Here is a 144,179-nt window from a genome sequence, read left to right as displayed (position 1 = left end):
TCAAACCCACAAAATGCCCACAGCTCCTGCGCTGAGCCAACACCATTCTGAATAATTTTATTGATGCTGTTTGCCTTTCCTATCGTGTTCATTCCTGAGGGGAAAGATGGTCTTATGGTGAGGGCACTGGTCTAAGATTAAGAAGGAAAAAGGCTTTGGAAAATATTCTTTGTTTCAGTGACAATTTTTGGTAGAGCTGAGAAAGTGCTTGTCGACATTATTTTTTGTTTTAATTTTCTACTCTTTGAAAAATGTCACCAAAATATTTACTTCTTTAATTCTATTTATTTTTTTAACAACTATAAATTTCTGTGTTCGTCAGTTCTTAATAAGTCAAAAGAGATACCACCATTTCTCTTTCTCTGTGGTGATACAGGCAGCAAATGGTTCAATTTGTGACTGGTAATACTGATGTCATTTAAACAGCTGCCTCTACAGAAGGCAAACCCTTGCTATTAAATAACCTTTCTGTCATTCCTTAACAGCTCTGGAAAGCCTTTTAGAGCAGTAAGGAGCAAAATTATTGTGACAACCATGTCTAGATAATACGTTGCCATTGAAGTCTCTCGTCTCAGTGTCTCAGACTGTTTAACAAAGCTGAATTCTGCCAAAAGCTGCGAGAATCACAGAATCACAGAATCAACCAGGTTGGAAGAGACCTCTGGGATCATCGAGTCCAACCATTGCCCTGACACCACCATGTCAACTAGACCATGGCACTAAGTGCCATGTCCAGGCTTTTCTTAAACCCCTCCAGAGATGGTGACTCCACCACCTCCCTGGGCAGCCCCTTCCAATGCCTAATGACCCTTTCTGAAAAGAAATTCTTCCTAATGTCCAACCTGAACCTCCCCTGGCGAAGCCTGAGGCTGTGTCCTCTTGTCCTATCACTAGTTGCCTAGGAGAAGAGGCCGACTCCCACTTCACTACAACCTCCCTTCAGGTAGTTGTAGACTATCTAGTTATAGAGAAAGTTACTATTTTTGAGTACATGGAAAACCAGAATTGTAATAATGGAGTAGAATTCATCTTGCTTAGGGTCAGTCATCTAAGAGATGCAAGGTAAATCTGAGCTCTCTGTAGCCAAGGGAGAGACACAGGCACCTCCAGGAGATGATTTGCCTCATCTGCATTAAGGCAAGATGCATCAAAACTCTGGGGGTCTCTTTTTGACTCCCTAGAGTGTGGATGGAGCCAAAAGGACTGGCTGAAAGGGTCTACCTAGCTTCAGTTGGCTAAAGGTGGTAAGATAAATCCAGTCCAAGGTGTCAGGGAAATAAGGGATATGTTGAACCCATTACCTCACCACAGTTAATCGCTTATTTCTAAGGATTTTTTTTCTTTTCCTTTGTCCTGCTCCTGTTTTAAGGAGGATGCTGAAGGTGTGTTCTTTGGTAGTGGCCAGTTGTTGATCTTAAGGCTGAAGTGAAGTTGTGGCATGGAGTGCTGTCCATCAGCAATAAGACCCAGTTTAATATGATCAGCTACACAGAATTACACTTGCTGAAGCTCATGGCATTCATTTGACAGATCCAAACTCCTCTAGACCTCGTGGAGGTGACTTCTGCCATCGCTGAGTCTGTGGGGTCGCAAGAGATGAACTCGCTCTTTCAGACCCTTTTTTTTTTATGGCTCTGTGATGATCAGGAGGCAGGAAGGAAAGACCTCAGAAGTGAAATTGTCTCAACAAATCCCTCGGAGACATCCTACTCCCTTAGCAGTTCTTGCAGCAGCGGAGCGCCGGCATGCATATTCCTGTCAACACCCTCGGAGAGAAATCTGAGCCCCGGTGTTTAAAGCCAGATGCTCAGCTTCCTTCCCTGCCTGCACACATGCCAATCTGTTAGGCTGGCCTCCTGCCTGTTCCCAGGTGGTGTGCCAGGATCAACAAGCCCCAGATACCAAGGAAAGAGATGTGGCCTGGGAGAGCCTCTCAAACCCCTCGTGCTGACATACCTTCTGAAAGAGGATCCTCACAGTGACGACTCATAGCAAATGGCTGCCCCATGCTTCATGGTAAGGAACACGAGTGTTTTGCTGACTAGATGTCTGGCCTGCTTTGCTATTTTCGTACCTAGCAAGGGCCCAAGTTACTGGAGGGGAAGGCCAGGCTCTTTGCCATATTTGGAAAAACAAAGCCCTGGGAGCAGGTGCCATGCTACTGGGCTATATTATGGTCAAATGGCTTCTTTCAACACAGGCAGTGGTGTGCCCAGCTGAGACACTGACCTGGGACTGATGGACAGTCTACAACTACCTGAAGGGAGGTTGTAGTGAAGTGGGAGTCGTCCTCTTCTCACGGGCAACTAGCAATAGGACAAGAGGACACAGCCTCAAGCTTCACCAGGGGAGGTTCAGGTTGGACATTAGGAAGAATTTCTTCTCAGCAAGGGTCATTAGCCATTGGAAGGGGCTGCCCAGATGGAGTCACCATCTCTGGATGTGTTTAAGAAAAGCCTGGACATGGCACTTAGTGCCATGGTCTAGTTGACATGGTGGTGTCAGAGCAATGGTTGGACTTGATGATCCCAGAGGTCTCTTCCAACCTGGTTGATTCTGTGATTCTGTGACATGGGTCCTGTTGTTCCTCTTTGACCTTGACCAGGTCTCTTTGCTGTGCTTTCTTTCATACCATTTGTCTTTTTAGACAGGGCGGCAGATGTCAGATGCTTTTTATCTCTACAGTAACTCACCCAGTAAGAACTGGGTCTCAGTTGAGTTTCTGATGGGCACCTCCAAAATCACACAAGTACTGGAAGACTTCCCATTATGAAGGAGTCCTAGCCCCAGCTAACGAAAACCACTGACTTCTGCTGACACTCCAGAAATAAATATAGGAGAATAGAGGCCTGTATAGCCCAGCAACCTGTCTCTAATGGTCATCAGCAGTAAAAAGCTAGGAAAAGTTGAATTACAGGAATCTTCTTCCTCTTTCATGTTTTGAAAATGAAAGGTTTAGGGACTTGCTAATATTATTATATTTGCTGCCCCTCATGGACTCACCTTTGGGTGTTTGTTTATGCTTCTTAGAGATATTCTTTTTTTTCTGACCTTCACCAAGTCCAGTATTTACAAGTGCCAGAGTAGGAATCTCCATAAACTAGACTAGAGCTTCTTACCTAGCAGCTAAGGATTATGATACTAAAACTCATACTTGCTTTGGGAAAGACACTGCATAGGAGATAAAATTCTGATAAAGATGGTTGTGTTGGATTACCAAGAGGTTATCCATGATAATGCCTGATTTAAACATCAAAATAGAATGAGAGGAGTATAACTGGCATTCACATGGTGCCAAAACCAAAACAAGAGAAAGCTCCATGAAGATCTGAAAATGAGGCAGTGCCTGATCTGTTAGGTTTTCCCTAGTCATTTCATTGGGGCACAGCAAAGAACTACAACTTTCAGTCTGTTGACTTTATAGTAGAACTAAAAATCAAGTAGCAAGATCTGGAGGGAGGGAAAGGAGGGCTATGTTACTCCTTCCAAGCTGGAAAACATCATGAGTTAAAGTACCTTACTGAATCAGTGGCTTCATCTTTCTGTGCGTGATACATCACCTAACTTCAGCTAAATTAAATAGGTTTCCTTTGAGTCATTGTCCAGTCCTTCCCTGTGCTTGATAGAGAATGACACCTCCAGGAGACAAGTTCCCCCACCAGGCTCAAATACATCTCAGAAGATGGGACGAACCAGCTTTCACCATCTGAACTGACCTTACAGGCGTTCAGGCTATGGTCACAGCACCTGGGATGTGATTTTCTTAATCATAAGAAGGTGTTCAGGACAGGACAATTGACTTTCTCCCTGGACATCCAGGGAGAGAGCTCCTCCAGGGAGCTTATTTCTCTCCAGTGGTTGCAAAGGGAGCCCAGGGTGATTAGTACAGCCACATTGTAGATCACCCTATCATGAATCCTTTTATATTTCACTTTTGCATCAGCAGGAAGGGGCTCACAGAGACAGACTCCCTGCCTATAGCGGGCAGCCCTGCGTTGTTCAAAACAAGAGCTCTCTCTTAACAGCTGTGTACATCCACTGGGGCAATACTGGAAGCTTACTGGGAATACTAACCTCTGCTCACCTTCTTCCAGAGGATGTAAGGCCTCTTTCTATAGAACCATTTCTGGATTTCTGATCAGTGTTTTGGGTTTCTGTTTCTCATCAACTGTGCATCACAAATCTGACCAGATAGTTGGCTTCCTTTTTAAAACATTTCCAAGTAAAAACAAAATCTGAAGCTTAATTATACAGTAGTAAATTACCCATTGAAAACTTCTGTTCATGAAAAACAGAGCAATTTCATCTCCCAACACCACCACCTCCACCCTTGGAATAAATCCTGAGAAGTATAAATAGTGAGAAGCCAAAGAATTAGGGGGGGTGCTAAACAGTGGGACTCTTGTTCTGTAACACTGAAGTGTGAGAACTGAGGAGGGTGAGTCTGTCTGGGTGAATCATGAGCTGACCATGTTTTCTCTTACAGCCCATTCCTTAATGTATAGTCTCATTGCCTTCAGATGTTAGACTGTTCCCCTGCAGACAATCCAGCAAGGGGAGAATTCAACACCTTGGGATTTTCCATGAAAAAAAGTGAAAAAAAATAAACTGAGCATCTGTTAGATATACCAGTTAGAGGTGAACTTTTGATTAATACTGGTTCATACTAGTGACATCAGCCAGGGGAAGGTACCATTGATTGCACCTATACCAATTAAATATTTACAGGGCTGTTCTCTGGCACTAAGGCCAGCTGGGCTAAGATGGGCTGTGTCCGTACTATTAAAAAGTCTTAGCTCCCAAATCAGGATGGCCTCATGGAAACAGCAGTGTGAAGTAGTCCCTGTCTTGCACTGATATCTAAGCATAATCTAAAATTAAGCTTTTCTCAGTGTTTTTGTGTGGTGCTGGGCCCACACAGCAGAAGGGTTACCTCACTGCTAGCTGGGCTCCGGAGTTTCACCTACAACTAGCATGGAAAATCAAACTAGAATATTAGATACGAGTTCTGGATCTTTGTCTTCATAAACCTGGGCATGATTCAATCACCAAAGAATGCTATTTTATTGTGAATACTTATAGGGTTCATCTTCCTAACTTCAGCCCCTAAAAGGTGTGTGTCTTGAAGTACCTACATATTTAACTTCCCTCCATAGCTGATAAAGAGAAAGGAATCTGCAGATGGTAATTTATCCCATCAGTGATGATTTTTAAAATGTATCAGCCTTACTTCTGCTTATGTTAAAAAGTGAAGGTCACTGCAGTGTTTTGATTGGTTTTCTTTTCCTTTTATTGTTGATCTGGTTTAGAATGTAGCTAGCAGAGAAGAGGACCATGAGTCAGTAAATTGAGAAGGAAATTTCGAGTCCAGAGGAGGATGACCAAGCTGGTGAAGGGTCTGGAGGGTCTGACCTACGAGGAACGGCTGAGGGAGCTGGGGTTGTTTAGCCTGGAGAAGAGGAGGCTCAGAGGTGACCTTAGTGCAGTCTACAACTACCTGAAGGGAGGTTGTAGCAGAGTGGGAGTCGGCCTCTTCTCCCAGGCAACCAGCGATAGGACAAGAGGACACAGCCTCAAGCTTGGCCAGGGGAGGTTCAGGTTGGACATTAGGAAGAATTTCTTCTCAGCAAGGGTCATTAGCCATTGGAAGGGGCTGCCCAGGGAGGTGGTGGAGTCACCATCTCTGGAGGTGTTTAAGAAAAGACTGGACATGGCACTTAGTGCCATGGTCTAGTTGCCATGGTGGTGTCAGGGCAACGATTGGACTCGATGATCCCAGAGGGCTCTTCCAACCTGATTAAAAAAAAAAAAAAAAGCAAGAATGAGTAAAGATAGGTAGGGATATTTTAAATCAATTTTGCCTTGACAGCAGTCACAACGTGGTTGATTAGGTAAAATATTGAGAGATCAGACAATAAATTAGTGATTTTAAATTCTTGAATGTATGGAATGGGGATTTATCTCTGCTATTGTCAATGTCTCCATCTTAATAAATCATCCCAGGCTTCCTTTACAACCGATAAATGCTAGTTAGCACAGCCACAGAAATATCAATGTTTGGAACTGATCTTTGGAGATCTCTAGTCCAACGTGCTACTCAAAGCAGTAATAGATAAAAGTGTTGTCGGTATTGCCATTGGACATATCATCAAGGTCCAGATGAAGGTTAACATGGAAGAATCACAGGCTTATGCAGATGGACTTCATGTATGATAGTATGTATGTATGATATTCAGATGTAGTCAGTTTACATAAGAATCATATAGAATCATAGAATCATAGCATGGTTTGGGTTGGAAGGGACCTTAGAGATCATCTAGTTCCAACCCCCCCTGCCACGGGCAGGGACACCTTCCACCAGACCAGGTTGCTCCAAGCCCCATCCAACCTGGCCTTGAGCACTGCCAGGGAGGGGGCAGCCACAGCTTCTCTGGGCAGCCTGGGCCAGTGTCTCACCACCCTCACAGTAAAGAATTTCTCCTAATATCTAATCTAAATCTCCCTCTTTCAGTTTAAAACCATTCCCCCTCATCCTGTCACTACTTGTCCATGTAAAAAGCCCCTCTCCATCTTTCCTGCAGCCCCTTCAGGGACTGGAACAAAAGGTGTGAACAAAAGGGTGAACAAAACCCAAGAGCTCAGGGCTGAAATGTCACACAAATATAGTGCACATCCAACCACCACGCTCCAGAATTTATTCAGCTGCTTCTTAAATCAAGTTGGGTCCTTCTCCCCAGCCATTCTCACAGAGAGACTATTTCTGAGTGCCCCCCTTGGCCAATTAGAAGACAGAAGCATAAGGAAATATAAAGCCCCTGAGGCACTGCAGCTGTACATCTTTACTAAAATATTTCCACTATGTATTTCTTTTACGGTTAGGTTAAAATACATATTTTTAGTTAATTTTTTTTTCCCACAGGAAGTAGGCACATTTCACAAGTCACAAAACCAAAATCCAAAAGCCCGATTTGCCATTAGGAGATGGTTTTTATGGAGTAATTTCCAAAGCCACGTTGACAAAACTGCAGGGCAGAACACGGCTGTGCTTTTGCAAAGCAACGACAAGCACAATAAATAGCAAAGAAAAGACAAAAAAAAAGGCTGAGAGGCCCGAGAAACACTGACTGGCAGAAGACAAAGAGAGGCAACACATCTGACTTGCCCTGTGCCTGCTCCTGAAGAGGGTTTGTCTATCTTGAGCTGTCTGCACAGCCTTGCTTTACAAAGCCAGGGTTTGTGGAGCCGTCCTTTCTCAGCAGCACAACGCGGCCCTCAAGAGGCTTTCTCTCTTTTGCCTTTCATGTTGATGAGAAGGGCAGGTCGGTGTTAGCAATCCCTCTGCAGCTCTGGTTTGATGCCTTGCTGAAGGGCGATAACATTTCACCGCTGAAAGGCAGAGGGGTGATTAGCAGGGATATAATGAAGGTAAGTGTGCGGTAAGGAATGCTTCGGTGCAGTTGGTCACCGATGTCCTCAAAGCCTCCATTGTTGCTCATACCGGGGCTAACAATTTGTTCTTCTGAAGCACGAAGATACTGATCTTTTGCCATCTCTCCAGAGAGCCATCTGACAGGGCTGCTTGAAGAAGGAGATACAGATCAGCCTCGGTGACTCCTTCAGCTTGCTGGAACAGCTTCAGAGGGCGTCGGATGTCAAAAGCGGCGTGGAGCCTCCCTGCATCACCACGTCTTGTCAGCTGTGGGCCCCAAACCGGGCTCCTGGGGTTCAGTTATGCAGGTACTGGGTAAAGACTCCAAAGATTCATGTTGCAGAGATGTTCCCACTGATCCCTCCAGGTAGAACTTTCTTTGGGGAATTCCTCATTCTGAGATTTTTCTCTTTATTAGTGTAAGCCAGGTGAGAGTTTTGAAGGTCTAATTTACCATGTGGGCCAGACACCTGGGTGGTACCCCCAGTTTTTACAGGCAGTGGGAGATGTGATCTGGTCCTTGTGCATTTAGAGGCTTTGATAAGCATAGATCAGCATAGTTTCTGCTGTGCTGTGTTTATTTTCACCAGCTCAGGATCAATCCCTAATACTTTTTAAAGACCTTAAATGAAATTTTGGCCACCAGGGGAGGCACCATGATGGGATTTCATGAGATTTGCCATCTCTATTCCAATGCAAGCAACTTTAAAAATAAAAAAGGAGAGAGAAAAGGAAAAAAGACCCATTAAAGTGGCAAGGTCTGAGTTTAAAAACCAGAGAAAACAGATTGAATGACTGGCTTTACAAGATGTCCCACTTCAGAAAGCGAAGGAGGATGTGGTTGGTCTTTATTTTATTTGCATCGCTCAGTGCTATAAGTTTATCTCAGTTTGGGAAAGGGGGTTATTAGCTCCACTCGATGTATCAGTTGAGGGGGTCAGAAAACTCTTCTGGTACTGTATTAACTATCCTTGAGTTTTGTGTGTGTGGTGTTTTTTTTTTTCCTCAGTGAGAATTTATGACTGGTGATTCAGAAAGTGAACCGGTGTTTATTTTCCTTTTCCTATGATACTCCACACTGCCTATGTTCCAGGAAACATGACATAGCTGTTATTGCTAGAAATGAGCTTTCTGCCAGTGGTTTACATTCACAACTGGCTTCTGAAGGAAGGAATTCCTGGCAGTGCTCCTCAAACTGTATAGTTTTGTCCTTTGCAATATTCCTGAGCATTTTTGTTTTCCTGATTTGCAAATCCAAACAGAAGATAATTAAGAATTGCCTCTTGAGACTAGGGACTGGGTGTGTGTCTCTTCGTATTTTGAGGAGTGTGTGTCTCTTCTCCTCATCTCTGAAACAGCTTAACACATTCCCCAGTGTTTGCATTCTGCAAGATCCAGAAGAATTTGCATCCATTTATGGCCATGTGCTACACCCTCAGGGGGGCAAAATGGCATCACCTCATTGACAGCCAGGTGGGTAAATTCTGCCTGTGCAAGCAGATGCAGCTCCAATGCCATCAGCAGCATCAGATCCACAAGAGATACAAGTTTCATAATACCAATGGGTTTAAGGAAAAATCTGTCTGAAGAGAGGAATTATTAGATCTTAGGAAGAAATTCTTTGCTGTGAGGGTGGTGAGACACTGGCCCAGGTTGCCCAGAGAAGCTGTGGCTGCCCCCTCCCTGGCAGTGTTCAAGGCCAGGTTGGATGGGGCTTGGAGCAACCTGGTCTGGTGGAAGGTGTCCCTGCCAATGGCAGGGGGGTTGGAACTAGATGTTCTTTAAGGTCCCTTCCAACCCAAACCATTCTGTGATTCCATGATTCTATGATTATAACTAGTGCACTTGAAATGAACGGTTTTCCAATGAATGACCAGTTGAATTCTCTTTGTGTGTTGGTAGAACAGCGAGAGCAGATGGCATAACACTGGACACATTCAAGGTCAGGTTGGATGGGGCTCCGAGCAACCTGATCTAGTTGAAGATGTCCCTCCTCATTGCAGGGAACTTGGACTAGTTGTCCTTTAAAGATCCCTTCCAACCCAAACTGCTCTATGATTCCATGAAAGTGATATATTCACAGGAAGATTCATTAAAAGGCAGCTTGTGATGTGGTAGTTACAGTGAAGGCTGAATGGAGATGAAGATGAAAACCAAGAGAGAAGGACGCAAGGATATTTAAATAAGTCTCGATTCTGTTTTGCGTTTGTGTGTTGACATGAACAAATACAGTCAATAGGATGAAGAATCATTCCACTTACCAACAGAGGTGGACGATGTTTTCTCAATGCTTTTTCCCCACAGTTCTCATCAAAATCTTGAAATTTGCTTGCCTAGAACAGCAATTCACTAAACACCATTTGATTTTGCTGGTTTTGGCTGGCATCAGCCTGCCCCGTGGTGTCTATCTGGGTCTTAAGGAAATTACAAGCGGTTAACAAATAAAAGCCTAATTGTGCCAGATGTGGGACATTTTGGCAGTCTTTGAGTTCCAACAGTCTGATTGCGATTCCTTTATTCATTCATTTCAGGGAACAAAACCTTGTAACAAAGTCTTCTTGGAAACACCACCAAAATTGATGCTTTTAATTAAAAAAACAAAGAAAGAGAGCGAATGAAAAGAGTAATTGCAATTGAGGCTTTTTGGTCTGAATTTTCCTACTGGAAATTTGGAAAAGGTCAATGAAATAAACACTCTTTTTGCCTGTGTCTAAACATTTTCATTACAAAGAATAAATGTATTTCCTGGACTACGAAAAGAAAAATACAAGGCAAAGCAGCTTCACTTTCAATGGTAGTATTCTAAGCCAGTTCAAGCAGATAGACATAGCTCTCTGATCTATTTGGAAGAGGTTAACAGAGCATGTAGCTGTGACCACAGCCTTTAAACCTGAAACTTTTTGTGTCCCCCAAGGTAGAGACTTATTCCCACCTAGGACTTTCTGTTTAGAGGTACACCCAGTGCACTGCAAAACTGTGACACCTCTTTGCACTGCAAATTTGATATGCAGGTGAGGAATGACCTGTTTTTCTTTCTTGTTGTTGAGATTTTTGGCTGTTGAGACAGGCAGCTAGTGATAGGACAAGAGGACATAGCCTCAAGCTTCGCCAGGGGAGGTTCAGGTTGGACATTAGGAAGCATTTCTTCTCAGCAAGGGTCATTAGCCATTGGAAGGGGCTGCCCAGGGAGGTGGTGGAGTCACCATCTCTGGAGGTGTTTAAAAAAAGCCTGGACATGGCACTTAATGCCCTGGTCTAGTTGCCATGGTGGTGTCAGGGCAATGGTTGGACTCGATGATCCCAGAGGTCTCTTCCAACCTGATTGATTCTGTGATTCTGTGATTCTGTGATTTCTGGAGCCCTGCTATCTTTTCAAAGCTCAGCTGCTGTGACTAAAGCTGAATGAACTGATGCAGATTTTACCTGAATAAAATCTTCATATACAAGAAATGAGAACTATGGAAAAAGAAAACTGTGTGATAGTCCTGTACTGACCAGGGCCGATGGAGGTGATATTTCTGCTAACTCCAGTGGGTAAAACTGGGCTTGAAGGAAGAATTCCCCTTTCATGAATGGGAAAATTAAGCCATGAAGTGAGTTATGCATCTCTTTCCTCTCCACTTCAGGAACACTCTTCTGCTTTCCAGACTTTTCTAATTTCTCTTGATATATTTCTTATCAGAAATTTTAGTATTTTTCAGTCTTGGCTTAGCTACTCTGAAAATTTCAAAGCATCTTTGTCTCCTCAAAACAGCCAAACTCTTCATTCCTGGTGTCCAAATAACCCTTCTCTGCACCTGCTTCACAGAATCACAGAATCACAGAATCAATCAGGTTGGAAGAGACCTCTGGGATTATCGAGTCCAACCGTTGCCCTGACACCACCCTGTCAACTAGACCATGGCACTAAGTGCCATGTCCAGGCTTTTCTTAAACCCCTCCAGAGATGGTGACTCCACCACCTCCCTGGGCAGCCCCTTCCAATGGCTAATGACCCTTGCTGAGAAGAAATGCTTCCTAGTGTCTAACCATTCAGTTTGAGTCCCAACAGTAGATTTGAAGAATATCTTTTCTTAGCCAAACTTACACAGCTGGAAAAACAACAACAAAAACCCCTAACACAGACACAACCCTCCCTCTAGGCCCCATATAGACAAGCTTTCACCTATTAAATTAGGCACCTAGAAGGGATAACCACAAAATAGACCAGAGAGAGACAATTTGTGAACACTTTTGTATTCCAGCAACTGAAGAGTTCATGTGGTGGGTTGGGATTTAGTCCCTGCCTTAATGAGCACTTAATTGTTATACCTAGGAGGAATAGGTTTGAGAGCAGATAATGAGAAAAGTCTCTTAGGAGACAGAGGGGCACCCTGTGGGAGATGGGGACCCCAGCTTCTGCCCCAAATAAGCAAAGAGGGGGATTTGAACACAGGTTTTCTGCATTTTGTTGACTAGTTTAGCACTGAGCAATAAAACTGGCATTGCTACGGTTTCTGCTAATGCTGCTCTGTAAGAGTTTATGTGCATTTGCACTTAAAAGATGAGGTTGTGCTGAGTTTATGTATCCTGCAGTGCTTTCTGAACACTTTAGCACCCGTAATTCAAGGCCTTGTGGGACCTTGACATAGGCTTACATGTTACGTCTGTGTTATACATCAAATACACATAGATGTACTTTGGCTTGGAGGTTAACTAGCATAGGACAACCTGAACTTATTCTGGCAAACTCACTGTCCTCCAAAACAAGGTGGTTGGCATCTAACAGCAAGTTCGTCACCACAGATCCTGCTTTACACCTCCTCACTTACCAAAGTGACACAGCCTAATCCATACCAGAAACAGGGACTGTTCTTTCACCTGTGCTGACCCTAGACTGTGCTGAGGAGCTGTTTGGGAGAGCACTGGTTGACCTGCTCCAAAAATGTGGTAGGGAGCATGTGGACATTTGCATGCCAGTGGTAGTGGCTGATTTAATAGCACGGATGTTACTAAGTGCCTTTTACACTGCTTTGAAAAGCCAGACTCAAATTCAGCCATTACCATGCCAAGCATAAAACATGTGGAAGGAAAATTCCCAAGCCCTAGGCTTAGACCTCTAACACAAGCATTGGAGAAGACAACTCTATCTCTATTACTCATTTCTCTGGGGGAAAGGGGTGGGGAAGGAGGTGCCACTTTTGGTGGGAGAGACGTGTCCCTAGGGCATAGACCCGAGAAACCTGGATTCAGGTCTGTGCTCAGCTTGAGAAGGTTCAACCTTTGAACACCTCCATCTCAGGAAGGTAAAGTGCAGTGTTGAGGATTAAGGGGTGGGAGGTGTCCCTTGTTTTTTTTGGTGTGAAGGGCAACGCTTCTGGGATGAAGGGATGAAGCAGAAACCTGTGGCCCAAAGCATGAGAAGAAGATTTCTCTCGGAGTGGGTGAGACATATTCAAAATACCCAGTATCCTGGTGTTTATGACACCAATGCAAAGATGAAGCTGTCACTTTGAGGGAGTTGTCAATGTCTGAGCTTGTAAAAAATACCAGGCAGAATTAAGTCTGGTGAAGTAGCTGCGAATCCTAATAAAACCCTAATAATAGCACTTAGGAACATCATCAGATGAGAAGCCTTTCAGTGCAGTGATTCTGATGTGATCTGTAATGCTACAAAGTCACCATTTTTGAGTGAAAGTTGATCCACAGTTTTTTGCAGCACTGTGGAGACCAGTGGTGATGAATAAAATATATATATATATTTGCATCACTAAGTGGCCCTAAGGCTATTTGCCATCTGGCTCTTATTTAATAAACAAAGTGAATCAAATTAGACCAGCAGAATAGTCAAGGACTCATTTGACTTTCAGATGGGGTTAAATACACATATCCCTCAACGTCCTGAGGAGAAGTATTTTCAACACAAATAGACACTGGAGAAGGCTTTCAATGTCAGCTTTCAATATTTATTTCAGTGGAGAATTACAGGGAAAAGAAAAAAACATGCCTTGAATTAATTATGTTCAAAATAACACAGCAGTAAACTCAGACAAGTTGAAGTGGATGTCTGATTATTATATAATTATATCATACCTGATGAGAGACATCCAGAAATACGATTACTCTAATTCCAGATTTTAGGGTGAGAAAGTAGTTGTAGATCATCTTGTCTAATTCACTGTAAAACACAGATTTTATGATTTCACCCAGTGATCTCTGCATTGGACCCCATAACTTGTGATTTTCTCATCTCTGTATTCCAGAAAGGCACCTGTCTGTGCAGATTAATCTGTGCATTTACTTTCATCAACCAGACTCACTCAATAGAAACACAATATGGTCTCATGTGAAAACATTTTCTCCCCTTGTTTAAAATCTTGCTGGTGGGCACCAGTGGTAGTCTCATATATGAATCCCTTATCTGTTGGGCCCTATGTTGCCTCTTCCTTAAGCCTTCCTAAATTAATGTCAGATGAGTTAGTGCATGGTTATGCCAGTTATTCCACGTCCTTTTTGAGCAAGAAAAGAGATCCAGAAAACCAAGTTTAATATAAAAACCTGAGACTGGCCATTCTGAGTCCAGTCTAAGGTTTTCTCTGTCCCAATATCCTTTCTGCAGGCCACAACTCCTATTCTGTGGACAATAGCAGTTATCTAGGGAACAGTGCAAGAACAGGACAAATGTATATTAAAGCTTTTGCTATGATATTTTTTATATTTTTCTTCTCTGGGATATGCACTGGTCATCCCCATACTCCCTGAGCACAAGGAGCAACCAGACTGGTTTTCTAGGGTTCAGGCCCAGGTAAAAAAAAGGCAGGAGGGAGGAATCTATTTATGACCCTTGAAATCAGTTGCACATGTCTGGGGAACAGCTTGCTTTGCTTAGGAAACTGCCAAAGCACTAGTCCGGCAGCCAGTCAGCTCTCTGGGGAGTTATCTGGGCCTACTGACTTGCAAATGCATAACGCTAGGAGATGATATTAAACACCATTTTTCATTACAGGTGGGTTGGAAAGTTGTTTCTCGTGATATGAATCCAGCTTCCTGTGCCTTGCTAACTACAGAACACAAATATGTATTGAAAACCCCGCCATCATTCCTTAAAGCTTGATCATCTGCGTCTGGAAACGGGCATTTATTTTTATTACAATGTCTGTCTTTTCCTAAAAATATTCAAAACAAATTCCTAGGGTCCTGACAGCTGTGGAATGTAGCTTCTCTCATCATATTTCTCCATTTAATGCCTTCAGAATTATTGGCCTAGTGCCTTCTCCCCCTTTCCCTCATTAGATTTTAACCTGGATTGAGCAGGAAACAGGGCTGATACTATCACGCCGATTTTCCATCTGCCTGCCTGCCTCTCCCTGTTGCTGGTTGAACCCCTGGCTGAACCAGACAGAGGGGTAGAGCTCTCCAAGGAATTAGGTACCTACAAGACTTACGAATGCTGATGAGTGATTAGAGGAGCGAGGAACAGAACATAGGCAGTTATATTTCAGTCCCTTGTCTTTTCTGAGATGAAAGCTGGGCAGTCAGCAAGCACGGTCCCCCTGGCTGACTGGAGCAGCACATGGGGTGGAGAGGAGGTGATGGACCATGCACTGCAGCAGGGAAAGGAGGGGATGCTGTGTGCTGGGGCACTTGAAACGTTAACTCCACTGATAATGTTGCAGTGCTGCTATAAACAAAAATTATCTTGTTTATATATTTTACTTCTTGCAATGTTAATTTCCTCCATAAGCCAGCTGGGCTTTTATGAAAAGACTTTTTTTGACTGGGAATTATGATTATTTAGTACACTTGTTTTAACAACTCCCAGTTCAGAACTGCATTTGTTGAGTTTCTGTTTGTCTCATGGTCCAATTCACCATCAGCTTTCCTTAGCACAGACATATTTACCCTTCTGAACTACACGCAGTCAAATCACTGACAAATATAAATGTGCAAAGCAGATCTCCTGCATTCACAGTGGCTTTCTCTACTCTATATCACATACACCTTACAAAGCTTTTTTTATCAAAAGCAATTGGAAGGGGCTGCCCAGGGAGGTGGTGGAGTCACCATCTCTGGAGGTGTTTAAGAAAAGCCTGGACATGGCACTTAGTGCCCTGGTCTAGTTGCCATGGTGGTGTCAGGGCAATGGTTGGACTCGATGATCCCAGAGGTCTCTTCCAACCTGACTGATTCTGTGACTCTGTGATTCTGTGATTCTGTGACATTAGCATTAGTCTGCCACATATATCAGACGACTTGTGGGACACCAGTGCTCTTCTGATTCAGCAACTGAAGGCAGAATCACCTACGACATTCTAAATTGTGATAGACATGCATGTTTGGGCATTGGCGTCTTAGATCACTCTCTTCTGCTTTCTTTCCATTAAATTTCCACTAAGTGCCATGTCCAGTCTTTTCTTAAACACCTCCAGAGATGGTGACTCCACCACCTCCCTGGGCAGCCCCTTCCAATGTCTAATAACCCTTTCTGAGAAGAAATGCTTCCTAATGTCCAACCTGAACCTCCCCTGGTGAAGCTTGAGGCTGTGTCCTCTTGTCCTATCGCTAGTTGCCTGGGAGAAGAGGCCAACTCCCACTTCACTACAACCTCCCTTCAGGTAGTTGTAGACTGCACTAAGGTCACCTCTGAGCCTCCTCTTCTCCAGGCTAAACACCCCCAGCTCCCTCAGCCTTTCCTCGTAGGTCAGACCCTCCAGACCCTTCACCAGCTTGGTCGCCCTCCTCTGGACTCACTCCAACACCTCAACATCTCTCTTGAAGTGCGGGGCCCAGAACTGGACACAGGATTCAAGGTGCGGCCTCACCAGTGCCAAGTACAGAGGGACGATCCCTTCCCCAGACCGGCTGGCTACACTATTCCTAATGGAGGCCAGAATGCCATTGGCCTTCTTGGCCACCTGGGCACACTGCTGGCTCATGTTTAGCTGGCTGTCGATCAGCACCCCCAGGTCTCTTTCCGCCGGGCCACTTTCTAACCACTCTTCCCTCAGCCTGTAGCGCTGCAGGGGGCTGTTGTGGCCGAAGTGTCAGACCCGGCACTTGTTCTTGTTGAACCTCGTGCCGTTGTTCTCGGCCCATCTATCCAACCTGTCCAGATCCCTCTGTAGGTCCTTCCTACCCTTCAGCAGATCGACACTGCCACCCAGCTTGGTGTCATCTGCAAATTTACTGAGGGTGCACTTTATAGTGCACTTTATGTCACTTTATAGTTGTCACGGTTTAAAGCTGGGCCAGCTATTAACCAGGTGGCAGATGCTCTCTGTTAACCCTCTCCCCCCCCCCCCCGCAAGGGAAAGGGAAAGGGAAAAGGGAGAGAGACTTATGGGTTGGAAAGTTAAAACAGTTTTAATAAACTAGAATAATGAAAAAGAATATAATAACAATAATAATAGAAATAACCAAATATATACAAATATATACAAAGCCAAGACTGAGAGCTTGGAAATCCTCCTCAGGTAGGGTTGCTCCCCCCAGCATGGGCAGAGGGGAAAATGCAGTAGCTCCCCCCAGCACGGGCAGAGGGCAAAATGCAAAAGCTCTCCTGCCTTCACACCTGCAGGCTTTTAACTGGAGATTTGGCAAAGCTGGTACCAATCAGTGGGAGACAGGAGGGCCCCTCCCTCCTGGGCCCCACCTCCAGGAGGCAGTGGGTTAGTGATAAACAGGAAAGTGAGAATGACATGTATGGGATGGAATACCTTGCTGGTCAATCCTGGGTCACCTGCCCCGTCCACTACTCCCTGCAGGTACAACCCCCTTCGGCTCTTTACTCGTAAGCAGTGACCTTGGGTTCTCTAAGACTATTTGGCCTGGTTTGAGCCAAACCAGGACATTCCACCCCTTATTCCATACCATTCATGTCATACTCAGATCACCAGTACCTTTTCATTTTCAAATATATATATACATATCACTAGTCTATGATTCATCTTTATGCAAAAAGTCCATCAAGTTCATTTGGTTCAAGATTGTGGGTTTCCATCTGGCTAGCAGTCTCTCAGCAGTCTCTCTGGGTAGCAGTCTCTCTTTCGTCATGGTTCGTGCCCACGGGTTGCAGGTTAAAGATGTCAGACTCGAGGAGGTTACTGGACGCCACTTGATGAAGCTAGTTCCGGTCTCATCAACACTGTCTTAACCTGAAAGACACTTATGCAACAACAACATACAGTTCAGGCTTAAGTAGTCTCACCCAGAATCAGATCACCTTCAGGGACACATCGGACTTCACCATCTTGCAACATCACCCACCAAGTACATCCAGGTCCCTGAGCAAAAGCAATCCCACGAATGGGTTTACCTTTGCCCGTTACAGGAAGAATCCAGACAGTTTTTCCCAATAGATTCCTTTCATGCACCACCGGGACTTTATCTCCTTCTACTGTATGTAGAAGGTCTGACTGAGCAGGGCCAGCTCGATTGATAGATCCCCTGGTGTTAACTAACCAGGTAGCTTGTGCCAGATGCTTATCCCAGTTTTTAAAGGTTCCACCCCCCATTGCTTTCAGGGTAGTTTTTAACAGCCCATTATACCGTTCAATTTTCCCAGAGGCTGGTGCATGATAGGGGATGTGATATACCCATTCGATGCCATGCTCTTTGGCCCAGTTGTCTGTGAGACTGTTTTTGAAATGAGTCCCATTGTCCGACTCAATTCTCTCTGGCGTGCCATGTCGCCACAAGATTTGCTTTTCGAGGCCCAGAATAGTGTTCCGGGCAGTGGCATGGGGCACAGAGTATGTTTCCAACCATCCGGTGGTCGCCTCCACCATGGTAAGCACATAGCGTTTACCCTGGCGGGTTTGAGGGAGTGTGATATAGTCAATTTGCCAGGCCTCCCCATATTTATATTTCAACCACCGTCCCCCATACCACAAAGGTTTTAACCGTTTGGCTTGCTTAATTGCGGCGCATGTTTCACAATCATGGATAACCTGTGCAATAGAGTCCATGGTTAAGTCCACCCCTCGGTCACGAGCCCATCTGTATGTTGCATCTCTCCCTTGATGACCTGAAGTGTCATGAGCCCACCGAGCTAAAAATAGTTCACCTTTGTGTTCCCAGTCCAAATCTATTTGGAACACTTTAGCAGCTTGATCCGCTTGTTGGTTGTTTCGATGTTCCTCAGTTGCCCGACTTTTAGGTACGTGAGCATCTACATGACGTGCCTTCACGACTAGTTTCTCTAGCCGAGCAGCAATATCTTGCCACAATTTAGCAGCCCAAATAGGTTTCCCTTTGCGCTGCCAGTTGCTTTGCTTCCACTGCTTTAACCACCCCCACAAGGCATTTGCCACCATCCATGAGTCAGTATAAAGATACAGCCTTGGCCACTTTTCTCGTTCAGCAATGTCTAAAGCCAGCTGGATGGCTTTTACTTCTGCAAATTGACTTGATTCACCTTGTCCTTCTGTGGCTTCTGTGACTCGTCGTATAGGACTCCATACAGCAGCTTTCCACTTCCGATGCTTTCCTACAAGACGGCAGGATCCATCGGTGAACAGCGCATACTGCTTCTCATCCTCTGGTAGTTCATTATATGGTGGGGCTTCTTCAGCACGTGTCACCTCCTTTTCTGGTGGCATTCCGAAGTCTTTGCCTTCTGGCCAGTCCATGATTACTTCTAAGATTCCTGGGCGATTAGGGTTTCCTATTCGAGCCCTCTGCGTAATTAATGCAATCCATTTACTCCACGTCGCATCAGTTGCATGATGGGTAGTGGGAACCTTACCCTTGAACATCCAGCCTAGTACTGGTAATCGAGGTGCCAGGAGAAGTTGTGCTTCAGTACCAATTACCTCTGAAGCAGCTCTAACTCCTTCATACGCTGCCAGTATCTCTTTTTCAGTTGGAGTGTAATTGGCCTCGGAGCCCTTGTATCCTCGACTCCAAAATCCTAGGGGTCGACCTCGAGTCTCCCCTGGCACTTTCTGCCAGAGGCTCCAGGTAGGACCATTGTCCCCAGCTGAGGTGTAGAGCACATTTTTAACATCTTGTCCCGTACGGACTGGTCCAAGGGCTACTGCATGCACAATCTCTTGTTTAATCTGTTCAAAAGCCTGTCGTTGTTCAGGGCCCCACTGAAAATCATTCTTCTTTCTGGTCACTTGATAAAGAGGGCGTACAATCTGGCTGTAATCTGGAATATGCATTCTCCAGAAACCCACAACGCCTAAGAAGGCTTGTGTTTCCTTTTTGTTAGTTGGTGCGGACATTGCTGTTATTTTGTTGATCACCTCTATCGGGATCTGGCGACGCCCATCTTGCCATTTAATCCCTAAAAACTGGATCTCCCGGGCAGGTCCCTTGACCTTGCCCCTTTTTATGGCAAAACCAGCTTTCAGAAGAATTTGGATTATTTTCTCCCCTTTGTCAAAAACTTCTGCTGATGTATCACCCCACACAATGATGTCATCAATGTATTGCAAATGTTCTGGAGCTCCACCCTTTTCTAGTGCAGTCTGGATCAGTCCATGGCAAATAGTAGGACTGTGTTTCCACCCCTGGGGCAGTCGATTCCAGGTGTACTGGATACCTTTCCAGGTAAAAGCAAACTGTGGCCTGCACTTTGGTGCCAAAGGAATAGAGAAAAAGGCATTAGCAATGTCTATGGTGGCGTACCACTTGGCTGCCTTTGACTCCAGTTCGTATTGAAGTTCTAGCATGTCTGGCACAGCAGCACTCAGCGGTGGCGTAACTTCATTTAGGCCACGATAGTCCACAGTTAATCTCCATTCTCCATCAGACTTTCGCACTGGCCATATAGGACTATTAAAGGGTGAGCGAGTCTTGGTAATCACTCCTTGATTTTCTAATTGTCTAATCAGTTTATGAATGGGGATCAGGGAGTCTCGATTGGTGCGATATTGTCGTCGGTGCACCGTGGTAGTAGCAATTGGCACCTGTTGTTCTTCAACCTTCAGCAACCCCACAACAGAAGGATCTTCTGAGAGGCCAGGCAAGGTAGACAGCTGTTTAATGTCCTCAGTCTCTACAGCTGCTATACCAAAGGCCCATCTGTACCCTTTTGGGTCCTTAAAATACCCTCTCTTGAGGTAGTCTATGCCAAGGATGCACGGAGCTTCTGGGCCAGTCACAATGGGGTGCTTTTTCCATTCATTTTTAGTTAGGCTCACTTCGGCCTCCAATACAGATAACACTTGAGATCCTCCTGTTACTCCTGAAATACTGATAGATTCTGTCCCTTTATGATCCGATGGCATTAGGGTGCACTGTGCACCAGTGTCTACCAGGGCTCGATACCTTTGTGGTTTTAATGTACCAGGCCATCGAATCCACACAGTCCAATAAACTCGGTTGTCCCTCTCCTCCACCTGGCTGGAGGCAGGGCCCCCCTAATTAAGAAATGGATTCGTGCTGCTCACAGGGACTGGACCTTCATTTCTCCTATTCACACTTGGGAAAAAGGAATTTGAGGCCCATCTACCCTGACTGGGGTCCTGCTCACTGGTAACTGGAGCAGCCATCCTTCTAGAAAAATTCTCTCTGGTATTTCTTTTAGCTTGCAACTCACGTACTCGTGCCTGTAGGGTACTGGTAGGTTGTCCATGCCATCTGCTCATGTCCTCCCCATAATCACGCAGGGCAAACCACAGGATACCTCGTGAAGTGTTCCGTTTCCTTTGAGCTGGTCCTGTAGGAGAGCGTTTTCTCCTAACGGCTGCAACGCGCGCCTGTGTAGGTAGAGAGTCAAGTTTATTCTCGATCATGGACAGTTTGTCTGACAGTTGTTTAAATGAGTCCTTGTTGTCCTTAGTCAGTTTTTCCACAGCCGAGATGCGTGCCTGCAGTGGGGAAGAAATACTATCTTCATACTGTCGCATACAGTTAGCCATTTCGCCCACACTAGATCGTGCCATATCATCTTCTCCCCATACTAATATTGACAATGTATGGGTATATGTCGGTGGAGCATTCTTCACAACCTTCCGGAACATGGATCGGTTGCATTCCACTTCATCAGGATCTACAGGATCTACAACTTCCCGTGGGTGTCTATAAATGATCTCTTGCACAGCCAGTTCTCTAAGGTAGTTAATACCTTTTTCTATAGTGGTCCATTTGCTTAGGTGACTCATAACATCATCTTTATAGGGATACCTGCTCTTTACAGCTGACAAGAGTCGCCTCCAGAGACTGACAGTGTTTGACTTTCTTGCGAGCGCCTTATCAATACCACCATCTCTGGACAGGGATCCCAACTGTCTGGCTTCTCTGCCATCTAATTGCATGCTGTCTGCCCCATTATCCCAGCATCGGAGCAACCAGGTAATAATAGGTTCACCGTCATAACGGCTGAAGTCTTTCCTTATATTTCTCAGGTCCTTCAGGGATAAGGAGTGGTAGGTTGTCTCTACATCCGAGTCCTCCTCTTGTGATAGTTCTGCTTTAGAAGGACCTTTCTTCTGTGATGGGTCTGCTTTAAAAGGATGATCGAGGAAACCCCCATCTGTGTCAGGCCCTAACTCTGCCTGAGAAGGGCCCTCACCTGGGTCATATGATGGCTCTGCCTTAGAAGGCTCCGAGTCATCATCCTTCTCTTCACGAGCTGATTTCTTTTGGTATTTCTTCCTGGTTACAGGAGCAATTGGTACAGATTCGATAGATGCTGGAGTCTGAGTAGATGCAGTGGCTGTCTTGGGAGTGCTGAGAGTCTGAGTAGCTGCAGTGGCCATCTTGGGGGGTGTAGCAGCTGTGGTACAGGCTGCTGAGGTTTCAGTGGTTTTAGTGGCTGTAGCAGCAGTACACACTGTAGGATCTGAGGTGGCTGCATAACACCTACAACTGTCCCTGCACCGATATTTAATCTTATCCCACATCAGAAACACATTCAGGACAAACAAAAATAAAAACATGCCACCTAGACAGCACCATCCTAATTTCGCAAAATCTAGTGGAATCAGCTTGGCAGAAAAGGAGAAGGTGCTATTTCCTGAAGTAAAACTGGAAGTGTAATCATTAACAGAATCAGCTAAAGGACGCCTGGAGCGTGCAAATGAAGTTGCTGCTACTGATTCGTGATTAAAGCTGCCCGTCATTGTGTCATAGAGATAAGAGATCGGAATATTAACTGCCCAGTTTATCACAGCATAAATCAGTATCAAACCCCATACCAAAACAATACATTTCGACCAGCGCCCACTGCTAAACTGCATGTAAACATTCATAAGAAGCAAGCAATAACACAGTGCCCACGGCAGGTAAGGCATCATTGCAATACTCAACTGTGAAAGAAACTCCATAAAAAGATGAGATAACACAGCATTCAAAAATGACATCACCATCTTCACTGTCTGTTTTAACTTTCCAACCCCTTGTAAATCTCAAAGGAAGAAGTCTGATATTCTCTCAGCTGAGCTCTCCGGGTCTCCTCCCACCAGAGCCAGGATTCAACTTATCAGAGCAACCTGTTGGAGCTTCTCTTGAGCCCCACGTTGGGCGCCAATAAATCTGTCACGGTTTAAAGCTGGGCCAGCTATTAACCAGGTGGCAGATGCTCTCTGTTAACCCTCTCCCCCCCCCCCCCCGCAAGGGAAAGGGAAAGGGAAAAGGGAGAGAGACTTATGGGTTGGAAAGTTAAAACAGTTTTAATAAACTAGAATAATGAAAAAGAATATAATAACAATAATAATAGAAATAACCAAATATATACAAATATATACAAAGCCAAGACTGAGAGCTTGGAAATCCTCCTCAGGTAGGGTTGCTCCCCCCAGCATGGGCAGAGGGGAAAATGCAGTAGCTCCCCCCAGCACGGGCAGAGGGCAAAATGCAAAAGCTCTCCTGCCTTCACACCTGCAGGCTTTTAACTGGAGATTTGGCAAAGCTGGTACCAATCAGTGGGAGACAGGAGGGCCCCTCCCTCCTGGGCCCCACCTCCAGGAGGCAGTGGGTTAGTGATAAACAGGAAAGTGAGAATGACATGTATGGGATGGAATACCTTGCTGGTCAATCCTGGGTCACCTGCCCCGTCCACTACTCCCTGCAGGTACAACCCCCTTCGGCTCTTTACTCGTAAGCAGTGACCTTGGGTTCTCTAAGACTATTTGGCCTGGTTTGAGCCAAACCAGGACAATAGTGCACTACGTCACTTTATAGTGTCCCAAGTGACTCTAGATACCTACATCTGTGCAACAATTTTGAGATCCAAACGTTCCTCACTAAGCCAAGAGGAAATTGTAAATAGAGTCATGAGCTGAGGGATCTGCTGAACTACCTCAGGCAGGGAATTTGGATCATTTTTGATTACCTAAAGATGGACTGGTTGTCCACCTGAGGAGACTGTCCATCAAGAAAGGCTGTAGTGATTTCAATCATCCAGGACCCCTGTTTGTGGTTTGGCTGAACCACAAAGCCAGCAATTTTCAGGTTTATGACATACAAACAGGGACCCTGTCCTTCACAACAATTAAGTGTATCAGTAGCCATTCGTAAATCTAACATACTTAACCCATGGCTTTTGGGCCTCTGGAAGGGCAGAGAATAGAGACAGAATAATAGAACTCATGGCTGAAGATGTTCTGTGAGCAGATAGGAACACACAATGTCTGTAGTGCAATATGGAACAGATTAACAGGTCTCTTTCTTTGGAAAGGATCTATACATGCTTCCTCCATCACAGCTCCTAAAAAGTAACCTTCTGTCCCCTCTAAACAGAGGAGGGAGAGTCCCTGGGTACATGACTTTGCTAGATGAGTTAATCTGAACTCTAACATGAATTCTGTTTCATAAAACATGAATTTTTCATCACTTCACAGATAAACACTGATTATTTTAAATTGACTTTGCTGGCCTAGGCATGAGCATCTACACTGTCTCTGCTGAAATGCAGAAGCTAATACACTTAAGTCTGCAAAATGCAGGAGTATCTTTCCAAAAGGTTTGCCAGAGACCCTGTGTCTTGACCATCATGCCCAGGAAGCATAGATAAATTTTCACATGATTCACAGGGGTACAATTTCCAGACTGAGTCAGCTTCTTGCAGCATGGAGAAACATGGGCTGGGCCTCCAAAAGCCCTAATGTTGTTCACAAGTGTGGATGCAATAAAACTAATTCCATTGCACAATGAGGTTGGCCTCATTTGATGGGGGTTATCTCCAGAGAATGAACGTGGATGTAGATAACTAAACTTATATTGCAACAATAGGAGATTAAATGTTGTGGCTCTGGCTTTCTCCTTCAAAGGTGATCAAAGGGTAACATGAATCTGCCTAAGACCAGTCTGTACACCACAAAGTTTATTTCTCCATGAGGGAATTAGAAAATGAACGTCATCCATTCCTGGGAAAGCACTGAAGTGAAGAACTGGGGTTCAGGATCAAAGACCCAGAACTGAAGATCAGGATTCATTTGAAGCAGTAGTCCCCAAAGACATTGGCATTCCAGTCCCTTTATGTCAGGATCCCATGAAAACCAGATGCAAAAAAAATTTCTGGCTTCTAACATCATAAAAACTGAATATTTAGCTCCCAGTCCCGAGACAGCGTTAGCAGCAGGGGTTATCAGGGCATCAGATGGGGGTTGCATCCCTCAGCAGCAACCTCAGGTATCCGCACTGATGTTGGCGTGACAGGGCAGAACGAATTGGTATGCACAGAGGAATGTGTTTTCCCATCTGCAGAGCAGACACGGGGTTAGGAGAGAGGCAGCGAGTGAAGCATTCACTCCACTAAATGCCAACTCATGGCTTTGGCACACCAGCTGACCTCACTTCTTTGAGCCCACCCTTTGAACAACATTGCTTCTGCTGACAGCCCTCTGGCCCTGTTCCATCCTCAGGATCAGTTGTCTGGAGGCTTTTATTTGCCACATGGATAGCGCGTTGGCCCACAGGATCTTGAAAAGCACAGCATGAGGCTGTAATCATAGTGAGGAGAGATCAGATGCTGTGGGTAGTCTTCCACTTCAAGAAGCGTGAATGTGACTGAGATCATCACATTCCTTAGACACCTTCTTTCCAGTAAAGGGAAACTAAACCAAGTCTGTGGAGGAAGATTAATCAGTTCAGGCCAGACCCTCAGGAGGTAAAACTCAGCATCATTCCCCTCATATCCATGAGAACATGCTGGCTGCCACCAGCAGAGAGGTTGGCTCTGTGGGCCACAGAGAAGGAAAAAGGCTGTAGAGAGGATTGATCAAGGCTGAAGTGACATGATGAATCAATCATACAGCTATAGGGAAGCAGGGAAGTTGTTTGAATGAAAGACCTGTGTTGGTGTGTTCAGGTACGAGCAGTGTAACCTGGTGGTAAAAATGTGACATGGGAGCCACGTGTCCATGCAGACTGTGTTTATATTTTTGAGTTAAAAATGCCACAAATGCCACAGAGTATTCCTAAGCACAGGAAGATGGCTGAGTTTATACTTTTGAATTGTTCAGCATGTTCTCTGGCATGGTTTCGTCCTGGGCCAACTGGCAGTCTTCCAAAAAAATCCCTATGCACAATTTGAGGTTAGTATAAGCCAAGGACCATTCCCAGTAGTTTGAGATATTTACCACCACCCTGTGTTTGCAAGAGAGTTTAACTGGAAGCACATGAACCATTCTCTGCCAGCTGGTATCGCTGCCAGAAAATTATTTTTGGGTGCATATAATTATTTAAAAGTATGGCTGTCATCTCAGGTAACCTGGGGATGACATTAGCTGGGGTAGAAATGTATGTGGGGAGCCAGGCTGGTTCTTCTAGGAACCTTGGTTGTCTATGTGTTGTGTTACTGTCTTCCAAAAGTCAGATCTTTGTTCCCTCCCTGTTCATGATGAAGAGATGTCCAGAGGGAGTGTATAGAAGTGGGTGGATGCCTAAGACAGGTAGGATACAGTTCTCCATTGTTTGTAGAGAGAACATGGTCATCAGTATTGGAAAGTCATCTCCACAAAGTGCCTCTGAGATAATTGAAAGTAAAATGTTCCTCCCTCTGTTTCTTCCTTCCTTGGGTTTCCTCCTTCACTCCACTGAAATCTTGGAGCAGATAGTACGATTTACCAAGCAGTGTGATCTGAAGTGGGTGACTGACATCTCCCACAGCCCAAATCTCAAAGTGAAAGTCAGTCAAAATTCATAGATGTTCAGGAGATTTTATCTAAATTCCTAAAAGTATTTATGTTTTCTCACACAGATGCCAGTAGTCATTGGAGACAATGCTAAATGCCCGTGTGTTGCAACCTTTGCAGCATTTAACCAAGGCAGTGTGACCCCAAGGAATTAAGTAGGGTAATTTATAATTTGAAATAAAAATTGTTAGAGAGGCATGAATAATTCCTCCCAGAAATACTGCCAGAAATGACACTTCTGCATATTAAGCCATGTTGCAACTAAACATGATAAGAGTAACAATCTGATAAAATGGAAGTATTTGCATACTTGCAAATGATATCAAAGAGAGTTTTCAAACAAGCTGTTTAGATTACGCGTTGATGAGTTATTACATTTAAAACATTTGCAACATGCAGCTCTGTCTTAAAGTTCGGGGTCACTGGGGAAAAAAAGAAAAAGCTAAAAAATTCTTGTACTTCTGAGGTTCACAGAATCACAGAATCAACCAGGTTGGAAGAGCCCTCTGGGATCATCAAGTCCAACCATTGCCCTGACACCACCATGGCAACTAGACCATGGCACTAAGTGCCATGTCCAGGCTTTTCTTAAACCCCTCCAGAGATGGTGACTCCACCACCTCCCTGGGCAGCCCCTTTCAATGTCTAATGACCCTTGCTGAGAAGAAATGCTTCCTAATGTCCAACCTGAACCTCCTCTGGTGAAGCTTGAGGCTATGTCCTCTTGTCGTATCCTCAGGACCACTTCAAAGGTAGTGCAGAGACTGCCTGAACTAGAAGTTGTATCTGCACATTTGATAGCTATGCACATCTTCATCTTCTTCAATCAACTTACTCTGCTCATTCACATACATAACTCTTATGGGGAGAGGCTACAAATAAATATAGTGGGGGGAAGAAACTGAGTAAAACTGGGAAAAATGTGGTTTAGGATGGGTAGGTAGACAGACAGATTCTGAAAATATCAAAAGAACTGAGCACAGGGATGAGAAAGAAAACATCCACATTCACTTATCCCTTCTTTTAAAAGAGAAAATGAGAGAAATAAAGTTATGTCAGGAAAGGAGGAAGGGATGGAGGGATAATAAAAGGGTTGACTGCTTATAATGCGTCCCCTTCCCCCACCACTCAAAACACACTGCAGTGCTGGTGAGGCAATATATGATTTCCAGCTGTGTAAAGCCACAAACACTTATATGGTTCACAAATATTTGCCCAAGAAAAACATCCTTGCAGGGCTATCCTTGCTTTGCCTTCACATTCAAATGAACTACTTCTTAAAAGGAGGCTTTTCTGAGACAAATCTTGGGCAGGACATGTATCCAGAGCGAGCAACGCCCTTGATTGGTGTTTTCTTCTTTTGCTGTAGATAGGAGATCTGAAGGCAGAGGGATACTCAACAGGCAGCCAAGTCAACAACTAGCCCAAAATTAGAGCCTTGCCTCTAGTGAGAGCACTGGTTACTAACAACCCTCCGGGCTTTTATCGGAAGATCTGGGGATCAACAGGACCAAAATGTCTGGCTGTTTCTGTAAGTGGATACTTGTGGCAGGGAGCTCTTCTGGGTATATTCTGCACCCTTTGTTGGGGCACAATCTCTATGCATTGAAAAGTGTTGGTTGAATGTTCACACTACGTAAAACTAGGTTGTGTCCACTTGGCTCAAATTAACATCTCTCCAATGATGTCCACAGTTAATGTCCCCAGCTGGATGTAAAATAAGGATGATGTCAGTGTAGATGCCTCATGACTGGTGCAAGAAAAACATAGTTCTGCTGCAAACTGCTCAAGGAATACATGCTTGATCTCAGGAGGGATTTATAGACCCCTTCCAGCAGGGCAATAGCTATTCTGAAAGGAGGTGTGTACACTCACAGGTATAAAAGGAACCATAGAAGGATCCATATATGGCTGTAACATAAATTTTAGTTATCTTACCCAAGAGTGAACAGAACTGAGCTTGGAAAGATGCAATCAAGGCCGGATGGATTTTCATTTGCTTTCTACTCCCAGCTTCTGTTAGAGTGTGTGTCTGTGGGTCAGGATGGGGGAAAGGGGAGGGAGGTGCTTCTGAGTACAACAGCTATTACGTTAATGAGAGGTCAATGTGTGAATTGCCTTGTCCTCACCAGTAAGAGCTCTGGGTGTTAAATGCATTCATGGACACTTGCCACAGTTAGCCAACTGCTCTTGCAGAGGTTAATATCAGGGGAAACAGAAAAAAATCACCTATCTACTTAAACCGCACTGGCTCAAGTACACTTTCTTCAGCCTGAATGAATTTAAGAGGTGACACTACAGGTGGTGGGATGGGGATGGTTATGTGGTCAGCAAGAGGAGGCTGTGGGACCAGTTTCTTGTGCACCCTTGTGCAGGTCACTTCATCTTCAGGTGTCTCTGCTTTCACAGTAATGGAAAATTTTACCTGCAGATAGGGCAGGAACTGGGTATAGCCATGACACTGATGGTGATGGGTAGTAGAGGGTGACACTCCTCATCCAATATCCTGGTGCTTTGCTTCCATCGATGCAGATGAAACTAGATAAAGGCTGTTTAAGCAGAACTTAATCTTGCAGGCTTTTCAGTTAGCGCATTAGTGACATTCATCTGAACCACTTTGGGTTTTTCTCTAGGATAACATGAGTTGATCTATGGTTGACATCCGCATGTAGTTAGATGAGCTCAGTGCTCCTGCCTCCCAGTTCCCCTTTGGTGAGGAAGGGTTGATAATGCTGCCTAATCCATCAGAGAGTCCAGTCTCTCAACTGGCATGGGTATTAGCAAGTGCTGGGGAAATCTTATTATCTTACTGTAAATAGTAACTCCTGTAACAGTATTTTGGAAAGCTCTTTGTCAAATTAGGTCTCAAATTCTGGTCAGGTTTTTTGCATTTCCCTTTTCTTTTTTCCCCCGATTAAGTCTGCCAGACTAGTCTTATGAGATATTCTTTTTTACATTTCTAAAACATTTCCAAAACATTTCCAGGCAAAAGAAAAGACTGGAGTTTAATTGCACATCAATAAATTATCCACTGAAAACTTCCACAAAAGCAAACTGGGGCACATTCTTCCCAGCCTTTGTGTAAAGTCTTCTGGCATTGTTGATAACTACATTTGCTGAGATGAAACTATATGAATCTTTCCATTAAATTTGGGATACAGAGCACATGCTTTTTTTACAAATTAAGAGAAGGAAGGCATGTCTGAAGAACCAGTGTTTATGATCAGGCACTTGGCTACACCCAAGGTGTATGGGTACAGCATCTAATTAACTCACTTGCTTCATCAGTGATTGCAATGGGCCAAATGGAACATTGCTGCACACTGGGTTGCATAGTGGCCCACTGAACAGCAAGGTTTTGTTTCTGATCCCTGAGTTTGACCTTGCAATTCTTTGGATGCCTAAATGATCTGTCCTTAAAGTAGCAAACAGGTTTGTACAAGAAGAAAGAACTTGGTTAATCTTGAATTGTTAATGCCTATTCTTCATTCTATTGTTGGCAAAGCAGGACACGCTGTCACAGAAGGAAATAAAGAGATGGATGAACGTCTTTGAGGAAGAGCCAGATGGTTAAGTGAGACAGCTGGCCACAGACAAACAAAAATTACAGCTAATGATCAAGCCAGGTACCAGCCAGAGTCAACAAACTCCATACTGGCTCATTCCAAATTTAGTGTCTAAACTTAGCAGGGCACCCTGATGAGCATGTAAACCTCCAAACTCTTCCTCTCCTGGAAAATGTTTTCCCTTCTCTAATTTCATGCAGCAGATGTCTACATTTCCAAGAACAGCATTGGTGACATGTTTGAGAGTTTAAATAATGCAAAAAAAAAAAAAAAAAGAACATCTCATCTGATTATTCTAAAGTGCGTGTATTAAGTAATATCAGAGGATCAAAACTTCTGATGGCATTTCAACTTCCATCCGTTGTCACTCAAACCCTTCTCTTTTGTTTGGTTGATGGCATCCTTAACTCCTGATAAAGGACACTGATGCAAACATCCCTCCTCTCTGACAGACACCCAGTAAAGGACGCTTCTGAACTCATGGTTCATTCTGAGGGCACCTACATTGAAGGAAAGATATTTTGTTGTGTAAGGAGGTCAAAGCTGGAAACATTCTATTTTTGTAGGCAAAGTTATATATTTATAATGAAAGAATGTCTCCTCCTTGTCACAATTTCTTCTTTTTTTTTTAATGATAAAGAACATTATTACATATAATTTGATTCAGAGTAGAGACAAGATTCGACACCGTAAATGTTTGGAGAAAACACTTGGCTCATTTAAATCTGATTTCCTGGCTCATTTAAATCTGATTTCCTCAACAAAACCCAGTAACTCCCATTTCGAGATAAAAAGCCAAATCCTCTGTCTTCTGGACTTGACTATTGCTTTTGCTTGTAGAATGACACCCTTTTGCAGTGGAGTGACCTCAAGCGACATTAACACACCTCAAGCCAGTGCGACTTGTTCCCAAGTTTAAGGAGATTGATCTTTCCTTTTGCATAGTTCCACCCTCTGTCCTCTAATTCTCCCTTTTCCTTTCAAGGTGAAAGATTTCTTTGTCAGACCCTCCTCCATAAGATTTTACATAAACCACCAGAAACTCAAACCCACCAGCAAACAAGAGAACCCTGAGCTTGCCCTTTACCCTGCAAACGCACACGTTTTCTTTACCAATACCAGGAATCCCAGGGGTTCCCCCCCAGCACTAATAAAGGTAAGTATGTACATAAACATTGGCAAGGGCGGGGTGATGAGGTGTTAAGTGGAAATTTCTTTACTTAGCAGTGTTGATTTGTGAGTCTTAGGGGAAATATTCTAGGGGCCTCTCTGAAGAGGCTCTGGATTGATTTTACTCACATCGCCTTGTGTCAACCAGAGCGGTAATAAATAAATAATAATAATGATTATAGCACTATTCATCTAGAGAGCCCAGCATCTGTGAAAAGAATCATTGCTATCTCCATTTAAAAAAAAAAAAATCTATATTTTCACAGCAAGCTACTGAGGACAGAGCCTAGGTCTCTGCATCCTGAAATGCTGGACTCTAAGCAATGAGGGAGTTATTAAGATGAGGCTGCCTGCATTTAAATAAAACTTATCATGCATACTTAGCTATTGAAACCCAGGCTCGCTGGAATGCTGGGGTTAGCCAGATTACATTTCATACATGCACGCCTGACAATTTCACTTACCTAATTCCTACATTCAGAGAAAAAAAATATGCCAGTGCCTCTTTCACACAACAAATGGATCCTATTAACTCAGAATAGCTTTGGTTTTAACTTTATAGTTTCAGGCTTCCTGGTAGTGTATTGTAGGGTTTATACCTCAGTTCTTCATGGTGAAGTAAAAATATATGGCCAGGTTTTATCTAGGGCATGCTGTTTCCTTTTGGGGAAGGGGGTTATGTTTGTGCATTTGAAAAAAGTATAAATATTTATGCACACAGTTTCAGTGATTCGAATTGGCTAGCTCTCTGGTAGGTCAGAAGTTCAATTCAGAAATCATCTGAAGTTCAAGCTTTCATGTCTCAGGATCTGTTTGGTATGAAATGGACTGAAATTTTCCCTTTGCTGGTCCCCACCCATATCCTGGTGAGATTAATCTGGTTCATATGCCTCTGCACTAGCCTGAGTTCTCAACCTCCGAGAATGTGCTTTCATGTTTAGAAAAGATTATCAAGGGGCTTGAGTTGGGTCAAGTTGACAGTGAGACAAGGTCATCCCTACCCAATTAAAGGCTATCTCAAATTAGTTTGCCCTCCTGGAGCCTGCGTCCAGGGATGCAGTTAGAGATGAGTGGAAGTAAATGCAATTTACCCACATTTACTGCTACACAGATACTGGTTCTCTAAATGTCCCACCATGGAGGTTGCAAAGATAGGACAACTCTTCTGACTGTTTCACTTTTCATCTGCAAAGCAGGTGAATTTATCTGGTTTATTTCACTGCAGAACAAGTCCACCCTGCCATCCTGAGTCAAAACTCTGTGGTGTATGTGGGATGAAGACCACTGAAATCCCAAAGCCAGAGCAGGGTTTGCCAGTAGAAGTCATGCCTTCCTTGCTTTTGGGATCTCCTCTGTCATCCTCACCAACTCTTGCATCTCCCGTTGGTGGTGGTTGCTCTCAACTTGGAAAACTTTGGTAAGTAAAAGCCATTCAGAGTTGCTGTGACTCCTGACTATACCAAGTGGGAGAGAATCAGGCCCTGAATCTACACAACCATTATTCGATTCTCTTTAACAAAGTGGAAGGTTTGCTAAACGTTGGGATATGGAGGGAGCCCAGTTGAGCTACTCCAAAAGTTGATTTTTCAAAATACTGAGAACAAGACTTTTTAAAGTCTCTCCTCTTTAGATCCATAGATGGCCTGATAGTCCCAAACTTATGAGCTACACTTTTTTCAAGGTCAGTTACTAAACAACAAATTTCCCCTAAAAATATTGCTTCTGTAGGTGGTAACACCCCCTTTTTACCTTCACACGATGGAATGCATCCACACAACTTTTCATTTCCTTTTATTTTTTTTTTAAATAGAGCATATGTCAAATAAAAGCAGCTGAAATTAGAATAAACCATGCCACAAAATTGCCTCTCCCTTTTCGCTTCCTGCTTTGTTCATAAATTTAATTGCATGGGATGTTTTCAAGTTTCATTGCTTTCCTTCTGTATCAGAATGAAGATGGTTTTACGTAAATAATTCCAAACAAATGGGAAAATGCTTCTCGCCCTGCTCTAGCAAATATTGGTTTCTTCCAAAGTATGGAAAAAAGCTGGAAGGGAGTATGAGATGGATCAAAGGCCTGCTGAACAGACTGTGGGATCTCCTCTCTTAGTTCGTTAAGCCTCACAAAACAATTCTTTCCTGAAAACCATGAAGAGTAGAACTCAACCAGTCCCACCGTGGTCAGGCTTCCCCTTTTGATTTCCATGGATAACTCCATTCCTGTGGCTGGTGAGTTCTTCTGAAGAAAAACAAATAATGGCTTCATCCGCACGAGTAAACTAAACAGAGCTAAGCCCTGGCTCGGGCATTTCTCTGGCTCTGAAGCCAGCTAAGCATGGTCTGACCACAGTTAAATTATTAAACTCCATAGTCTACAAAACGGGGTGTCTGCACCTGAATTGTCTATGGGGAAATGGTCCCTGGACGGTGCTAATTTCTGAAGCATCCCTGCTTGGGAGAGTGCTTCTTAGTCTGGGCCAAAACCATGCTGGGGACCGTTGCAGCAATTTATCCGTCTGAGGGATTGGATTCCAGGGCCTGGGAATGCTCCTTGGCACTGACCTTTTTTTTTTATTATTTTTTCATGGTGAGATGTATCCAAAATGTCCTTCCAGCACACTAACAGGGGAGAAATGCCTTCTGCACCCAGGTTACACCGCTGTGGTTTAGTCTCTCATTTCACAGGTGATCTATGGATGAACCAAGCAGTGAAGCTGTTCAGAGAAAGCAGAAATGACCTGGCTGAGTCCTATCAGCAGCTCATTTCACCTTCTATGACCAATGCCAACTACTTTGAGCCAAGACAACAAACTTCACTTGTTAACCAGCTGTCTCCAGGGGCTGATTTCTCTTGGGTGCTGGCTTCTGGGAGCCATGCAGCTCTCCCAGGTCTCTTCCCTGTTGCCCTGTACCGTGGACTACCTTTTGAGGTGGGGCAAAGCATTTGCAATCCACCTCCGAAGCAGGAAAAGCGAATTGCAATTTTTCTTTTGTTTTATTATTATTCCCATAGGAATGTCTATGTTTTAGTCAGTTTTAGGTGCCAGGGCCAAGATTGGGTTCTGTTATGTTGGGCTCTGGAAGATAGGAAGACTGACTTTGTCTGGTAAAGCTGCCTGTCTAAACAGACAGTGCAAAGGCAGAGGGAAAATTAAAGAAGAAAGGGATTTTCATCCACTCCCCAAAACTCTTTCATATCCACGCAGTGTTTCCTTCATCTCTGATTTTTAAGCAAAGGGCTGATTTCAGAGCAACACTCGCTTCTCAGTTGATCTGAGCTGAAAACAGAAAAATAAGAAAAGATCCCCAAAAACCTCCTCCATCCTGAGCGCTGGCAGGGTGCCAGGGAATGTGGGGAGGACCGGGCTGTGGGGTTGGAGGAATGCAGGCCTTCCTATCTCTTTTCCCAAACATTCCCTTCTGCAGCAGACTAAATATTTTTACATGCTGCTGCTGGAACACCCAGGTTCATGGTCAAACAGAGGCGTAGTGAGCAGGGACAGCTTCATGCTCCTGGGGCGATGGTCCTCATTACAGCCTGGCCTGGGGCCAACTGCTTGGCATGGGGTATCATGTTGCAGTTTCCCTTCCTTCATCAGACTTTTTTCAGGCTTTTGTCTCCTTTTGTCTTTTTTTCCATTGCCCTACTCTATTTTCACTCTGTGTTGTTCGGTAGCAATTGATTTCACCCCATTGTTCAATGTGTTTTGTTGTCCTCAGTGCAACTGGTAGGGAAGGAGCCTCTAGGAAAGTCACTGTGTGACCTTAGAAAAACCTGTGACCCACATATGGCAGGCTCCTTCATCCATGAGATGTGGCTGACCACAATTATTGCAGCTCCAGGAGTTCAAGGTGGGTGACTATCTGGAATGGGTAGAATGAAGTTTGTATTGCAGCCCCTTGCCACAGACTTCTTGACATGGTCCTGGGCAACTCAATTAACAACTCTCATCCACCTTGTGGGATTGAGGTGAAAGTGGTTTCCTTACTTTACAGAGGATGTTCTAGGGCATACTTATTTATGATTGTGAAGTGCTTCGGTGTTATACGGAAAGAGGCAGAGAGGTGTTAGGGAAGCCTGATTACAGCCTCTCTTTAGGCATATAAAATAATGACCAGGACTGACCCTTGGTGATGAACTTTACGTCCTCGTGTGGGATTTAGCTATTGGATTCACCCACATAAATGTAGCTGGTTATATGTGGGTTGAGTATCTCTGACCTCATTATAACTGATGGACATCTAGTTAATGAAGTTAGGATGTACATCTCTCCCTAAAGCAAAAAGCTACATTTTGACAGCTGAATTTGTCTCTGCTGAATAAAGTTACTAACTGTCTACCATCCATCTAAGATCCATAAGGAGTTTTGGTCTCTAGTGTGAAATTCAGTTGCCCAGACACAGATGTTTGGGACCATGTAAAATAGCCTGGGCTATTCCATCTGGATTCCTGGTACTTGCCAGAGGGGAAGAGGTTTCCTATAGATCCTCTGCTGTATCTGCAAGCCCCATGTAGATAACTTCACTAATATAAGGTATTTCAAATTACATTAGGTACCAAAGTATAGGAAACAGAGTCTTCTCACTAGGAGGAGTGGTGTTAATAACAGGACAATAATGACCTGGACCAGGGAATTCAGATAGAAAGACTTTCCATCTAGTGAAACTGGGAGTTCACATGGAACCTGGGGACTGTCACCTGTTTCAGGACTGTTGCATTGACAGATTTCCACTGCTTTGTTTCTGGCAAACTAACACATATTTAAAGCTTTTCCCAAGATATATCTGGATGGTGCTATATTATGCTATATACATAAAATATATCTTTCTCTGATGCACCAGCCTCCTGGTTTTGTGGGGTTAAAATTTATAGAATCACTTTTCTGTTCCATTTTGTTTCTGTTTGTGGCCAGCTGTGGGATGGTGATCAAGGCCATTAGCAGTTAAACCCAGGGCAGCTGCCCCAGGCTGGCCCACAGGTGTGTTCTATAACATTAATGTCAGGTTCACTATAAAAGGGAAAGCTGGGTGGGGATGGGGGGTTTTTTTTGCTCTGCTCTCTTCTCTATGTTTCTCATTCTGCTCAATGATTGCCATCCCTGGAGCAACTTGCCACCCCTCTGTGGGCTAAGTATAATTTTGTGTCTTTTGTATTAGCATTGATATTGGTTTCCTCATTTTATTAAATCTGTTTAAATTTTAACCCCCAAGTCTCCCTCCTTTTCCCAATTCCCTTTCTCAGTTGGGGAAGGGACATTGGGTGATAGAACAACTGCTTATTGTTTAGCCCTGGGTGCGGGCTAAGGACAACCAGGCACTGGCCATTCATAGAGACAGAACATCCCACTAGCTGGACTACTAGATAGCCAAATGGTTAATAATATATTTGAAGTCCTGAAGTCCATCAAGGTGGTATAACAACCCATGATAATCATCGATGTATGAGAGGAAAGTTTGAGTTTTCACAGCATGCTTTTCTGTATTGGCCAGAGGGGACATTTGAAACCAGGGACATGTAGTACCTTCTTTTTCCACTGCCCTCATGTGATGTTTTCCTAACACTTATGTATCAGGAATGTGTACTTATCAATTGAAGATGGATTTGTAACCTACCGTGAAGTACCTGTAGTAGCTGAATCCAGATGGCACAGGAGGTGGGAGTTAGAAGGATACAGTTATTTACATTTATATAAGAAAACAGATGACATGCCCATGAGGGTCTCTGTTGTAACTGCTAGCTTTCCTGCTAGATAAAACCTTTACTGTCTGGGTAACCTTTATAATTGTCCATGGTAACTAATGCCACCAGATTAGAGCCACCATTTGTCAATGTGATGGAGCACTAGTGGCTCCATCAGAAAGCACGTGGCTGTGTGAGACCAAGTTTTCCACCGAGGAGAGACTAAAAATCCTTGAACAATTGCTGGAGCTCAAAAGTTGTCACACTCTATTATGTGCAATTCACCCCACACCCATTTTTCTTTCCACATTCACATTTTTTGCATTTTTTCCTCCTATTTTCAATCTGTTTGCTATTTCCTCCATGTTACCATTGTCAGAGCTGAGCTCTGGAAAAGGGGTACATTTCCCACTAGTTCTTCCTGCGCTTGCTCGGGACAGAAGCGTTCTGGCTTTGATTTCTCTTGGGAGGATATTATATCTTAAGCAAATATTGAATTTCTGGGATTAATACACCAGCTGGTTAGGAAACAAAACAAGCCAGTTCCAAGAAGCATTTGCTTACTGATAGCAGGCAAGATAGAGTGTGTTGATTGGGTCTTGATGACTTCTAATTATAGAAGGCTGAATTTTAAATGTTAGTAATCTGTGAATTTGAAATCAGTGCTTTAACCAGTCCACTAAGTCAATACAACTGTCGTGATTTGCATTAGCAAATGTCCTAGGCTCAGTCTACAGGGCTATTTAGGTACCTCACTCCTAGCTAACTGCATAGAATATTGAGCACGAGAATTAAAGTCAGATACAGACACAGGTACAATTCCATGACCCCGAATGTGCCATCAGGTTGAAATTAAGTGAAATCCTGATGCAAAGGTAAAATTACCAGACTCAGAATAGATGTTCTGTTTACAAAAGCTAGGGTTTTGTTCCTCATATTGCCACAGAGCTTTTTATAGACTCTAACAAACTCTTTCAGCTTTTTGAGGATGGTCTTCCCTGTCCATGAAAAGAGGCAAGAAATATCTTCCTGCCTTACATATTCATGCTGTGAATAGGCTTATCATGACAGTGATCCTTCTAGTCTTATTGTGGTTTTGACCACTTGAATTTTCCTGGCTTCTAAGGTGAGTTAAGCCTCTAAAACTCTTGGACTTAACAGATAGCAGCCACAACTCCTCTTGAGTTGCCTAATTAAAGTCAAGAGGACTCGTAGAGTGTTTTCCTCTACAGCCATAATCTCACATTTTGTCCTGCTTTGATTGTATTGGACACAAGTGGCCTGTGAAAGTCTGTGCCAGGTCGTATGGCAGGCGACAGGCTTTGGCTGTGGCTAGGGAGGGAACATACCTTGCAGCAGACTCCACAGAGGTCAAAAAAACCTTGCAAAGTCCTCTGCTTCCTTGTTTCAGTAAACCCTGCCTGTAACATCTAGGGAGGAACCGAAGGGATCTCCTCAAGCAGTTGTGCCTGACTGGTGGGGTCATGAAGCCCAAGTGAGACCACATCACCTCTGAGGTGGGAAGCACAGGTCTAGTTGAGTTGGGTCATAAAGCAGGGACCATTCTGAGAGACTCATGTGTAATGCAGAAGTTTTGATGATATTTCTGCACTGAACTGAAAAAAATGATATCTTGTCACAGAAAACCTAAAACACTCAGAGTTACAGATGATACTAAGCTCTGTCCAGAACTAACCTGTTGGCAAGGCTCAGAGAAGTTCAGAAACTGCTCTGCCTTCCCCCATTATTTTTTAGCATTTCACACCACCTTTACAAAGTGACCAACCTCTTATTAATTTTGTCTAGGTACTCACGAGTAACTCAGAAGGAAATATTGACTGGACCTCTCTTTATTTTATTACTTCAATTAGTTAAAGCAATATCTCTGCTTTTTTTTTTTTTTAATGAGGAATTATTTAAATATTTGGAGGAATAGGCTGGGAAACTGGAAGCTGTTTATTGAATATGTGGAGCTTTGCTGTAAGACATGGTAATCAGTCACTTTATCTTACCTATCTCATGAATTTGATTGCTTAGGACCCTCTCAGTTGTATTTAATTTCAGAACAGAAATCAACTTTTGGCACGCTGCATCATCTAGACCGTGCAGGGAGTCTTGGTGTATGCCTGAAAATCTTTGGCATTATCAAGCACATTTCTTACACTACAAAACCAGGTTGATTTATTTGCACGCATTTTCACAGAATCACAGAATCAACCAGGTTGGAAGAACCCTCTGGGATCATCGAGTCCAACCGTTGCCCTGACACCACCATGTCAACTAGACCATGGCACTAAGTGCCATGTCCAGTCTTTACTTAAACCCCTCCAGAGATGGTGACTCCACCACCTCCCTGGGCAGCCCCTTCCAATGGCTAATGACCCTTTCTGAGAAGAAATTCTTCCTAATGTCCAACCTGAACCTCCCCTGGTGAAGCTTGAGGCTGTGTCCTCTTGTCCTATTGCTAGTTGCCTGGGAGAAGAGTCCTAATTAGCCTCTCACTTCTTTGCTTACCTGGATTTACAGATTCAATTCACATTGGCAAGAACATCTTCACATTCTTATATGATGTCCACAAGGCTGCACAATCCCTTCCTCACTCTGTCACAGCCTGCCTCCAAACACCCCCCTTCGACCAATACTCTGGAAATACGATTTCTTCATTTCTCTGGAGCAGCATCAAGTAAACTTAACTCTGAGGACAGAAAAGTGTAATTCCTTACATTATTTTGAGATAAGTAGATGGAAGCATGGCTATTGAATTATTCAGCAACAGGGTCTTAGCAGCACTGCCCTGGACCTAATTTAAAGGTGAAGACAATATTTAGACCCCATCCCTTGTCATAAGAAGGGCTTGTGCCCAAGGTTTACTCACTTTTATTCCTCGTAACACTGATGGGTCTAAGAGAAACTCCCTCTGCCTGTAACCCTTGTCTCCTACACACTTTCGTGTTATTGTGGCTATAGTCATTTTGCAGCCCTTCCTCCCTGTGGTCATGACATGGGTGAGCAGATCAGATTTTCTCATCCCGGTGGCCAAATGACAGCCTGAATGGCACTCCCTACGGTCAAAGTAAAAATAATCTGGAATTTGTATGGGAATGATTCAGGACATGTGGTCATGGGGACAAAGCTCCTCTAAAAATTGCAGATGTCTACATTGTAGTCACCAAAGGTTGAGATGATCCCTCATATATCTTCTAGAAAATAGAAATAAGTACTTTAGGATAAGAGTAGTTTGACTTCAGGCATCAGATTTAGGACTAGTGCCCTCAACTCCAATGACTGAATTCCATAAATCTCCCTTGTCTGTAAAGGGAACTTTGACTGACTGTCTGAGATGGTCATATCTGCATTGTAGACTCTCTGAAGTTAAGTGAAACAAATGCTATTATTAACTCTATTTCAGCGTGAATTTCCTTCATGGTAAAAGAAGTGCTTGGTGTAAAAGCTTTTAAAGTCTTCTAACTTCCAGAAGATTTCCAGCCTCAGAGCAGAGAACGATGGTTGATGAGTGGATGACATTGGGGAAATCATATTCTTCACATTCCTCAACTGGTAAACAGAAGCTGTTTCCTAGGCTGTATAAAACCCCGTATCTGCACTGAAATACTATTAATTACACTAATTGTCACCTGTTAAGGTTTTACTTCAAAGTTTCACAGTACACTTTGGAGAGCCGCTTCTTTTTGAACTAAAGGCCCTACATACACAGGAAAGTTGCCATGGCATCGTGGAGCAATTCTTCTTATTGGCTGAATGACTCTAATTCCTTCCATGAGCTGTAAAGCTACACATATGGCTTTACTGCTTCGGAGTTATTTTAATAAGGATTCCCCTTAGGGCTGTCCAGACAGCAGATGGCATCATATGTGAAAATTAAACTCCTGAACTGAGGCTCCAAATCTATTATGAGGCTTATAAAATACACCTGGAGGCTTTAGGTGAAGTGGGAAAGCCAGGAGGTTCTCAGTGCAAGCAGAGATTGCTGAATACACAGATAGAAAATGTTCCTTTTTATTTCCCAGCGCTAACCCAATGACTGACTTGTCTCTGACTCCTTTTCACAAGTCCCAGGACAGAGCTAAACGCTCTCTCATTTCTTGAGCTGCCGGTGCTTTGTGCCATATAAATTTCAAGACAAACCACTCATTTTTTTTGTTGTTGCTGCTTCGGTTCTGGTTTAGTTGCTGGAGGGCAGATGTGGAGTTGGTTAACAAACAAAAATTCTGTAGTGATATTGAAAGTTTGTCCTTGCACACAAAACCTACAGTCTAGGATTAAGCAAATAAATACTAATCTTCTTGTATGGTCATAAGCAGAAGGAGGCAGGTGGTATCTGAGCCTATCAGCAGCAGAAAGTCTGCAGTGCCCTACAAAATTTCCTTATCCAGAAATACTTTTCTACAGACCTCTGTGTCCTTCCACTTTGTTGCAGCTTTCTTGGCTGTGGTTTCTGGGTTAAGTTAGTGGTTAAGTGTAAAGTGTGGGAGGTGGACAGGAGCTCTGTTAGATTATCTGCCCAGGCCTTCAGATAGTCTGCAGAGGCTGTGGCAGCAGGTTTATGAAATGGTCCACAAACAATTGTTCTTTGCATATTGCAGGAATTAGCAGTAATATGAACAAAGGAGATGTCCCTTTGGGCCCCGCACTTCAAGAAAGATGTTGAGGTGTTGGAGCGAGTCCAGAGGAGGGTGACCAAGCTGGTGCAGGGTCTGGAGGGTCTGACCTACGAGGAACGGCTGAGGGAGCTGGGGGTGTTTAGCCTGGAGAAGAGGAGGCTCAGAGGTGACCTTATCGCAGTCTACAACTACCTGAAGGGAGGTTGTAGTGGAGTGGGAGTTGTCCTCTTCTCCCAGGTAACTAGCGATAGGACAAGAAGACACAGCCTCAAGCTTCACCAGGGGAGGTTCAGGTTGGACATTAGGAAGCATTTCTTCTCAGGAAGGGGCTGCCCAGGGAGGTGGTGGAGTCACCATCTCTGGAGGTGTTTAAGAAAAGCCTGGACATGGCACTTAGTGCCATGGTCTAGTTGCCATGGTGGTGTCAGGGCAATGGTTGGACTTGATGATCCCAGAGGTCTCTTCCAGCCTGATTGATTCTATGATTCTGTGTGTCCCAGAGTGCTGTGCATTGCAGTGAAACCTCTCTGAAAATTGTGAAAAATAAAACAGAAAAAAAAAAGGAAAAAAGAAGAAAATACTGAAACCACCTATTACTCATCCTGCCTCCAGCCATCTCTCAGGCAAACCAGCAAAACATTCATATGATGATGGAGACGTAGAGCTTAATTTTCCTACTACCACTTTTACAGCCCACTGTGGCCCCAAAGCCTGCTGCAAATGGTGGACCTTGTTCTTCAAAGTACAGAAGTTTGTAATCCAGGGTGGGATTTAGCTCACAGATTAAGATCCCTAAATTGAGATACCTACACATGAGAAAGTGAAGATCCACAATGTAGTTGCCTACAGCAGAAGTGATTTGCCATAACTCTTTTTATGGCCAATGGAGAGAATTAAACACTGCCTGTATGTGCACTAAGTATCTAAACTCTCATGGAACTGCTGGTAGAGGTAGTGACATGCAGGGGTTCATTTTACAGAGTTTTTAGGAGGATTAGGATGTCGTATGCACAATTGTGTGTCCATATGTGCCCTAGGTTTCTGAGCTCTTCATAAAATCAGGGTTCATCTGGGACGCTGGCTATCCATATCCATTGCAAAGCTATGTTCTTTGTTTAAACGCAGAGGTGGCTAGTATCATGTAAACATCCCTCCTGACCTCCATGTTTCCTCACTACAGGGGTAAGGACAGCCCATAAACCCTCTGTCAGTCTGCCAGATATGACATCTGTGCAGGTGTCTTGGATCCTCTCAAATGGCACGAGGTGATTGTATTTAGACAGGTGAATCAGGCCCCTACATGTGTTTAGCAGTTGCTTGCTGGACTCCCTTGGCTGTGTTGACTAGCCCTCCACTGGCTATAATATGAGCCCAGACTCCAGCTCACTTGCAGACACCTACATGCAAAACTAGTATTTTTCTTGCTCTTTGAAGTCAATCCTACACCTGGCGTGCCACACTACTGGAGCTGCTCCTGCTCAGGTGAATTGAGCTCTTACTTAACATCCCTAACAAAACACCTCCTGTAAACACAGGAAATGAGAATTATTCTTTCATAGACTGAATGTCAATTTGCAAAGTGCGTTGGGGTACGTTGGAATAAACAGTGATATGTAAAGAAAAGGATCACCCACATCCACAAAATTTAGTAGTGCTCCTGACCTGTCAAGACCTGTGCCAGCTGTTGAACAGAAGATGTGCTTTTAAAATGTTCCTACCTAGTCTTGTGGGCATGTAAAGATTCCCACTTACAAAAAGGAACTCTCCAAGTATTCAGAGAGCATCCCTGCCACAGGTTTTGTGTATACAAGGTGCAGAACACTGAGTCTTTGGGATGGATGTGATTTTCATGGCAGGTAATTTTTAGTTCCAAGAGAGTTTATTTCCAAAGACAGCTTCAAGAGAAGGATGCTCCATTACAAATAACTAAACAAAAATACCTGATGTTCTCTTCCTCTCACCTAGCTTTGGGTAACTACAATATAGTTATATATTGCTGAACCAGGCACTCTGGGCTCCATTTATGGTCACCAAAGAGAGCAGCCACTTTTAAATATGATTCATCAGATCTGTTTTAGACTTCTGTTTTAGGAGAAGATGAATCATAATCTAAACTCTATTGGCCAACTCTTCATTTAATTCAAAGGCAGCAAAGTTCAGCTTTGGTGGCTAGTTCAGCTGCAAAAGTCTTTCTTTACATTTGGTTAAATCACAGAATCACAGAATCAACCAGGCTGGAAGAGACCCCAGGGATCATCGAGTCCAACCATTGCCCTGACACCACCATGGCAACTAGACCATGGCACTAAGTGCCATGTCCAGGCTTTTCTTAAACACCTCCAGAGATGGTGACTCCACCACCTCCCTGGGCAGCCCCTTCCAATGTCTAATAACCCTTGCTGAGAAGAAATTCTTCCTAATGTCCAACCTGAACCTCCCCTGGTGAAGCTTGAGGCTGTGTCCTCTCTCATAACTGCAGAAACACTTTTGTGTGTGTCTGTCTTCCCTGACACTGTTGAATGTGTTCTTCATGGTCTACCAGCACCAGCCAACTGGTTAAGCCCTCAGTGGTTCACTACCTGGCTCCAATGCTTCATGAGTTTTGATGCTGGGCAGATTAAATGAGGAGGGTTTTTAAAGGTACAAAAAGGTAAACCAAATCTGAGCAAAACATCTATGATGTCACTTAAAAAATATATATAGGCCTTAATCTTTGCACCTCAGTTTCTCCTTTGGTAAATATGGATGATGACCTTTCCCTAGGTAACAAGAGAATTTCAAAAGGAAGCAAATTTAAGATTTAAGAGGTCCTGTGCTGACAAGAGTCACGGAAGCACCTTAGACAGACACGACCTGAATTCCACTTTTCTGCTGGGTTTTACTGTCACGTGAGAGCAGTACGATTCCAATTCACTGGAGATATTTGCTTGAGGGCAAATAATGCAAGCACAGCCTATTTTGACTTTCCACTGGCAGAATTCAGAACAGAGATTTTTCCTTGACACATTTGCAGGACTTGCCAGGAGAAGTTCCAATCCCCGGCATACTTTATGCAGCTAAATAAATACCATAACATGAATAAACATCATTGGTAATTGCTGATTGGGTTCAAGCCCCTCCAGTTTTGTAGGGGAAATGTTTTATTATAAACTTCTGTGAAGTCTAACCTCAGTCTTGGTGACTGACTTGAAAAAAAGAGAATATTTTTTGGCAGTGAAAATTGCTAACAAGTGAATACTTTTCCATCTTCTTTCCTAAGTACACCAAGATTTTAGCAGTAAAACATGGTTGCTGCTGGAGTGAGAAAACAGTAGCAACCCAGTAGCAGTGCTCTGCATTTTTATAGTGCCAACCACCTAATGGACCCAACATGAACAGAGCATAGTCCTGTGCATCGTTCACCCTAGAAGGGTTTTGATGTCTTAGCTGTGCTGTAATGAATTTCCCTGTCCTGTATAAATTTGAGATGGCAAAAATATTCCCAGTCCACATGAAATTAAGGTCTTCTAAAGTCTTCTTCTTTAAAAAAGAAAGGATAAGAAAAGAAAGTTGTCAACATATAGTAGCCCAATAGTTAAGTATGTGAAGTTGAACTATGAGACATCAAGGCCTTCCTCTGTTTTTATTCGTTTGAAAACTGAAACTGTGTCTTCCACGCTTTGGGTATGTACTCTAACCACCACACTTCTAGCTGCCTTTTCATGTGGCTATTCCCCTTTGCTTTTGGCTGTAAATTCCAGCCCAGAGCAGTGTGACCTTTCCCAAGAAAGGCTCTGGTGAAACTGGCACACTAGAATCGTAAAGAACTGTTTGGGATTGTGTTAAGTGGAGGGACATCGCCTTTCCAGAATTTATTAATCCAAATATTAAAACAGAAAGTGGCTTTTCCACTAGTATAAACATTATGAAAATTGGAAATTTAATTTCCATCCTATGGGAAATCTGGATAATTTAATATTTACAGCCCTTTAAAACAGAAATGAAAAACCAAAGGATCAAGGCTTTAATGGAATACAGTTCTAAAAATGTAGGCTGATGATTTTGTGTCCAGATGAGCAGGGACCTGTCATCTCCCTGAACTGCTGCAGTGCCTCATGGGAGCTGAAGCTTCCTTTCTCCATTGCGAGCAGCAGTCTCTCTAGTTTCCAAAACACACCTTAGCTGTTTGCCATTTTATTTCACGTCAGCTTGAGCGACATGAAAGATTTATTTCTGAGAAAATAATGCTGAACCAGGTCCTTTCCCATTTTTTTTTGTGAAAAAAAACCCCAAACTAAACCAAAACAAGAAGTAAACAAAATGTTACAATCAAATCAGTTTCTGTAGCCCTGAGAACATTTAGCTTTCCTAGTAAATCCCATATGTATTCATGTGACCATGGACTTAATTATCTACATATATATAAGCCAGGCTTCAACTGGTACATTTTGTTTGCCTCAGCCTTTTCTTAATGTTCCTTTTGTCTTTTGTTTTTAATTTTACATGGTGTAAGAGAGAACACCAACTTGTCACATGAACAGTTTCTGTTTTACCCACAAGCTTAAACTAACAACAGATAAATTTATGCCATGGTATGAAAGCTGCTGAGGTCCCATTCAAAGTCAGCCTTGGAGAAGAGGGGCCATCGCAATTCTTCATAAGCCATCATGGTACTTCATAGGTTTCCATTCATATGTCCTGTATGGAAAAAAAAGTAGTTATTTATAGAGAGGTGGAATCAACTACCTCATTGCAAAACCCACTACTATCATCAATGAGGCTATGCAGGAAAATTGCAGAACGAGGAGCGGCATTTAGAGGCTTCCTCCTTTCTCTGCTAGATCTGTCTGCCTGGTGCCTGTTGTCAAAGTACATTTCTCCTACAAATACTCACACATGAGAAACATAATGTCTATTCCCGACGTGCTCTTCAGGCACTGTGCCACAGCCAACAAGGTGAGAGCAGAAGCAGGTTTGGAGTTCATCACTCGGACCTCAGGGTAGAAGACAGGAAGAAGTGAGGGCTGTCCTCCCAGTCCCTCCATTTCAGAAGTCCCTGTCACCTCCAGGATGACTTGCAGAAGCCTAAGCTTCGCCAGGGGAGGTTCAGGTTGGACATTAGGAAGCATTTCTTCTCAGCAAGGGTCATTAGACATTGGAAGGGGCTGCCCAGGGAGGTGGTGGAGTCACCATCTCTGGAGGGGTTTAAGAAAAGCCTGGACATGGCACTTAGTGCCATGGTCTAGTTGACAGGGTGGTGTCAGGGCAACGGCTGGACTCGATGATCCCTGAGGTCTCTTCCAACCTGATTGATTCTGTGATTCTGTGAAATACCTCCTGAATTACAGCAGGCTTGCCTGCCCGCAGTTGTACCATTAGGGAATGAATGCTCAAAGCCCTCAAAGAAAAACCTTCCTGTGTTGCCTTCCAGTTTGCTCCGTGGCCATTATAAACTCTGTGCTCCTGCTCATTGTGCCCCCACTTTGGGAGGCTCAGTACTTCCCAACGTGGAGGAGGCATTTCAAAACTAATAGTGTAACCACTTTTCTTGAGAGACTTTGCAGACAGGAGTTGGTGAGCCTGCCAACACTGTGCTAGCAATTGAACCAGAGCAACACACTTACGTGTTCAGAAATGAACAAGATGTGACATCTAAACTTGTTTTTCTTCTAGGGATATCATGACAAATTATTCTGCTCTTGTTTATCTCAGCGCAGCCTGCAAAGCCATGAAGATTATTCAAGTCACTCTGGATTTGCTGTGGGACAAAGAACGCAGGATGTGGCTAGATCCAGTGAACATATTTTTCAGTCAGATTTCCATAAAATTCCCCCCGCCCCAGACACGCACAAAGGAAATAATAATACTGAAATAGAGCTGGTTGTGAAACTTCCTTTTGTCCTGTGAGAACTTCAGATTTCAAAAGTTTTCCTGTCAAAACGTCACAATTTTTTGTAGTCCAGTAATCTGTGAAAAATTCAGGATGGGTCATTTGAGATATTTTTGGTCTTTTAGGTCCCCTTAAAAAATAAAATAAAAATAGAGTAATAAGAATATTAAAGCAAGAGCTATTTCAAAGCAAAAGCAAAACATTTTCTGCAAAGAAGCTCAAAGTTGTATACAACAACGTCAAAAAAAAGTCTATTTTTTAATGGCATTTTTTTTAACAACCTGAAGGAAATGGCTGCAGCTTGGTAAATCAAGGCTCTTTCTAGGAAAAAAGTGTTAGCAGAAAATTCTCAGCCAATTCTAATCCACAAATTTTGTCGTTCCTCGTTTCCTGAACAAGCAAGTGTGAGGAGGAGGAGAGAGAGAGAAAAATGCACCAAGGGTTGCCAATGAAATGAGAAGTGCCAGTTTTAGGCTCCCTCTTTTTTTCTCCAGTGACCTTGTCTGCTCCTAAGAGCCCCTTGCCCCACTCACAGCTGCTCTGCAAGGGAAGGGGAGTGAGAGCTGCAAGGATGGAGTCCACATGTGGGACAGAAGCAGGTCTACTCGGACATCTTACTGTGAAGGAGTTGTGGAACAGGGAATTAGTAACTTGCCCTGGTCTACAAGAATTTAGCAGGGACTTGAACCTCACCTGGCATCTGGATTAATGACCAGAGCACAAGAGTAGCCATCCTCTGCAATTCCTGTTCACTCGCTGATCGTGTTTCTGGGATAGCAGTATTTATACTGGAAAGTGGTTGCCTTCCCTTTCCCCTCCTTGTTTTTATATGTTTGTCCTATTCCTAGCCCAATCTATTTAAAATGTCATCCCCAAATGGAGTAGAAACTTTCTTATTCAGAGGTTTTTGGGAAAATTTGAGATGTTGAAAAATCCGATTTCAGTTAATTTTCTCTAAAAGGCAGTTAGGATCCCAGCTATTAACCAGACTGTACTCCTTGATAAAACTGATAGGTTTCCAGTCCTCAGGACCCCATTATATGCTCTGTCTCACTACGGGGAGTTGTGGATTTCCAGACCACTTAGACACACCATGGTGGAGATGGTTGTCTGTATCCTGGGGACTCAGTTGTAGTGAGAACTTTGTTATTCCAGCCATTGATATTTCTAGACCTTTCTGCAAAATGGAAAGAATTTTCCCCTTTTGATCAAAGGCTTTTTAGGTGTCCAAACTGTGTGTTCAATGCAGGAGCAGGCTGCCCGTCCCATGGAGGTGGCTCAAGGTGCAACATGAGGAATCAGGAAGGAAATTACTCCATTGGCGGTGGGAGGGAACCCAAGCCACACACCCTCCAACAGAAGTTGTTCAATTTTTCCAGGTTTCTTTCCCTGGAAAGCTCAATTCAGAGGCTATTTGAAAAACAGTCTTGTTTGTGTTCATGTTCAGTTTATACTGGATTTTTACCGAATGCTGGAAATTTTCTACCTTGGACTAATGTCATCATAGACAACATCTTGCTCTTTTACTCAAATACTTTCTCCCATTGAGAAGATGGCAAAAATGATATCAACAAAGAATAAAACCAGGGACTTCATTAGTTAGTTAACTAAATCCCATCTCCAACAATTAATAAGCCATAGAAATCATTCAGTAGCAGGTTTGACAGAAGAAAATGCCTGTACATTAATTTCTGCTTGTTTTATAGGTTCAGATCTAACACTAAGACAGTCCTTTTGTACAGTAAGACAATGACTGAATCTGTCCACATGATAATAATGGAAGGTGAAACCCACATAATTTGCACTTGAGTGAAAGTTAAGGATGTGGGCTAATGCCAAGGAGAAACCTGTATCTCTAGAGCATGATTCAAACCCTGTTAGATAAAGTAGTTTCAGGGAGAGGACCTACAGCTGAAATCTCAGCTGTGCTACCAGGGTCATGCTCCTTACCTTGGCCCTTCCTTTTGGGCTACAGAAAACGTGTCCTGCTGATGTATATTAATATCTTTTTTTTTCTCCTAATTTCTCACCAAATCAAGGGAAAGTCTGTAAGTCTGAAAGACTTAATTTCACCTGAATTTTAAAAAATATTTTAATCAAATACTCTTAAGAATATTTGAGTACAAACCCAGTGTTTCTCAGTCTCTGCTCCATTGTGGATGGGAGGTGCCCACACCCTTGTAAGTGCATTTGATGCAACGTAACATACGGAGGGTCTGAATCCAGAAATTGAAAATTTTAAAGTAGTAATTTACCCCAAGTAAGCTACTTTGAGATGGCTGATCTCTTCCATCAGATAACTGCAAGGTTCTTTAAGGCAATGAAACCCTGAGTGAAAGAAATTCAAGCTGCCTTACCTTTTCTGTAGGGCAGAAGTCTTACAAAGCACTTAGCTCACCGTGAGTCAGGACTTAAGCCTGGAAGGAGGCAAAACCTGTGGGCTGTCAGGATGATGGAAACTGGAAACGGCCTCTTGCTGTCAGATTTCACTCATTCGTGTTAACCCAAGGTTTCCCCAAAGGCTGCAGAACAAATTCCTTCTGTGCAGGAAGTGCTTGGGCTGCAAAGGCAAGTGCTAATCCAGAAGTTCAAAGCCTGTGTGAGGAAATATAATGCTTCCTCCAGAGACTTTTCAGGGGAGAGTGGTTGACCACAAGAAAATAACGGCTCTTGCAGCTGATCGTAAGCCTGCGTGAGAAGGCTGTTGAGGAGGCACCTAGGAATGACTGCCATTCCAGTTTATGAATCAGCAGGGACGGAGCTGCCCAAGACAGCTTTTGGGAGATGCCTGGGCTGTCTGCCGCCTCTCAGACCATGGGAATCCTGCAGCAAAACGAAGGGGAGACAGAGGAGTCTGGGGACTGTGGGAATTCAAGGCACTATAGATCATGATGATGACTGGATTGACACAAGTGCCGTGTCGGCATGACCGTGCCTGCTGTGAGCAGAGACCTGAGCTCTAGTCCAACAGTGCTATGTGATGTAAAGGTAAGGCACTTTGATTTTAATCCTCTTCTTGGTATTTAATGACAGAAAGATCTTGCAGGCGTGAGTTGACTTGATCTATTTCTGTATAATGTCTATTTCAGTGAATCTGAATTTCCTCTGGATTTTCCCACATGAGTGGGAGTCCATATGGATCCAAATCTGGAGCTCATCCCACTAGGAGAACTTCAGGGTTCATTCATAACTTCAACAGCTTTAGAAGGATTTCCTCTAAGCACCAACCCCCTTAGCACAGACAGAGCTAAGGGCTGAGAATTCAAGTGTAACTTAAGTTCCTTAAAACCAAAAAAAATTTAACTCACCTAGATGTGTTCACTCAATTTTGGATCTTTTCTGAACTGAGATTTTCCTTGGATAACTGGTACTACATCAGAGTGCTGTTGTGTTTGAAAGCACTGAACAATATGTAGCATCAGAACAGAATCATAACAAAAAATGTCAGGATAAGACCTCGAGAAATAACCTACTCACTATATTTTCGTCCTTCCAGAATAGGATCACCCCTACCTACAACATGCTGGATATTTGTTTTCTAACCTGCTAAAACCTTCTGTTCGTAGAAGCTTCCCAACAAACTTTGACACATCTACATTGGACAGATGAATCCAGCCCTTATCTGGTAATACTGTTTAGGAATGTTTTGGATTCACTTTTCTGGCCTGGAAAAGGTGGATGTGTTGAAACGGGACATTTTTTTAGGAATGTAAAGGTCCTGGTGAATCTTTCTCCATGGAAGATTTTTCCAGTTGAATTTCTGAGGACAGTGGAAGTATGAGATTTCCCCCAAGAACAGACATTTCCAGCCTGTCAGGGATCTCAGTCATTTTCTGTGTAAGTCATCCCTGCTCAGGCTCTTCCTCTGCCTAATTCAGATGAATTACTTGAAACTGAATCTTCTATCTACCAACCTGTTGTCTTCTTCTGGTCAATTCTCCTGTGTTGTTTTGTACTGTTTCTTCTCCTGTTTTAGCTTTCCTAAATAGAGACTTGGCTTAAACTCAATGTTGTCTGAACATTAAAGGAATGTCCTTCCCTTTCCTAAATAATGTATTTAGCTTTAGTGCAACATGAACAAGGCTGATAGCGTGTGGCTTATAAAACATGAGTCACAACACCTCCAAGACAATTTGTGATGTCCCATTCAGGATTACACAGGCTGGTCATGTGTTGGCTTGAAGTCTGGGCTGAAACTGTTTCAGCTCAATTGAAATCAGCTTTCCAAAAGTGTTTACTCAGAGTGAGATCCATGAAGTGCAAACACCCCAGGCCTAATGGTGCGTGGAAAATAGAAAACACAACTCCTACTCATTTGCTGTGATAAATGATCAGCTCCGAATCCTAATGGCCATGGCAGTCTATCAACGTGTTCAGCTCCTACCCAGCACCAGATGAATGGTGGCAGTGGGTGAGCGTGTAGCTCAAGTTATATTGCTGATCTTGGCTAGGCCTGGATAATTTAACAAGCCTGATTAGATACTAAATAAATATTGGCTTTGCAATATGCTCACCAATGTTTAAGTTGGATAAAAGAGGCCGCAAATGCTGTTGCACTGGGTGATCTGGCAACAGGCACAACACACTTTAAAAGATCCATTCAGACTGTGACAAAAGTGTTTGAGAAGGAAATTTTGGTGGAATCATGTTTTACCCTAATGAACACCCTCTGTTCTGCAGTAACTGAAGAAAATCAGCTAGCTCTTCCCCTCATTACTGCAATTTACATGTTACTGTAATCTGAAGGTTAACTGGTTTTGTGAAAAAATGAAGTCCCCCAACAGACCCTGGATGACAGGTTAAGAGCTACGGACAATTTCACAATGATGCAGAGAATTTCATGATCCCACTTACATCACAGAGTGCGCTGGAGCAGGGAAATGCAAAAATTAAGATACCATCAGAAATGAGACTTAGGAGACTTGTCAGCTGCAGTCCCTTTTGTGAGTCCCAGCACCCTGCAGATGAGCTCACTTCTTTTAATGTTGTATTCATTGGCTTTGGTAAAGTTTTCAATGCTGAAGGTAAGACTCATCACATCTGGCTGCATGCATAGAGCCATTTAGTATAATTTGAGGTGCCTGTATTATATCAGTTGTGGGAGTGGCAGATAGATAGGGTAGAAGATGTCAGGGAGAACCAACACTTTTTGGAGCAGTAAATAGAAGAAAGGTACTTTAAGGCATGAAAGATGCCTTAAGGCATTTAAAATGTCCCATCTTCAGGCAACTGAATCCTGCTCTGTGTGTCTGCACTTGAGTTGAGTGTTTATTACAATCTACCAATATTTAGCCAATACTGCAACAAAGCCTAAGAGCACTTTGTAAGAACCACATTGGGTAAACTCAGGACCAATTGGAGAAAGTCAGGGGAGGAATTACTGCAAAGACCAGAAGTTAAGAAAAAATGATGAGGTCAGACCAAAGGAGACAGAGCTTTTAATCTAGAGAGTCTGAGGGAATAAGCAAAAATTTTCTGCACAGAAGAAAATAATCAGCTTTCCAGATCCATAAGTAGATCAGACACGAAGTCCTGAAGATCAAATTCAGTTTGTGAAAGCGGGCTTATAAATAATGATCAAATTATTATTATTATTACTATTAATCATAATAATAAAATGCCCACACAGCACCCACACAAAGTAAAGGTAAGAAAGGTCTGGAACTCCCTGCCTAGAGAGGAGGAGGTCTCTTTGTTGGCATATTTAGAAACTAGTTGGACAGTCAAGGAAAGTGTCACTGGAAATGTTTCTACCTTTAGTCTTGTAAGGGCTCCTCCAGCTCTGTTAATATCTGATCCTCTGTTCCCTGGCAGATAGCACAGGGCTGCTCTTTACAAGTGTAAATCAGCATTGCTCAGTTATATCAACAGAGTCGTGCTAATATACTTCCACTATAAGTTTGTTCTCAGGTTTTTCCTTATAATGATAGCCAAGAAAAGACAACTAGTTTGCATTTTTAAACTATACAAAGACACTTTCACGTACAAGTTTTTAGTTCCTTACTCAGTGAAGAGGTGTTGTCTTATCTTCCCATTTTCTCCAAGTCCCACAAAAAGTGAGTAAACCAGATCTTCCACCAGATCAGCCTGGAGGGTCTGGAAGGTCTGACCTATGAGGAACGGCTGAGGGAGCTGGGGTTGTTTACCTTGGAGAAGAGGAGGCTCAGAGGTGACCTTAGTGCAGTCTACAACTACCTGAAGGGAGGTTGTAGTGAAGTGGGAGTTGGCCTCTTCTCCCAGGCAACTAGCAATAGGACAAGAGGACACAGCCTCAAGCTTCGCCAGGGGAGGTTCAGGTTGGACATTAGGAAGAATTTCTTCTCAGCAAGGGTCATTAGCCATTGGAAGGGGCTGCCCAGGGAGGTGGTGGAGTCACCATCTCTGGATGTGTTTAAGAAAAGACTGGACATGGCACTTAGTGCCCTGGTCTAGTTGACATGGTGGTGTCAGGGCAATGGTTGGACTCGATGATCCCAGAGGTCTCTTCCAACCTGTTTGATTCTGTGATTCTGTGAACCAGCATGGCCATCCTGCCTTACAGAAAACAGTTCAGACCTCTCAGAAGAAGCACTTACTTCCCAAGGCTTTAACATGATTAAGATTTCTATTTAAATCACCTTTTCCCTATTCTAGATTTTGAATTCACTGCAATCCTTTTTTTTTTTCAGCTTCTTTGAGCCATCCCCCATGCCAGTATAAATCACAACGTATCTGAATGGAACTACGCCCAGTTAGACCAGAAAAAATTTTAGCACACTACCCTGCCCAATCAATTTTAATTCCAGCTGTCCACAAGGGGAATGTCAGTCAACAAACCTGTGCATCAAGGAACTTGTTGTTTCAAACCTCCCCCAAATTTATGTTCCCACAGGGCTGTGCAATATAGCACGTTATCCCTGCTCCCAGTAGTGAGCAAACCAGACCCACAGCACCCTGGGTGCTTGTCAGCATTTAATCCTGCCAAACTAAAATCTCACTCTGGTTAATTAGGTGCTGCTCCAGGTGTTTGGTAACCATTTTCTTAGGCTAGCCCCTCCAAGATCAAGAAACGAAGGGGGAGGCTCCTCCCCTCCCTCATGTCATCTCCAAGCTCCTCTAGTTTATTAGCTCTAGTCCACAAGGAGCGACAGAGTACAGGCTGAAAAGATGTGTGTGCTTCCACTCCCCGTGGCACCATAAATTATATGGGGTAAAGCATTACCTAATTCATTTAACTTGTCATGTTTTGCTCCCCTCAGAGGAAAACTCAATGATTTTAAGAGCAAATATTTGGGGCTGTGATGGTGAAGGTTTTGTGTTCAACTGGGAAAAAAAAATAAGTGGGAACGAAAGGAGAGCTGGCTGTCAGGTAGGTCTCAGAAACTTGAGGTTCAGTAGTTTCTGTCTTTCCCTGGAGAAGACCTACATGGACGTTGTGGTTGACAGTGCCAGATTTATGCCAAAAGGGGTCACATACAATGTTAATGTTCATGTCTCCACTGGCTACTTCTTGTAATTGTATGTACGACTGTATATCTGTGTTCACATCCTCACCCAGGCATCACGCATTCTTTAACATATATTTTTTCCTTTCTTCATCCAATAAAAAAGGTTATTTTGCCATATTCAGCTTCTTAAGGGTCCAAGTTGATACAGCAACTGAGCTAGCGCCTTTCATATAGTGTAGTTATGTTTGTGTTTTTGCAAATGAGGGACTTTTCTTGCAGTCCTCACTTTGTTTTCACTATATGCATATGTATATTTTTTTCAGTTAAATGTATGTAAACACATAGAGTTGTATGAGTGAAAGCCTAGTTCAAGACTGAGCTAAAATGCCTTTCCAATACTTTCCACTTAAACTGAGGTCGACAGAACCTCAGATAAGAAACCTTCCTCTCTGACTTGTGCAAATATGAGTGGTAAATTATAGAAATTTTGGTGTATATTTGCTTCTCTAACCCAGCAACTATCACGTGGTGCAAAGTTCCTATCCATAGTGAGTGCAGATTACACTACATAAGCGAATACATGAGTTCACGTTGAAGGGACACACTGAAAGATATCATGGAGGCCTCCAGATGTAAGTGTTGCCTTCTTGATAAGGGATATAGAAATGCTGAAACCTGCAATTTGGCTTTGGAGACAGGGATTGAACTGTTCAGAGGATTTTGCAGTTCCCATTTTCCCATATTTTCAATTAATTTTTTTTTCTTTAAAAAGAAACAAAATGCAGCTAGTGTCATACTTGGCATAAACATAAGAAAGGACGTTGGAAGATTGTGTGTATAAAAGCAAGCGCTGGTGCTGAAGATCATGTTATTAAAAGTGATATTGCAGTAAAAGAAATCAATCTGTAGCAAGCCTCTGTATCTCAAGGGACCATGAGTAATAAATGCATCTGCAGCTCATCACTCAGTCAGCATAAAATACATTTAAAAACAGTATAATGTGTATATGGTCCAGTCCTCTTTACACTTCCTACCATCAAAGAAAATCTAATCTTTTCAAGCAAAGGAGTCCAGGCATTGTCTGGGATGATCCTGAGGAGTCATGCTAAACTTCTGGCATGATGGGAAGCAATTAATCTCATTATAAAATAGAAATTAAAAATAGGACTTGTAATATTTCTTAGAGGGGACCAATACACAATGGGTCACTCCTGTTATGGGAGACATGCTTGCTGGTTTGGACTTCAAACTAAACAGCTGGAGGCTCTGTCCCATGAGTTGTAAATCTCACCCTCCAAAAGGCAAGTACAGAGGAGAAACCATAATATAGTAAGGCCATTGTGTTACAGAAACAAACCTTCCACATCAGAACAATTTTTACTAGCTGACATCCTTCTCACCTGCAAAATCCTCTTCTGTAGCTTTTGTCGCTCACCAACCATTTTACTTCATCACACCAAAAGGCCCAAAGAAAGGCCCAAAGGGTACAATGTGTTTTCATTTGTGCATAATTCATGACCCTTTTCCCATGGGCTCCACAGCAGCAAAAAATGAACTCTTCCCACTGACAGTCAAAATCCCGCAGGACTTTTAAAACCAGTTGCAAGACACCAAGCTTTTCTGTCTCTCTCCTACAGGTGATGGCAGCTCTGCATTGAGACAGAAAGAACCATTCTACTTGAGATAACACAGTGAGTAAGGTTGGAGTAACTCAAGAGCCTGTATTCCTCATTTGTCATGAAACTCCCTCCCATACCCTCCTTCTTCTATCCTGCAGCCAACACTTGATTTTTATTACCAGGCTGGTCGTCATGGAAACAGCCTAAAAAGAGGTTAGGTAATGTTGCAAGGCTAAATATAAGCAAAGCATTGAAAGAACTTAGGCTTAGGACTCCCTCGTGGCTGTCCTCAGAGCTCATATAGCACTGCTGCCGAAATGGGACCCAAGGAGGGTGTTCAGCTGCAGGAGGCCACCATGATTTACAGTTAGGGGGATAAGCAGCTGGCAAAGGGCTTACCCAGTTTTAGAGAACTTCCAGCCCGATAGGCACAGAGTGGGTGGCAAGGTCCGATGCAAAGGAAGAGTTTTTGACTTTGTATTTGTTTGCTACAGGTGAAAGTAGAACCAACGTCCACTGCTCAATGGAATGGTCTTTCAGGATGGCTCACAGCGCACCCTCGTTGTTGCCAATACCAGTCACACTGCCCTTTCTAATCCTACAGAGTAAGGGTAAGACCTTTACAGCAGAAAAATGAAAATACGTGCCTTGGGGAGAGAGCAGGAAGGAGAGTCTACAGGACTCTTGTCACAGGGAATATGTGAAGAAGTGTCCTGATGGTCCTGCAGGCTTTCCCTTTGCCCTCTGGGTAACCTCTGTCAGCCAAACTCAATAAAAAATATCCTAAATAAAAACAAACATGAGGGCTTAGGGTGATAATGATGCAAAAAGTCCTTCCCTGAGAGGTTTTAAGGAGTAAATGATGGTTTATTGATGGAATGACAATTTAGCTCATGGCAAATGGGACTTGCCTGTGACAGCAAAGCAGGTCTGGTTGCATAGATGAAGATGAACCTGCTGACACTCTCAGGCATTAAACGGGGGTGAGCTGTTCTGAGATGTCCCAGAAGAGGGCAACCATGTACACACAAACTTGCACAAGGCAGCAGCTCACTTCTGCTTGGGCTATTTATCATCTTGAAGAACCTAACAATTTCCAAGACATTCAGTTTAAATTTCCTTTTGACTGTGAAACATCAGAGTGTTTGAGTGAGTCCGTAGCTGGTGCTGGTGGTGGCCACTTCTGAAGGCAAAGGTATAAATTTTTTTAGACCTTTAATAAACATGGACCAAGACTCACTCATATCATGCAGTGTAAGTTAAAGTTCTCCTGGTGAGGTCATCTTAACATGCTAGTGATGCTCAGTGAACTATCTGTCTTGCCTAGTGGAGCTGGTCTTTAAACCCTGCTCTGAAGAGGACTTCAGGTACCACTATCAGCCAAATACGTAGGAAGAAGCCTAGTTCCTGGAAAAAACAAGAATCTTGATGTGGGACAGGTGCAACACTTGTGATTTCAAGATTCCCCAAGGTTATGTCTACACTGATGTGTAGCAAGGGCCAAATGTGTCCAGCTGTTACGCTTTGTTCAGGAAGATTTCTGGGCCCACTTGTGTAATGTGAACTACTAAAATCAGAACACTGACTATTGGAAGGTGAAGATTAGTGGTCTGACTTGTCTCTGTGTCTTCCCAGGACAGAGGAGCTGGGGTGTCAGCAGGCAGAAATCAGGAATAAGGAAGAAGAGGATGACTGGCAAAGGTTTTCTCTTCTTGAGGCCTGTGCCCTCAAGGAGAACAAGGTGGAGTAGGGTTTAATCTCTTTACCTGGTAACTTTGCAGAGCTAGCAGAGGTGCATGAGATGTTTGTGTGTTTCTGCAGTGCAGACGATTATTAGGTGCTGTCCTAATTTCAACTTAAATTGTCTTTACATCTCTCATAAGTCTTTCAGATGTAGAAAACATCTTAAAAATGTGTCCTCTGTGTGTTCCAGGGATCTTCTCTAGTATCACAGTGAAAGACTCACCAGACAGCATCTGCATCACTTACCAAATTACTCCCCTCCTCAAGTAGCAGAGCTTTGCCCTGGAGCATATTGCAGTCTACAACTACCTGAAGGGAGGTTGTAGTGAAGTGGGAGTCAGCCTCTTATCCCGGGCAACTAGTGATAGGACAAGAGGACACAGCCTCAAGCTTCACCAGGGGAGGTTCAGGTTGGACATTAGGAAGCATTTCTTCTGAGCAAGGGTCATTAGCCATTGGAAGGGGCTGCCCAGGGAGGTGGTGGAGTCACCATCTCTGGAGGTGTTTAAGAAAAGCCTGGCCATGGCACTTAGTGCCCTGGTCTAGTTGCCATGGTGGTGTCAGGGCAATGGTTGGACTCGATGATCCCAGAGGTCTCTTGCAACCTGGTTGATTCTGTGATTCTGTGATTGTGTTATATGTACTAGAGAGAAAGAGAGTTCATTTACTCCCCATGTTTTTCCAGCACTTCTTGCTCCAGTCTGTGCTCCCTAGGGTCAAATCTTCATTGGCATTGCAACACCTAGCAGTTAGGTACTGTTTCATGATGTAACCAAATCCCTGTTGGAGCAGAAGCTTTAAACCCCCATTTCAGTATGGGATTATTGGAGGGATCTTCTTCTGCCTCATTGTAGGAATTATGTACCATGAGGCCATAGAAGCCACTGGTCAGCATCCTCCATGGAGAGATGAATTCATGACCATGCCACTGTTTTTCTCTTGAGACTGAGTGCTTACACCAGTCATACCTCCATCTAGCAGCTGGCCAGGTTTTGGCTTATGTACACTGTTTTGGGTTTGCAGTCTACAACTACCTGAAGGGAGGTTGTAGTGAAGTGGGAGTCGGCCTCTTTTCCCAGGTAACTAGCGATAGGACAAGAGGACACAGCCTCAAGCTTCACCGGGGGAGGTTCAGGTTGGACATTAGGAAGAATTTCTTCTCAGCAAGGGTCATTAGCCATTGGAAGGGGCTGCCCAGGGAGGTGGTGGAGTCACCATCTCTGGAGGGGTTTAAGAAAAGCCTGGACATGGCACTTAGTGCCATGGTTTAGTTGCCATGGTGGTGTCAGGGCAATGGTTGGACTCGATGATCCCAGAGGTCTCTTCCAACCTGATTGATTCTGTAATTCTGTAAATGGACCATATGAATGAGAAAGACATCCTTGATTATTTTGGGTGCCATATTATTTCAGTTGCAACCAGCCCTCTGCGCACCTCTGTTTGTAGACAGTACTGGGTTCAAGCAGTCAGGTGAAAGGCAACAGCCCACCATGTGAGAAGCTGAGAAGGAGCTCTGAGGATATTAATGGTGCCTCAGTGGTGGATTTAGGCATCTAGAAAACTGTAGAGCCATCGGATGTAGGAGCTAAAACTCAAGCATTCTTCAGGGCTGCATTCATCGGGACTGTAACCAGCCATCCTGGCTTTGGAGCTGGATCTCAGGGGTCAGCTCTTCTGGTCAGAGCCACACACAGTGTCAAAAGTATTATTTTTTTCCCCAGTTAGGCAAGTTGCCCAGTCTGTGCCCTCGTTTATCCCGTAATAACCTCACAACGTTAGCAAGTGTCTCCATAGGGATCTGAGGACATTTATCACCTCTCAGAGGGGACTGAGATTTTGCCAGGCCTGGCCCTAAAGCTTTATATTTCTACCAGAAACCCTTTTTGCAAACGGTTTGCGGAAGCTGTCAGTAACCCTGATGGGCTGAAGGTTGTTAGCAATTTGGTTTAACAGCTCCTTGTGGTTATTTTTTTCCCTCTGCCCCTTAATTGAAATGGAAAACAGAAATTCCTGTCAGCATGTGTGCATCTGCTTCTGAAATCTGCCAACAACATCACATGGCATTCTTCGTGTCTTGCAGACTGGTGGATCCTTGAAGCCTTTCCCAGAAGCTCTTTTTGGTGAGGATGGTACATGCACTTCTACAAATCCCCTCCTTACTGAGATCTACAGGACACTGTGGTAGCAATTAGGAAAGAAATGGTGGGAAGAAAGATCTTCTGAGGTCACAGCAGGATTTATAAGGGTATTTTTTTTCCCAGGCTCAAAGTAAATAACTTCTATAAACTCTGCAAAACAACTAATATGAGGTCTTGTGACTATTGGATAGCTCTCAGGAGATGTCTATCTCTGCCATGAACCTGCTGAACGGTCTTCATTGACTCGTTTTGCACCCCTGGGCCTCTGTTTCGCCATCTATAAATTAAGGGTAATGGTAGTGATTTCCTTTCCAGTGTTTTGAGAAGTATTTACAATACAGTTCGATACACAAGACCATTGGCAACTGCTCTGATTCTCTCCCTTCTCCAAATGCGTAACTTCGTGCTTTTCATTTAATGTGCCTGCACCAAAGTGTGGAAAACAATATGGTCTGTGTAATGCTTTTCAGAGGGGAAAGAGGGAGAAGAAAAAAGAAAATGAAAGAGAGCGCTCCAAGAGATGATATTTGGAGTTGCCCAGCTGTGTTTCTAACGTTGTGTCCCAGATTCTGGTCAGGTTCCAGAGGCAGAAGTTCCTTCCAACCCTATCTGGAAGGGAAAAAAGCCACTATCAATAAACACATTTGGGGTATTTTGCTCTTAATGAATTTGGAGAGAACCTCTTATTTATTTTTTCAGGGAAGTTATGAATCAAGCCAGCTACAGGATGCAGCTGGGGTCGGGTGTGTGCATGCCAGATCTCTGAAGGAAAAGCTTTCTCTGGGAGCTTTATATAAGCTGGAAGATCTATTCTGTACATGGTGTGTAGACCCAGCTATTATGTTCTCTAAGTCAGGAGAGCACAGCATGGGTCAAATGACAGGTGAGAGGTTGGCACAAGAGTTTATGTGCTAAAGGAATTGCCACACTCTGAGGCTGCAGAGATGAGTCATGCCATCCATGAAGAAGACGACTTCTCTGTGAGGGCAATGGTGGTCTATGTCCATTTTTGTGAACATGCTTGCCAAGTGCTGAGGGTGGCATCTTTAAGAGTGAGAGAAGACAAAGAATGGTATGAGGACACACAGTGCAAGCTCAACTAGGGGAGCCTGAATGGGGGAGCTGATGTGGGTGAGGCTTATACAGGAGGACTCTCATGCAGTTATCAGATTTGGATTATGCCAGTTCAGACCATCTTGGGCCTGCTCCAATTCATGGGATTGTCACTGGGATCTAGAGGAGAGTCATCCAAGGGAACCTTTGACAAACAGTGTCATCAGAGCCTTCCCTGCCATTGACTTTATTTTGAGGCCTAGATCTTGGCTGTGCTAAAGCCAGTCAGAGGTTTTGCTGTTGGCTTCAGAGTGGTTAGGCCATAGGGTCTCTCCTTCTTGAGGAAATTTCCAAACTTGAACACAAAACAGAACTGTAATGCAAAGGAGCTGCTGTTTTCTGTAATTGCCTTCATTGCTGACGTTCTATTTTTCTTCAGTCAATCAACTCCTACCTTAATTATACTTTAGAGAGCCTATGGACAGCAGTATTTGCAGGGCTGATTCCCAGAAGCATTTACAAACCTGCCTTGTTTTTAAATGGACTGAATTGTGTTGCTTGTTAAAATAAATGCACTTGTCAAATCCCTTTCTTCAACAGCCTTGCCTTACACCTTGCCTTGACAGTGTAATAATGTCTGTAAAAACAACCTAAAGGCCACTTTCTACCTACAGCCACTCCTCAGCCCTCAAATGAATGGCAAGAAGGGGGTGGGGGAGTAAGAAATAATGAGCCTGCACTCTGGGATTGTGTCACAGGGCTCAGACCCATTAGCGTCACTCACAAAGGCTGGTGAGACTAGGAGAACTGTGTGCACTTGAGAAAATGCTGGGAGAAAAGAAGCTAAGAGGCACTGATGGAAATATTCCATGCAGATTATTAAGGGGAGGGGAGAAACTGTGTTCTCTCTTGCTGTTGTGAGGTTTGGGGCTCTGGGATGGACAGGCTGCTTGGCACCTGATGGGTCCTCTGAGATACTACAGGGAACACAGTCTTGGCTTGTACTTGCAGGTAGGACCAGCCAGAAACCAAGCTAGAGTATGGTTACCTCAAGCATAAATGAGCAAGTTATGCAAAGAGGCAGAGGAACCATCTCTTCTACTGGTGTTACAAACTCATTTTCCCGGGATCTTGGGACCTGTTGCTTTTCCAGATTGCTGATGATCCTTCTCTTCTCTGTCTTGCTGTTTGTTTGCGCTAGCTCTGTAGGAGGGAAAGGTAGATGTCTAAATGTCTCAGTGAACACCTCCCAATGAGTCCCATTGTGACTTTGTGTCAGGGTATGTAGGGTCCACATGCTTTGGGATGAAAGTCTCCACTCCCTGTTTCATGGAGGGGCTTTGTATTGGTTATAAGGGTCTGCGGAGCTTTCCAGTGTCATCATGGCTTCACTGCACTAGATGCCATACAAAATGAGAGGAGGAGGGATCAGTGCCTTCATGTGTAGGGAGGCTTAACACAGGAGGAAAGGGATGACACCTACAGATAGAAGAGTGAGGGATTTACTGAACTTCCAGAGTCTTTGGGGACATTTACGGCAGAGCCATGCTTTGAACTCACATGCCTTCATGTATAAGCAACAGCTTTAAGTGCAGGACTTGAAACAGGGAAGTTGGGAGGTTGGAGAGCACATCACTGGCCCATAGTAAAAGAGTGAGTATCATCTCATGTGTGAAAGTGCTAACATGGGGGATTTTTACTTTGCTTCTTTTCTGGAGTCACCAGTGCTGCTGTACCTTGGAGGGTGCCTTGGTTCACAGCACACATAACACACCAGAGGTTGTGCTGCATGTCCTTCTGTGCCTCATCCATGTAGTGGATGAATTACAGAATCACAGAATCAATCAGGTTGGAAGAGACCTCTGGGATCATCGAGTCAATTACTACAACCCCTCTCTTTCCCCCTTCCCCCTTTACTCTTAGCCTTGCAGGGGAGGTCAGACTGCAGCAGCATCTTCCCCTTACAGGGTTCATGCTGAGGACAAGCCTACCAGGGATCTCAGATGCATGGGATGATCAGAGGAAGCCCTCAGCCCCGCAGTGGGGGTGGGTATTTCCCTCATCCCGTGCTATCCCATCACCAGAGAACAGAAGGGCTCACTTGCAGGGAGGTTCCTTGCTGGACTCTCCCATGCTCATGATGCCTGTATGCTGCTTCGTGTTGGCCTTACAGCTCCTCAACAGCCTGATTTCAACCTCGCTTCAGGGGCCTCTAATGCTGAAGGGCCTCTCAGGATGTTCAAGACTGTGCTCTGGGGCAAGGTGACAATAGCAGTGACCGACTGTCCTGTAGCCCTCTTCTTCAGTAAATCCCCAAGAGCTTTATATGGGACAACTGAGTCTACACAACAGTGATGGAGAAACTGAGGCAGAGAGAGATGACAGAACTTGTCCAAGCTCGTTTAGCAAGCCAGTAGCAAAGACAGAAAAAAAGTCTATTTTCTTCTGAATCCCAGTCAGATTAAGCTGAGCACTTAAATCCCGTGTTATCATTTGCTTTCTAATGCAACTGTAATATAAAGGAAGAAGGGCAGAGCTCTGAGGAGTCAACATGAATTATACTCCCCAACCCCAGGACCAGATTTACTCTGGGACATCCTCAGCTATCAGCTTCTGGATTTCACAGAATCAATGAGGTTGGAAGAGCCCTCTGGGATCATCGAGTCCAACCGTTGCCCTGACACTGCCATGTCAACTAGACCAGGACACTAAGTGCCATGTCCAGTCTTTTCTTAAACACATCCAGAGATGGTGACTCCACCACCTCCCTGGGCAGCCCCTTCCAATGGCTAATGACCCTTTCTGAAAAGAAATTCTTCCTAATGTCCAACCTGAACCTCTCCTGGTGAAGCTTGAGGCTGTGTCCTCTTGTCCTATCACTAGCTGCATGGGAGAAGAGGCCGACTCTTCTCTTTGAAGCCTTCACTTGTGCCCCTTCAAGAAAGAGGCCCAAAGGAGTGCCACTCGCCCACCTCCTGGTGCAGCCAAAGAGTTAAATCACTTCCCATCGCTGTTTGAGTGGGATGCAGAAACAACTTTTCCTACTGCATCCGCAGCTGCCAACAGAACTCAGTGACAGCTTTATAAATCACACCTGAAGCAAATAAAAATGCTGTGTTCAAAATGAGCCCTTATCTCTTCTTGTTTGCGTTTGGCTATTTTGTTTCTAAAGGTCACGGGTGGAAGCAGAAGGAGCCGTCACGGGGTGATGTATGTTGCCTTTGGCACTGGGTGACTAATTTGCTGTTAAGGCACAGTAACACAAAACTGAGTGGCAGAAGTGTGCGTGTGGGGGGGAGAAGAGAAGAGGTGAGAAAAGTTATGAAGCAAACACGTATGTTAAAGTGAAAGGGAAAAAAAAAAAAGAAATGTATCTATATAACCTTCAAAAAACATGAACCTCCATGCAGCTGTTGAGGAAAAATGGGAAGGACAGATGAAAACCAAGGATTTCAGCTAGCTCCTGTCTTATTTTTTGGTAAATGATGGAGAATCACTTTCTTTTGTGTCCAGGAAAGGAAGGTTCTCTTTTACGTGGTACCTCTCAGGTGCCATCTTAATCTAGTTTGTACACTCACTGCACACCACTTCAAGGGTCACCATAATAAAAATGCCATATTTACTCATGTAATCACTAACCTTTTATCCCAGAAAGGAGGTGGGAAGTAGGAGGGGAGCTATTGCAGAGCAGCAGCCATTAAACTTGCTGATTAGGTAACAAGAGAGCTCAGACCAGAGAATTTCCCTCAACATCTGTGCAATGCCTCTCAAAACTTCTGTCTGGGCTGGGTCATCACTTTTGGAAGGGCATTTGACCTTGATTTCAAAGCATTTTATGATGCAAACCCCACTGCCCCTTGGGGAAATAGTTTTACTGGTTAATACCGCAGACTCTAAAAAACGAGGGATTTAGTTGAACCTGAATATGCAGCTCTGTGTCATTGGATCTTGTTATGTCTCCTCGTGATAAACTACAGTATCTGCCTGTGTGTGGACAGCACACGATAGGACAAGAGGACATAGCCTCAAGCTTCGCCAGGGGAGGTTCAGGTTGGACATTAGGAAGCATTTCTTCTCAGAAAGGGTCATTAGCCATTGGAAGGGGCTGCCCAGGGAGGTGGTGGAGTCACCATCTCTGGAGGGGTTTAAGAAAAGCCTGGACATGGCACTTAGTGCCATGGTCTAGTTGCCATGGTGGTGTCAGGGCAATGGTTGGACTTGATGATCCCAGAGGGCTCTTCCAACTGGATTGATTCTGTGATTCTGTGATTCTGTGAACAGCAACACAGGGCAAAATCTCAGCGATCAGATCCCTCCTAACTTGTCTGAAATGGAAACAATGGTATTTACAATTCTTAGCAGTGATTTGACTAAAAGCAGGTTTACTTAATTAAAAAAATATTGTGGGAAAATGAGTGGAAATGGGTTTTGTCCTGGTGCAAGCAAACTGTTCATTTCTAAGCCTGGTATCTTACAAATGCGCACTCAGAGAGCACGTTGGTTTCCTGAACTGCAAGAAATGCCTAATACATGATGATTTGTATTTTTAGAGATCCATGCCCTCTGTGGCAAAAATCCTTTTTCCTGTTCAAACAAAAAGCAGAAACAATTTGCTTAAGGTCCCCTGGCAAGCCTTGGTGGTGAAGCAATCAAGCAAGCACGAGCAAGACCATTTTAATGTATGTCAAATTGGGCACCACAAACCTTAGTCACCTGAGAAAATTTAAGCCAATTCTTGCTCAGCTCAGGAACTCAAAGCACTTTGAAAACATGAAGGAATTAAACCACATGTCCTGTCTGAGGTAGGTGAAGTATTTTTATCCTCATTTTACGTCTGGGTAAACTCAGACAGCAAGAGGTTAAGTGACTTGCTCAGTGTCACAGTTGGTTGGGGAATGGAAGAGGTGAAGCAACAGGCGAAGGCTGACCTGGAGCGTGTGTGTGTGCATGTGCATTTACGTACATTTGCTCAAGAGTTTCTTTCCCTATAAAGCACATAACTCGATTTCACAGAGTGCAGGTTTAAAGTACATGCCTTGTGCAGGGGGTGGGAACGGAGCCCGTGGATGAAAGAACCAAGATGAGGTCAAAGAGGAACACAAGGACAAGTTGGCACAATAGTAGCTGGATAAAAGGATTAAGGAGTCGGCTGGGTTGTAGAAACAGGAAACACTGTCTCTTGCTGAAGTGATTGGAATTAGTTCAAAGTGCCCTGCATGGGATGTAAAAGCCCTGGGCTTTGAGGAGAGTGGGCAGGCCCAGCATACATGTTTAGATGTGACCCAGCAGAGCTAGAAGCAGGATAGATCAGTAGTTTGGGTCAAGACTCTAAAACTAAGAAGTCAAAATCCAGCTCCTTGCTTCTTTTGATGTCTTCTTGGGTAACTTGAGCAAGCGACTGACAATGGGAATCATCTGCTTTCTGTTAGAAGTCTAAAATGGGCATGAACCAGCTGCCAACCATTGTTGTGATCATGGAACCTGGTATAGAGGCAAATGGATGCTTGGAAATCCCTTCAACACCCAAAAGATAACCAAGGAACACTAGAATGGAAAGCAGGAACCCCAATGAAATGAATACACTGAAGGTTTACATTTCACCTGGACCATTGTGTTTTGGAGTTATGATCTTTACTGGATATTTAATGGTAGAAGGAAAGATACTATTGCACCAAACTCAGTTTCTAAAGGCCCACATCCAACTCTTGCCTTTACTCTAGAGGTTCAGCATCCTGCTGGAAAAAGGATATGCTGATTTCAGTTCTCTTTTTCCACACTTTATATTGCATACTCATCTTAGGCAGAAGTTATTTTTACATAACATCCAAGATGCCCATTAAATTGGGACTTTAATTTACATGAATTATGAATCATACTGCACGTAGGTATCATTTGACTTATCATCCATGGTTTTCACTCCTCTCTTCTATTTGATTGCTTTTTCAAAGCTATCACCTACATGAACCTGCAAAGCCCAAACCTGACTTCAGCCATCATCCTCCCACAGTGATGTCAGTTTGCTGCTATGGGGACAGTGACATCAAGAGGATGTCCAGCAGATGAAAAATTTCAGGTGATGAAAAAGCAATGAGGATCAGACGCACTTCCCCAAAACACAGATCCTGTTTGATTTTCCATGCTTGTTCTGAGCTGAGCAGAAATTGTGCATTGTAGGAGATATATCCCATTTCGGATAGAGACGCACTATTTGGGTTTGTGTGGTTTCTGCGTGTCTGCCAACTGAGCCATAGGGCAAGATAATTCTTTCTTAAACCAACAGTCCAGGGAGAGCAAGAGACAAGTTCTGCAGGTGATTGACTGAGTATGTGGAGAGCAATGCTCACAGGAAATATCATCTCTCCTTGGCTGTAGAAGAATCTTGGGAACTTGTTTCAGTTGAAACCTCTGAACCTTCCTCTTTGGCAGGGTCCATATCCTCACCTGCAGGAAGATGGTTCAGAAAATCACCTGAAAGAGGTCACAAAGATCATAATCCATAGAATCATTTTGGTTGGAAAGAACCTTTAAGATCATCAAGTGCAACCATTAACCTAGCACTGCCAAGGACTGCCATACCTCACCCAAGGGCATCATCAAATACAGATATTTTACCCCAGCGAATATTTATGTAACTTGTATTTAAATCTCTAATAACAACGGCTCCATGCCTTCTCCAAACAGACATATCCTTCCACTGTATTACAGATGTCACTAGAAAGTTTTCCCAAAGACAATATTCATGTTGCCTTTCTGTAAACCTGTGCTGTTTAAACATCTACAGATGAACTTTGCTACCCTGGGGTCCCTTTGTAGTCAACTGAGGTAAACAGGCATTTCTAAATTAAGGTTCACTTGGACCCGTTCTAAATATCAGTGTCAGGATAACATGCCCTATCCTTGACTCCACTGCTTCTGTGACTATCTTCAGTAGCAGAAATAAATCCTGTTCCAGTTATTTTATCATTCCCTGGAAGAAGTATTATTCTGCTTTTCCCACCCAGTGTACCTAGCCTTCGTAGAAGTCTCTTACATGTTTAAGATAGTTCTTTGATTTCCCCTTCATCATTTTACTTCCAGAATAAATAATTATTTCCTTCAGTCTTTGATAACGTCATTTTTCAAATCTCTGTTCATTTTTGCTACACCCCATTCCCCACTGATCTCAAGACTTTGTTTGTTAGAAACAAAAATAATGATAAAAGTTACCCAAAAAGGTGGGTTAGAGAGACAGAAGAAGGACATACGAACTAATAACAAGGCCACATAATCATGATTTTTGTAATTTTGGCCTAAATCTTGCCTGTTGGGATCTTCCATATGGACCACCTTCAGATAAGAAAGATTTTACTTTCCTCAGAAACACATTTAACCCTTAACTTTTTCACAGAGGCTGCCAAAGAGATGACTAGTAGCTCCAAAAAAAGCAGTAGAGGTTTGGACATAACAGACATCCATCTAGGATGGACCACCAGCTTCTCTTCATGGAAGCCAGCAATCCCAGACACCTCAGGGGACCAACCTCCTGACGCTTTTGGCCTTTGCCACCTTGGAACCACTGACCCAGAAGAGTGGATGGGACTTAAAACCCATTTGTTAAATATTGGGTTTGTATTGGTTTTGCCTGATCCTCCCCATTGGGATTCCTAACTGAATTACTTGCGCTGTGTGTAGCATCAAGGCAGTAATTACAGAAGATCTTGCGTTGGGCTTCTGCTGAGGCTGAGCAAATAGGATTAGAATTCTTCCTCCCAAATTGGCGGTGCAAATTAAATGTTTATTCTTTCATGTAGGGAAAATGTCAGCTGTTTAAAATTACCTGCGAAAGATCTCAAATGATTGGGAATAATGAAAGATAAAAGTCTGACTTCTGATTGAAAACGTTTTGTAGGTTTGGGTGTTTTTTTTCCACTCTTTTTCTCTTTTTGGATTGAGATCAACACATTAACTGAGTACACTTATGCTATTCTTTTTTTCTTCTTTTTTTTTTTTTTATTTGTTAAGGTCAATAAAGTGCTCTGATTAGAACTTATCATTTTACTTTTGCAGCCTGTAAAATTTCAGGCTTAAAAGGATACCGACAAGTCAAATTTTACTCCAAATTAAGTTTTAGGCTGGGAGTCAAGAGGCACAAATTCTAACCCCAGTGACCTTCTGCGTGACCTGCTTCACCTCTTTGTGCCTCAGAGTGCCTCTAGGTAAGATAGAGATAACAACGCTCCTTTCTGCAGTGACCTATGTCTCACATGATGGTCTCACACTTCCAGGCACCACAAGACAGCTTTACCCCCTTAAAGAAGAATGACATGGAAAGAAATGTTATTTAGTAGTCAAAGAAACAGGCTGCCGAGCCACTTTTAGCATTACGGGGTCAAAGTTGTCCCTATTGCAACTTTGCTGACGCCAAATGGTGCTGAACATAGTCCAATGTGTACACTCTGCTTCCTGAGGGACGTCAGTGGTGAAATGCAGCCAGTCAGAAAATGCAACACAAAGAAAATCAGTCTCTGCGCCCCACCTGCCCAGACCAGTTCACTTACACCCTTATCAGCGCTAGTCCCAGCTCTGACGTCACGTAATTTTGGAAGTCACTGGTGAGGCTGTGGGAAAGATGCCAGCTTTCTGAACCCTGCAGAATTTGACATCTTTTTCTATACTATCCTGCGTCCTATCTTGCTCTCAAGAGTTATTCCAGAAGGCACACATGAAGAATATCTTCTTGCATGATGGTGGCAAAGCAGCAGGTATCTTCTAGAGCAACTCCATTCTGTTCAGGGCTCTGTCAAATCAAACGCTTCTCCCCATCTCCTCCCATAAATGCAGCCTTTCTCCTGCTCTGTGAATCCCTCCACATGCAATAAGACCAATTGTCAAAATAAAGGAGTATCTGTGAGTGGTGTGTGGAACATGGAGAAGAAGAGAGGCCACAGTCCTACCTGAGGTTGGTCTCTAGCTGCAGAGACTGTGGGAATCAAATAGTACATCTGATCTAAGCTTGACCGCTGCCAGGCTTTGTCCCTCTAGGCTGACATGGCCATAAATGAATGAATTACTTCTCACTCAAGCAATAGGAACACCCACCTTGTATCTACCTGTAGACTGAGGAAATTTTGCACAAACAAGTGCTAACCTCATAGAATCATAGAATCATAGAATGGTTTGGGTTGGAAGGGACCTTAAAGATCATCTAGTTCCAACCCCCCTGCCACAGCCAGGGACACCTTCCACCAGACCAGGTTGCTCCAAGCCCCATCCAACCTGGCCTTGAACACTGCCAGGGAGGGGGCAGCCACAGCTTCTCTGGGCAACCTGGGCCAGTGTCTCACCACCCTCACAGGAAAGAATTTCTTCCTAATATCTAATCTAAATCTCCCCTCTTTCAGTTTAAAACCATTCCCCCTTGTCCTATCACTCCATGCCCTTGTAAAAAGTCCCCCTCCTGCTTTCCTGTAGACCCTTCAGGTACTGGAAGGTGCTGGAAAGTCTCCCCGGAGCCTTCTCTTCTCTAGGCTGAACAGCCCCAACTCTCTCAGCCTGTCTTCATAGGAGAGGTGCTCCAGCCCTCTGATTATCTTCGTTACATCATCATTACATCTAAAATTAAAAATCTCCATCCCAGATGAGCACCCACTGTCCTATGACCATCTGGTGTGTACCCTCAGTAAGGTCTGGTCTCATCTCCTATTAAAAGCTTGTGGATCTGACCACCCCTAAAAAGTAGACCAAAACAATTCCTCCAGCCATCTCAACCTTTTATTCAGTTAGAAAATCAATAAAATCAAATCAGCTGATCCCTCTGTTGTTTTGTTTTTAAGAATTTCATTCAGATGGACAGGAAAATGCACCACAGTTTGGAAAATCACCTTGAGACGTATCTCTCTCATTGTTATTGGGGTAGGTGCTTATGGTACCAACCACCATGACAGACTGATGCCTGATATATGCATGCACCAGCCCCAGTGATAGATGGTGACTGACTTACTCTTCCTACTGAAACAGACCATTACTTGGCCCATCTGCAGGGAGGGTAAGACTTCCCATCCCCCATTGCTGAAGCCATTGCCTCTGCTCTGTTTCAGATGGAGAAAACAGGCCATTTATTTTGGGGTAGAAGAGATGAATGTGACTATCGGGACTGCGGGAGGCAACTTTCTGACAGACAACCTGTTTCAGTGCATTCCTTCATGCTTCTCTTCAATGCAGCCCATGATGATGTTTAACCCTCTGCAATGTTCTGCCCACCCAAACCAGCTGTGGATTGCCCACCCGAAGGGGAAATCCACACAGGCTTTACATCTAATGGTGGTCCTGCTGAGCTGTGCTGCACCCCAGTGCTCTGAAAACCCCTGATGGTTATGGCTTGGGGCCAAGCAACAGCTTGAATGGCGGTGATTTTACAAGCCCTTCCTTGTGTGGCTATTTTCATGCCCCCTTTCTCACTCTGGGAAACACTAGGGGACAGCCATAAATTTGTGATACATCATCGCTTGCACTCTAGGTTGAACGCAATATTCCCTCAGCGAGGCTTCATTAGGAGGAAATTCATGCCTTAAACACCTTGCAGCCTGCATTTTTGACAAGTCATCACATTTTTGTGTGCCCTGCTTTATTTTAAAGCCCCGCTAGTAATGACATTCCTGAACAGGGGCTGCTTTGCAGCTTGCAAAGGGGGGAGCCTTTGTCATCTGGCAGCAGTGGAGAAGGAAAAATGTGATGTAGAATATGTATTACAATGCAGGGGAACAACCTGCTGTGTAATTTTGTCTTGGAGACCCATACTGGTGTCCGTTTTGGCACGCAGGTCAGAACAGAAAGAAACTCGATGTCTTAAAACAGTAAGGAAATTATCACACATGAGCAGGGCATGCTGAAACTTGTCATGTCATGGAGTATGGCTTTATCTATGCAAGAGGTGAGGTAGCTGTCTTCGAACTTCAGAGCCCACCCTGACCTGGCATCTTTTTCATTGCAATGTTGATCCTGCCCGACCAACTTTGCTCATAGGTACCAGAGATGAATTCCTCCAGTTGTGCCCTCTTCAGGATCACCTGGAAGAGCTTTCCATGACTCCTGTGCTATTAATTTTTTTGTCTATTATTTGCAGATGTCTTGCTCTCAGCCCACAGCAAAGTCGTGGCACAAAGTAATTAATAGCTTTAACCATGGACAGAAAACTGATCCCAGTAGTTTCTTCACAGAATTAAACCAGCACAAATCAAGACAGAATGAGACCTTTTAGAAGAAATACTTTTCTTTGAGAAAGTAAGTAGACAGGGCAATGCCTTCCAGCTTGGATGACTAAGGACAGCTATGCAAATCCATGTGTAGACATCAGAACAGAATGATCTGTCTTCATGGAAATCCTGGGGATCTTCACTGACTGTTGGATTAATAAGTGAATAAGTGATTTTGATTTTGGTTTTACCTCTATTAAACTCTCACACCAATAAAAAAACCCCCACAAATACAAGGCCTCCTAACCCCCAAATAGCCACCCTCCCGTAACAATGTCTTTACGTAAGACCTCAGCAAGACTTCAGGGAGAAGAGTCTACTTTAAAGACCTGAAGTTCCTACCATCTCTGAAAGCAGAGAAATCTGTTGTGTCCTGAAGGTTCAGATGAGCTGTGGAGCCAGTTGTAATGATTTAAGAAGATGACTATTTCCATCCAGTGCATTTAACCAATATACCACTTACAGTGATAACCTAATGGGTTATGTGAGTGTAAAGTCAAGCAGATTTGCTTAAACTAGTTTCATTAGTAACTTAAACTAGCCCTATCGATGCTGGACTGAAGAAAAGCAAGATGTGCTGATAACCCTTGATGTAGCTGTGCTATGAGTTAGGAATGAAGAGCTGGAGAGCTGTGGTGACCATCTACAGACTGTCACCTCTTCAGTTGTAACTCCTAATTTTAGAGATCATCTGCCTAACACCCTCAAGCTTCATGTCTCCCTTTTTCTGCTGAATTCCCTCTGTAAAATCGTTTAATAACAGGAAAATAATACGGTATGTTGTGAAGTCTGCCACATCAGTGCTTAGGTGAACCGAGTTTAGGTGGATCTTCACCTCCAGTCCATCCACTGACTGATCTGAGCAAAAGAGGGCTATGAACCAGGGTGACCAGGATGTACTCAGCACACAGAACATCACAAGTTGAGAAAAAATATTTTTCATCGTCATAGATTACCCTTAAGGAGCTCACTACTACACAGAGCAGATTCATTGAGAGCTGAGTTCACAGGGTCTGTGAGATTCACACTGTGTAAGAGGTTTCCTGTTATTCAGGATGAAATCAGCAATTGGTCTGATGGTCAGATAAGACCGACGTACAGCCTGAACCCAACTTGGGCTGGGGTAAATGGTGGGGAGTGCACAGAAATTCAAAGAACTAAGGGTGAAGCCTGTGAGACTTAAATAGGACTATAGGTGGCCTCAGTAACCTACTATCAACTATCTATCTACTTTTTGCAAGCTGTCTGTTTTACAAACACTGCAGGTTTCAGCCACAAATAAAAAAGTTACTTCTCTTGCAACGAGTGCCAAGGATGGATATTGCAGGAAAGTCTCAGTGGGTCACTTCTAACTCTTTGGTTTGCACCGCCAGTGAAGATCCTGCAACTGGGACCTCGTTAATGATGTGCAAGAATGATTTAGTTGTGTTCCCATAGAATAGAAAAAGGTGAGGCTGGTGTGCTCTCTGGGGTGATCATGTAATCACAGGCCCCATGGCTAGTATGTCCCCTGAGCTGAGAAACGAGACTGAAACCCTTCAGATCTAGTGACTTCTTGTCACCAAAAATGGTTTCAGTTCCCCACCTGCTCAGACCAGGATGACAGAGTGTAACTGCACCTACAGCAGTGAGTTTCACCATGAGGAAGTGCAGCTCAAACACACAATCAAGATAATGTGGCTTAAAACTGTCATCTGTTACATGATGTGTGAGCACGCTCTTTGCCCACCCCAACTGCAAGGTCACAGCTCACCTCTTTCCCATTAAGGGTTAGCTAAGCCAGAGTCATCATCCATCTGAAGACTATGCACATGGACAGGTACTGTAGTTGACCCATTAGCTTTGAATTTATTAGATTGCTGGACTTAATCATGGGTTCTCTTCCTGACCAAAGCAAATAAATATCTTTCTGTTCTTCATGAATTTATATCTCCCCATGTATTATTATTGATATTATTATTAACACCATTACTACTATAAGCAACCTACTATCTAAATTGTAAGTTCCACCTTTCCATGGTGGCTTATCATTCATTTGACTGTGAAAACTGAGCTGTAGATTTGCAGTTGTCCAAGGCAGATTTCACTCTGAAGAGATCTCGCCACAGAAATGGCCCTTTCTTTTTCTTCTCTGAGGTGCAAGAGGAGAATTTACCCTGATTTTGCAGCTGGAGGAAGTTCAGTTAAAATTCAGCTAAATAACATTTTACAAGGAGATTTTGCTTTGATATGTGATCACTGAAATGAGAGAATCTGGAAGAAAGACCTACTGATTTGAAGCACAGGTATCACACTGCTGCTGCCTATGCAATCTCTGCAGTATCCTTTCTTTTTGGGCCTGAGTAAGAGCATAAATCATGGAAAAGAAAATACTCTAGGGTTGAAGCCCCAGGTTGCACGTGGGCTAAAAGGGAGGAAGGATTCACATGTCTAAGAAAGGGGAAAGGAATCCACCTGCAGATGCCAGCTTCAAACTGAATGGGATTACAGAAAACTTTCCCCAAGGGAGTGATTGCAATGGTGAGACTCTCCACTGAAATATGTGGAAGAGGTCTCTGCAACAAGGCTGGACAGCAGCAGAGGTGGCAAAGGCACAGGTGAGATTAGGTGACTTGCCTAAGGTTTGCAGGGAAGGACAGTAGACTCGAAGGCTGACTCCACTGACCTTTTGACTCCTCAAGCTGTGCCCAAGTTGATAACCTGCTTCCCTTTCAGTCTTGCTTCGCTTTCCCCTGAAGACTTGTTTGGAGGTAAATATCTAAAGGCTACTTGAAATAGCTTATCTTCCCTTTGAAGACATTTTAATGTTTTCTTTTCTTCCACACCACGGATTTCTTCATTTTCTGACCCTTCTCTTTGCCTTCAGTCAAGAGGATGGAATAAATTAGCAAGCAGCATGTGAACCCTTGCTCTTGTTAGTTACACCTAAATACTACTAAGCCTATTAAGTTTATTTCTGGAACTGTCCTGTGCTACCGCCTCCAATAACTTTTCTGTTCAGTAGATTTCATTTTCTTTGTTCTTACTTAATTTACTTGCAGCCAGGGGCTCCAGCAACTGAGCCATTAGCTTGCTGTTAATTAGCTGGCACTAACAGCCTCTCATTATTCAGGAGGCTTGGAGAATGTTTGCTCAGAGTCACATGATGGGACAGCCTTTTAATAACAGCCATCCTGTCTAATGCTGCCTTTCCCCTGGCTCCTCATATGGGTATCCAAGCTGAGTCCACCAGCACTGCTGGTGGGTATTTTTATAACAGATGGAAGAAGAGAGGAAGATATTTTGTGACATTCTTTTCTCTAGAGATCGTTCCTCCTCTGGTGTGTTTGTGAAGGGTCAGGGACAATGTGAGATGCGACGGTAGCACCTGTCACTGCAGAGGAAAGGAGAAGCAATTGCCTCCCTCTCACCTGCCTGTGCTGTAGCAGCTCTGTGATGCCCCCCACAATGAGCATAAAACTCATCCTGATATCTGCCACCATATCTCCTCAGCGAGGTCCTTGATTTGGGTATTCACATCATGGTGCTACTCTCTTCTGCTCTGGACGTTAACCGTAATTGCCAGAGGGCTGGCAGATGGGTGTCCCAGTGCTGGGGAGGATAACACACCTCTGGCTGGTTGATTTCCCAGTCTCCTCCTCCCGCCACCGTACGGGCTGGGGAGAGGGGTCCAGGGTGCCAGCCCACCCCTATCACGCAATCTGGAGTGTGAACCTTGGGTATGAGGCTTCCAGGAGCCGCAGAGGTTAGGACAAATGCCAGCAGGTTGCAAAGAGCTGCAAAACTCCGAGCACCTGCCCCACTTGCCAGTAGATCAGGTGGTGTTTCTCCTGGCAAGCGGAGAGGTCTGGTGATCCAGGGAAGCCAGTAACCCTCCCCACACCCTCCCCCAAACCTCAAAGATGCAACTTTTGGCACTTGCCGGTCACCAGGTGCCTCTCTTCCCTTGGCGGTGAACCAGGAAATGAGTCAAGCAGGGAAACACACACTCACATGAGGAATTGCCCTCTTAAGGCTTGAGAAGAAACTGCCTCGGAGACATTTGTTATTCCTGGGCAAGGAAGATACATCTGGACACCACTCCCTGAGGTGACATGGCTGTGGGCTGTCAGCAAAGGGTGGGGACAGGTGGAAAAAGCTGGTGTCTTCTGACAGCTTGTTTACTCAAACCCTTCTGGCTCATGGGTGAATCCATTTCTCAGTCACCTGGAATGAGCGTCCAGTGCTTGGGGTGCTCTGCACTTCTCAGAGACCTGAAAGAGGGTGCCAGAGTGCCACTTTTCAATGAAAGCCCTGGCACCTTCTCTGTGAGGTGTCAGGATCCTTCTGGGAGACACCAGTCTCTCTCCAAGGAGGAACAACACAGCATTTTTTAAGGTCAGCTCTTCAGAGAGGCAGCACTTCTGGGCTCTGGCTGGCACCACACCAGCATGCCCCTTGCACCATGACTTGGCACATGTTTCACATCTCTCACCTCTGGCAAGGCAAGATGTGTGCAGAGGGAGGAATGACATCTACTCCAAAATCACCTTGGGCCTGCCATAAAACTCTGTTCGCAATCAATCAGCCTCATAAATCCTACACCCTTGGGCTGAGGGACTTCTACAGCCTCCAGAAGGGGAGAAGCAGCATATGCTTCGTGCCTGAGCAGGGCCCTGAGCTGTGGGTGTCTAAGGGTTGTGCCAGTGATGAGAGAAAACTGTAGTGGTGTGTATTTTTGAACGTGCCCTTCCTCTCTCACCTTCACATCCCTCTTCTCTCAGAGAAGTTAAAGCATTTTGCTGTGTTCCTGGCTCTGCCCCAGCCTCTCTGCAGGATCCAAATCAAAGTGGGAGGCTGCTTGGTGTGCCTCTTTATCATTGCACTGATGACCGCACCCCAGAGCTCCCAAGAAGGGAGGAAAAGGCAAAGCGTGGCTGTGCTTCCTGAGATACAGCTGTTATCATCTCCCCACGACCTTGATCAGGAAGGCATAGGGAAGGAGGGGGAGCACAGCTGCAGGAGAACGAGTGAGCTTTGCTGCCTCGCAGACCCTGTGCTATTGCATCCACTGCGGGAGTAGGTGGGGAGGAACCATCCCAGGAGCCCCCGCTGTGAGCAGCAGCCCACAGAGCCTCCTTGTGCTGTTTAAAGCAATGCAGAGGGGGCAAATGTCCAAAATCACCTTTGCTGACTTGCACAGAGCATACATCTGAACACCACTGGCTCCCAGTGAGCGTCGCAGGAGCAGAGCAGCCCAACAGAAGGGCACCGTGCCCAGCCGGCATTGCGTTAAAGCCCAGGAGGGGTCACTTTGGCACTGTATGCTCCTGTCCATCAAAGATACCTGCTACTCCGAGTCACGTAGACAGGCTCAGTTCCAAATTCTCCTTCTCTCTCATTGTGACTTTTCATCCATAATTTTTTTGTGTGTTTGGTTTATTTATTTTTTAACAGATTAGGGTCTTTTTTTTTCCCTTTCTTGCAGGATAAAAGGTTTGTTTAGTCATAGCCAGACTGGGCTATCACTTCAAAGAACATTTGTGGCTGAGATTTAGCTATTAGAAAAAACATAAGAGTTAGTGTCAATGTATGCATGTGCATTTATGTGTGTATATATACATGTATATATTAAGTATGTGTGTCTATATACATATATGGCCTCTATTAGGAATATATGGCATATATATATATGGTCTTTATTAGGAATAGTGCAGCCAGCCGGTCTGGGGAAGTGATCGTCCCTCTGTACTGGGCACTGGTGAGGCCGCATCTTGAATCCTGTGTCCAGTTCTGGGCCCTGCACTTCAAGAGAGATGTTGAGGTGTTGGAGCAAGTGCAGAGGAGGGCGACCAAGGTGGTGAAGGGTCTGGAGGGTCTGACCTACGAGGAACAGCTGAGGGAGCTGGGGTTGTTTAGCCTGCAGAAGAGGAGGCTCAGAGGTGACCTTAGTGCAGTCTACAACTACCTGAAGGGAGGTTGTAGTGAAGTGGGAGTCAGCCTCTTCTCCCGTGCAACCAGCGCTAGGACAAGAGGACACAGCCTCAAGCTTCACCAGGGGAGGTTCAGGTTGGACATTAGGAAGCATTTCTTTTCAGCAAGGGTCATTAGCCATTGGAAGGGGCTGCCCAGGGAGGTGGTGGAGTCACCATCTCTGGATGTGTTTAAGAAAAGCCTGGACATGGCACTTAGTGCCATGGTCTAGTTGCCATGGTGGTGTCAGGGCAATGGTTGGACTTGATGATCCCAGAGGTCTCTTCCAATCTGATTGATTCTGTGATTCTGTGATTCATGGCCACATGAGTCTGTCTGTGGAGAAGCACAAGGGGATGACATCTGTTAAATATGCTAAACTGGACCAGCATTTCATGACCGCTCATGCAGCCCACTCTTAGAGCACTAATCTGGGCTCAGAAAGCACTACTGTTAATGGACTGCAGAGTTCAATGTTCCATGGCCCATTTTCCATTCTAATGAAATGGGGTTAATCCTAATTCTTGCACTGGAAAAGCATGAGGACAGAGGAGACAACTCCTCTTAGGAGGAGTCGTCATGAGCGGGAAACTTTGCCCTGAACCACAGGCAGGGCAGGGTTTCCAGCTTGTAACTGATAGACTGAAGTCCAGATGAGGATGTTTATCCAGGAATTAGCATGTGTAAATCTCCCCAACCCCTGTTTATCTGCCCTTTTTGCTCAAAGCCATATTTTCCTTTCTGCTTGTCTAACAGTCTGATTGCTGAAGCCTGGAGACTGCTGGGATCTGACAGATGAGTTACACACAGACATCTACGGCAGGAGTGGGAAGACCACAAGTGTCAGCTGAATTTATACCATGCAGGTACATATTTAACCTGATCCCCTGCTTTTGTCCAGTAGAGAAAGTCAACAGTAGATCTAGACTTGAAAGGGAAATATTTTATTTGTAAGAACTCCAAAACTTTAATCACACATGACTGCTTTCCTACAGCACTCTGTGAACGTGTGCTTTTGGTTTATTTGTGGCATCTTTTGTCACCATGTGACAGGAGAGCAATCTCAGTCATCATTGCCTGGAAACACCTGTGGTGGGATTTGCTTGAATTTTAAACATCTTAACCGGAGCCAGTCACCCTGGATTGCCTTCATGAGTAAAGGATGGAAGAAGACATTTTAAGAAAAAATCTCCTCCCCTTCTTCAGGAGGAGATGAGGACAGCAGGTCCTAGACTCTGCTATCTCTGTTGTCATTGAACACTCAGGGTGGTCATCTCAGACAGGGATGTCTCAATGGAGATTGTTGTTGGAGGTTGTATCTGCTGCATGAACACCATCCACATTGTTGCTGATTTTTCCTGTAATTAGGATTTCATATCCTGCAAGCAGTTTTTGAAGTCTTCTAATAACTCCTCCAGGCAAGATTCATCAAAATCCCCGAGGAATTAAAGTTATTGGTTAACTATCTGAATAGACAGGAAGGACACCTACAGTTAAGTCCTATGGAGAGAAGGGAATGTATAATTAAGATGGGAACTCCTCATCATGGGATGTTTTGGATACTCAGAGTGGACATGGGCTCAGGGGTGAACTGGATGAGTACATAGAGGTAGCATCCATGAGGAGTTATTAAGCAGAAAGACAGCCTCTATATTTCAGGAAGTACTTGAGCTGTAAATTCTTGGAGGCTGGGAGAATATTTGGAGAATTATCACTACGCACTTTGTCTATCCTTACACTCTTTCGGAGGCATCTGCATTCAGAAATGGTATTGGCCATTTATGGAAACAAGATACGGGACTGGATGGGTCTGTGGTTTGAACCTGTACAGCCATCCAGCTACTAGCAGCAGATGGGCTTGTGGAAAGGAAGGACAGGCTGCTGTTTTAATAAATAAGTCCCTGATAAATACAGAGTCCATAAAAGGAGTGAGTTTAATATCAAGTAAGTTCAAAAGAATTGAAGTGAGTACAAGGAGGAACTGTCAACTTGTGGGGTTTTATTTGTTTGGTTGTTTTTTTTCCAGTTATCAGCTTTGCACATGAATATTGTTTCCAAATGTTGGATATTTCCCAAAGCAAGAGGACCATACCTCTCCTTCGGGAGTGAGAATGATGGGTGAGGAGGGTAAGAGCATATCTTGAATAATCACAGAATAATGGAAAATTATGAAGGTAGGGCTTGGGGTATCTTACGCCACTTAAGGAAAGGCTACAGAGTGAGCTCAGTGATCACTAGCCATCAGAAAGCCCACGCATTAGCTCCCTAAGGCTTCACCGATTCCTCTGCTGGAAGTCCTTTATCAGCCTTGCAAGTTCATCTGCTGTGATGTTTTCCTGACAGACTGTACAGGCATAAAAATGCTGTTTAGACTTCTCAGCTAAGCAAGTCAGATGGAAGGGGGTGTGTGTGTGTGTGTAAGATGGACCTCAAGGGTTCCTAGATGTGTTGCTCCAAGGCAGACGGTTGCCAGTCAGGAAATGGTTACAGGTGCATTGCAGTTGTCCCTTTGGTGCATTGGCACTTTGAGAGACCAGGGAGCTCCTGCCCTTCCCTGCACACTGGAGGATAAGGCAGAAGGGGCAGGTATTTAGTCACCCTACATATTCTTATTAATGACTTTACAGTATGGGTATGAGAACATGCAGAGGTGGGATGCAGATATCATTTATACACGGTTCCTAAAACTCATCTGTCTTTTCACATTTATCCCCAAATGCTCTTCTTCCATGTTTAAACCCAAACAAGGCAGATTTCACTTCAAAAATTGGCTGTGGTTCAGCAGACACTTCTGTTTGGAGTGAATCGCTTTACATCCTGCAAACAGCTTGTGTTACACAGTCCATATGCCTCAAATTCTCAGTGCAGATACTCTACTTGACTTTCCCATCACCTTGCTCTGCAAAGCAAGTATATATCTCAGAAGCATCTCTGTTCAGTAATGTAGCAGTACAGCATTAACAATTGGGGTTAGTAATTACAAACGTTTCCCTTACCGGGCAGAAAGAACTGAGCTGCTATTTGTAATTACAGCCACAATCAAGGTACAACGAATGATATTTATATTCAACATCTAATGCAGACACATTTGAAACAGACATCGTATTCAATAGAGAACTAATCAATAGGTAGAGAGTTTGAGGATCAATTTGTTTTATACAAATAGAGTAAATCTGATACTTTGTACCCTATCTCTGTGGACTATGAAGTACACCAAAGGTGTCTAGCTCATTTCACAGGATCACAGAATCAATCAGGTTGGAAGAGACCTCTGGGATCATCGAGTCCAACTGTTGCCCTGACACCACCATGGCAACTAGACCATGGCACTAAGTGCCATGTCCAGGCTTTTCTTAAACACCTCCAGAGATGGTGACTCCACCACCTCCCTGGGCAGCCCCTTCCAATGGCTAATGACCCTTGCTGAGAAGAAATGCTTCCTAATGTCCAACCTGAACCTCCCCTGGCCAAGCTTGAGGCTGTGTCCTCTTGTCCTATCGCTGGTTGCCTGGGAAAAGAGGCCGACTTCCACTTCACTACAACCTCCCTTCACGTAGTTGTAATTTGTAATTATTTACATCATATCTACATAGCCAGCTGAACTTAAACAGAACACATCCCAGCCATGTACACAGCTGTTAACAGACACTTCTCATTCCTCATCCTCCAGGATAGGAGGAGCAGACTTTCTGCAATATAATCTAAGAAACTGTGAGAAAGACGTTAGTACTCCATATTCCTCTTTGAATCTTTCCATGATTTTCATGGACGTGGTGACCCAATGATTTAAGCTATCATCTGGTAGCTGAATATCTTAACTGATAAGTGGATGAAATTTATACAAAATCTAATGGACTTCCAAATGTAAACCACTACTTTCTGTGGAAAATGACAAGTACAGAGAGAGAAGCAAAACTAGAAACATTCCGCAGTCAAGATATTGGTAAAGAGTAAGCTTTTCTACATGCCTCAATTTTTATGATGTGTGCATTGTGTGTGCTCATGTGTTTGCCACCTCAAATGGACAGAGCTAGGCAATATTTCAATGTTTTTTCAAAGCTGGATTTAAGTCATATTTTGTTAAACTCCTGTAACAAGTTTTGTCCTTTCCAAGAATATCTTGGATGTCAATCTATGTCTCATAATTTCAAAGTGGCAGCAGGAAAAGAACCCAGATCCTATTGTTTACAAACTGCTTCAGCAAGCTAGGAACAGTCTTCATTAGATGGTTTCAAGAAAGGTTCGTGACATATTTTCAGACCATGTTTATTTGATATACTAGAGGTTGAACTGGCACACAAAACTAATGGCCAATGAATGAAGATATCATTTTAGTGGATGTTCATTCCAGTTATTCTGGCTGTCTGATTAAAGGAAAGGCTCTGTCCTCAACGGACTTGAGTGTTTAACAAACCACAGTACTCCCACTGAGTAGGTCATGTTTGACTGTGCTGTGAATTCAAATCTTTTCCCTGGGTCCTACCAAAATGCTGCTTTCAGATGACCCAGATGTACCTGAAGATCCAGTCATTCAAGCAAAGGAGCCAGCGTTGTCTGATATGACTGGTAGCCATAGAGGTCCTTGGTTTATGAGTAGCTACAGGTGCTGGAGTATATTAGTGACAGCAGTTTCCTGTGTCACTTAATTTTGGAAAGGACTTCAGACTTGGATTCTCATTGACTTAACAGGAAATTGTTATTTGAGGAAAGACAGGAGGCAGGCTTGAGCTTTCTTTGGGAGATCATTTGTGTCAGCACCATTTAGACACTGGTCCCAAAGTGTGGAAAAGTGCCAGGAGAAAAGCAGTCTCAGTGAACATGTGTAGGCCAGGGAAATTAATTTTATTAGGTAAGAAGATAGCCAGGCTCCCCAGGAGATATCTCAAAGGCATTTCCTCCAATTGTTTAGTCCTTTGCTTTTAGCATCACGCATTCTCCCTTCCCCTCCTACTAGAGTGTTTGCTGGGAAGCATCCAAAGGCTGGAGGCATTTGTAATGGCAGTGGCACATAAGCCACTGCATGTCCACAGATCTCTCTTTCAAATACTTTGTAAACAGCTTGCCTTGGTGGATTCCAGGTCAGTGAGGGTTTTTTTTCTTGATTTTCCAAGTATGTAGTATCTTGTCCATTTCCTTTTCCAAGTCTCATGATGCTTCATTGCACTTTGACATTTATTAGCCATGTGAAGCACATTTTGGAGGAATCATTTAATCATTTCTGACCTCTTCTCCTTCCTCTCCGGGGGGATATCCTGCACATCTACTGCTCTTCACTGTTGTCTGTAGTCATACTAGACTTCTGCCCAGATCGCACTCATCTGCTCAGCTCTGCTTCTGATCAGAAGAGGACCACCTCCTTTTTTGTAGAACAACCTCAGCTGAGAATCAGGGTGCTATAGGACACATGGTGAGAGAGAGTCCATGCACTGAAAAACTCTGTATTTAAACAGGTTAAGGGTGTGTTTTTACAGTTATTGAGTGAAGCTAAGATGCAAGTCATTAAATGGTGTGATCCCACAATTGAGAGACTGCCACAATCATAGAAACAGACTTTATATGTGCTTTTAGCTTCTCTCTCTGGTGGTGGCTTGTGCTAAACATATGCTTGACAACACCATTAGACTGAAAATGCAGTATTGGGTTGTTACAGTGACTCACCTGATGAAAATGAATTTACTAAGTAGAATTCACTAGCTGATTTGATCCTTTGGCCATTTGCAAAATGTGAGAAGCATTTCATCTACTTCCACCTGCCAAAAGTTAGAGCTGTATCTGAATGGTCTGTTGAGGAAAAATAATCATGTATGACAAGGGTCTGTTTGTCTGAACTGTTTTAGATGTCCATTTAAGAGCAAGCTGAATTATGCCCTGTTTGTTGACTATACAGAGCTTGAGATGACCAGCTTGGATGAAGACATCAGCGAGCAGCAAAGCAGGGCTTCTCCACTAGGGCAGAACAAGCCAGGATCTGAGGACAACCACTGCCCAGGCTGGGCTATGCTCGCACCAAACTTAGACAGAGCTCCTGGACAGGTGAGCAGAGGGTGGAGGTCCCAGGTGAGGCTGGCTGGTGCAATTCAGGCTTATTAGTGTAGTCAGGGCCCTGGCAGAGGTGGACATTTTAGATATGCAAGGTCCCCCACCCTGTATGACTTGTCATGCTGGAAAATGCTAGTAAAACTAAGACTAGAACCTAGATCTGCAGTTTATCATGAAATCTCATCTATCAGCTGCCAAGCGTGATATCTGCTGAATGACTTCCACAAAGGTTCTTTGGTTTCCATTTGAATCCAAAAATTTAGTGGTCACTATGTTTATCTGTTATCTTGAAAAATGACACCACTCTAATGGATATCATTAAATAAAAAACAGTCTGCGATCAGAGTTCCCTTTTCACCTAGTTAAATCTATTTAGAGCTGCTATGCAGAAAACCACCAGTGAAATCCTAGGAGAGATACAGTATGATATTATATTGCCTACTCAGGCTAAGTCACAATTATCACTGCATTTTTGCTTTCCAAGATACTGTCCATTTTAAAGAAAAATGTTGATAAATCAGAGATAGTTTAATGTAGAGCTTAGTACGTTTAGTTTCTCAGGAGAAAATAAAGGGTAACATAGTTATAGTTTTTAAGTGCATGCGAATACCTGCAAATAAGTCAATCAGACCAGACTCTGCATATTTCAAAGATATAAATAATCATTGTCAGTACTGTTGATGGAATAAGAGTGAAGTTCACCTCTTCCTAACAGATTCCTAAACCAGGCCAGATGAATCACTGTCTAAAACGCCCCTCTTTTTTTTCCCTTTGACCATAATAGGAGAATTTAAAGCCTGGGCTGGAGTGTGGCTGAAGGTAGAAGGTTATTATTCTACACTGATAATGATGCTTGATTAAATAGTTGCTATTTTTGACAGATATGCTTATGATTACCCCTAATTCAGACTATTACAAAAATGACACTGTTGCTGAAATAGAAATCAAGGAGCAAAGTTAGTGTTCTTTGCTTCTTTTCAAAGGAAAGAAGCACTTATACAAGGCAAAACCTTGCTGGGTATTTGCCATCCCTTTCAGACTTGCTTCCTTCTTGGCCCGCAAAACAAGGTAAGTAACATGTTCAAAATATCGTAAGAGTAAAATTCAACAAATTGTACCCTTTTAATACCTAAACTACTGGATTTATGTATTCATTGACAGGAGTTAAGAAACATCTATCTCACAATACGCATTTTCATTAGCTGAACACCAACTCATATGTATTTACACCACTTCCACATTAACATCACCATTTAGGTCGCTGTGACCTTAAAAAGCATCAAAATCCGCCTTGTCTAAACAGCCTTGGCTCAGAAATTACTGAGGAAGTTTTCCTCATCGCACAGTGCCAGAATATCCTCAGTACCCCATCTCAACACATGCCAGACCAACAAATTAGCACATCCGATAGCTTTCCTGCCTTGTTACCCAATTAACGAAAACCAGATGCCTTCTCCTGTGTCAAATGCAAATTGTTTCCCACATCCCATTATGCCAACAAACATCAATTCCAAACCTCTGGACTCCCAGGGGCTCAGTTCCTTTCATTTGTGCTGATATGGCTGCCCAAAGCCTTAAAGGGGTTGAGCAGAGAAGTTAATTACTTGATAGTCTGGTCCTGAAGAATTTGGTGAGGTTGACCCTGACTGTCATGGTGAACAAAGCCATGATGCCGTAATGACATTGTCCTCCTTATCAACCAAGGAGTTTTGCTGTATCTCAATTTCAGGGCACAAAAATACAAGAAAAAAGAAAGCAAAGGAAAACCCATCTCCCTTGGCTATGCTTCAGCACCTGACTCACTCATGAGGTGAGCTCTTCCCTTAAAGTCTGATTCCTATGAAGACTTCTTATCCAGTTCCTTTCAGAAGAAGGCTTTAGGGTCTTTGTCCAGCTCCTTTTTGTTTTTCTTTTTGTTTCCTTTTTTTGACAGAGAGCAGCAGAGCACATGGGGAGGAGAACTACACACAACTGATCTCTGCTTCAGGCATCTGGGTCTCTTAGAGAACCCAGAACTAAACCTTAATTCAAGTGTCACATACATTAGACACATGCAGAATTTATACACATGCTTAAAACCCCTCTATCCCAAACCTAATCATTTAAGACATCGTCAGCCATACCTTTAATAACTTGTATTTTCACAGAATCACAGAATCAACCAGGTTGGAAGAGCCCTCTGGGATCATCGAGTCCAACCGTTGCCTTGACACCACCATGGCAACTAGACCATGGCACTAAGTGCCGTGTCCAGTCTTTTCTTAAACCCCTCCAGAGATGGTGACTCCACCACCTCCCTGGGTAGTTTGTTCCCATGTCTAATGACCCTTTCTGTGAAGAAGTGCTTTCTAATGACACGGGTATGGTCATCCAGCTACCTAAATGTGGGTCTCTGTGACAGAGGAAAGGACAGGGGATTAGGCTGGCTGCTGGAAATTCTTTAAGAGCTTACCTACAAGGTTTGCTTTCCACTTCAGAATCACCCACAGCCCATTCCAATGTCTAATAACCCTTTCTGAAAAGAAACTCTTCCTAATGTCCAACCTGAACCTCCCCTGGCGAAGCCTGAGGCTGTGTCCTCTTGTCCTATCACTAGTTGCCTGGGAGAAGAGGCTGACTCCCACCCCGCTACAACCTCCCTTCAGGTAGTTGTAGACTGCAATAAGGAAATAAATACCTCTTTAGGAAAGCCTGATAGTGGCCACACCTTTTCTTTTTCCAAACACTTTCCTTACACAACCTCCATGTAAAATGCTGAATTAATACTAGTTGTGATTAGCAAGTAGTTAGCAGGAGCCACAAATTTCAAAGAAATGGAAAACAAGTTACTATTTTCATGGCTTGGATGTATTTAAGATTGTGGATGTGCATTTTTAGTTAAAAGACACCTTTGGGATATATTGGTCTAAAGCGAAAAAATAACAATATCAAGAGAGTCAGCAAAAAATAAAATAAAGGCAGACAAGCAATCTGGAATAAATTTCAAAGAAACACAGAAAAGGAGGACTGGAAAGAAACTCAAGAAGTCATCTAGCTTAAGTATGGATTAAGCATTCCTGTTGTGGTTTTTTTTTAGCCTTCTACAACAACCAACAACAAACACTCTTCCCTTCCACACTGCCAATCAAGTTCAATGCTTCTCTTGCTCTAGCACTAAGATAATGAGCTTTGTATCTCACCTGACTTTTCAGAGGTGCCTTCCAAGCCTGTGACCTCTCCTGTCCTTACCAAACAGATAATTTTGTCCCTTTCCTTTCCATAGGAGCAACTGCCATCATTGCAGACTGTTGTCATCATTCTTTTTTTCTAGGCTATTTCTTTAGGTCATGTTAACTAGACCATTAGCTTTTCAGGATTACAGTGGACAGAGACAGATATAGTGCTCCATATCAACGATCAACAGTGTCTCGAGGACTACTCAAGTTTGCTTCTGAGCTTTATTTCCTTCTTTCACATATACATTATTTGTGCTGTGTCCAAATAATATCTAAAATCAAAGGGTAACATATGCATAATAATCTGGTTTTAAAGCTCTCTTTGGGCACAAAGTAGGACTATTTGGATGAAGTTACAAGGTATGTGCTAGAAGAGTTAATAGAAATATCTGAGAATTATATGTCTCTGTCTGAGCTAGACACTTATGGCTCTTTCTGTATAGTCACCTAAGAGGAATAGGAACTCAGAGTGATTCAGATGGTTTATTTTAGATGTCTGCTTTAAGATGATACTAATTATCCTCCAGATTTTCCTTCAGAAACCCTGAAGCTCACCTTATACATCTAAGAATTTATCATTTGATACTCTTTCTTTTTGTCATTTATCTTATTTTTTGGAATTAAGGTTTTGAGCTACAATTGTCTGTTATTTTAGCAGGACATAGTCCTGATTTTGCTTGATACTGTGCCAAGAATGCTAATCAGTAGCAGCTAAGATTCATGGTTACAGATAGCATAATTAATTTTGGAATTTGGATCTAATTATTGTTCCCGTGTCCCCTGGCTAAGAACCCTTCATTCGATAACGTTAATAACACTGCTGTTGGTTTGAATGAATGGATTCACATAACTGCAAGGTTAGGGCTCAAGCTGTGAGGCTTCTTCTCAGCTTGGATACGAGTCTTGGGTTTGGAGAGGGTTTATCTGTGTTTCTCTACCAAAAAGATCATCTTGCCTGGGATAATATACTGAGATATCTTTCCTAACTTCAGGAATTTAACAGATTAAGACACCTTATTCAGTTCAAAATTTGGCTTCTATCATCTTTTCAGGGACCCTGGTGCATGCCAGTTAACTCCCACCTTCTGATCCAGAAGGGCACAAGCCTCCTGTAGTTCCTGTGTCCCCTCTATCAGCTCCATCTGGGTGCCACAAGTACTATAGGGTATCTCAACTTTCAGCAGACCTTACATTTATAATTGAATCCCACCTAATATGTCTTAAAATGCAAGCTGAATTATGCCCTGTCCAAAATATCAGTGTCTATGTATAACCCAGGCTTCTACCTCCCAATACATCTGATGGAGACCTAATCAGCTGGTGAGCTTAGAGTTTAGGCTTTTGTAACCTATTACATGAGTTGTCTTTGTGCAAAATATCCCTGTGGTGGAATAGCACTGCTCTCTAAGAAAGTCTCTGGCTGATAATGCTGAAAGATATTTGGGTTTTGCAACGGTGCTGAAAAGCTGCCAAAAGAGTGATTTGAATGTGCAGAAATTTTTCTTTGTTTTTTGGTTCTTCTTTGTTTGTCTAAGGTGGTTGTTTTTGGAAATGTAGGCTACGAGGAAAAAACTGCCCGGAATTCAGTCACAAACAGGAAAACTGGAGTGGGAAAAGTGAGAAGTTGTTCACATGGATGCTAGAAATGCTGCCATCAGAGGCCATTCCTGAGGAATTAAAAATGACCACAAGGCATGGGAGCCAGTTCAGCTTGAGGAGCTAACACTCCCTTCAAAGCCTTTCAAACATGAAAACAGAGCCTGAAACCCAAGAGTGTTCCAGTGTTGGTTGAAAACCTGTCCTGGAGGAGCGGTACGGCCACAGGATGGTGCAATGTGCCAGGACTCAGAAGCCAGGTCTGTACTCCTTGAGGTGTGACTAGCCAGCAGCAGCCCAGTGGCCATGAATAGATGTGTGTGCTCTGGTTTCCCCTTCTGGAAGGCAAGGATAATATAATAATGTCTTATCTAAAAGACACAGAAATTGCAGCAAGCTTCTGCTATTCAAGTCCATGGCTTTGAGCACCTCAGCCCCATTCTGAGAACCTCTTGCAGGTTTGACCCACACTACAAGTCCCTGAAGGGAAAAACAGTTTTGTCACCAAACTGATGTCACTTTTCATGGTACCAGCAGCACAAAAGCTTCAGGGTGGTCAAAGAAATGTTGATATAAATGTTCTTGTGCTGGAGGTGAAGGAGAGAGAGGTCTGCCACGGAGCATGCATGGAGTGCACACAAGTCACACTATGCACAACAGGTCTCTACCCCATATATCTGCAGGCCAATTCCAAGACTTCTCTCCCAGGTTTTAAGCTGTATGCAGGGGATAGCTGGTTCACAGAATCACAGAATCAATCATGTTGGAAGAGCCCTCTGGGATCATCGAATCCAAACATTGCCCTGACATCACCATGTCAACTAGACCATGGCACAAAGTGCCATGTCCAGGCTTTTTTTAAACACCTCCAGAGATGGTGACTCCACCACCTCCCTGGGCAGCCCATTCCAATGTCTAATAACCCTTTCTGAGAAGAAATGCTTCCTAATGACACGGGTATGGTCATCCAGCTACCTAAATGTGGGTCTCTGTGACAGGGGAAACGACAGTGGATTAGGCTGGCCGCTGGAAACCCTTTAAGAGCTTACCTACAAGGTTTGCTTTCCACTTCAGAATCACCCACAGCATCTCTGTGCCACTGACATCTGTTTGTTTTGCTTGTTTGCTTCACAAGTGCCTCAGAAGAAAGGAGGGAGAAAGGGTTTATCTCAGTGCCTTGCGCATGGCTAAAAACACCATGGTGCAATCTTGGGTTATGATCCAGCGTAATGGAGATAAATTGGTAGGATGCCATTCTTTTTTAAGAAGTATGCCTGAATCTTGCAAGTCTGCCTGACCTCCTTCAGGTGATGAAGACACCTAGTAGGAAAGCTGAGGCTCCTGATTCTCTCTTTGTCTGCTCTTTGAGCCCAGTGTAAGATGGTGAGCAAAGCAGAAATGAAAATGATAAAAGATCAGGTGCTGGTGCATGGCAAGGCCTGAACGGTGAAGGAAGACGACATCAGGCTCCCTCTGCCCTGAAAGGCATTTATCTTCTGCTTGCTCCTCCAGCCTTCTTTCAGAGCAGTTGAAAGCTGAAGATGATGAATATGAAGGGGGACAAACTGTTGTGCTAAACAGATTCCCACAGCATGTGACAGGATTTTGACTGTGAGGAGAATGGAGGGCTGAATCAGTGGCAAGAGATAAACTTGTCAACTTTACTGCTGATATGCAAGAAGGTCAACTCATCCAAGGGAAGTTTAAACAAACAAGTGGTGTCCAGGGTTACAGCAGGATCAACAGTTACTCATAGACTATTCTTCCAAAAAGAACATCGTAAAAGCAGGTTCAGCTAAGCCAGGGTCACCAGAGAGCAAAAACTAAGAGCTTCAGATATGTAAATTCTCACAGGTTTTGTATGAGAGTCTCACCCTGGAACTGGGAAAAAAACGTTCTAACAAACTCATAGGTTAATGAGACTTTTTTTTCTCTTTTTTTTTAAGCACCTGGGAATGGTGAATCTCAGTGTTGTGTTTTTGAAAACTACATCTAAACACATAAACTTCACCATGACTGAGAATGTCCTTTGGTACAAAAACATGTCTTTGGCAGACTGTGGGGAGTTAGTGTGACTCAGGGAGTATTTGTAGGAGGTAGTTGAGATGTGGCTGCCCTGTTTTGGGAGACAAGGTTTTCCATGCCAGGTAGTTTCTGGGCTACAAAATGGTTACACGCATTTGCCTGGATCTGTGGTAGAGGGAAGCTCTCAGAGCTCTTAGTTCAGTGTAAGTACAGCGTAAAAGACCTTGAGCATGGCCGAGAAGCAGGAGGTGTTAGCTATAAGAAGGCTCCAGACACTGTTTCACATGTTGTACAAGCAAGAGAGGAAAATAGGACCCAGATAAAACTAGGAAGCAGGACCAGAGATAAAATTGTATTTGAAAGTAACTACCGTGGGTTTGCTCTCAAAACGGAAGGATGCATCAGGCTGGGACATGTTGGCATCTGTGCTGGCTCTAGAGGTATTCTCACTTTCATTCAGGACAGGGGTGGTGGAAGAGGAAAGGATCTTATTGTATTTGTGGATGACCCGAAGCTATTCTGGACTGCAAGGTATGTTCCAAAACAGGATTAAAATTCAAATGACCTTGGTACATTGGAGAATGGCCTGTAAGAAAAAAAAAGACCCAGTGGGCTGTAATTCAGGGGAACTTTCTTTTTTTTCCTTTTCAATTCCATTTAAAGCAAAGGGAAACACTCACTTCATTGCAAAATGCAGACATTTAAAGGCAGGTAGCAAGTTAAAAAACAACAAAATAAAGGTGGTTTCTCATAGCTGGGTATGAATATGGGTTCATTATATGGGTAGTGAGAGTGTGTAACTCCTGACACCGGGTGTTTTAGACACAGAAAGTTTTCACAAGTTTGTGGGGAAGCTAAACAAATCAGTAGAAGAGAAAACTATTACAAGGTACAAAATGCACAGAAATCTTGTCCAGCTTAGGAAGTCCCAAAGGCTGAAATTGTTATAGACTGTGAGAGTATTTGATGGAAGCATTGCCTTACGCTCACTTCATTCTTACACTCGTTCGGTATTTGCAACTTTATGAAATAGGATATTGCGTTAGGTGGATGTTTGGTCTGACCCATTTGGCTGTTTTTATGTCCTAAACCCCCAACAGGCTCTGGGTCTTGGAGCAAGATCTTCAGCCTGTCAGTTAATTTAGTCTATCTCACCTGCAGCCCACAGCACCCAGCAGGAGACAGGTCCATTTATAAGTTTCGAACAGGAATTTTTTAGCAGCTGGTAACTCAAATGGTATGAGAAGCTCAGGTAGATGATTTTAACAATGAATGGACACAATTTTTGTGAAGAACCCAGAGTTCATCTGCCTGCATCTCTCTCTCCCTCTTTTCCTCTGGCAGCTCAGCACCGTGTCTCCAACCCAGGATATTTGACTGTTAGGTTGAGTGCACCCCTCTCTCAGGTATATTAGAGAATTGTACGTTCTTCCATATCCAGCTGTGGTGAAATAGCACATAAAACCCCACAATGGATCCTTGCCATCCTACACCTCAACTTCTTTTGAAGTGAAGGACAAGTAAATATTGAGGAAACTCAACACTGAGAGCAGTGCTCTGAAAAATCCTGCTACCATTGTCCAGCAGAGGTTTCTGGTCTTATAGAGGGAGGACAAAACACATTGGTCATAGTCCCTTTTGCTAATCTGAATCCTGGAAGTTAATGCCCTAAACCAAGGACTGGACAACCATTTCTTTTTATTGTCTCTGCTGCAGGGATGGGAAGGACTGCGCAGATGTCATAAACTAGCGCAGAAAGATTAATCAGATAAATACTGATTTTGCCCTCTAGGGATGCAAATAATATTCTCCTGCTCTCCATGGGTACAGCCCACAGTGACGAGCTCTCCTTCCAAAGACAAAGTACTTGCCCAAAGTCACATGGCCGCAGTGCCAAAAGTGGTACCCGGCTTTCCTGGAGAAGTTGTGTGGCTACAGATCTGCCAGTAAAAATTTACCCTTGTCCCATTCCCTCCACTTTGCTCATGCTCTTTTTCCTCACTCTGTTCCTTCTGTCATTTCCTTCTGAGAACAGGAAGAGCATTATCTCAAGAAGTTCTTTGGGAAGTCAAAATAAAAGGCAAGCGAGCCTCCTTAGACACACTTGACCAGAAAGCAGAGGCTTTCCTGGCCTTTTAGCAAGCCTTCTACTGGCTTCACTTTCAGGATTAGCTTTGGCAGCTGGAATGCTTTTGTACTTCATAAATCAGACAGAGAGCTATGGTAGATCTAGGCTGGCCATGTGTCCCCAGCCATCAGCTGAATGCAGTAAGCACCCCTGGGAACACAACTCCTGACCTTCAGATGCCATTGATAGCTATTCAGGGAGCAAAAAAAAGCAAGAAGGGAGATGTATCAGGAGAAAAAACATTTTCTTATCACTTCTTCTGGGCTGTGTAACACTGCACTGGAGTTGAAATCAATAGCTCACCACCAGTTTATGTCAGATGGGGATCTGACCATACTAAACACGTCTTGCCTATTAGATCTGTCCTGAGGCTCAGATGGAGTTGCTCCAGGAGAGTGGGAAAGAAACTTTGTACCCTCCTACCCTTAGAGGTAGGCTGAACTTTTCGGTGGTGTTAATCTCAGCTGGCAATGAATTTGTCAGTAGCACATAACTTATTGGAGGTGTAAAATAGCAACAGTGTGAGCCAGGAGGGCTGAGATGAGCTGGGTGTCAGCCCCTCTGGGTTTACTTCTCTTTCTCTCCTTGCCTTTTAGGCAATTGGTGCTGGGGACAACGTGTTCATGTGTCTTAGCACACTAGGACATCTTTGTAACAAGGGCTGTAATAAATAATAATGCCAGTGCAAGTGTTAGCATGTAAAGTCTTTAATAAAGGGATTCCACTAAGGCCTCTGGAATGAATCAGAGATGCACTGAGCTTCCAGAACCTGAAAGAGGAGCTTCCTCATGATGTGAGCTGGCCATGATGTTCTGCATCTCCTACCTCTTTTTGTCAGGTACAGTGTTAAACAGCTGCCCTATTGCTCCCTGGACTTGGTCATATATTTGAAGTGTTTAAAGGGAACATTCTCATTTTCTTCTAAATGTTCTGGGGATGAAAGATTATGACTAAATACCATAATTATAAGTAATAAATATTACTTGCAGTATAACTGTGATATTATCATTATTTTTATATGGGAGAAGGAGGAGAACCCCCAAAACCAGGTGTTCTGTCTGGTAGTTTGTGAGAAACCAGAATGCACAATCTTGAATCTCAGAGCTGGAGGCCAGGCCCCAGGCATGATGCTGTGTGCCCAGCAGAAGGAGCTCTAGACTACCAGAAGGGCATCTGGTGCTCCAGCAGCACTGAACGAGCCGTTCCACCAGACACTGGCATTTCAGCTTTCTGCTCCCTGCCCAGAGCAGGAGCAGCTTTCAGACTTCTCAGGTTGCTGATATCAAAGAGGGCATGTGCACTTGTGGAAAATGCAGGTCGCTTGCTCAGGTGGTCAGGTCATCATGTCCTGTCAGATGTGGATGGAAAGAGAGATGGTTACCTTAAAAATAAAAGAGCAAAGGTGGATGGAGACCAGCATCTTCTAAGGATGTGAAATGGGCTGCATCCCTAGTGAATGTCCCATATGGAGCTCTGGGGTTCATAGCATAGAGTGCATAGGGTGGCGTGTAGACCTTGAAGTCCAATTCTTGATGCTTGTTCCACCAGAGCCTGAAGAAGGTCTCACACATTTTCCCATATCCTAAATGCAAGGAGTGCTGCCAACAACCAGGGCCTGAAGGAACTAAAATCCAGTGTGATGTGTCCAGAGAAGGGAGTAGAAGAGACTGGAAGCATTGCTTATGTCTGAGAGTCCTGCTGTAAGCAGCAGTTTGTTAGCTAGAAGGTCCAAGATAAACTCAAGAGGTTCCTACCAGGGAGAGCCACTGCTTAAGGTGACTGAGGACCTGCAAAAGTCAGGGGGAAGCTGATGTGAAATAGGAGACGCTACACAGTTTCTGCAAGTGTGAGAAAAATGATGTGAGAGAAACCATGAAAAACCCACAGGGTCTGTATTTCCGCCTGTGCAAAAATCTCATTCCCTTTGCAGTGGATTTTACGTGCTCAGGTGTTGGGCAGTATATTTGTTATTCCATAGGCACTACGCAATCCACCTAGACTGAAAGAAGAACAGCTTATTGTTTTCTGTTAACTAAAATGATTTAATCAATCATACTTGCTAATGGAGACTATTGGATGGCTTAGGAATGCATAAAGAACTTTAGACTCCTCTCTCTCTTTTCAGACTCTCTCTTTTCTAAGCAGTTTAAATAGGAAGAATTATCTGATAGGATAAAAAAACGACTGTTTTCCTCCCTCTTGCAAATTAAATAAAACCTTGGAAATATATGTCCCATTTATTTAACTGGATATATTGTTATTACTATTTTCAGCTCAATCGTAGGACACATTATTATAATGAAATCCTGGTATTTTTGTAAAAATAATAATGATATTGTAGCAAAATCCACAAACTATGAAAACAAAAAGGATAGAGTGGATCATGAAAAATGAAGAATGTTGAGATTTCATTTTTCAGTTCTCTTAAAGCAGTATTTCTGGTGTGTGACCAGCTGTTGTTACTCTTTCTGTTCACACAGTCATAGAGCTCCTGAGCATCTTGCCAGTCTAGAGCCCTATTGCTCTAGATGTTCTATTAGCATCAATTTAAAAACATGATTGTTTCTGCAAATACCATTTTATCTGTGCAAAGCCACATAGATTTTCTTTATATTGTTTCATGTATGCAGGTTGTATACAGGTGAGGGCTCAGTTTCTCTAAAATGATAAGAGAAACAGATATTAAAATAATAAAATCACTAAAAATAAAATATTCCCTATCTCTCTAGTTCTCTACAGGCATGAATTTCCTACTCTGCTTCCTACCACAAGGTTGAAAGCCACTTGCATAAAGGGAGCAAAAACGCCAGTATTTATTCTTGCTACAATCTTATTCTAGCATCCTTTAAACAAATATCTTAACCTGGTGTAGGAGTAAGTTGCAAATCTGCCTTTACAAGGGCTCTGTTGCTCCAGCTTTAGTTTTATGATGCTGAAGTAGAAGCTGAAGGTATAACATGGTCAAAATATGTTCCTCTAGATTGGTCATTACAATGCTGTAAGAATTAAAATCCCCCAAGGAGCACATACTTCATCTGTGATGTATGCCAGAGAGAAATTTCAGGAGCCCTTTGTGACTAGAAGTTGAGTAAATTAAATTCATTGGCTACCTCTGCCCCGAGGAGATAGTAAGTTGCTTTTTTAAGCCTAATGTGGTAGTAAAGACAGGGGATCACTTCATCTCTCCCTGAAATGTGGCCACTTCTGCAGTGGAGGTTACCATACCAGCTAGCAGTGTTATAAAACCTCGTACCTATGAATGAAAGATACGACCACGCCTGGTGGCTAGAGGAGCATTTGAAAAGTTTGCATAGCGTGACTTTGCCAAAATCTGAGAGGAAAAATAATGAAATTAGAAAAACTGGAGCAAATGGTCTGATGAAATTCTACCCAAAGCAGATCATACCTGCCCTTCAGCCCCCAAAGGAGCTAAACTCAACCCAAACACTATGCCAGTATGGGAAGTCCCCAACCCCACCATTAATTTAGAGAATTCCAAAAAGGGACAGTCAACAAACTGTAATAATTAGTAAACTTCTCATCTGGTCTACAAGATTTTGGATTTTAACTTTGTAGTACCTATTATTCTCATTTTGGAAACTGGGAAGATGAATGATGTTGCTTTAAACACAGTTCTGGACCTCAGCTGTGAACTTTGAGCCTTTTTTGGATGGTGCTAGTTTCTTATTTTGTCTATACAGCACCCTGAGAGGTTCATGACTGGGGCTCTGAAGAAATAATACAATATATATTTTTATTTTTACTCTTATCTGCACTATTGGCATTATTATTAGGCTGAACTCATTCTTGTTTGAAGAAACCTTTGAAAACCTCCGGCAGAAGGTTCCACCGGGCCCTGCTGACATTCGAGTGTTTTGTGTCAAATTCCCCAATGGCAAAGAGTTGTTATGAGCTGAAAGGAAGAGAGGGAATCTCCAACGGGCCCTGAGGACCCCGATGACTCTCTGAATCTACGTAAGTCAGGGAATTGAGTGATAAAACAAATATCCCAGGTTATGGGGGTGTGAAGTTTCCTTAATGGAACAGACACAGTAGCACCTCTGGATGAGAGGGGAACGCCTGCAAGTTGCTTTCCAAGCAGGGGAATACTCAGGAGATATGGGAACTGGCAGGGAACTGGCTGATATATGTGGGCTGCCCTTTGATTTCCCTTTCTCCTGGGCCAATTCTTTCCTGGCTGACTGCAGGATGCTTCTCCACAATCCTTTTTTTTTTTTTTTCTGGTCTAAGTTAAGCAAGGCCAATCTGAATGAGGAGTTTCATGGGACACCTCCAAGGAACACCTATCTGCTGGAGAAAACTGTTCTGGTGATGCAAGAAATGGCAAATTTCCCTCTGAGTCAGATTTGGATTGGTCTAGCTAGCCAGGAGGAGGGAAGTTGGAGCTACGGAGCAGATAGCAACAAAGACACTAGTGCATTTCCTATCCAAACAGGTTTCAGGCTCAAGAAGGGTGGCCAATGCCTTGTCCAACCCACATCCCAAAATGTACATCTGATGTTAGTGTAACCCGACCATTGCCATACAAGTCTCCTGCTGTGTCATCTCGGCAGGGTGGTATATATAAAACCCTGAGTAATTTCACCCTGAGCAACTGGTAGGACAGAATATTTAAGGTCAGATTCTTCTCACTTAACTTCAGACTCTTAAGGCAGTTAATTGCTCTCTCTCTAGAAATAGGAAAAAGAGAAAAAGAACTCCAGATTGCAATGCCAGTCTGAGATCTCCATTGACTGTAGGAGCCTGTATAGTGCTCTTTGATAACCTCATTTTCTCTATTCCAAGTCTAAGGTTAGGAGACATGAGTTAAGACACTTAAGTCCATATATAATTTCAGTTCTGTGATTGATTGACCCTATTGATTCAGAGAAAGCTCTCATGTTTAACTTAAGTCATATTACCCTCTTTGCTATTTTCTGGGAAACTACAGTTTGATTGCACATCTTTTGTCCTAAGCCATATGTTTTTGGGAGGGTGCAAGAAACTGTAGTGTTTGGGGCTGACAGCACTGGATAATCTGTATATCCTGGATTAAACTGTGCCACTGTCATGTGTGATTGCAGGGGACCAGAGCAGAAAATCCCTGGAGTCACAAATAGGGTACAAAAGTCTCCCAGATATGATTCTCATGTAAGAAAAATGTTTAAGTGTTTTGCAGAATCATGGCCTCAGAGTGCTGTGCTTTATCACTCAAAAGGGGTACATTTCTGGCAGATAAAATTACCCTAACCTGGTTCATCCTCCCTGTCTTCCCTGGATGCTTCACCAGCAGGAACATTGACTAATGTCAGCCAGCAATAAACTTCAGGGTTTGGAGTGGCATCTCTCTAGACTCTTCACAGAGCATTCATTAATTTACAAAGTATTGTGAATTTTACTAAGAGGCCTGGGAGTGTAGGAATGAAGGATCATGGTAGGGGAACAGATATGTAGTGTAAAGGCAAGTTTAGGATGACTTTTGCTGGTCTAGGCTGAGAATCACTGGTTGGACTGAAATGAGATTTACACTGAAGGTCTAACTCAGTTTATCAGGCTTTGTAGACTCAAACTTAAGGATGAGTTTGAGTTTAGTTCAAACTAAACCAAATAAGAAGCAACATCACAAGTGCAACCAAGAGATCTTCATAGCTATTCATGAAGCTACACCCGAGGACACCACATTAATCAGGAGTCTCTTCTTCACTGTTTGTAAACAACATCTGACACAGAAAACAAAATATTATTTTGACAACAACACATGATTTTCTCAGTATTGTGGCCCAAAGGACAGCAAGTCTGGGGGATCATTCCTTTAGACACCATGGTACACCACTTGGTCTCCAAAGATCTCCCAGCCCAAGAGTTTCCAAGCTATAGAGTCAGGATGGGTTCCCAGAGGGCAGGACCAGAAAAATCTCTTCTATAGGGCTGCAACTCCCAAGTTTTACTGTGTGCAACAGGGACGCTACAGGCTCAAACTCTCCAGGGGATGTGAGTCGAAAATCTGAAACCTACCCAGAAGACTGGTACCAGCATAACTAAGTCCATCTTCCATTCCCATTGCTCTTCCTGAGCCCTGTTATTGCATCCAGAGTGAGGTGTGTGCATGTGTGTGGCGCAAGCATTGCAAAGGGATAACTCAGTTGGAAATCCGTTTCCTTGGGGAACTCTTACTGAGTCAAGTAAGGGGGTAAATAACTGCTTTAAAACACGAGGGATGCTCCGCTTGGAGAAAGGGGAAGAAAAACATCAGAACATGGGCAAGGCAGATTATTTCAAACAAAACATTCCCAAGACAATCCCCAATTTACTTTAAATTCCAATTAAAATTGGAGAAGGGGGAGAGGGAAGGGCAGAAAGGTTAAAAAAAAAAAGGAATGTTACTGACGTCTGTTTTCCAGTTTGGTATTGACCAGGGGGGAAAAAAAAAGCCACCACCCAGACCCTTTTTCTGATTAATAAAAATGTGATGGAAATTTCATATGTTGTCTCGGCTCCTAAACACTTCTCAGCCACATCTGGCACTGCGAGCTCCTTCCAGCCTGTTTATGTTCACAATGAGAACATTTTTTCCAGCCCTGTCAACAATTATTGTCTCCCCTATGGGGAGGTCAGAGGTTGTCCCTCACTTCGGTCATTAAAAAAGCCTTGGCTTTGAAGCACCTCCCTAGTCATCACTTGTTGGTGCGTGTCTGAGCTGCAGAACAGAATGAGGACAAACATGGAGGAGACCTGGACCTTGATTGCTTCTCTTCCAGAAGCAGATGAGAAGAGGTGCTGTATGGAAAAAGGTTGCTGCTGTGATGGGGTCAAGCCAAGGATTCCCCAAGAGTGAACGGGAGGGTGGATGCACATCTCACCTCGGGGGGCCGTGGCGGCTTGTAGCCCTCCTGGCAATGCAGAAGGCGCAGCAGAAATGAGTCAGTGTCTTTAATTCTGAGATTTTGGCTCCCTTTCATGCCTCCCTTTGATGTCAGGGTTTGTTTGCGGAAAGAAGGCATTTTTATGGGCTCTCTTCAAACTTGTATGACTTCCCGTTGGACGAAGGGGTGGGGGGGGAGGGAGAACAAAACCCAACCAAGGCCCCAAGGCCCGAGGCCCAAACCACAGGAGCTGCAGGTGGGCCAGATAGCGTGTTCTCAGAAACTGAAGGGAAATCAGCCACATTATTCCTTTATGCAATAAAAGGCAGCTTCAGCAGCGCACCCAGCCCCTGCCCAAGCTCTCTCCAACTTTGTGGGGGCAGCCCTAGGAACTGGTTGTTCCCCAGATTTGACATACCATTGCTGGTGAGGTCATGAAGCCATGGGCAAGGTGGGGTTTTTGGGTACATGAGCAACACATTTAGTTCAGTGTCTCTTCCCCCATCACAAAGTTAGTCTTGAGCTCTCAGCCTGGACTGGTAAGGGCAATTGATCCTGACTCAGTCCTAACCCCAGTTTTAGAGAAGAACACAGCAAGGTGAAGTGACACATCCAAGGCTGCAATGAAAATCAGTATCGAAGCCAACAATCAGCACCAAACTCACCTGATTCCCTAGGATTTCAGAATTAGCACTGTTTGCTCCTAATCCATTCACAGTGCTAAGGAGAAGAAATGCCCTTTTTCAGGACCAGGTCTCTTCAGCTCTACCCAGCTATTCCTCATTTTTATGACTTATCCAGAGGCATTTGGAGGGGAAGAGGATCAGGGAAGGCTAGCAAGAGGGAGCTCTGTCACCAATGCCATAGGAGAACTTCTCCAGCACAGTGCCTCAGTTTCCCTTCTATGTGAGAACGGACATAATACCACCTTGTATCATAGGACTGGCCAATAACTGCAAGCACAATCATGAGAGAGGTCAGCAGGTGATTCTTGAAGTAAGAGTCTTATTCTGAACTCACATATCACCAAGATGCTGAGGTTGGAGAGGGCTCCTGGAGACGGTTTAGTTCAACTCCCTCCTCAAACAGAGCAAGTTGGAGCAGGTTGCTCAAGGTCTTGTCCAGCCAACATTTAAAGTCTCCAAGGACAGCGATGCCATAACCTCTCTGTGTTTGACCACGCTGACAGTAAAAAAGCTTTTTCTCATGTTTAAAAGGAATTTCCTGTGTTTCAGTTTGTGCTCATTGCCTCTTGTACTAAACCAAATCAAGGTTTAAGAAAACTCTACATTGATGTCAAAAATCAAGTAAATTCTTTCTCAGGATTCACTTTGACATCTATGATATTTCCAGTCCTTTATGTTCCTTATGAATTTGATTTCAAAGTACATTAATTTCTTGTTGAGGAGGTGAAACCTTAAATTTTTTACAACCAAAATTCAGATAAAAATTATTCATTTTCTCCAATCAGTCTGACATGTTAAAAAAACCCCACTAAAGTACCCTTTGTGTACCTTAGCCTTAAGTATCCAGTCTGTGAAACGTAAGGGCTCTTTAACTTGTTTAGATTGATCTTCAAAGACTGAAAAACCACCCTCTTCCTTCCTAAAATTTCTGCCTTCAAAAACGCTACACGAAGAGCTCACACCCAGCAGTAGGTTCACTCTCTGTGCTTTGTGTGCTTGCAGAATAAAAAAAATAAATCTTTGCCGTTGCTATGGCCGTTAACACTTTTTTTTGGCATTTTTCTTTCTTAAGAGTGGTTCTTAAGGGAACTCAAAGAGTTAGGATGAGAAGGCCTGTTTCAGAGTAAGTTTAAGGAGGCACCAAGGCTCTGCTTTGCATTTATGACCTCCTTCCTTCCTTCCTACCAGCAACCACGCACCCATTCAAGGAGGGAAGCCTTCTTGTGTGACAATTTCACACAAATGGGGACCACCACAGAGAGAGAGTTCTGCCAGAATCCTTTCTGAAGACTGCCACATGACAGAAGAAATAGTATGAGCCTTTCTAACCCTTAAACCACTGCTAACTAAAGGCACTGCACCCCAAACCCTCTCCTTTTAGAATTTGTGGCGTGCTTTCATTTCTCCTGCTTGTCCAGTTCTCATTTTATGCTCAGTGTCTTGTACAAAGCTTTTGCTATTACATAGGCTGTTTTCTCACAGCCACTACAAGCACGATTTGCTTCGATAGCAAGAAATCTTCTTAAATCTTTGTGCAGCAGCATCTTACACAGTGGAGTCCAAGGAATTACTGCAAGAGAAATATCTGATCTGCGATCTACCTGCCTGAGTGGCTGCCCTTGTTTTATTCTCCCACCGTCTCTTGTGACATTAAAAGAAAGAGCTATGAAAACTAGAAGCAGAAATGAGTTAGAAAGCAAAGACTGGACAAATTTATGGTGAGTTGGTTGGTCAGTGGAAGGAGCACAGGGAAGAGCTATTCTGTACTCAGCAGTTCCTTACCTCCTTCCAGTCCTGAGCACTGATGGAGATGAGGCACTCACCTCCCTTGCTCTGATCTTGTGCATTCCTGAGTTCACCCAAATGCTATGCTACACCCAGATCCTGTCAGTCCATCAGTCATGCAGTCAACAGGGAAGGCCAGGTGTGTTTCCACAGGGCTGCTGAGACTTGTGCTGAAGATGCTGCATGCACAGACAGAAGTTAGTGATGGAGTAAGGGTGGAGTTTGTCTGACTTAATGTATATATCTGGAGCTGTGCAGCCTCCACTGGAGTTAGTCACAGAATCACAGAATCAATCAGGTTGGAAGAGACCTCTGGGATCATCGAGTCCAATCATTGCCCTGACACCACCATGGCAACTAGACCATGGCACTAAGTGCCATGGCCAGGCTTTTCTTAAACACCTCCAGAGATGGTGACTCCACCACCTCCCTGGGCAGCCCCTTCCAATGTCTAATGACCCTTGCTGAGAAGAAATTCTTCCTAATGTCCAACCTGAACCTCCCCTGACGCAGCTTGAGGCTGTGTCCTCTTGTCCTATTGCTAGTTGCCTGGGAGAAGAGGCCGACTCCCACTTCACTACAACCTCCCTTCAGGTAGTTGTAGACTGCAATAAGGTCACCTCTGAGCCTCCTCTTCTCCAGGCTAAACACCCCCAGCTCCCTCAGCCATTCCTCATAGGTCATACCCTCCAGACCCTTCACCAGCTTTGTCGCCCACCTCTGGACTCACTCCAACACCTCAACATCTTTCTTGAAGTGCGGGGCCCAGTCACCCCAGTTCTCCCTGTCAGTTCATGGGGATGTAGTGAATGCAGTCTAGGGCAGGTTCATTGCCCTCTGGGCAGATGCCTAAAAAAGGTCAAGAAGATATGTACCTTGGAAGTGCTTGTTTCTCTCTACTGACTATAAAGAGGACTCTGGGGTAACTGACTCAGTGTCTGGGGTGACTGTCTTCTGTGGTGTACACAGGGGATTAAATGCAAGCCCAGAATGAAAAGGGATTCCTGATCTTAAAATGCACCTCAGTCTTGCAGTTTTTAACTTATCTTTTCAATAACCAGATACAAGTGCATCACCATTTACTGTTAGAAGACCTGTGCCCTCATATCCTGATTGCTAACGAAAGATATCCTTCTGCTGACTCTTTCATCTCCAGATCTGGTCTCTTCAATGGTTAGAAAACATCGTGGTACAGAGGTAAGCAACCATAGACAGTTATACCCACACATTCGGCCAGCCTTAGCCAGATGGAGATGCTCTGATTCTTACAAGGGAGCTGGAAGTCTCTTATCAGAGTTGTACCTGCCTGCACAAAGAGAGGAGTGTGTGAGACTGAATTCCCTTGGATGGAAAGGAAAAGGGCTCAGGTTCCTTGACAGTGCCCAGGAGATAAGGGGAAAGGGAGCCAAAGCTAACTTGACCTTCGAGTATGCAAAGGTATGAAAACAAATGCAAATTTGGCACCAGGCAAACTTGCTCAGTCATGCCTCTTGGAGGGCACAGCTGTGCACCCAGTGCATTATAACTTAACAGCAAGTAAAGCTTTTGTCCAGAGGTCAGTGCTTTTCTGTTCTCTTATCATCTTTGGTAGCAGCTCAAAGAAAGCCCTGTTTGCTGCAATTCTCTCCTTCCTTCCTTCTCTCCAAGTTATCTGTACACATGACAGTTATTCCTCAGTAACAAATGTAAAATCAGTTGCAGGTTATTCCAATTTTTAAATTCGTATGAAGGTCAACCCAGGCCATTGCAAAGATCATGGTGACTGTTTATTTAGGTAAGGTAGTATCTTGCTTTTCATTGCTCAGACTTCTACTGGATTAAATGAGCTGTTTGTTTTTAGGGCTTTGGAGGGGTTCTCACTGCCATGCCTATCCTTAAATCCCTGTGTGGGAAGTGATTGCCATTTTTTTCTGTATAGGAAAGGAAAGGAATCTGTGGACCAGCAGGACGTTAATGATGAGTTTCCATTTTATACAGAACAGCTAGGGAATGAGAAGTTAATTACTGCTATCTCCATCCTGTTCCCACCTCCAGGTAGCCAAGCAACCCTGGCATCTCTTTACCTTCCTATATTTAGAGTAGGTAGGAGCACGGATGTTGTCAATCTGAGAAATGATACCCTGATGATAATACTCTGTGTTTACTTACCTGTCTGTTGATCTACCTACCCACCTACTCTTCCACCCCCTCGATGTCCCACAGTGATTAATGATTTTCCATGGCTCCATTTTTAACTGCGTCATTGGCTGTGTCTATTCTGCTAATTAAATAGGAGCAGGGAGCAAAGTTTGGCCATGAGACCATGAGGCACAGACTGGCCATGTCTACAATACATAGCACTTGGTTATGGGTCTCTGTTGGTTTACATTTTGCTTGTGAACCTAAGTCATCTTTCTTGTTCTGCAAGTGCTATTTTTGTTCGAAATATCTGATATAGTATGAAGGCTTTGCTAAAGTCCAACAGTAGTGTTGTCATGGGAAGAAAAAAAAAAATGAACAAACATGTTTCCCTTCCTGTGGGGTGTGACAAGAGGACAAAGGAGGGTGTTCGATGACACAAAGCTTTCTAGGCTAGCACTGGAGGTCTGTAGGATGTAGTCTTGCTCATTTTGCTTATGGTTCCCAGGGCTTGCTGTCCTGAGCTGCATTTGGACTTTGCCTAGGAGAGGGTTACAGACCAAAACAGCACCAGGTGGGTGTCTGAGCTTGTTTTCTAAGCAAGTCTTTTATCATCATATACATGGTTATCAGGACACTAATTTTCAGAAGATGGGTGTGCTGTATTGCATTAAGAACTGCACCCATTAGAAGTCTCTTTTAGGCTCCAAAAAGGGGAGGATGCATCTCCCTAAGTCCCTGGCTAGACCTGTCATTACCCATAAGTGTTAGGCTGAAACAAAACTCCCTCAAGGAAGCTTTTCTTTTTGCAACACAAAATCCTTCTTACTCATCAGTAACAGGCAAATAAAGCATATCCTTTTAGTTAGCATTGAAGATGATGAGCCTTGACAGCTCTTGAATTTAAGTATTTAAAATGTTTCCAAGCACTCCTCTCCTCTCCGTGCTCCTCTGATCTCTCACAACCCTCTGGGAGCAAACGGTCTCAAGCAAATGCTTGAGTCTTTGCAGCCTGCTTTGCTCCCAGCTTGAGCAGCAGCCAGGACAGCTGGCTCCTAACCTCTGCCCTTCAAGCAGGTGTTTACTTCTGCACAGTTAAAGCTGATTCACAGCTAGTGGAGTAAAGAGGAGCTTGTTTATCACCTTCAGCCACAATATAAACTAACCTCTTTCCCCTGGGATTGAACACGGTCCTATTTCATCCTTGGTGTTTGTGTGAGGAATGCTCGAACAAAGCACTGTTTAATCATACATGGAACTGGCTCTCGCAACACGGGATACAGGAAAGTGAACATATTTTTCTGTCTAGATTGCATGTCATGGTTTTTTGAATCACTGGAGGAGGAAGAGTAGCAAATGGCTTGTTGATGTCATCCCTGCACTGCACCTCAGTTTACACCACCTGCCATACTCTACCCTAAAGCCACCTTCATTTCAGCACAGAGCAAAAATTTCATCCTTAGAAAATCCCATTTTTTCACTGTAGGCTGCCAGCAGGTGAAATCAAGGAGGCAATGTCATCCTTCAGAAGCTGAGCATCTAGAAGAGTTTCAAGCCCATTCTATCCCACATATAGATATGGGGGAATAAAGGGAAAAAGGGTCTTGCAGAAGAGGATGGATCCCTTTAATATGCTAGTTTTGCCCTTATTCACTGAAAACCCTTGACAGCAGACAAGTGGGAAATCAGGAGACAGGGGAGAAACTAATGGAATTTGCCTTCATTGGATTCCACATAGCATGTTACTCTAATTAGCAGAGATAGGAATTAAAGTCATAATTTGATAAGATCATGTCATTGGGCTCTGGTGGAATTTTCTGCTTTATCTGGCGTGTAATCTTATCCAGTTTGATTTTAGCAAGAGATCAGGAACTAGGAAACATAATGAGATTGTATAGTCTAGACTAAACAAGCCAGAGACCATGGGCAGATGGAAGGGAGGGGAGGAGGGACTGGGGCAAGGACTATTCAATACGTACTTCATCTCAACTTGTAGGACCTGCAAACTTGATACTACTCACAACAAGGTTCTCATAAGCCAGTACACATGTTTCAGTTCAAGACCTGGAGTTGCAGACTTAATCCCTCTCAGTTAGAGGACTGTCTAACTTCAGTTTCCACTCTGCCATTATCCAAAGTAAATGCTGAGATTTGTGGCTTTTGTTCAAACTATCCCCTGGGACAATTCAGAGCCCGAACCCTGTTCCCCACTTTGCAGTTTGAATCCATTGAAGGAGAGGCGATTCTCATTTAATGCCTTACTCTCTGCCAGGGTCCTTTTGAGTTTTTCAGGTGCTTGATTCAACATTTTGGCATTGCTATGTTGTGCTCTCATTGTTCTCCTGGTTTCTCTGGCACCAGAATGAGTTAAACAAGTGGCTAATTTTATGGCCCTGTTTCTTGGCCTACCTCTGCCCATATACCATACCCTACAGGTTGGTGTAATACTTCTGTTAGTGTAATGCCAGTGATGTCAAAGCTATTGGGTAGTTAAAAACCAGATGACCCTTGCCCCATGGATTATATAAGAGAGAAGGTGAGAGTTTGAAGGTAACTCACTAACCACCAAGCACCCCCCAAGATGCTCTCCACATATGATCCCATTTACAAACTTAGAATGCTCCATTGTCCAGTTACCTAAGCACTTGAATATTCTGTCCTGTTTCTCTTATCAAAGGCCTCTTTCTTCTTTCCAACTTCTTTTTTCCATGCCAGAATTATCTTATGGCTTTGGTAACTCATTTTGTTCCTTGAAGTTCAGCCACAACATTTCTTCTTGCTGCTTTTACTTTGCTAGGCTGAATAAGCCAAAGCCCCATCAGTTTTCTTTGGTAAAACAAGCTCTCCAATCCCTCGATTACAGCAGGAGCTATTCTCTCCTGACATTCCTGCCATAACTCAGCTTTACTGAACATGAACTGGTCCATTCTGTAAACCATCTTAAGTCCCAATGTGATTCAAGAGCTACTGCAGTTTCAAAAATAGGATTGGCCATTGCTCTTGACAGGGAACAGCCACAGGGATCCTGAAGACTAATTCTTCTTCCTGGGACAAGAAATTTGTGAAAGGACTCATTCTCAGTTAATTATGTCAGCATAACAAGATTAGGTGAGTTGGCCAAGGTCATACTATGAATCACTGGCAAGGTCAGTAATGGAACATGAGAGTCCCGATTTGTTGGTGGTGGTTTTCTAGGGGTTGGTTGGGTTTTTTGTTTTGTTTTGTTTTCCCTTCAGTGCTTTACATACTTTTATGGCTCATCAACACTGTGCCTGGAGCCATCCAGAATCCCCAAGGGGATGTCTGTCCAGTCAAAACATGCAGTTCCTCTGCCCATGTTCCAAACCAGTTGGCCATGAACTCAGGTCTGTCCAGAGGTTCTGTACTAAAAAGCCAGAGGATACTTAATAAAACCTTCATCACTCTTGAAGTGTCTACACAGTCTGTCTACACAGGATCTGGATGTGGGACGGAGCCTGCTCACACCTATTTTCAAAATGCCATGCCAACATAACCTACATTTGCAACCAAACCAGAACAGAATCCCCAGTACTTGCCACTGGTCTCCTGTCTTGGCTGTTAGAAATTAAATTGGACCTGTTCCTATGTAAGCCTCTCATCTCTCTCTCCCTGTCTTCTTCTTTTTCCCTTTTTTTATCCTTGATGCATAATGAATAGTTTTTACCCTGCTTAGTACGTGTTGAAATTAGTGTTTTATAGGAAACCAGATTGTTTTCTGTTCCCAGTTACAAATAGACATCTAAAGAGTTTCTGGAGTTCATAGGCTGCTTTATATGAGAAATACTGAGGCTTTTTTTCCCCTCCTTGTTGCTTTTTTCCCCCCTTTCTGCTCATCTTGGCAAAAACTGTAAAATCTGGGGAAGACAGGAGGGTCCATCAGGAGGAGTTGCCCTGCCAGCAGCTGGTCTTATTTCAAGGAGAGCTTGCATGTCAGAGGAATTAAGGAGGGATCAAAATATCTGGTGATGGGTTTATGGCATCAGCATCTCCACAGCCCAGAGAGACGAGCAGCTGCAGCTCATCCATCCAAGCAAGGTGATCCCAAGGACATCTCTGTGGGTCCTCATTGGGAGACACTGTGAAGAACATTTTCCCCAGCTTGTTTGAAATAATTGTCTGGACAAAAAAATTGCCGTTTCCTTCAATGAGGAAAGATCTGTATCTCTTGTGGTTTCTAGTGCTCATGCCTTTTTCTGGCAGTCATCAAGGTCCAAGTTTTTCACAATGGTATCTGAGAACTAATGAGTAGAGGTGAATAGCCTGAAGCTTTGGGACTAATTTGATTTCCTTAATGTGAGAACATATGTATCTATAAATACATTTATAAATGTTTAGAGAGAGTTCAATCTGCAAGGCTACCTTCCAGCAGACAACCCTGTGATTGCTTCTCTTCTGCCCAAGAAAGGCAGTCAGGAGTGAGAAGAAGTGTGAACATGATGGACAGGAAGAGATTTTAGGTGACTGCTCAGAATATATACCCACATACCTCAGCTCTTTTCCTCACTGCTAAGCAGAAATACAGAGACCAAAGAAGTGACCTGTTCTGCAGACATTGGCAGTGGGGTAAAATCTTCTGCTCGGGAGCAAAACTCATGTGTCCAGGTTCCCACACCTCCATTCATCTCACAGCAGATCATCAGCTCTATGCTAAGAATGAGAAAGGAAAAAAAAAAGTACTTTCTTTTTTTCCTTGATGGTAAAGGTGATTGCTTTCCTTTGGGTGTTATCTTCAGTCCACGTATAAACACAAGAAGAAAGGGAGGATAAGACATCAGTCCAAGCTTTGATCTAGACCTCCTAAAGGCCTTGAACAAAAGATAAGACATCAGTTCAAGCTTTGATCTAGACCTCCCAAAGGCCTTGGCCATACATTTCCTATCTGACCTTAAGGAAGTCATTTAATCTCCATACACTAATTTCTCACAGTAGAATATTGCTAAAATGATTTTCTCCTCTTCCTCTTCCTTGTTGTGTCTAATTTAGTTGGGGTGGGTGAAAAATGTTCATCCTAGGCAAGCCAAAATATTTCACTAATTCCAGCTTCTCTGCCAAATTATCATTTGCTCAAGAAGCTCTGAACCAACCATCTGGAGGGTTTTTAGAAGATTTTCAACACACGGCTCTCATGGCTGATTTAATTTCAGTAGATGTCCTCTCTATCAGTAGGATGGGCTGCCATCTCCTAAGGATGCTTCTAACCCTCACCAAACCAAATGGATATTTTTGGAACTGGTTGAAATGTTTCCATGACATGACATATGGGTGAAAGTTTCCATTATTTCAAAGATATCATTTAATTTTGAAATTTTCTTCTATTTTATTGTACAAATCAACATACAGATAAAAGTATGAATTTAAAGAGAGAAAAATAAGAATAAAAAACCTTCTGGGGTTTAATCTGGATTTTGTTGTTTAAACTTTTTTTCTTGCTAGAATCAAATGTATTTGTATCCACCAAAACCTTTTCCTCTGCAGTTTTATGAAATTTACAACAAAGTAAAATATTTGTCACTTGTCACTTGGCACTGCTAAAGGCAGTTGTATACACAGTGCAATGTAAAGAAAGTCTGAATCCAGCAGCTGGGTGTTAATATATAATGATTACAGCCTTTCTGAAGAGAGGGCATGGCTATAATTTCAGCCATTTCTTTTTGCTGGGAGTACTGCAGGATTTGGGGAGGACAGATCTGAAATATTTTAGATGACGAACTGTTGCTCTTCTAATTAGAAAAAAAATAATTTTTGCTCAAATCTATTTATTTTCATATATAAGAAAACCCAACCTCTATTTTCATTGACAGACACTGATGTAAATTATCACTCTGAAAACATTTTCTATCGTCAGTACATAAGTTTTACTAGGTTTTACTAACTAGTAAATTTAAATTTCAAACATTGATTGTAGCTTTAATTCAAATTTTGACGTCATTCAAAGCAAGGAGAAATATTTCTTTTTTTAGGCTGTTTTGGTTTAAAATAATATAAAAAAATTTAAAAGTTTTTATTAAGCTATTAGTACTATTCTTCTTGCTGCTACTATTAGCTTGTTATTTATTAATTTATTTTCCATACAGACTAACTCTGAAATAAGGACTTAAGTTTTGTTTTTAACAGTGTGACAAAATGAGAACAGCATCTTATGGAAAATATCTTAATAACTCAACCAAAACTCATATGTCAGAATTTTAGAAGTGCGGAGCTGCCCCAAATTGTTTGCAATAATATTTGTACTTCTTGTCCAGGCAGGTGGTAAGCAATATGTCTTTTGGGATATGCTTGCCTTCAGCTATCATCACATAGTGCGTTAGTTGTCTTAAATCATGTATAATTTGGCAGAAGCTATTGATATGTGTCAGCAAGTCATTCATTCTGCTTCAGTGTTGCCTGATTAGGAAAGATGCTTTCCTCGAGCTAAAAAACTCTACTTTTTGAGGGGTGGAGGTTACCATCCGCTCAGACCTGAGAAAAATATGTCTGGAAAAATCTAGTAGACAAACTGTTATTCCTGCAAAAAAAAACCCAAACCAAAACCAACTTCAGTGAAATATCAACGGAGCGTCTTGCAACCCAACTCTAAAGGCACAGGAATACTTCAAGGTGGTCACTGCTGGGGTGCAGAATCACAGAATCACAGAATCAACCAGGTTGGAAGAGACCTCAGGGATCATCAAGCCCAACCATTGCCCTGACACCACCCTGTCAACTAGACCATGGCACTAAGTGCCATGTCCAGTCTTTTCTTAAACACATCCAGAGATGGTGACTCCACCACCTCCCTGGGCAGCCCCTTCCAATGGCTAATGACCCTTTCTGAGAAGAAGGTATGACACACTGAACAGCAGCTGCAAAAATGGTGATGTTAACCCAACTCATTAGTGCAATGTGAGAAATAAGCATGAACAAGTCCTGTGGGTTTTATGACCTGTCTCATAGGAAAAACCTCATTGCCTTTAAGTTGCAACGAGTTCAATTTGTTTTATACAGGAATATGAAGAGCTACATAGATCTCAGGAGAGATGCGCTTATGAATCTAAGGATGCTTTAGAAACCTACATTACAAGGTCACCCCATGAACTAAATGCTGAACTAGTGAAAATTCAAGCTTATCCTATTATTATAATTTCCTTTACTGTATTCATCACAGCCTGAACATCCTCACTGTGACAAAAATATTAATTTGCTGAATGCAGGCAGCAGCTCATTTTTGCCATTAGGAATTATCAGTCTGAAGGTCCAAAGGAGAAGATAGGAGATGAGGAATCAATAACAACCTGCTTCAGAGAAAACAATGTTTTAAAAAATCCTCTTGGAGTTAAGGACAGAGAGGAAAGGAAACAATTCACTGATCTTTACAGAAAGTTGACTTTTGTTTCTTTTTCATCACTCATTAAAGTTGACATGAAAGGTGTTATATTTTCACTCAGAATTTTTTCTTCAGTAATGTTATTTCCCCTGTGAAAAGTCATCTCTTGGTGTGCCAGCAAGTCAAGGCAGGAAAGGAAAGGAGAACCCAGTGGGCAAACTGGGCAACTCCTTGGGTGCCTGGAGATTACAGCTTGCTATGACTGTCAGTTAATAATGCTTGTCCTTCAGCTCAAGTGCTGGCAGCCGGTATTTCTGCTGCTGACATTCCTCTCACCATGTCTTGGCCACCTGCAGACACTGGGGAGATGCTTTCTGCATTACAAGAAAGCAAATCGGATTAAGCTAAGGGATATTCTGCCTAAGAGATGAAGTTTCACAGGGGAGAGGGAGTACTTAGAGACCCAGTTGCTCTCCATTAAGGCTCTCTGCAAATTCTGGCAGTCAATAGGTTTCTCTTTCAAGCAATTCACTGAAGCTGTAAAGGCAAGATGGATTTTCCCCCCCTCTTTGCAACTTCTGAGATCTGAGCCTGCCCTCTGTCTCTGAGAGAGAGGACTCCAAGCACAGGTTCAGGTTACCTTAATGTGACCCTTTAATATGGAGAAAATTCTCCCCTTCTAGCTGAGCACAAGTTCCCAGCTGAACAGACCTCTCTCGCCTGTACATCTGCACAGAGGGAAATGACAAAATGTTCCAATTTTTCTAAAATGTCAACTTAAGAAAACACACGCGTGCAAGCCCAAATAGAAAACAGATGCACCGTGGCAGCCTGGGAGATATAAATTCAAGGCTTGGAGCTGTCTTCACATCCCTCACTACCACTTTCATGGTCCTGCTTTCACTGGAGTACACCTGAGGCCTGCTGGCAAGACACTTCTTTTGAGTGCGGGTGACTCCCCAGTTGAAAACAAGCCATGAAAAAGCCTACTATGTCTGAGGAAGAAAAAGGTAAACACAAAAAGAGACACTCCCTGGTGTTGAATCAGATCCTGCCAACTTTATTCCACTTCAGCTCGTGTTCACCCATGGAAGGTCTGACTCATTATCTTTAGAAGCAAGAGCATATAGAAAACATATCTCCTGTAGTTTCTGGTTCCACCGGTGTTCAATCTTCCCACTGTGTAACAGGAAGAACAGATTAGGCATGGACAACTCCAAGTGTCCTACTAACAGAGACTCACCCATTATCCTTGCTGTTGTTTATTAAAGTCTGTTCTTATCCATTCTCACTTTATTTTCTTTCCATTTCTTTCCTTTCCCATTACACGTTTCCTCATGGATGAAAGGCCAAACTCACTGGTGGAAAGGAACTTGAGTTCAGGTCAACATATCTTGTGTATTCATTCATAAGAATTCACCATTTGGTAACATTTTTCAATAATTATTGCCTTGGATCAAAATGGAAGACTCTGATGTAAGATCTGCCCTGTCCCCATAATTTCTTGAGTCATGGAATTGTTTTGTTTCGTTTCTACTATGTATTTTAAAAAAGTAAGCAGCAACATTAAAAAAACAAAAACATCAAGAGAAAGGAAAATGGGGAAAGAAATTAAATATCAATAGGATTTGAGACACCTAAACAGAGTTAAGGTGACAAAATACTCCCTGGAAACAGAACCCATGTGTCTGGAAACCCTACATGTCTAAGTCCCTAGCCTTCCTGAACACACATCATGCATTAAACCAGCAAAGCTCCAAGACTTGATTACCAATAATCCTCTCTGTAATCCCACAAAGAGCCAGAAAGCCTGTGAGTGATAATGCTGGAGCGTCTGGCAGGCTGCTCTGCAGTTTTTGAATCTGAGTGTGGTCTCCACCAAAAGCAATATGAGAATAAGCCTTTGCTCATCTTCCACCACTGCCTTTGGAAACTCATCGTCAAAGAGGAACATTGAGATGAGGAGCCTATCAGGACTCAGAAATGGTCTGGAAAGTTTGTCTTGGCAGTAAAGTTATCCTGAGCTCTGATAAACAGGGCTCATAAATACTACAAGAATTTCAAAAATAAATCAGTACGAACTATAAATACGTTGTATCAGTCAGTCTTTCCACGCACTCCGTTTGTGATGCATGAAGGAAAAGGGCAGGTTAAAATACTGCTTTTTCTCTCCTTTGAGCTCCAAGTTTCCTAATATATCCTTTACCATAATGCCTTGGATATTAAGTGCAAACTGAAAGATGATGAATTTTTATTACTTCAATCCTCTTTCCCTTTGTTTTCATTTTTCTCTTTTCCTATTATTTTTTATCTCTACAGCTCCCAATCCCATTCTGACTCCCCTTTTGCCTGCCTATCATTTCTCTGATAAAACACTTACTGGGATTTCTAGAGAGATTTTTCACTGCCTTCTAGTAACTGAAGCTCTCCCTAAATGTTCAGGGCCATCCCCCTCTCAGGTGCGTGGCACATTGCCATGCGTTTCGGGAAACCAGCTACCGAGTTCACATTCGTTTCGTGATAACACGCTGGAAAGAGCAATGAAAGCTGGAGATCTGTACAGCTTGTGCTACGTGTCAGCTGCCCAGATAGCACATGAAAAACAAATGGCAGGTCACTGCCAGGGCTCTGGCTCCATCCGAGCAGTGAGTAATGATGCCTCAGAATTAAGGCTCTCTTAATTCAAATATTTGCTTATTCATAATACACAGATAGTGCTTTCCTCTAAAATTTTTCTTTATCCAACTTTTCCCATCCACTTAGGATTCCCACCAGCTGCTGGAATAGCAAAGCTGAGAGACTGCTAATGTCTCACCTCGTACCTCTCCATTCCTCATCATCTCCATCCCATCTCTTGCATGAGTCTCACATTTATGTTGAACGCTATGTATTCCCCATTCAAAGTCTGCGGTTACAGAAGATATAAAATTTCCCCAAAAAATAGCTCCTTAGCATCCTTCTTTAAAGCAGATAAAACCATCCCACGGGAGGCATAAGTATTTACCAGAAGTCACTACATCTGAAACAACTAAATAGAGGAGGCAAATCCAGATTTTTGCTCTGAAACGTCAGACTGAAAGTAATAATTTGCGGATAAAAGACAGGAATTACCAGCAAAGTGTCAAAAGGACAAAATCTGTGACCTGTACTGTTCAGGACACTGTTTCAGGTTCTGTTTGGGACCCGTTTAAACATCCATAATGGGACAAACTATCACTTTTTTTTTATAAAAAGAAAGAAACGCCATATTCCCCGTGTCTCTTGATATGTCTCAAGCTATTTATGCACTATTTGGCTTCAGCATAGAAAAATAAAGGTTGATTTTATAGAGGGCTTTTGTGACCTTATAAAATGAAATAAGAATGCTATAGAAATCATTGCAGCTGGACTGCTGGATATATTATGGTTGCCATCTGTTCTTTTAACACTGTCAATTATATTTTTGGGCCTGGCATATTTCTGTACAAAAGAAACTGGAGAGTTTAAGATTCTTATTCTTATAACTATCTGTCCTGGTTTCACTGGGATTTTGTTTCAGTCTGTGGCCAGCCATGGTGATCAGGGCCATTAGCAGTTAAATGCAGGGCAGCTGACCCAGGCTGGCCCACAGGTGTGTTCTATATCATTAACAACCAAGTTCACTATAAAAGGGAGGGGTGGGGTTGGTTTTGCTCTCCATTCTTCTGGCCTCCTTTTCTTCTCCCCCTCATTGCTGATGATTGTGATCACTGGAGCAACTTGCTAGTGGTCTGTGGATAAGTATACTTTTGTCTGTTTCGTGTTATCATTTATATTGATTTCTTCATTTCATTAAAATCTGGTTAACTTCAATGTACAAGTCTCCCTTGTTTTCCCAATTCCCTTCCTCATTTGGGGAAGGGACATTGGGTGAGAGAAAAACTGCTATTGTTTAGCCCTGGGTGTGGGCTAAATGAAGACACTATCTTAGTTAAAGAATGCATAAACTAGATGCATTTTTGATTGCTTCATCTCTGATGCCCAGTGTACTCCCAGGCTTCTACTGAAGTGTTGCAGATCAGGTTAGTGAGAGGAAAAAGCAGATAATAAAATGAACAAAAGAAAGGGTGGTCAGCAACATCTAGATTAGCTGTCAGGATGAACATTGCATTCCCCCTGTCTCTATTAACTGTGTAGCATGTGCTTTAGGTATTTTTATTAACAAACATTTCTGTCAGGAGACAGGGATGACTTTACTAGGACTGTGAGAAGAAAAATGCCTTAGGGCAGGAGAGCTTCTAGAAGGTAGAGTATCCCTCTACTCTGCTTTGAAATAGCACCAAACTGCTCCTCACCCAAGCTCTAAGAACAAATAGAACAATGAAGCATAATGTAGAGGTGGAGCTCAGAGTTGGTGATGGAGTATCATCGTGGAGGGCACACCTATTCCTGCTACCTTCCTAACTCCCTTCTCCCTCAAACTAGAGAAAAGTGTCTGAATGTCTGAAAAACTTCCCTTCCTGCTCTGAGTAGATATTTTCTCTTGTTGGTTGTATCTCTCAACTCATGCATAATCATTCCCAACTTGTGCTTCCCTTCCTGCCCCAGCCTGCTTCCTCAGAGAATTTTTCTTAGTTTCTAGGTCTTAGTTTCTGGGTCTGCCTTGGCCATTGCACTCTCTTCTTGGAAGATGATTTCCTTTTTGTCTGCTTCAGGGTACAGTCTCTTCTTCTCTAGCTCATCCAAACAGAAGCAGAGGAAAGGGAATGGTGGAAGCTGAAAGTTTCTTTCACTGTATATTTGAACTATTTCCTTCTAGAAAAAGGAGTCTCATCCTCAATTCTTCTTCAATGAGATGCTTCAGTACACTCAGCATAAAGCCTCTGGTATTATTACAGCCACAGCTCAGCTAGCAGAACTAGGACTGACCTACAGATGTCTGGTGCTAAAAACTTCATCTAAGGGTTTTTAATAACTTCTGGAACATGAACAACTGGAAATACTCTCAGAACCAGTATATGGACCACTTGAGACTCCCATAATTCAGACACAAATTCTTCTTCGGAGCATTAGTACAATGAAACAAACTTTTCTTTGCTCCTAACCACCTAAGCAGAAGTTTTTGTCTTGAAGGATGAACAGACCAGACTTTTTATACTATTACATCTTAGTTTTTTTCCTGGACCATTAATGGAAAGCACTTATCTTCCAAACATTTCACAGGGGAGAATTTTTGCTGTATTGTTACAGTTGTCTTGGGATTCCTGTTTATGACCTGCCTGTTTACCTTACTCAGGATTAATTTCCTTATCCTTCTAGACTATTTCTGCTTCAGTACTTGAACTAATTCTCTCCTATATGCTTTTGCCTTTTTTTTTTTTTCCTTCTGCTCTGCTCTCTGTTTGCTCTGTTGATCATGTGGTGGAGAGGTCCTTTGTGTCAACAAAGCACTATACTCGTGCCTGCAGCTCTTGTATTTTACAAGAGTTATGGAGAAAGAAGTGAGGTCTACAGAAAATAATTTATTCACTTAGAGCCTAATCTACTTGGTCTATGAAAGGAGATTGACAACTGACTTGATTACAATGCCTATGCACCTTTATGGGCACACAGTATTGGCTAATGATGTGTTCTACAGGTTAGATGGAAAAAAGACAAAATGAAAACCATTTGTAGAAGCTGCAGCCAGACAGGTTCAAATGGGAAACAAACTACACATTTTGGAAGCTTGCCAAGAGAGAAAACCCCTGAAAGAGGGGGTAAATTTTCCAACATTTGTCATGTGATTCAAATTGCAGATTAAGGCACATTGAGATGTCTGTACATGAACTGTATCTACATGTGGATCTAAATTCCCGCTATAGTGAATGCAGATTTTTGACAAGATTCAATTCCTTATACATAGATATCTAATGTCATTCTAGATGCTGCGAGGTATTCTACCTGCTGTCCAGATGCTTGCTTGAGAAACGCATTCATATCCTGAACCTCCTGTGTCAGAGCTGCCAGCTCTTGTAAGTGTCTGTGATACTCAGGGGTTTCTCGTATGGCATTAGACCATTGGATAGTAATTGGAGTCAAAAAGTCATTGTTCTGGCCAAATCATTCTCCTTTAGGTTAGAAGAGATGCTTTCTATAATCCACTGATTATTGGTTAGGGACTTGACTCAGTTGCACTTTGTCCCATCTGAGATGCTCTAAGATAACTCTCCTGGCTACCAGATGCATCTTCATTAGGGCATGGGTCTCCTGTGAATCACACGTTAGAGGCAGGTCTGTGCAGATGCCTTGGTTATGCTAGGTTACCTCAAATGGGATAAAGCATCTGTGTTTAGGCAATAAATTACATCTGTAGCCAATGCAGGTGATTGAGCCTAGAGAGCTATTCCCCTAACCTACATGTGACCCACTCCTTTCTGGAGCAGCATCTGGAAACCAGGCAGGATACCTCACAGTGACTAAAATAAAACTAGACACCTCTATTTTCCTACAGTTATAGGTGGTTGTGGGATGGGAACAGTGGCTTTTAACTAAGGGAACTCTGAAAAAGCTCACCTGACTGACATACATGGAGACTTCTTATTAAGGTTTTGCAGGAAAGGGCCCTGAAAAAGAATTATTCAAGTACCAAAAAATTCCAAGTGAGAGAATAAATTCCAAGGATATGGGGAAGCTGTAACAGTTTACACCTGTAGGTGGTCTTAATTTCAAGTCCCAAAGGTGGCATTAGACCACTCTGTCTCTCTCAGGTCATCAGGTTTCATCCAGTCACCCTGTAACAAGCCCAAAGAGTTTTGTTGGACTAAAGGATTTCAGTGCTCAGCAAACAAAGCCACATTTCAAGGCACGGACAGGAAAGTTCAGTCTGCTACAGGGAACTGGTAGGTTAGTTATGCACAGTTATGCCAGCAGGTAAAATATGGCTCATATACTAAAGAAAGTTGAAATCAGTCTGACAAAGAGGAAAACCATTTCCAGACCAAGGTAAATAGTGTGGTTGTGAACATTGTGGCATATGACACCAAAGCTGTGTCTGCTTCTAGCCTTGTTGAAGTTTGATGCTTCATTGAAAGAAAGAAGAGGAATTCCAAATATCTTCACAATGCTTCTGCACCCTTGGTTTCAGACGGCTATGACATTTTACAACCACACATTGCAGAACATTTCTTCTGGCTTCTAGAGAAAAAAAAAAAAAGCCATTACTGATTAACAAAGAAAAAAGGTCAAAATATAACTTCATGCTGATGAGATTTGCCAGTGACTACCTATCAAGATGGCATGAATTCTGTCGGTTTCATCCATTACGGTTCTCGGTGCAACATTCAAGTCTTCTGTTTCCTGTTGTTCAGCAAGAAAACCAACAAAAACCAACCACAGTGATGAGAAAATATAAATATTGAACTTTGAAATCTGACCTTATCCCTATTCTTTTTCTGCCTATTATATCTTTTCCTTCTTTGTTAATAATGAGAAACTGTAGAAATTACTTTTAATCTAGTGAAAATAATGTTACTGTGGACTATTAAAGATCTGCACTAATGCTTTGTGCATTAGTCCCACTAAGCCACTGTCAGGAGGAGCACATCTTTGCAGATGGAGCCTACAGGTAGTTGCTCCAAACAATAGTAGAGCTCTCCCTATCTTTTGTAAGCAGCTGGGGGAAATCTGTGTTCTCATCTGAAAGCAATGTTGCTGAGGTTTCCGTGGTGCTGTGTTTAAGTTAATAACCCCTGTCGAGAAGTACTCGGCTTTATGTCAGTCCTGTGCTACTTAGTTAAGAGTTGGCCCCATTTCCAGAAAGTGTGAAGTTCAGATAGAAAAAGCACATGACTTCCCACAAAAGAATATGGCTTAATACCCCAAACTCATGTTCTCCCCAAAGGCTGAGGAGAAAAGAGGTGGACTTCATCTCACCTAACTTTAACCATCTCAGGGCTAGGCATGTGCTCTGAGCAAATCATCAAGTCTCCTTCTACAACCAGTGGACAGTGAGGGATACTTCCAGGTTATGAGTCACCTTGTCCTGGCAGAGGTGTCCAAAATAGCTGGAATGAGATGCCTCTCTCTCACTTCATTGACTATTCAGGAAACCTACATGACTGCTTTGGACCACAAGCATACGTTTCTGGTGGTTAAAGTTACACAGGATAAATCCATCTCTCACTTCAAAGCTTTCAATAAATTTGTCTTCTTTTCATCACGTTAGAGAACTAATTAGGAACTTCTCCACAAAATTTGGCTTAGAAAATTTATAACTGTTATTTAAGTACATCTCCTGACAAGAAACAAACAAGCAAGAAATGAAATAGAGAATCTCTGTAGCTCTGAAGGTGTTTGAAAACGTATCCAGTAGGTGTAAATTGCGAAGTTTTTTTGTTGTTTTGTTTTTCTTAAGAATTGTCTTACATTGTGATTTTATATATTTGTTAAGTCACAATTCAGTTTGGTGCTTTGGATTAGCTACTGTATTTCAGAAGTGCTATACTTTAAACATGTACTCATGCAGAAAGGCTGTTTACATTTTGCACGACAAATGATTTGATTATTGAGTTCTTGTCACCGTTCTCCACCTGGAACTGAAAGAATCAAATGTCTAGACAATGGTAGCAAATTTGCCCTTCAAAAGGTTTTGTTTTTTTAACAGGAAAAAATCCAACTGTTTTCCAAAAAGAAAAGCTCATGAGATCTTCATGCTTTCTGAGAAAACTGCATCTATTCTGTGTTCTTTACTTTGGCATAGGACATACTTTTCTTCCCAAATCATGGAATATTTTATTCTGTCTCTTTTATTCTGCACCCCTCCTATGACAGGAGTAGGTGCCTCCCCTAATTTAGCTTCAAGGAGTCTGCATATTCATTGCCTCCTAATTCCTATGGATGTTGCCATGACAAAGTCATTGCAAGACAGCCCAAGACTCTGTTCCATATTACTCAGCTGTAACCTGAGATAGAAATGAATATGAAGTTTAAAATAACTAAGTTTGGCTTGTAGGGAAAAGATTCACTTGTCTAAGTGTAGGGTCTTAGTGGCAGTTGACACATCCTGACGTATTCCATTTGAAGGTCCTGAACGTTCAAAATGTCTGGTAGGTTCTACATCCAATCTGTAAGCCCAATGTGAACCTTTTAGAAATCCATGTGTCTCAAATGTTGTAAAAGACATGCGAGTATTAGTAACTAAATTGTATCACAGCAGTTCATGCGAGCAAGGAGTCTCAGGTCGCATTATAATCACTGCAGATCTAGTCAGTAGGATCAACTAAGTTGAAAGAACATTTTAACTCATGAAATGTAGGTGTTTAATTATTCGTGAGCTGAGTCACTCTAAATAACTGAGGTTTATGCCCATTCTCATCCTTATTTGGGGAGGGAAGTAACTGTAATTTAGGTCTTGCACCCTGGAGTCAGGTACCTAAATTGGATGGTTTGAATATCACCATCATATTATCTGGGTACACAGAAGAGGACAATCCAGGTGGTCCTTCTGACCTACTCTTTGGTTCTCAGCTGCACTGCCTCCATGTTCATCAGTCTTCATGTCCTTTCTCTGAAGTCTGAGTATGTCTTGCATTTGTCTAGAGATAAGTGTTTCCTCCTGTGTCATGTAGGCCATGGTACCTTTACTAGGATCTTCTAGGAATGCTACTTAAGACATTCTTTTAAGACTTGGAATACTGTTGGTTCTCACTGCTCACCCCATCTTATTACTTTGAGTTTGGAATGTTCACTACTACATCTAAAGGATATTATAGGGTAATGTGGCCAGTTATCAGTGAATAGTATGAAGCAAGCACCATTTTTGACCACTGAGGACTATTCTCTGTTCTATGACTAAGGGAACTATTCTTGATGATGCAGAGAATTGCTTCTAGTGCCATTTTCTGATCTATTTAAAACTATTGACTGTCACAGGGAAGTCTAATAGGAAAACTGAGAGCAAAAGAATCCGTATATCATTCTTCTGCTGCCAGTGTCCAAATATTATACCACACTGCCCTTCCAGTAAGATCATAGAATCACAGAATCAACCAGGTTGGAAGAGACCTCTGGGATCATCGAGTCCATCCGTTGCCCTGACACCACCATGTCAACTAGACCATGGTACTAAGTGCCATGTCCAGTCTTTTCTTAAACACATCCAGAGATGGTGACTCCACCACCTCCCTGGGCAGCCCCTTCCAATGGCTAATGACCCTTGCTGAGAAGAAATGCTTCCTAATGTCCAACCTGAACCTCCCCTGGCGAAGCTTGAGGCTATGTCCTCTTGTCCTATTGCTAGTTGCCTGGGAGAAGAGACCTGCATAAGACCTCTTCATCATGGAAACCAGTCCTCCTGCTAGTATGCGTGCTTAGTCTGCTATAGCAGCCCTCTGTGACATAACTGTTACATAATTAAGTTAATCAACCCTTTCTTTGTCTTTGGATTTCTTCCAAGAGTGACAGCCATGGTTAATCAAAAGTGGCCCAGAGATGAGGTTGTAGATGAAGGTCTAAATGAAAACATTGCACTGTATCTAATGAATACATTGTGAAGAACCTAGACCAGACATAAAATCGTACAGCTTAAAGAAGGAAAAATCTATATATTACCCACAACTCACTGCAAAATAAATTTGCATGTTTCTTCTATATGCAATTTCTACTTCCACCCACTAGATGGAAGCAAGCTTTAATTTATATGATCGTGCCAGCTGTGCACAGTATATTTAATGTCTGAATGCCAACGTGTGTGGTCTTGTGGGTTTCACTTACCTTTTTAGTACTGCTTAATGAGGGAAATATATAACTTTGAGCAAATCAATTCTCAGACAGCATAAAAGGTGCAGATTGGCCAAGGACCAAGGGACCACTTCAGTACAAAATGGGAAGGAGTGGAAACCTGTAGTATCTTTTCCTATAGACTAAATCAAATGTAAGTGTTTGTTCATGGTGTGTTTTATTTTTAAGCCTTGACTAAGCATCTAATAGTTTTTGAATCTGCAGTGAAAATATTTGGAATCTGGATCTCTCGATGTTCACTCACTAACACCCTGCCTTTACTTTCTGACCAGTAGGCCAAGATTAAAATCATGTGTCATGGAAGGCTGTGCCATCAAAGAGAAACAAATTCTAATTTTATTGGGTATACATGTGTCAGCTTTCCAAGAACTGTCTGTTAAGTGAACTACATTTTCTGTTGCAGCAGTGAGAAATACAAATCTTGCCAGTCAGTTTGATGAAAAAGGTCGATAAATGAAAGTGTCAACATAAGTTGCTCCTGAGTCACTATGGCTTGCAAGAAATTCAAGCATAGCTCCCTTGTGGGGTGTGTATCATGTGGCAGATAACGAGGTGATGCTTGCATAAGGACTTCTTCATAATCCAAATGCCCAGTGTGGGGAGGGAGTTGATGGGCAGAGGCAGCTGAAACCTTAACTGAGATGTTTTCCTGGAATCCAGCTCCTCAGCCAACCCAGTTCCATCCTTTAGTGGGGGGATCCCTAATAAATCTTTAGTGTTTGTCACTGTGATCAACCTTTTTCGCTCTCCCTCCCTCAGCTCTTAGGAGTGCATAACATGTTATGACTCTCCTGGCCTCAGACTTTCCAGGTGCCTTAGAGAGTACTGGTAAACCTCTGTGGAAGGTGTGTGTTTCTCCTGCTGGTTGTAAGGTAGCCTAGCATGACCAAGTTTAGATGTAGGCATTTAAGTACGTAAAGTTAGGGGATATATGTGCCACAGCTCTTCACTGCCTGATAGCCAATGTGTAGGAAGCAAATTAAATTTTGTTATTTCATGTTGCTTTTAATATTTTGGTAATAAAGTAGGAGCTTCGTAGGTACTCATCCATTTCAGTGATGTTCTAATGACTCATCGGTACCAGATTAAATATTTTAACCTGCATACAGAGAAGTGGAAATAAGAGAAAATATTTACTCCTATTTCACATTTGCTCTTTGGGTTTATTTTATTTGCTGGTTAGTTTGACAGAGGTGCAATTCAGTTGCCTTAAGTCATCAACAAATTAGTGATTTCAGAATCACATGCAAAGTCCTGTGCTGTAACAACAAAAAGAACATGGATGAGAGACTGTGCAAGCAGGAAAGGAAGGAAGGAGTGAAGGATGGAAGGACAGAGGATGCAAGGAAGAAAAGTTGGTTCTCTGATAGTACTTTCTATCTCATAGTACTGGAGATGTGAAAGATCTTTACGTAGGCAATTATCATTTCACGATCCTTTTTTTACAGGTGGGAAAAATGAAACACTGTTGATGTGCCTGCTCAGGGAGCGCCGAGCATCTAGCAGTCTAGAAGTAGAGCAGGGAATAAAACCTGAGGTTATTTGAGCCCTTTTCAAGTGCTTTATAAACTAAAAACCATAGACTTGGTGGGTTGATTACAGGCTGCTTTGTGATATTTGTGCAGAAGGAATAAACTCATGGTTTGTCCCTGCTCATGCTAAGTTACACTGAAAAAGAATATGACTAAGCTACAGGATTTTTTTTTTGGAAACAATTCCTCACCAATGTAAAATTTTGGAAGAAGAAGAATTGAACTGCATTCACCAGCATGGAGAAGAAAAAGTCTACCAGAAAACTTAAAAATCTAGGATCTCAGCACAGTATCAGGGAGATAAAATCAATCCCATACCTTAACATTTAACTGACAAAGTGAACTCATTTGCCTTCTAATAATGAAACTTTGCCTAGCTAGATAAATTGCATTAGCTAGAAAGGGAAACAATATTTTTTGTCCATGCCTACTTGAACGCACAAAACAAATAAAGGCGTGTAACAATGTATTATTGAAAATACATGGCACATGGAGCAAAAGGGGAACTTGGCAAGAATAATTATCCATCCAAGACTGCTCTGGGATTAAAAAAAAACTATTGCAAAGGACAAAACTGTTCGCAGTGCAGCAAAGAGGTCTATTTGTTGCAAGATGGTTTTATGAGCAGACAGAGCAGTGTTCTGGAGTTTATGATGCCAATTACATGGTAATTTGGTGAGTTTAGACTCTTTTCTGTCTAATTTCCTCCTCTTTCTCCTCACTTCTTTGCAGTTCGTGAGACTACCTCTTTTCTGTTCATTAGAAGGGTAATTATCACAATTTATTGCTGGATGGGACTCCTGAATACTACAAAACTTCCCACTTCCCTGCCTTCCTCTCCTTGCAGAGGCAAGGACTGACAGTGGGAAATTAATTTTTCTTTTACTAAAAAAGAGAGTTCTTAGTCCTCATGATCTAGAGTAAAGACTGCTGAGGTGATTTCAGTGCAGCAAGGAGAAAATCTAACAGAGAAATGAGAAGAAAGCTCCTGGTGGATGGTGACCACTCAACATTCACAACATCCAACATGTTACATCAACTAATGATCAGGTGACATGAGAGCAGTTCTCCAGCCCCACAGTTCTCCCCTCTCATTCACTTGTCACCCCGAACGTGTCCTGAAAGCACAGGCAGTAGGAAGGCATATTATTATCACCTTAAATGTATGTACTTTACAGTTTCCTGATATTTAAAACCTCAAAGTCGCTGAAGTCTTCTTGTCAGTGACACTGACTTCCAGCCACATCATTTTCAAAAAAACAAAAAACGAAAAAAACCCACGTTTTTTCATTACAGGCGCCCTTACTTTAATGAGAAGAGCAACGCAAAGGGCACCTAACGTAAACCAAAGAAACAAGACCACTTCTTTTTAATTAAAACTGTACGAACCCCAGAGCAACTTGGCCCGGGGCATGTAAGTGACAGCGGAGAGTGGTCATTAGTCCTAACGAAAGAGCTGCCAGGAAGCGCACAGACCCCTAAGTGAGAGAGCTTTAGCTTGTCAGGGTGAAAGCACATTTATTACAGCTAACGAATCTTGGCCAGGGTCTATAAAACAGTGGTATCTGACTGAAGAAGCCCCGACTGCCTTCTCCAGCAGTAACCTTGTCATGTGCATTGACAGAGGCCAGAGCAGTTCTGTGGGACTCTCAGGAGGTTACGGGGTCTCTGGGCTGCTCCTTTAATTAGCCCTCAGATAGCTCAGGAGAATTTCCTGCTGCAGTTCACGGTGGGACAGGGCAAAGGCCTCTGAAACAGCCCTGCGAAGACGAGGCGATGTTTATGCAAAGAGTTGACCCCCATAATCATTGTGTTGACTTCAGCACGCAGGCTAGGAGCCCAAAATGAGCACAGTCCTGCCAGTGGCTATTTATAAATGAGAGTGGGGGGTGGGAAATGGGTAAGAGGGAATGGGGGAAGCAAGATCATGAGTATGGAAACAGAGCGCATGCTGTGAAGCTGGTAGAGATTTTTTTTCTCTTGGTGCTTGCTTCAAAATGCACAGGAACGGCTGAACATGTCTTGTGCAGAGTAATACGGGATCCGTGTTTTTCCCATCTTCTCCCAGGCAACTAGCGATAGGACAAGAGGACACAGCCTCAAGCTTCGCCAGGGGAGGGTCAGGTTGGACATTAGGAAGCATTTCTTCTCAGCAAGGGTCATTAGCCATTGGAAGGGGCTGCCCAGGGAGGTGGTGGAGTCACCATCTCTGGAGGTGTTTAAAAAAAGCCTGGACATGGCACTTAGTGCCATGGTCTAGTTGCCATGGTGGTGTCAGGGCAATGGTTGGACTCGATGATCCCAGAGGTCTCTTCCAACCTGGTTGGTTGATTCTGTGATCCCCTTCCAGCCTACATCCTACTCAGCTGCACAGTGTATCGGCACATCCCTCAATGCCCTCTTGCTATTCCTGCCAAAGTGGAATAACTGCCAGGGGGTTTTGCATTCAACCACCACACTTCAGAAGAGTCCTGCAGCAACTTTGGTTTATGCTGGAGGCTGCAGAAACTCCAGAATGGTTGCAAGATCAGAGAAGTGCAAATTTAAGCCGAAAGGCTTTAATTTATTTCTTCACTGAAGCCACGTTCACCCCTCACATGGGCTCAGAGGAGGCAAGAGTTGGCCTTTCACTGGATTATCACTGCTAAGGTCTTGTGGTGCTCAGTGCTGCACACAGAAATGACATGGCACCTGCCTCACTGGATTCAGAGCTGGAGCAGACCAGACAGTCACAGTATGCATGTGTAGACCCGTTTTACAAATCTTAACGTGAGAGCCACAGGAGATGATCTATCAAAATCGTGCCTAGAGTCTGTCACAGATTTGTGAACATATTTCCTAGTAACTTGGCAAAGTAGAGTATTCATTGGACAATCATAAAATTTATTAGCTCTGTGGATCATCTTAAGTGCTCTCCTGCCAAGTCAACAGGATTTAAAGTCTAAAGAAAAGAGCTGATATTTGTTTTTTATATATATTTTCCAATGAGAAAGCCTTTACAGCTCTTAGATATGCACATTCCAAAGAACTAAGAAAACTGATAAAGTCCCATCTTATGTAGAGACGTCAACCAATGAGTAAGATGTTATTTGTACTCTGCTTTGACAGGTTGCAGAGTACAGAATGAGATGATCAAGAAATTTGACCAGTTTGAGGGTGGGATAGGATGGGTTGTGTTCTCTGTAAAGGTGAAAGTGCTCCTCACCTCCCGGGAAGGGGTTGCTACCTAGAAAGAGGTTTTACATTAATTTGTTTTACATTACAGAATCACACAGAATCACAGAATCAGTCAGGTTGGAAGAGACCTCTGGGATCATCGAGTCCAACCATTGCCCTGACACCACCATGGCAACTAGACCACGGCACTAAGTGCCATGTCCAGTCTTTTCTTAAACACCTCCAGAGATGGTGACTCCACCACCTCCCTGGGCAGCCCCTTCCAATGGCTAATGACCCTTGCTGAGAAGAAATTCTTCCTAATGTCCAACCTGAACCTCCCCTGGCAAAGCTCGAGGCTGTGTCCTCTTGTCCTATCACTAGTTGCCTGGGAGAAGAGGCCGACTCCCACCCCGCTACAACCTCCCTCCAGGTAGTTGTAGACTGCACTAAGGTCACCTCTGAGCCTCCTCTTGAGAAGGATCATCTCTTGGTCCTACCATTTGCTCCCTAAGTTTGTCTACACTACTCATTAAGAGTGGTGCTGAGGTAACTGCAAAATTTGTCCTCTTTCCATAATGAAGGCCCAAACATGTCTGGGTTATGCTGTCAACATTGCCTGGTGCCCTAGCGGAGCCAGCTATTCCCATACAGGCTGTGAAGGGAGCCATTTGGATGGTTGATAGGTGAGATATGGAATGGGCCATGCTGAAAGCTTCTGTAGAGGTTGTTGCTTCACAGAAGTGTAAACACAGCCCCTTTTTGCCAACAAATTAAATATCTCAACATCCTGTGTGGCTGGACAGTCAGGTGTTGGGCAGGAAGGGGGAAGGAAATGGAGGTAGGTGATGAGCAAAGAAACTCTGGATTCTACTGAAACTCAAGCAAATCCACAACTATGACCTTAGATGAAAGATTCTTACGGTGTTTTTCATATGCTCTGAGCACTGATATTGCCATTGAATGGGTGTGGTGGACTTTCAGAAAGTACTTTTTTACTCTCAGAAAGAAATTTTTTACAGTGAGAACAATCGTTCACTGGAACAACCTTCCCAGGGACGGTGTAGAGTCCCCAACACAGGAAGTTTTCAAGATGTGATTGGACGGGTTGCTAGATAATCTCATCTAGGCTCCCTTTCCCATGACAGGTTAGATCAGATGATCTTTCAAAGTCCCTTCCAACCTGAGCTGTTCTGTGAACCCGTACTTCACCGAGGTATTGAAATAGCATTTAAAAATCAATGTTAGGCAATAAGATGGGCAAGGTTTTTATATCTCTCTCCCTATCTCAATGAATGCTGAGGTTTCTCCACATTTCACTTATTTTTACACTCAGACTGTAGGCTTCTAGTGGCAGGGATTACATTTTTATGATGTGCAAAATCCTGTAAAGTACGACCATCGTTTTCTTCATGATGTATGCAGACAGTAATGAAAACATTTCAGCATCTGTAGGCAAACCAATAGCTCTGCTATACTGGTCAAACCTTTCCACTGTGAGAGGGTACAGCTGTGTGTGGTGGGGGCTGTGTGTAGACGTGCAATGTGGGTGTCTGCATGTGCGTATGTCCCTTCTTGCTTCATGTGTGCCTGGCCTAGGTCCACCAACTTCATGCACATAACAAAACGTGCAAATCTGGTCCCTGACGTATTATTCCCAGCTTTCATGAGCAAGTGCGATCTGTGTGGTCCAACTATGGCATAAAAGAATACCTTGAGGGGATAGTAACAATGCTGCTGATGTCAGAACGCTGAATTGTTCTGCACGGGGATTTCTCAGGCCTCATCCCTATGATCCAAAGGTGAAAAATCAGGGTTAATGCTTTGAGAGGACCACTGTGTTTTGGTAAAGCAAAATATAGGCTGTGACACATAAAAACAACACTTCATTAGCTCTTTCATTTTAAAGGCTCGGATCTCATTTTCATGTCTTCGGGTTTATATCGACATACTATTGAATTTGGAATTCCCTAGACCCCTTCTAAAGGCTTGCTTTGCCTCTATAAACCCACATCTGTTTTGGCTGGAAGTTCTTTGGTCTTGGCATGGGCTTCAACGACCAACTTGCCACCTATATAGTCTGAACATATAAAGGTCTGAGGTTGTTGCTGCTCGAGGGAGGATTTTATTTTTTTGTCTGTTTGTTTCCATGGGGTATCCCAGCATTCTCTTAACTCTTTCCTTTCTCCTTCTTCGCCGTCTCTCTTAAAACCATAACCCTCCCCAATGATTTGACTTGCCCCTAATCCCTTTTTGGATTGACTCTGCTGCTGTTGCTGTGTCAACAAAACCAGAATTTCCTCCCTCAGACTTTCCAGTTTCTAACAGCAGCTATCATAATTTACAACTGATTCCAAGCTCCAGTTGACAGCCGAGTGCTGGTTTCTGTTGCCCATAATGTATGTCAATCATAAGGAAGCAAATGAATTTGCTTGTGCAAAGAGCCTCAGAAGACTACGAGACTAAGCCTTCAATAGTTCATATGGACTAACAACTTCCAGTTGTTTAGTTTTCTTTTGTAACAATTACAGTGGATGCTGCTACGAGAAAGAGTGAAGTTCTCCAATTTTTTTGTGTGTGTGCTAGAACAATGAGCCAAGAGCAATGGGGTTTCGCTAAAAACCAGTAATGACTCAGAGGAAGGAGGGAAATGCAACAGTCTGATTTAGTGCACATGTTTGTGTGAGTGGGTTGATCTTCATAACATCCAATAAATAACCCCATACTTCAAATGGTCAAGAAGCAGCATGGTGAGTGTGTATGTATTTGTCTTCTGAATTCCTCCTGCTGTCACTCCAGGATCAAAATGCCTGCTGCCAGTGCATAAGAACATCACTTAGAGCAACATACACCCCTGAGCTTTCAAACACTTAAGTACATGGATGGTTTTATAAACATGATATATCTTAATTTTTGTGGAACTGTTCTTCACATGCTTAAGTATTTCCTGTTTCATGGGCTAACGGCTGGTTCGTTGGTGGAATACATCAGTAATGAATTAGGAAATCTACCGTAATTTCTTGGTTCTGAGACTTATTTCCTGAATAATTTCTCTGGGTCACCTATATCCTGATTGTAAAATATTTAGGGAGCTAATTCCCTGGGAAATAATTGATGGCTAGATGTCTGTAAACTTCTGATAAAGTGGAATCTTATTTGCCTGTCCAAACAAATCAACAACGTTTGGTGAAATATGGGCTTGAGCAAGCAAAAGCGTTGTGCTGGTCCTCCACCAGCAGTTCATCTACACACTGGTATTAGGATGACTGGTGATTGAACACTGTTTTAAAGGCAACTTGAATTAAAATAACCTGCTTATGGCTTTGACTTGTTTGTTGATTTTACAACAGATCATTCTAGGAAGGACCTGAATCAAGTTTATGTGACTAGTGTCAATGCTACAGTATTGCTGCTGGTGTGGAACTGGTAGCAGGTGGCATCTGGCTCCTTCAGTGAGCCCTAGAGCTTACTGAAGGTCTACAATGAGTGGTTGTGTCTGGACGTCTGGAGAATATTGGTACAAATATGGAACAGGGTCTCCCCTCCAAAGACAATCTGACATTTCTCCCATGCCTCAGATCCTTTTCCCCACACACTATAGGGTGTGAACTGCCTTTTTCCCATCTTCATATATATGAAGCATAGTGTGCAGGGTCCTCATCTCATATGAAGGCCTCAGACACTAATATAATGCCATTTAGTAAAAAGGAGACCTTTCTTCAATCCATGAATCAGTGGTTTTGGTTTTGTTTTTTTTTAATTTGTAAAATTTTGTCAGCCACAGTATTCCATCCTAGGGAGTTCAACGGCTTAACTGCATGCTGTGTGAAGCACTGTTTCCATGCGTTTGTTTCGAAACATCCATTAATTTTATTACATTATAGTTCTTCTATTGGAAGAAATGATCATTAGTTGCTCATTTTCTCCTTTTAACTTATGATGTTATGTCTTTCAATCATATCCATCATCAAGCCTTTCTCTTCCTTGCTGATTTCCTAGTGTGTTCTTCACTCTTTGTAAAAGCTATTCCATACATTTAATCATCATATGACACTTCTCTATCCATTTTCTGTCACTAACTCTCACAGAAAGGGAGAACCAAAATTGAAGTATAACCCAGGAACTCTCTGGCAAGACAATGTTCTCTACCTTCTCCTCTGAGGAACCCCAAAGCTCCTCTTCTCCTAGTTTTGTACTTTTGTCCCCATAACTCACCTCAAGTGTCTTTATGAGGCACCACAAGCTTCTTACACACAGTACTGTTACACGGTCTTCTTAATGAAGCATCAGGATGTGCACACGTGGCCAGTGCCTTCAAGGTGGGTTCTTGAGTTCATTTACTCCAGAATCAGTTCAAAGTCACACCCCTGCTGCCAGTGGTGATGTGCATTGCTCCCGATTGACATAACTCAGTTCAGGACTTGGACCCTTTCACAACTGCTGCTGGCAAGTCACATAGTAATATTTCAGTTTTTCATCTGCCAAGTGGATGAAGCCCAAGGTAGACTTGGTTTGATCATAGTTTTCTGTCCTTTTTAGGTATTCTAGGATATAAAACACATGGTTTATCTTTTTTTTTTGTTTTGGTATTGCCCTTATCTACATCAAATGTAACTGGTTCAAACTGAGTGGGTGCCAGTGCTTTCCCTCAAATCCTTTAGGTGCTGATTCAGCAAAGCAAATTCCTTCTGCCAGATAACATCATGCCCATCTGAGTGCCCTCAGGTTCCCATATGCAGATTGAATGGACTATCCCAGAGTGCACTAATTTACATGGATTTATCTTATGATGCTTCTTATTTCATCCCTTTGCTGTGGGCTGGGGTCTGGGAACATGCAGACATCTAGGCAAGAGAGGAGTTCTAGAATACTCGGTGTCTGGATTTCTAAGAGCTCAAGCATGGAGAACGGTAGATGGAGTTAAGGTCCTGATTTGGACCATGCATCTAGCAGAAATTCAAGGAGGGGAAAAGAGCTCTGGTTGGAGAGGGACTTATGGTAGATGGGTAGAGAAGACAGGGATCACAGCACTGAAGTCCTGCTTTGGGTTGGTGTAGGATAAGGGCCCTACTTCAGAAGGTGGGCTGGGAGGTAAAAGGGGAGGGCAGGTGAGAAGTGTGGGGAGATGAGGTCTAGCCAGGCAAGCATTGAGTCCAGCAAGAGTTAACTATCCAGCCAGTCCCTGGTACAACATTCGGTGCCTCCCTGCCCCTCCTCTCAGCTTGCCACCTTCCACACTCTACAAACTCCAGTCTTCATCTTCATTATCAGCCTCTGGTGATGACAGTTTGCACAGCAATGTTTTCCACTGCAGGGCTGTGTAGTCTGAGGTATATCAGTGGTGCTGCTTCCCTTCACAAGGGCTCCTATCTTCCTGCCTTTTCTCAGAAGCCCTCCATTAGGGCAAGGGCAAGGCCCAGGCAACAAGGTTTTCATCTTGGTTTTGGAAAACAAAACACACACGCACACAGCATGAAAAACAGACCCACCCATTTTACGAGCCTGTTGTTTTGCAGGTATTGCCAAAAAAATCCAAGAAAGATTTGTATGCTGCGATTAGAAATGCAGTCATTGTAAGACAAAAATGTGTATGTATGTCTGAATTTATATACAAAACAATCCAAAACCTAGCCAGAGATAAATAGGACCGTATTACTTTTGCTTTTCTTTAAAGCAAGCTACACTAACAGGAAAAAGTGTCTGAGATTGCCATTTCTCATTGGAACTGGAGTGCTCGGAGAGATCCACTGGCTGAACGTTGATGGCTACAGCTCAGACCCACCTTACTCCACCTGCCAAGAGCTGACTTCAGGCCTCTGGGCTTCCCTCGCCGTAGCAGCTGATGACCTCCCTGATACCTACAGTGAGTCAATCCCCCTCCCTGCTCTGCATGAGGTGTGAGTGATGCCATGGGGCTGCAGGGGAGCATACAACACGACAGTAAGCTTAAGCCTTAGCAACTGGAGTATTGTTCCTAACAGAGCAAATAAAAACAAAATCAAAGGGAAAAAAACCTAACAAACCCACACTTATGTCTTTCTGCTCTTTACAGCCCTAGGATTTTGAAGCATGAAGGCAGGAGTGGTGTATGAGTTCCTGAAAAAAAAAGGTCTTGTTTCCCACAGTTTTTGCCCTCAAGAAACAGATGCATCTTATGTTGGAGACATTCTTAGGGAGAAAAAAAATCCCACAACCTATTTCAGAAGTTGTCAATGTCATCCAGAAAACAGGGCTAGGGAGCTGACATGGTGTCTGATTTGCGGTTGGGGAACAGTGCTACATGTCAAAGCTCATGTCTGCCAAGATCTTTAGACATCTACCTCCTGTTATCACATTAAATATTTGCAAGGTTTTGGGCTTCATGTGATTTAAAGACATACAATGAGTATGCAACAGAGATAAGATTTTTAGAGTCCTGGGAGGGGATAAGCAACCATTGCTGTCCTTGGTGTAGTTGTGGACCTTCTAGGTTGCTGATCATGGGTGCTCTTAATAAGAAACATCCCAAATATGCTGCTGCCTTACCACTGGCTTTGGGCTGAGGTGTTCTCGGTAGGGGCTACAGTGGCTATTTTCTGCTGCTGAGGCCTCTTTTAAATTGGATGGATTTGTTGTTGTGTATGCCCTTCCAAAGAAGATGCAATATCATTGAATACCTCAAAGGGCAGAAGTCTCCATAACCTGTGAAAGGACGGGCAGGACCCACATCAGTCTCCATAACCTGTGAAAGGATGGGCAGGACCCACAGCAAGTGTAAATCAAAATAGGTGAACCAAAAGATTCGGAGTCCCTTCTGCTGTGTGTGGCAGCATGGCCAGAGAAAATTCAGCTTCTTATTGGGGCTAAATCTTTACAATGCAGTTACAATCAAGAGGGTAGGTAATCATCTGAGGAAATATGTATATCTTTGTTAGAGAGAATAGGGCAGTTTTCCTGGCAATGTAACTCAGCTGCAGTAAGAGTCAGCTAACCAGGTTCTCAGTTGTGGAAAAATGACACTGCTCAGATGATGCTTGGAGATGCCCTGTTCCCCTAGATGTTGATTTGACTCTGTGTCATGGCTATTTTTGCACTCTTATTAACTGAAGAATATAATAAAGTTTACTATTTAGATCACTGTCATCACAAGATCCCAAAGTGATAAACCACAAACTCTTTCCCATCCAGCTCTAACACCATCCTTCCTTTGTGGTCGTGAGGCCATTGCCTTCTTTCTGATCTCCCACAGCTGCTTCTCCTGTGCCCTTGACCACTGACGCTGGCTGCTGTAGTGCATGCCCAGATGTTTATTTACTCTTTGCTTCCTCCCATGATTGCATCTGAAGCTCCTGTTCCCCCGCTTGCTCCCACTACCACCCCCTGTGAAACCCAGCCATCTGCTGTGTGTGTTGACAGACCTGCCTTCACACATGGCATCAGTTCTTCAGGTTGACTAACTTTCAGCTGGAAAAACAGTGTCTCAATGAACCGATGCCATTCCTTGGCATCTTCCATCTGCCTGATACAAAGAGAACCTGTAGCATTAAACAAATACATTAAACACAGTCATTTTCATAGCCCATTCTCGTTCCATCCCCGTGGTTGACCATTGCTTCAGGCAGCTACTTGGTGTTGAATGCTTTCAGGGTTCACTATTACAAATACTCAGAGCTCCAGAGAGCCAAGATCTGCTGGCTAGATTTATGAGGTAAAGACAAGAAAATGTTTCAGCAAAAATGGCAGATTGACTATGTCTTCACTCTCAGCTGAAATGTAAGCGTCTGAGTGGCTTTAAGCACACCAAGCCTCTTGACCTGTGTGCTGGCTGTCAGCCCAGATACACCTCAGGTGCAGCGGCAGCCTCTACAATATATAGGACTGCCTGTGCAGCACTCCCAAGGGCCCTCTTAAGGTCACATTCCTTGATCCACCACACAAACTAACCCGTGCAGGGCCCTCCAAGAAGTCTGAAGATCACCCATGCTGCTGTGCTAGACTGTTTATGTATATGTGCAGAAAACAGACCTCAGGAATGCCATCGCATGTAATCTGGAGTCACTCTGGGTTAACTGTCCAGTCAGTGTCCTGAATCTGCCAACAGAAATGTCCTCCTAAACCCTCCCTGAGGTGTTCATCAGACCATGGACTGAGCTTGAATCTTTCCACACACGTCTTTGTATGGACTAGTGGGTGAAAGGGACTCTTCACCCATGGAGGTGAAGATGGGAAGATGATATCTTTGGAACAAGAAAACGTTCAGCACATTCACACAGTTACAAGTCTTCTTGCATTCCTATTCCTAAGGGGAGGTTGCTGAGAAGATGATGCCAAGCTCCTTACTGAGGCACACAGTGGAAGAATTGGAGATAATGGTTATAAACTGAAACAATGAAGGTTATGGCTCAGTATAATGGGGGGAAAAAAGCCAACCACAGTGTAAGGATAATTAAGCACTGAAATAAGTTGCCTACAGGGGTGTTGAAATCTCCATCCTCAGAGGTTTTGAAGACCTGACTGGACAAAGCCCTGAAGGCTCTGAGTTTGGTGTTGACTTTGTTCTGAGTTTGGACTAGGCACCCCCTCAAGGTGGTTTCCAACACTGATGAATCTACAACCTGAGATACTTCACGAGTCAAGATGTACCCAACAGTGCCTAACATGGCAGCTGAATCCTAGCATAAAACCCTTCAAACTAAAGTGGGAATTTGGACATCAAATTCATACACAAACTCCTGTGTTCGTAACTTGTATTTAGGTCTGTGGCTTTTTAGCTAAATCCCTCCCTTTGCTTTTAGCTACTCTGCTTTGTGAGATTGCTCCAGAGGCTGTAGATCAACCCAAGTACACTGAACTTGACAAGCCATTTTACCTGCAATGCTGTGTATCCTCAGACTCTGCATGTGTTTAAGAAAAGACTGGACATGATACTTAGTGCCATGGTCTAGTTGACATGGTGGTGTCAGGGCAATGGTTGGACTCGATGATCCCAGAGGGCTCTTCCAACCTGGTTGATTCTGTGATTCTGTGATTCAAGGCCCTTGCTTTCAATACCAGGAGAAGCATCTTTCCTAGTATCACACTGAACTCACCGAACTTCTGTAAACCCTCCAACCCAAATTAACATAAATGGAGAAAATCATGGATGGAACTGGGGGCAAGGACAATGAGGGTTAAATGTTTATCGTTGTTATTCTATACTATATATAATTGCAAAAATATGCCCATTTATATATGCTCATTTGCTTGTGCATTTATCTCTTTCAGATGTATGCAGAGAGTCCAAGAAAAACCCAAGTGAGTATGAGCATTAATTTTCATGAACAGACTGAAGGATTTAATTCCGTATCCCATTTTATAGAATATTTTAATAAACTGCCAGTGGATTAAGGAGATACATAATGAGTGGCTCTTAGGTAGTTAGATTAAGTACAAAATTTTAGAACTGCAACTTTTCTTATTTTTATATATTTTTTTAATTTTTTTTGTTCTCTGTGTGATATTTTCAGTGAATTGTAGATACCAAAGAAAAATTAAACATAATTTTCAATTGGACAAGGCTGGCCACAGTTGGGAAATCCCTTTCCTAACTGCGTTTAGGTAATCTGCTACTTTGGGCACATTATTACGTTTGCAGTAAGACTTTGGTGCACTTAAGTCTCACAAGAAAGTGTTAACAAGAAAATGGAATAGTCATCCTTGATTCCAGATAGTTGATGTAGGAAATGCTGTTACTTGGTACAGTCAAGGTAACTTCACATTAAGCAAGTTAGGGCAGTTCAAGCATGTCCATCTAGTCCCTACTCTGTGGGTATTTCTAGGACAGTCTCAGTTGTCCACATTCTCTCAGTCCCAGCTCTTGTGCTGTAAATAGAGGGCTTACTCAGGTGAGGACTTGAGTGATTTTGGGAACTAGCAGGTAGAACTCAATCTTGAGTTGAAACAACTGCAAAACTCGCACATCAGTTTGTTTGCAGATGTATTCCTGGTGATCCTGCGTGATCACAGAATCACAGAATCACAGAATCAACCAGGTTGGAAGAGACCTCTGGGATCATTGAGTCCAACCATTGCCCTGACACCACCATGGCAACTAGACCATGGCACTAAGTGCCATGTCCAGTCTTGTCTTAAACCCCTCCACAGATGGTGACTCCACCACCTCCCTGGGCAGCCCCTTCCAATGGCTAATGACCCTTGCTGAGAAGAAATTCTTCCTAAAGTCCAACCTGAACCTCCCCTGGTGAAGCTTGAGGCTGTGTCCTCTTGTCCTATTGCTAGTTGCCCAGGAGAAGAGGCCGACTCCCACTCCGCTACAACCTCCCTTCAGGTAGTGGTAGACTGCACAGTGATAGCACAATTGAGGCCAGCAGATGTACTCAGCTAAGGTCACAGCTTTCCAGGAGGATCAACAGAGTCAGAAACTGTAAAAGACTTGCTTCAGTCTGGATTGCAGGCGTTTGAGCAAGATCCAGTAATCACAGGAGGGGATTCTCTGGTCTAAGTTATGCCAGCAGTCGGATGTGTGACCACAATTGCCCCTTTCAATCCTAGTAAAATAAACAACAACTAACGATAATATTTAAGGAAGTCTTAACAAAAGGAAATTGGATCAAAGGAATTTTTTTTCTCTTGCTTTTGCCTTTTTTTTTTTTTCATTTTCCTTAACCCCAAATTGGTAATGAGAGAGCGGCAGCTGAGAAACTCACATTATGTTCATTGCAAACAGAAGTCAGAAAAGGCACTAATCAACTCCGGAGAGGAAGCCAACCACTTCAGAGGGCTTCTTCAGACAGCCACCTTCTGCAAATGAAGGGGGCTGCTCTGTTTCTCATTCAGTGAATTGCAGCTTTGACACTTCAATGGATTTATGCTTGAGGTTCTTTCAAAAGCTTTTATAGCCTCTTTAGTCTGATACTATAACTTTCTTGAGGAGGTGAATGTGGGGAGATTAATAGATTTAGTTTTCCGTGCCCCAGTTTTGCCCTCATTGAAATCAGTAACACAAGTCCCCAGTAATTTAAACAAACCATGAGCAGAACTCGAGACTTTCTGAAGAATCAAGGCTCAATGCTTTTCAGCAAGTGATCTAAACGGACAAGATGCTAATGCAAAGCAACTTTTTTGACAGACCCAGTAATTTCCAAAGCTAAAAGCAAACAGTCCTGCAGCTTGAGCTTATGCTTTTAAAGCAGAATATATAACTCAACTGCTCGATATGTCAGCACATATATCTGTAATGCACTCACAGTAAGTATGGAGAGAGTTCATTGATCATAGCACCAAGGGCTGAGCCCCGTGTTCTTAAACTGAGTGCAAGAGTCAATGGAAATGGAACAATTTTTCTTGATAATTTGAGTGTCACTAACCCAGTTATTATTAGACTAAAAATCCAGTCGTTCAAGACAGGATCATTAGTACTGGAAATGGAAGCGTGAAATTCAGAGGTCAGAAACCTCACCAGACAGAACATTGACAGCAAAAATATGCAGAATGGTTTGATGTGACCAGCTGCTACCGAAGTTTTTTTGGGAAGTGGGGACCTGATCCAGAAGCATTTGCTCAGCTGAACTCAGAAAGATGGTGGGGTTGGTGCAGGGACTGGGCACAACATTGACCTTGTTTTGCAGCTCCCTGCTTTCAAAAATGAGTCAGATGCTCAAAAATTAAAGATCAATGGAAAAATCATAAAATCACTAATAACGATAACATCCCTTTTATATGACATTTGATTTTAGAGCCTTTAGCTAATCATATTGTCAAGTTTTTCTTTACTCCTGCAAGGAAGAAACACAATATTTGAAAAAAATAACAGTCTGAGAGTCTCACACAATCACATGACTCTCGTAGCTAGGAGTTCAGGAAATAAAACAGTAAATATGGGAGCCTGTATGAAGAAACCACAGCCACTGGACTCACACTGGCATGTATGTTGTGATAGCAGAATATTTTACAACTCCTAACCAGAGGAAAGAACAAAACAAAATAATCAAAAAGCTTTGTTCTTCTGGGCAGTTCTGGTTCACCAAAAGGTAGCACTTTAGTTAACCTCTCTCATTTAAAAGCACAGTTATTTCCCTTCTATGCCTATGAAAACTCCTTTGACTTGTAACCCAAGGAGCAAGATATCATTTGCACGTAACCTTCGCATTGTAATTTACAGCAAAGACCTTGGTTGGCTGCCAGTCTAATAATCCCATACCCTGCAGAATGAAATGAAGACATTAATATTATTTTTATTAAGCTGGTAATAAGGCAGAATGAAGCAGAGTTTAAAGCAAATGCAGGTGGAGGAGATTTTATGCCAAAGCATTAAGCACTTTGCTTGAGCATGGCCAATCCCAGCTCCAGGCAAGACACTTGGGAGGTGCAAGCAAAATTCCTTCCTTTGAGGTGTTAGTCTTGAGATATACAGAGCCTTTCCTTTTTCACTGCAGTCAATGGGAGTTAGGTCCAGCTGCACCTTGAAAAGATTAGTTTTCATGAATCTTTTTACCTGTAAGCTCCCTCCATGCTCTGTGCTGTTCCTGAGGAGACTACCTGAATTTTGATGCCTTTGACTTCATAATGCTCATCAGAAAAAAGCCAACACAGACAGAAATACCAGATCTAACAAATTTGTACATGCCTGTGAGGTGACTCTGGTGGTTAGCCACTAGCTTTTGAGACAGCCTAGGTATCTCACTTATGTTTCACCTGGCCTTCCAGAGCTGGAGTCCTTGCTTGGTCTTGTGTTATATCTGTAATTTCTTTGCAGATATCTTCAATACACAGGGGCGACTCAAAGGTTGCCAGGTTATTTCTCTGGTCATCTGAATCCCACTTTTGTTTTGTTGTCTGGGCATGAATTAATATAGAACTCCTCTTGCCTAATGCTATGTGTTTGGATTCAGACTACAGATTAAGACAGCTTAATTTAGATGTCCAGGTGTAGGAGTTTTTAGACTCAGAGTTTGTAGGTAATGGAGCTCAGTCCAACACATGAACAAAGCTAGTACCATTTGAGATTACAAAGCACAGGTCTCTCCCAGATCCCACATCAAGTGTGCCAGACCTGTGTGGATGTCTGAGATATTCCTACAGCACCTCCAATGGCACCTGGTACTTGTTTTTGTGCAAAGGAATCCTGGCAGTAGTCTGTATGAGCAGACACCTCACCCTAAAGCTGATACCCACACTTGGGTGATTGAGTTCTTCTCTTGTGATTTCTGAGACATTTATACAGTTCAAGACAAAGAGTAGGATTCATTATAGATGTCTCCACCTGGACCAGTCAGCCATATTCCTTCCTGTAGTCAGTGCAGATATACCTGCAATAGTCAACTAAGTTTACAGCATGATTCATCTCATCCTAAACTAAAACTGGTCAGATGAAACCAGTTCCTCAAAAGTGCCCCTAGTTCTTGGGAACATAGGTTCTTGGGAACCTAGGCTGTCCAGTTCAGCTGAAGAGGTCTTCATTGCATAAAGCTATTGAGGGAATTTGATCTAGAGATAATAAAGTCTAGATTTCTATCAAAAAATTAGGAAATCCAATTCTGACTTATTTTTCATCTGTAGGTTCCATTTACAAATGGAAAACATATCCCCAGTAGAAACATCAAATTTCACAAGTGTCATAAACAACAAACCCACTTTTCACCTCTGTAGGTCTGTCACCACCCCACTCAGCAGAAAAGGTTGGAACACACAAGCTTTTACCCTCTTTCGGACTTGAAATCAAAGGTCTAATCTGAAATGAAATGCCTCCTGGAGTTAGCATGGGCACAGCATTTCAGTTGCTGTGGATGAAATATCAGCAGCATGTGCAGACACTCGAACCCTGAAGGACCATCAGCTTCTTGATATGTGGGTAAAACAGAAGCAGTTTTCAGTCTGTCCGCAGAGCAAGTCCTCAGCTCACAACTCTCAGGCAATAACAGCAATGTTTAAACTGCTCATTTGGGACAGTTTAAGGACTTTCTGATCTGTTACATGGCAAGTGAAACCATAAACAATATGCTCCTCTCTTCTATCATGGGTAATAAATATATTCTTCATGGTATTGATATTACCCCTCTCTGCCTCCAAGGAAAGCCCACAAGCCTTGATTCACTTTTCAGTGCCCTCCCTCTGTCTCAGGGTGCACAAGGAGTTAGGATGGCAGAGTGGTTCCCTGAGCTGCCCCACAGAGCTCTTTTTGGTGTACTTGCTTAGAAAATCAAATGCTCCCCTATCTGTGCATGCCCTGACATGCTGACGCCTCCTTTTGGGTTATCTGCAGGTCATGGGAACCATAATGTATATTTAAAACCCAGCAGGTCTGCTCGAAAGCTCAGGGTAAAGAGTTAGCCAAGGGGAATTGTCACGGTCCCCTAATCTCCACTTACAATGTTGATTTGAGCTACTATTTCCACTGCTCCAGAAGTGCAATTGTCAGTGTGGTACCAGGTCATGGTATTTATATCACATGCCACACACTTCATGTGTCATGGAAACAGGCTACAACATCTACTCACCAGCCCTCCTTTTTCTTTTTTTTTTTTTTTTTTAATTCTTCCCCCCCCCCTCCTTCTCCTTCTGGTTTTCCTCGACTCCTTTTAGCTCAGAATGGTTTTAAATAGAAACACCCTCAACACAGCACATTGCCTTGCTATGATAAACTGTTTCAGAGGTCGGAGAAGGAGCTGCTGAATCAATGGCCATTTTTTGCAGAGAATGCTTCAGGCCAAAGCAGGACGCCTATGTGTGTGAGCAGACTGACCACACTTAATTTGGAAAATACATTCTAGGAAGCACATGAGGCAGCACCATTGGGCTGGCAATAGTTGCAAGCCACAAGAGAAGCTGTAGCCACTCAAATTGAGGGATTATGCACCCATGGCTACTTCTGTTAGCTCAGTACAACCAAAGGTCCACAGCTCTTGGTAGACAAGAGAAGCTATGCCCTGAGCTACAAAGCAAGAAATGAAGGACCAGGAGATTCACCCAGACAGGCAATGAGATTTTTCTTAAAACCTAACTTTATTACACAAAAAATACCTTTCCAATCATTTTAGCACACACTTTGGTCAATTAAGTATTGAATGCAGCAGAAATAACAGAGGGCATAGAAAGCTGATTGCAAAGTCAGCATCTCCAAGTTAGTTTAGGATAAAGCACAGGGGGGTTTATCTTTATAGTCCCCCCATCCCATTTACAGTGAACTTACCTGAATCAAAATAAAACTTTAAAACTTATTATTAATAAAAAAGCAAATTGAGGAAGTTTTAAAAATTTCAAACATTTCAAAAAATTGCTGTTGAAAATTTTGAAACCTAGGTGGGCAAGCAGTGATGGAATAATTAACAGTACCATGCTGCAAGCATTTAATTAAGTAACTACTCTCCCTAGTTTCTCGCTATGAAGAAAGGGTCAGGTTCCTCTAGATGGTGTAGTAGGAAATGATGGCAAATTAGATGAGTGGATTATTAGCGATAGGACAGGAGGACACAGCCTCAAGCTTCGCCAGGGGAGGTTCAGGTTGGACATTAGGAAGAATTTCTTCTTAGAAGGGGTTATTAGCCATTGGAAGGGGCTGCCCAGGGAGGTGGTGGAGTCACCATCTCTGGATGTGTTTAAGAAAAGCCTGGACATGGCACTTAGTGCCCTGGTCTAGTTGACATGGTAGTGTCAGGGCCATGGTTGGACTCGATGATCCCTTAGGTCTCTTCCAACCTGGTTGATTCTGTGATTCTGTGAGTGTCTGAATCCTCCTCAGGAGCTTATAACTCATCATTGACTAGAAAAGGAGATTAGGAGCTCAATTTTATAGACATTCGTGTTAGTGGGTGCCTAGAGTGAGGAGGAAACTCATATGAATGTTCACAATGACTGTACCTGCCAAGTGATGTTTTCTTATTTTGCTGCACTTTTTTTTAATTTTCCTGACTGGAAGAGAAAGAAGAGTAGAAATCACTGTTCCTTTCAGATCACACTGATATGAGTGATCTACATTTTCAGCAGTTGTAGTAAAACTTTTTGACTATTTTCAATTACTAACAGCTTCTGAATTCTCTTTGAGTGCATTACTACATGACTTTATACATAAATGTATATATTTTACTGGCTTGATTAAAGCCAGGAAAAAGCTGGTTGGGGGAAAAAAATCACAGTTCATTGCAACCTTGTTTCTGACCAACAAAAAAATGTTTTATTTAGCCATTTTAAGTTTGGAGAGGATATTGGATTTTGGTGAAATGTTCTAAGTATTTCTTGCTTGAAGTGGAACTAAACAAAGAAATAAATGCTGACATTGATGCAGAACAGTCCTGTGAGTATCCCTCTCTTAATGAAGAAGAGATACTACTTAAAATTCAATGATATCTTGTTCCCATGAAATTTACAGCTTGGTTTTCCAGGCTCCTACAGATCCAGGTAGGCTCAATCAGGTGTCCTGGCTCTGGGACGCTTGTT

Source organism: Nyctibius grandis, chromosome 7, assembly GCF_013368605.1.
Source record: "Nyctibius grandis isolate bNycGra1 chromosome 7, bNycGra1.pri, whole genome shotgun sequence".
Lineage (NCBI taxonomy): Eukaryota > Metazoa > Chordata > Aves > Nyctibiiformes > Nyctibiidae > Nyctibius > Nyctibius grandis.
Note: the sequence above shows the minus strand (reverse complement) of the source record.